This window comes from Scyliorhinus torazame, chromosome 18 (genome assembly GCF_047496885.1).
Source record: "Scyliorhinus torazame isolate Kashiwa2021f chromosome 18, sScyTor2.1, whole genome shotgun sequence".
Lineage (NCBI taxonomy): Eukaryota > Metazoa > Chordata > Chondrichthyes > Carcharhiniformes > Scyliorhinidae > Scyliorhinus > Scyliorhinus torazame.
The window spans coordinates 96,749,195-96,893,373 of record NC_092724.1 but is presented as its reverse complement, the minus strand read 5'-3'; the positions used below and the strand labels follow the sequence as shown (position 1 = coordinate 96,893,373).

At 49.7% G+C, this 144,179-nt stretch overlaps 1 protein-coding gene across 2 annotated transcripts; it reads right to left on the bottom strand.

Annotated features, from left to right (window-relative positions):
- Window positions 1–24,394: 24,394 nt before the first annotated feature.
- Window positions 24,395–105,656, bottom strand: dhrs7cb (dehydrogenase/reductase (SDR family) member 7Cb). Of its 2 annotated transcripts, none has more exons than XM_072483077.1 (7): window positions 105,408–105,656; window positions 93,212–93,399; window positions 48,904–49,016; window positions 47,554–47,764; window positions 34,265–34,357; window positions 29,167–29,322; window positions 24,395–27,606 (listed from the first exon to the last, which is right to left on the bottom strand). In XM_072483077.1, exons 2-7 carry the CDS (start codon window positions 93,363–93,365, stop codon window positions 27,398–27,400), a joined length of 936 nt encoding a protein of 311 aa, XP_072339178.1. In that variant the 5' UTR covers window positions 93,366–93,399; window positions 105,408–105,656; the 3' UTR covers window positions 24,395–27,397. The 2 variants fall into 2 exon arrangements, with proteins under 2 accessions (XP_072339178.1, XP_072339177.1); XM_072483076.1 differs by having other exon boundaries at window positions 93,212–93,369.
- Window positions 105,657–144,179: the final 38,523 nt, after the last annotated feature.

Below are 144,179 nucleotides of genomic sequence, written 5' to 3'. Positions count from 1 at the left end.
GGTGCCCCGCTATTTCCTCCTTAATGATAGATTCCAGCATTTTCCCTACAACCGAAGTTAAGCTTACCGGCCTATAATTACCCGCTTTCTGCTGACCTCTTTTTTTAAACAGTGGTGTCACGTTTGCTACTTTCCAATCCTCTGGGACCACCCCAGAGTCTAGTGAATTTTGATAAATTATCACTAGTGCGTTTACAATTTCCCTAGCCATCTCTTTTAACACTCTGGGGTGCATCCCATCAGGGCCAGGAGACTTGTCTACCGTTAGCCCCATTAGCTTGCCCAATACTGCCTCCTTAGTGATTACAATCATCTCAAGGTCCTCACCTATCATATCCTTATTTCCATCAGTCACTGGCATGTTATTTGTGTCCTCCACTGTGAAGACTGACCCAAAAAACCTGTTCATCTCCTCGGCCATTTCCCCATCTCCTATTATTAAATCTCCCTTCTCATCTTCCAAAGGACCAATATTTACCTTAGCCACTCTTTTTTGTCTTATATATTTGTAGAAGCTTTTACTATCTCTTTTTATGTTCTGAGCCAGTTTACCTTCATAGTCTATCTTACTCTTCTTTATGGCTTTTTTAGTAGCTTCCTGTTGTCCCCTAAAGACTTCCCAGTCCTCTAGCCTCCCACTAATTTTTGCCACTTTGTATGTTTTTTCCTTCAATTTGATACTCTCCCTCACCTCCTTAGATAACCACGGTCGATTTTTCCCCTTTCTACCGTCTTTTTTGTCGGTATGAACCTTTTCTGAACACTGTGAAAGATCGCTCTGAAGGTTCGCCACTCTTCCTCAACTGCTTCACCATGAAGTCTTTGCTCCCAGTCTACCTTAGCTAGTTCTTCTCTCATCCCATTGTAATCGCCTTTGTTTAAGCACAAAACACTAGTGTTTGATTTTTACCTTGTCATCCTCCAACTGTATTTTAAATTCCACCATATTGTGGTCGCTCCTTCCAAGAGGATCCCGAACTATGAGATCATTAATCAATCCTGCCTCATTACACAGGACCAGATCTAGGACCGCTTGTTCCCTTGTAGGTTCCATTACATACTGTTCCAGGAAATTATCCCGGGCACGTTCTATAAACTCCTCCTCAAGGCTGCCTTTACCAACCTGGTTAAACCAATCGATATGCAGATTAAAATCTCCCATGATAACCGCTGTACCATTTCTACATGCATCCGTTATTTCTTTGCTTATTGCCTGCCCTACCATCCTGTTACTATTTGGTGGCCTATAGACTACTCCTATCAGTGATCTTTTCGCCTTACTATTCCTGATTTCCACCCAAATTGATTCAACCTTGTCCTCCATAGCATCAATATCATCCCTTACTATTGCCCGGATGCCATCCTTAAACAACAAAGCTACACCACCGCCCTTACCGTCCATTCTATCCTTTCGTATAGTCTGATACCCTTGGATATTTAACTCCCAGTCGTGACCATCTTTTAACCATGTTTCAGTAATGGCCACTAAATCATAGTCATTCACGATGATTTGCGCCATCAACTCATTTACCTTATTTCGTATACTACGAGCATTCAGGTAAAGTACACTTATGCTGTTTTTTATGTCTTTGTTATGAATCCTAAAACCTTGATCAGTAACTTTTCGCAATTTATTTTTCCTCTTACCCTTTCTCCTAATTTTCCTTGTCTTTGAACCCATATCTCTACATAATAACCTGTCACATAACCTGCTGCCTTGATCTCCATTAACCTTATACTGTCCATAGCTTTACACTTCCCTTCCCTCCCAACTTGCTAGTTTAAAGTCCTTGTGACCAACCTATTTATCCTATTCGCTAGAACACTGGTCCCAGAATGGTTCAGGTGAAGACCGTCCCAACGGTACAGGTCCCTCCTGCCCCAGTACTGATGCCAATGCCCCATGAAATGGAATCCCTCTTTCCCGCACCACTCCTTTAGCCACGTGTTAACTTCTCTAATTTTCTCAACCCTATGCCAATTGGCACGTGGCTCGGGTAGTAATCCAGAGATTATAACCCTGGAGGACCTGCTCTTTAATTTAGTCCCTAGTGTTTGATAATCCCCAAACAGGTCCTCTTTCCTAGTCTTACCTATGTTGTTAGTCCCAACGTGGACCACAACAACTGGATCCTCCCCCTCCCTCTCCAAAATCCTTTCAAGCCGAACAGAGATGTCCCTCACCCTAGCACCGGGCAGGCAACATACCATGCGGGACTCTCGATCTGGCTTACAAAGGATGCCATCAATCCCCCTAATTATAGAATCCCCTACAACTACCACTTGTCTTTTTGCTCCCCCCTCTTGAATGGCTTCCTGTACCACGGTGCAGTGGTCAGTCAACGCATCCTCCCTACAGCCCTCTTCCTCATCCACACAGGGAGCAAGTACCTCATACCTGTTGGACAAGGTCAAGGGCTGAGGCTCCTCAACTCCTAAACTCAGGATCCCCCGACCTGCCTCCCTTGCAGTCACACCATTCTCCCTGACCACTGTCCGAATTAACAGAACTTATTCTACCGGGTGTGACTGCCTCCTGAAACAAAGCGTCAAGGTAATGTTCCCCCTCCCTGATGTGCCGCAGTGTGTGCAGCTCGGTCTCCAGCTCATCAATTCTGAGCCGAAATTCCTCGAGCAGCCAACACTTGCTGCAGATGTGGTCACTGACGGTCTCAATGGGATCCACCAGTTCCATCATCATACAGCAACAGCACATCACCTGTCCATCCATATTCAACTAGTTAATTAATTTAAATATATTTTTTTTATTTTTTATATAACCTCAAGGATAAACCCGAACACCAACAAAAACACAGCCCTCTCTCGCCAATCACCCGAACTCAGTCACTCACCTAAACTCAGATGCACTCTGTTCCAATCAGCACTCAGTCACTCACCTAAACTCAGATGCACTCTGTTCCAATCAGCACTCTGTGACTAAAGGCACTCCTGCCACACCTTTTGTGCACTCACCTCTCCCAGCACTGTCCCGGCTCTCTCCTCCCGCGCTTTTTAAATCTCCCGGCTCTCTCCTCCGGCGCTGTTTTCGCTGTCCCGGCTCTCTCCTCCCGCGCTTTTTAAATCTCCCGGCTCTCTCCTCCGGCGCTGTTTTCGCTTACCCGGCTCTCTCTGCTCCCGCGCTGTTTTCGCTGTCCCGGCTCTCTCCTCCCGCGCTTTTTAAATCTCCCGGCTCTCTCCTCCGGCGCTGTTTTCGCTGTCCCGGCTCTCTCCTCCGGCGCTGTTTTCGCTGTCCCAGCTCTCTCCTCCCGCGCTTTTTAAATCTCCCGGCTCTCTCCTCCGGCGCTGTTTTCGCTGTCCCGGCTCTCTCCTCCCACGCTTTTTAAATCTCCCGGCTCTCTCCTCCGGCGCTGTTTTCGCTGTCCCGGCTCTCTCCTCCGGCGCTGTTTTCGCTGTCCCGGCTCTCTCCTCCCGCGCTTTTAAAATCTCCCAGCTCTCTCCTCCGGCGCTGTTTTCGCTGTCCCGGCTCTCTCCTCCCACGCTTTTTAAATCTCCCGGCTCTCTCCTCCGGCGCTGTTTTCGCTGTCCCGGCTCTCTCCTCCCGCGCTTTTTAAATCTCGCGGCTCTCCCAAGGAAATCGACGATGAAGATGTATTACCTTTTCCCAGATAGCCCATTAAATAATTTGTTGGCAATGTTGCAACTACCCGGATATTGGGTCCGGGTGTTTCTCTTCAAAAATTGTATCTTCCTGCTTTCAGAAAATATAAGAGAGGTGGGTTCTTATATTGCATGGAGAAGACTACAAGTGACATTATACTTTAACAACTTATTTACAAGTTCATTACAAAACTATTTAACATGCAATACATTTTAAAGTTAATAAGTACATTGCAACATTAACGAATATAAAACATAAAAAACATAGTCTTAGTTCTAATATAGAATCCAATAAAACTTTTTAAAAAACAATGCCACAGCTAATATGAATTTAAGAATACCCATCAGTTTCAAAGTAATGTTTTATCAAATGCCTGAGTGAATCAGTTGTTGGGCAGTTGGATACAAAGGCTGTCTGCTTTATGATATCCAACCTCTCGACAGCCATAGAAATATTGATGGGGTTGATCTCAGTAGTCTCCTACAATATCCCTGATTTTCTGAAAAGTAACGGGAACAGTTATACCCTTCTAAACCAGACTGTATCATTCTTTAGCAGCAATGGGTGTTGCCTCTTTGATTAACTCCTCTTAGATGTGTCATTATTATGATTGAATTATTAAAATGGTTTTATTATACACACTGAAGCCTGATAGATGGTCACCATTTTCTTATAGAAGTGATTTTAAACTTTTAATAGAGGAATAGATTTTTTTAAATGCCTGTTTTTCTAAGTTGCTGAGGTAAGATCTAAGAGTCTGTCCTGAATAGATAAGGGGAGACAATAAAAACTTTTAAAATGACTGAAAATTACTTTAGAACATTTTCTTAACTTTCCTTAGTGTGAAGAGTGTCACTTTATGCATGGTACAGACATGCCTGTTTAACACCTGTTGAAACAAAAGCTATGAGCTCTTGCTGCTTATATATATGCTTGAAGGCTTCTGGGTAAAAATAAAAATAGTCTTTATTGTCACAAGTAGGCTTACATTAACACTGCAATGAAGTTACTGTGAAAAGCCCCTAGTCGCCACATTCCGGCGCCTGTTCAGGTACACAGAGGGAGAATTCTGAATTCTCAGCCGGTATTGAGAATTGAACCCGCGCTGCTGGCCTTGTTCTGCATCACAAACCAGCTGACTAGCCCACTGCACTAAACCAGCCCATTTATAAATTGCTATACATGAGTATTATAGAATTATAGAATTTACAGTGCAGAAGGAGGCTATTCAGCCCATCGAGCCTGCACTGGCTCTTACAAAGAACACCCCACTGAAGCCCACGTATCCACCCTATTCCCGTAACCCAGTAACCCCACTAAACATTTTTTTTTGGACACCAAGGTCAATTTAGCATGGCCAATCCACCTAACCCGCACATCTTTGGTAAGTGGGAGGATACCAGAGCACCCGGAGGAAACCCACGCAGACACGGGGAGAACGTGCAGACTTCGCACAGACAGTGACCCAGCTAGGAATTGAACCTGGGACCCTGGAGCTGTGAAGTAACTGTGCTAACCACTATGCTACCATGCTGCCCATAATTGTGTCCAAATTTCTCAGTTCTAAAGTATGTTATGAGCCAGGGTTTAGATACTCCAAAGTATATTATGGAGTTCACCTGACCTATAACTTTTTATGTTGAATTTGGCTAGGGTGAGCACTTGACGTGTGATTCAACAGTCTTCCCAGACACTTTAATCAAAATAAGCTTTATTCTAAGAACTGAGTTAACATTTATATAAACACACAAGAATTTTTATCAAATATAAAGACACTCCACAGCTACAGTAATCTATGTATACCACTTAATAACACTTAACTCTCCAATTCAAAAACAAAATCCCATAATCCCAAAACCCCTTTTCAAGGGCGTGGCCCAGCACTCTGCATTCTCTTTTTTTTAATTTTAAATTTAGAGTACCCAATTATTTATTTCCAATTAAGGGGCGATTTAGTGTGGCCAATCCACCTATCCTGCACAGCTTTGGGTTGTGGGGGCGAAACTCACGCAAACACGGGGATAATGTGCAAACTCCACACGGGCAGTGACCCAGAGCCGGGATCGAACCTGGGACCCTGGCGCCATGAGGCAGCAATGCTAACCACTGTGCTGCCCCCCCACTCTGCATTTCCACTTGAATAAGACTGGCTTTCCCTGAGATTCTGACCCCGCCTCACCAGCAGGTTTAAACCCTTCCGGAAAGCAAACTATATCTTTTAAGTTACCAAAACAGCAGTTAGCAATAATCAATGGGTATTTTCTTGGAACAACTCTTTAAAATGAAAATAGAGAGACAGGCCAAAACACTTCTGTTCTCTGTCTGAGTCCACAGCGACAAAATGTGAAAGCGAAACCCCACAGCCACAGCTCAGCTCCACCCACAAAATGACATCGCTGAAGCCATGTGAGAATCATAGTATCATAGAAATTACAGTGCAGGAGGCCATTCGGCCCATCGAGTCTGCACCAGCCCTTGGAAAGAGCACCCCACCTCAGCCCACACCTTCACCCTATCCCCGTAACCCAGTAACCCCACCCAAGATGAGACAAAAACCTTTCTTAAAGGGATATTTCCATGACAAATATAATATCCTAAATACTTGCAAACTCTACGTATTTATTCATGTGTTTCCTTCACAACTTGAAATGAAATGAGATGAAAATCGCTTATTGTCACAAGTAGGCTTCAAATGAAGTTACTGAAGCCCCTAGTCGCCACAGTCCAACGCCTGTTCGGGGAGGCTGGTACGGGAATTGAACCTTGCTGCTGGCCTGCCTTGGTCTGCTTTCAAAGCCAGCTCTTTAGCCCTGTGCTTAACCAGCCCCGGTATTGATATATAATTGAGGTATTTAAATTGATTTAATGGGTTGGATTTAGTTCCATTGAATATTCATTTGAGGTGTGTAGGATAAGGTGGTGTGCATTTAAAATCCTTCGGCAAAGAGCTAAGTTTTTGTTAGGGATGCAACATGCTTATGGAAGAGAATGCTGTTCGGAACATAGGAATTAGGAACAGAAGTAGGCAATTCAGCTCTTCAAACCTGCTCCGCCATTCAATTAGATCATGGCTGATCTCTTCCTCAAATCCATCCCCCTACCTGTTCGCCATAGCTCTTTAACCTGTTTTTTCATCAGAAATATATCCATCTCTTTGAAACCATTTAATGACTCCAATTCCACCGCACTATGGGCACAAATTCACCACCCTCTGCGAGAAGTAGTTCCTCTTCATTTCAGTTTTAAACCTACTGCCTCTTAACCTATACCTGTGACCTCTCATTCTAGATTGCCCTACAAGGGGGAACATTTGATCTACATTTACTTTATCAATCCCTTTTAGCATTTTATATAACTCGATTAGATCCCCTCTCATCCTTCTAAACTCCGGGAGAATAAACTCAAACTGTTTAGTCTCTCCTCGTACGTCAACCCATTCATCCCCAGAATCAATCTGGTGAACCTCCTCTGAACTGCCTTCAATGCCACCACACATTTCCTCAAATAAGGAGACCAAAACTGAACACAATACTCCAGCTGTGGTCTCACCAACACCCTATACAATTGCAGCAACACTTCTCTACTTTTGTACTCCAGTCCTTTTGAAATAAACGCTAACATTTAATTTGCCTTTTTAATTACATGATGTACCTGCATACCGACTTTCTGTGATTCATGGACAAAGACACCCTGATCCCTCTGCCCAGACGCATTTTGAATCTGCTTTACATTTAGATAATTTGTCTTTCTATTTTTTTGGCCAAAATGGATAACCTCACACTTATCTACATTAAACTCCATCTGCCAAATTTAAATATCCTAGCCTGTCTATATCCGTCTGTGAAATCTTTAACTCCTCCTCACTGCCTGCTTTCCCACCTATTTTAGTATCATCCCCAACTTTTGCTACTTTACACTTTGTTCCTGCTTGCAGATCATTTACATAGATTGTAACAGTTGAGGTCTGAGGACTGACTCCTGTGGCACCCTGCTAATCACAGTTCTTCAGCCAGAGAAGGGCCCATTTATCCCGATCCTTTGCTTTCTGTCAGTCAGCCAATCCTTAATCCAATCTAGTGCTCTACTCCAATCACCTGCGATTTCACCTTCTGGATCAGTCTTTTATACGGCAAACGCCTTCTGGAAGTCTAGACATACCACATCCACAGGTTCCCCATTGTCCACCTTGCTGGTTACATCCTCAAATAACTCAAGCAAGTTTGTCAGGCATGACTTACCCTTCATAAAACCATGCTGACAATGGTGGATTGAGCTTTGTCTTTCCAAATGTTCAGTTACCTCATCCTTTATGATTGATTCCAGCCACTTCCCCACCACAGAGGGCAAGCTAACCGGTCTATAGTTTCCTACTTTTTGCCCCTCTCCCTTTTTGAATAGGGCCGTTACATTAGAGTATTTCCAATCCACCGGGATCCTTCCAGAATCCAGGAAATTCTGAAATATAACCAATGCACCCACTATCTCTGCTGCCACCTCCCTTACTACTGCCAACACTTGGTAATCTGGTGACTATGATAACCAGGGATCAGTAGAACTGGGTAATGTGCTTGTAACATAATAATTTCTCCAGGACTTCACTCAGGCAAAAAACATTGGCGTTATTAAGGAGCCCCTGTGGTGTATCATACACCCCCCGATCAAACATAAAACTGGCAACGGCCATGATTTATCCACAAAATAATGTAATGCTAAAAACAATTTTAAAGATAAAGCTCTAACAATGGATCCTGCTCAATTCTGCATAGGTTATCAGAAGTAAATACAGAAGTGAAATTATTCTGAAAATTACTATACATTTCTTGGTACTGGCTCCCTCAGACCAGGATTGTCTCCTTCAATTGGCTCCCCGCCATGTTCACCCCACTCCCAGTATGTCAAGATCCAGACAAGCTGTCAAAACTAACCTCAGTACCGTCTCTGGCAAGTATACAGGACAATCCCAGACCTATCTAACACCTGGAGCAGCAGTTCAGCCTGATAGTGCTCAGTGGATGCATATACCTGGTTGCTTCGGTCCGCACGGCGCTAAAAGTCATCATCAGCCACAGCAGGAAGAAGTAACCTTCAACATTCCCTGTTCTTGAGCATTGTATAAGAACTGATGGTGGTGCTTCAGTTTCTGGACGTCCTGTCTCAGCTTCTCTTACTCCTCCTCCTCTCCATTGCAGCAGCAAGCAGATTACAACCAGCAAAAGAGCCATTTATTATTTATCAAAAAGGATGGAAAATGGGGGTATGCATTAATGGAATGGGAATGCCTTTAATGCTTGTTGGAGCAACTGAATCTTCAGGAGATTGCAGGTTTCTGTGTACCTGCAAATCTGGTCAAAATACGAAGAGACCCTCCAAAAAAGTCCGATTATTCATTCACGCATAATGTATCTTGGAAGCAATTATTATGAGTGAGGGACCGTTTGGGTGGAGGGGTTGATAAATGATCGTAAATGCTTGAGGAAATGCCAATGTATTTTAATTCTATAGGTGAATTATTTACCCATTTGTCGGTAATCTTTAAGGCCGTGTATTTGGAAACCCCAGGCTTGACTATTTTGTCCTTCAGGCTGCACTGATTTTCATCGCACTTTTTTTTCAGTATCATTTTGCCATTTATTTCTTTTTTTGGCTATTGTCACATAATTCTAACATGGAAGAAGTTTTCTAATAGATCAATTCCTAGAAGCTATTTTGGAGAGGCTTTTGCATGGGCTGATCTTCATCTGCAGAAAGGGAAGAATCTATCATTAGATCTATGACTAATAGTATTGCTTGAAGTTACAGTGCAATGAGCTGACACAGCACAGGAGATTGTAGAAGTAGTATTTCAAGGTGGCAGGCCCTATTAGGATATCTGTCATAACTGCAACAAACCCTTTTACAAATGTCAGATTGGGAATAAGGTGTTTTAGGAATTACTCAAAAAGCTTAAGGGCAGATGCCAATCTTCTGCACAACCTTTCCAAATTACTATTTTGACTTTTCTTCTGAAGGTTTTCTCATAGATACAGTGAGATTGTGCGTGGTTTTACAGCCACGCTGCACCCGAAAAGCAGCTCGGCGCAGGGATCTAACGCAATCTTGCAAGACGTTGCGATGTAAATCTCTCTCTCACTTTTTAGCAAAGCTGCATATTAAAGTGAGACTGCTGGTCTCACTTTAATGTGCAGATTTCCAAGGTACCCAAGGCATTGGGATCTATCTCCTTCTCTTCGGAGACCTCAGGCGAGTGCTGTTCAGCATTGGTCTCCACAAACGGGGACCAGATGGAACAGCATTCGTGGAGGTCTCTTAGGGGATTGGAGGCGCCAAGGTGCATGTCCTTTGGGCAGGATAATACCCTGGAACTGCTGGTGCCACCTGGTATCCTGGCAGTGCCAGCCTGGCACCTTGACAGTGCCACCTGGGTGCCAGCCTGGCACTGCCCAGGTGGCACTGCCTGCTGGAAGGGGCACTACCAGGGTTCTAGGTTGGCACTACCAGGATGGCAAGCTCATTTTTTGCGTGGTGACGATCCAGCCGGGGTGCCCTGCGCGGGTGTTGGTGGTCCGGGGGACCCTCCCATAGTGTGTTGGGGCATGGGAGGGGTCGGTGGTCACTTGGGCTCCAGAGATCAGGCCGCCATTTTTAAACTGAGGTGTTCCGGCGAGCGGAGCTCCTCAGTGCACAAAACAGGACTATGTGTGGCCCCGGCCACGCGTTCCCCGCTGAGGTCCCTTATCCAACACGTGTGCCATTTTATACCGTTGTGTTTCTCGCCATTGTGAGCGCCAGGATACACGTGGCTAAATGCACTCGCTATCAGACTTTGTTCCCATTTAGTTAATTCCCAGTTAGCCTGGTGGGCAGTTAATGACCAGGGGCCAGACCTACACGTGAACAACACACTTGAGGGTTTCACGGTGGCATTTAAGGTCAATGGCATGTCAGATTGGGAACAATACTAATCTGGAGCAGTGCAGGGAGATACAGTCTGCAATAAGAGCAATACCAACATACACAGGGTGGCGGGGGGTTAGGGGAGACAGTGGTGTAGTGGTAATGTCACTGGACTAGTAATCCAATGGCCCTGTGAATGTGAGTTCAACTCCCATCATTGCAGCTAGTGGAATTTAAATTCAATGAATAAATCATTTATGCAAAAACCCATCTGTTTTTTCTAAGGAAAGGAATCTGTCATCGTAACCCAGACCCACAGCAATTGGTTGACTCTTGACTGTCCTCTGAAATGGACTATTAAGCCACTCCATTCAGGGGCAATTAGGGATGGGCGACAAATGTGCCCAGATAGAATCCCTACAGTGCAGAAGGGAGTCATTCGGCCCATCGAATCTGCACCGACCCTCTGAAAGAGCACCCTAACTAGGCTCACTGCCCCGCACTATCCCCGTAACCCCATCTAACCTTTGGACACTAACGGGGAATTTTATCATGGCCAATCCACCTAACCTGCACATCTTTGGACTATGGGAGAAAACTGAAGCACCCGGAGGAAACCAACGCAGACATGGGGAGAACATGTAAACTCCACACAAATAGTCACTGAAGGAGGGAATTGAACCTGTGAGGTTGCAGGTCTAACTACACATTATCTGAGGAAGGATGTTGTTGCTCTGGGAGGAGTACATCAAAGGTTTACCAGTCCAACTCCTGGAATGGCGGTTGAGATTGAGTCGGTTAAGATTATATTCACTGGAGTTTAGAAGAATGAGGGTGGATCTCATAGAAACCTATAAAATTCTAACAGCACTAGACAGGATAAGATGCGGGAAGGATATACCCAATGGTTCGGGTGGGGGGGGGGGCGAGGGGGAGGGGTGTGTACAGAACCAGGGGTCACAGTCTGAGGATACAGGGTAGATCATTTAGCACTGAGATGAGGAGAAGTTTCTTCACCAAGAGAGTGATGAGTCTGGAATTCTCTGCCACAGGAAGCAGTTGAGGCCAAAACATTGTATGTTTTCAAGAAGGAGTTAGATATAGCTCTTGGGGCAAAAGGGATCAAAGGATATGGGGGCGGAAATGGGAGCAGGTTACTGGGTTGGATGATAAGCCGTGATCATAATGAATGGCGGAGCAGCTTCGAAGGGCCGAATGTCCTCCTGCTCCAATATTCTAGATTTCCATATTTTTTGTGTTGGGGTCTAGAGGGTCTATTCTCCTCAAGTATGCTGCGCAAGTCTATAGTTTCCAAAAACATTTTTCTTTCTTTACAACAAGTACTTACATATTTGGACCTCTACATGAAGTCGGAACTTCACCTGCTTTCAGATCTCTCTCACTTCTCAGTCGTGTTATCAGATGGCGTTATTACATCAGCATCATGTACCTTTCGGAAGTTAACCTTTTATAAATAATGCATCCCTTCCTTGCAGATCATTTGTCTGCTTTCCAGATTTTTTAAAACATATTCCCATTAGCTTCTTCATCTGTCCTGGCTTTCAAAGTGGTATTGGATAATTAACTGAAAAGGAGAGATTTACAGGACTATGGGGAAAAGGCAGGGCAGTGGGACTAGCTGTGTTGCTCTTGAAGGAGCTGAGTAGTCTCCTGCGCTGTTACCATTCTACGATTTTGAAGAGGTAGAATTCCGAACGGACTACAGAAGTTACAAAATGGATGCCGCCTGATATAAAATGGACTCTGTCAATGTTCTTGACCCTATGTTATCAGTGTCTGTTGCTGAAGTAGTAAAGCTTTGTGCAAAACAAGTGATCCACAATCAGATGCATCCGGAGAGACAATGAGCCGTTGGCAACCTTTGCCCAATGTCTGTATTCTTAACTACTTGTAACTGACAAAGGGGCCCCAAATTAAGGAACTAGCAAGGAATGGGGAAGGACATGTTCAACGTAGCTGGACTATTGACCCCATGACTTTATGTAACTTATCTATGTAACGAATTGATCAGGTAAGGCAAACTGCCAATTAGAGGCTATAGGAGCTAACTTGTAGCCATTTATGGCATTGAAGATGCATGTAATGAATTGTGACGCGAACAGAATTGATTGGGTATATGTAAATGCGAATGCAAACTAATTCAGCTTTCCTTCTGTATATTAACCCAGTGCGACCTCAGCTCAGGCGAGAAAAGGTGCTGCATAGACAGTGGGGGTCAAAGGCCTTTTCTCCCAGAGCTCTGAAAATTAATAAATTGCTTCTTTACTCACTCACAGGTCTATTCGTGAATATTTTCACCTACAATTCTCTGAACATTCTTGTTCTTTTGTTCCTACAGATTGTAGGAGTAGAGCAGATGGATATTTTCCAAAAGCCCATATGTCTTTAACACTGGTTTGGATGCAAAAAGTGGGTAATAGACCCATGCAAAAATTACAGCCTTTGTAAAATTCAGTATTTTCCTCCATCCCCAAAAAGTCTTGAACTATTCTAGAGGTTCAGTCCCAAAGGTGCCTGCAGATTTCTCCCTCTAGCTATTCTGCAGAGGAGGTCAACACTAAGCATACTAATGGCCGGGTCAACAGATTGCAGCTTCTGATAGCATCGTGAAAACAGTATTCTACTGATAAAAACAGAAAATAAAAGTGCTTTTCAAAATAAATATGCATGTAAAGTTAAGAAGTGTTCCTGCAGTACTAATTCTTTGCCACTGGAGAGCAAACGTATCTCTTATTTAGTTGTGATCTGGTGCCACTTACTGGGGAAGCTGTGTTCCTGCCACTAATAAGCACAATGTATCATTTAACATGTAAAGTTGCCATAATCCCAAATGACCATAGGCTGCTTTCCCCTTTTGAGGGAGAGAGCTGACTGGTGGTGATTTAACCTGAGGATCACCACACCTCAGGCGAGGGACAGGTTGAGAAGGCGGGACCTTCATGAATAACCTCAGCCGGCACAGGAATTGAACCCGCGCTGTTGGCCTCGCTCTGCATCACCAACCAGCCAACTGAAATAAACCGGCCAGCTAGATTGGTTTATTCAGTTTACTTTATCACTATTCCCACAACGGGCGTGTTTGAGAACTTAAGACAGAGGAGCACAGGCATTAGGTGCAGGAGTAGGCCATTCAGATCCTCAGGCCTCTCTGTTTTTCAATAAAACTATGGCTGATCTGATTGTGGCCTCAACTCCACTTTCCTGTTCGCCCCCACAACCCTCGCCTCCCTTGACAATCAAAAATCTATCTAACTCTGCCTTTTAAAAAAATATTTTTCTTCGAATTTTAACTTTTAAGTATACAACACAATACAGTAAAACTACAGAACACCCCACCCATCCTTCGACACCCAATAACTCAGAGCAACCAGCATCCCCACAACACCCCCCCCCCCTTAGTAACTGACGGTAACCAGCTCTTTAAAATGTAATATAAACAGACCCCATCTCCTGTGGAAACTCTCACTCACCCCCCTCAAAATGAACTTAACCTTCTCCAAGTACAGGAACTCAATCAAGTCCCCCAGCCTTACTGAGGCACAGGGCAGAGAGACTGACCTCCACTCCAACAGGACCCACCTGCGAGCAATCAGCGAGGTGAAGGCTAAAACATCTGCCCCACTCTTGTCTGCAGCTCCGTCAAATCTGACACCCGAAATATGGCCCCCAGCAGACTGAACTCCAAATCCACACGCAGGACCACTGAAACACGACCTCCAGAACTTCGGGCAAGGACCAGAACATATGTACGTGATTAGCTGGACCCCTCACACACCGTTCACAAATGTCCTCCACCCCCACAAACAGCTGGCTCATCATCGACTTCATCACGTGCGCTCTATATACTGCATCAACCCCAGCCTCACACACGAGGTTGAGGCACTCACTCTCCGCAGCTCCTCCCACCACAATCCCCTCTCCAGCTCCATCCCAAGCTCCTCCTCCAACTTGACCTTAATCTCCCTCCAACCATGCCAAATCCTCCCATTGATCGCTGAGATTACCACCGCCCGGCCCCCCCCAAGCCCCATCTCCGACAGCACCCCTTCCAACAGCGAGGAGGGCGGTGCCACCGGAAAATGCGGGAAAATCTCCCTTCGCGAAATCCCACACTTGCGTATACCTAAAGGCCTCTCCCCGCGAAATCACAAACCTCCTCATCAACTCCTCCAAACTCGCAAACCGCTTCTCCCATCCTTGAAACCTAGCATCCAGCCTCGCCGGCTCAAACCCTTGATTCCCTCGGATCGGCATCAGCTTCGACGTGGCCATCAACACCAGACTCCCCGAATATTTCCCTGGGCAAACAGGAGTGACGCCGTTGCCAGGCCCGCAACTTGACCTCCATCTTCACCCCAAAGCCTCCAGCTCCCTTGATGCACGATCAATTGCACAAAGACTAAAGTTGGGTACAACTGTGGCTTTATTACAGTCAGATGTGTGACCTCCTGCTGCAGCTGGCGAAATGGCAGGGCACCGGAGGTCATACATATTTATACAGTTCTCCATGGGCGGAGCCAGCCGGCAGGAGCTACCGGCGAACCTGTAGTGCAGGTCCTACTTACATCTCCTAATACAGTGGTTCACCACATTCACCCCCTGTTAAAAATGAGTCCGGCGGGGGAGACGTGAAACTATATACAATTAGTGCAATTATGTACAGTGGTAGGGAAAGAAAAGTCCATGTTGACGGTCCGGAGTCCGTCAAAGGTTCAGCCGGTCCGGTGCTTTGGTGCTTCGTTGGGAGCGGCGTAACGGTGGCGGCGAAGTCGGTGCTGGCAGTGGTGGAGGTGGCACCGATGGGGGTGGTGGCGGTGCTGATGCTGGCCAGTCATCCGGGAGCGTGCCGAAGTCCTCTTCGTACTCGTGTGCGGAAAAAGGGACAGGGTGGTGGTCTGGTGGGGTCAATATTGGCGGCGTTGTGGGAGGTAGGGGGGGGTGTTGGGGTGGAACCTGACGGTGCCAGGTCCCTGAGTGAGACAGTATCTTGGCGGCCGTCGGGGAACTCAACGTACGCATAGTGAAGGTTGGCGTGGAGCAGGTGAACCCTGTCCACCAAGGGGTCCGGCTTGTGGAGTCGGACGTGCCTACGGAGAAGGACCGGTCCTGGAGCAGCGAGCCACGTCAGGAGCGACACCCCAGATGTGGACTTCCTGGGGAAGGTGAAAACACGTTCATGGCGTGTGTTATTAGTGGCGGTGCACAATAGTGACCGGATGGAGTGCAGAGCATCAGGGAGGACCTCCTGCCAGCGAGAGGCTGGGAGGTTCCTGGACCGTAGGGCCAGCTGGGTGGCCCTCCAAACCATCCCATTCTCCCGTTCTACTTGCCCGTTTCCCCGGGGGTTGTAGCTGGTCGTCCTGCTGGAGTCTATACCCCTGCTGAACAGGAACTGATGCAGCTCATCGCTCATGAATGAGGATCCCCTGTCACTGTGGATTTAGGCGGGGAAGCCGAACAGAGCGAAGATGGTGCTGAGGGCCTTGATGGCGGTGGCAGACGTCATATCGGGGCATGGGATGGCGAAGGGGAATCTGGAGTACTCATCGACCACACTGAGAATGTACGTGTTACGGTCGGTGGAGGGGAGGGGCCCTTTGAAATCCACGCTGAGGCGTTCACCAGGCACGCATGGTCCGGCCGGTAGAAGTGCGGCTTGCACTCCGCACAGACCTGGCAGTCTCTGGTGACTGTCTTTACTTCCTCGACGGAGTAGGACAGATGGCGAACTTTGACCAGATGGTACAATTGAGTGACCCCCGGGTGACAAAGGCTGTCGTGTAGGGCCCGGAGTTGGTCCACTTGTGCGCTGGCACATGTACCTCGGGAGAGGGCGTCTGGGGGCTCGTTGAGTTTACCGGGGCGATACAAGATCTCGTAATTATAGGTGGAGAGCTCGATTCTCCACCGTAAGATTGTATCATTTTTGATCTTGTCCCGCTGTGTGTTACTGAACATGAAGGCTACCGACCGTTGGTCCGTAAGGAGAGTGAATCTCTTACCTGCCAGGTAATGCCTCCAGTGCCGCACAGCTTCAACGATAGCTTGGGCCTCCTTCTCGACAGATGAGTGTCGAATTTCAGAGGCATGAAGGGTGCGGGAAAAGAATGCCACGGGTCTGCCTGCCTGGTTTAGAGTGGCGGCAAGGGCGATGTCTAAAGCGTCGCTTTCTACTTGGAAAGGCAATGACTCGTCCACTGCGCGCATCCCGGCCTTGGCGATGTCTGCTCTGATGCGGGCGAAAGCATGTTGTGCCTCGGCCGCAAGGGGGAATTGGGTGGACTGAATGAGTGGGCGGGCCTTGTCCGCATAGTTTGGGACCCACTGAGCGTAGTAGGAAAAGAACCCCAGGCAGCGTTTGAGGGCCTTGGGGCAGTAGGGAAGGGGAAGTTCCATGAGGGGGCGCATGCGCTCGGGGTTGGGCCCGAGAAGTCCGTTTTGGACTACATTGCCGAGAATGGCTAACCGGGTCGTGCTGAACACACACTTCTCTTTGTTGTAGGTCAGGTTGAGAAGAGTGGCAGTGCGGAGGAATTTATCGAGGTTGGCATCGTGGTCCTGCTGGTCATGGCCGCAGATGGTGACATTATCTAAGTACGGAAAGGTGGCCTGCAAACCGTACTGGTCGACCATTCGGTCCATCTCTCTTTGGAAGACCGAGACCCCATTTGTGACACCGAAAGGGACCCTAAGAAAGTGGTAGAGGCGACCGTCCACCTCAAAGGCAGTGTATGGCCGGTCCAACTTCCGGATGGGGAGCTGGTGGTAGGCGGATTTCAGGTCAATTGTTGAGAAGACCCGGTACTGCGCAATCTGATTGACCATATCAGATATGCGTCGAGCTGCGTGTACCGATTGATGGTCTAGCTATAGTCCACGACCATCCTGTGTTTCTCCCCAGTTTTAACCACTACCACATGGGCTCTCCAGGGGCTGTTGCTGGCCTCGATAATACTCTCCTTAAGCAGCCGCTGGACTTTGGACCTGATGAAGGTCTTGTCCTGGGTGCTGTACCATCTGCTCCTAGTGGCAACGGGCTTGCAATCCACAGTTAGATTGGCAAAAAGCGAGGGGGGATCGACCTTGAGGGTCGCGAGGCTGTAAGCGGTAAGGGGCGTAAGGGCATGCCGAATTTGAGGGTGAGGCTCTGGAGGTTGCACTGGAAGTCCAGGCCCAACAGGAGTGCAGTGCAGAGATTAGGAAGAACATAGAGGCGGAAGTTACTAAATTCTATGCCCTGGACCGTGAGGGTGACTGTACAAAAGCCTCGGATCGGGACGAGTGGCATCCGGAGGCTAGGGAGATCCTTTGATTGGCAGGGTGGACCACGAGGGAGCAGCGCCTTACCGTATCTGGGTGAACTAAGCTTTTGGTGCTCCCGGAGTCCAGCAGGCACAAGGTCGCGTGGCCGTTGATTTTAACCGTCGTCGACGCGGTGGCCAGGTTTTGCGGGCGAGATTGGTCCAGCGTAATCGAAGCGAGCTGCGGGTAGCCATCAGATGCTTCGGGTGGCGAGCGTGTGCGATTCCGATGTCGGGATGTCCGGAGACCCTGTGGGGGACAAGATGGCGGCGCCCATGGGGCGCACGTGGCCGAAGGGGAACAAGATGGCGGCGCCCATTGGTCGCACATGGACCCGGGAGGAGAAGATGGCGGCTCCCATTGTGCGTCTGGCGTGGGGGAGAGGGCGATAGCAGGCACGATCGCAGCGACTGCGCGGGCCTGGCACATAGCCGCAAAGTGGCCCTTTTTACTGCAGGCTTTACAAATGGCAGTGCGGGCTGGGCAGTGTTGGCGGGGGTGCTTCTGCTGACCGCAGAAGTAGCAGCGGGGACCCCCGGGGAGCGCGGATCGGCGTAGGCGTATTGGGAAGGCAGGGCCCCGGCTGAGGAGGTCATCGGCGGGGTCCAGGAGGGGTAGGAAGGAGTACAAGGGTGGGCAGCGCGGCGGGAGAGGTACGATTGTACATTACGGGATGCAACCGTCATGGAGAGCGCCAAGGTTTTCGTCTCCACCGGTTCGAGCGTGGCCCCTTCCAGCAATCGTTCTCGGATGTGGTCCGACGCAATCCCCGTCACGAAGGCATCGCGCATGAGGAGATTTGCGTGTTCGGCGGCCGTAACGGCCTGGCAGTCACAATCCCAGACAAGTGGAATTAGGGCCCGCCAGAAGTCTTCGATGGACTCACGAGGTAGTTTCGAGCGGGTGGCAAGTACATGCCTGGCGAAGAGCGTGTTCGTCTTCTGCGCGTAGTGTTCCATGAGGAGTTCCATTGCTTTTGTGTAATTCGTGGCGTCTTGGATCAACGGGAACATGCTGGAGCTCAGTCTGGAGTACAGGACATTTATCTTCTGAGCCTCCGTTGGTGCGAGGTCCGCCGCGTTGATGTAAGCCTTGAAACATGCTAGCCAGTGAGTAAAGTTTTTCCTGGCATCGGGCGAGTGCGGATCCAGCTGCAGGCGATCTGGCTTAATTCGGATATCCATTCTGTGGAAAATCTGACTGTAATAAATTGATGCACGATCAATTGCACAAAGACTAAAGTTGGGTACAACTGAGGCTTTATTACACTCAGATGTGTGGCCTCCTGCTGCAGCTGGCGAAATGGCAGGGCACTGGAAGTCATACATATTTATACAGTTCTCCGTGGGCGGAGCCAGCCGGCAGGAGCTACCGGCGAACCTGTCGTGCAGGTCCTACCTTACATCTCCTATTACAGGGTTCACCACACCTACTCCAATCCCTCACTCACCTTCTCAGTATTTGCTGCCCAATAATAATACGTCAGGTTTGGAAGGACCAGGCCCACTGCCGCTTTCTGTAAAGCACCGTATTCTGAATGCTTGCTACCTTACCTGCCCAGACAAATGGCAAAATCAACCGCTCTACCCCCATAAAAAATGTTTTTGGCCAGAAGACCAGTAGGCACTGAAATAAAAATAAAAACCATGGCAAGACATTCATCTTTATCACCTGCACCCGGCCTGCCAATGATATGGGAAGGCTGTCCCATCTCAGCAAATCTGTCTTGAACCTACCCACCTGGCTCGTGAAATTCAATTTACGGAGCCGGCCCAGTCTCGAGCCACCTGCACCTCCAAATACCTAAAGTGGGTAGTCGCCACCCAAAATGGCAACCCCCCCCCCAAACCAGCTCTCCCCCCACCCACCCCGGAGAAGACACCAAAAAACACTCGCTCGTTTTCAGATTCAACTTAGAACCTGAAAAACCCCGAATCTCCATTATTTTAATAAATGGAGAATACCCAATTTTTTTTTCCAATTTAGTGTGGCCAATTCACCTACCCTGCACATCGTTTTGGGTTGTGTGGGTGAGACCTAAAGCCCAGAATCTCCTGAGCAGCCCCATTTTATCCCCCACCGTAGAACCCAGATTGGAGATGTACAACAACAAATCATCGGCATACAAAGCCACCCTATGCTCCACGACCCCCCACCCCCCCATCCTCACTATCCCTTTCTACTTATCTGAGCAACTCGGTGCAATGGCCAAGGGCTCTATCGCCAGTGCAAACAGGGGGGAGGACTAGGACACCCCTGCAGCGTTCCCCTATGTAACTGAAAAGACCCCAAACCTCATTCATGAGCACATTCGCCTTCGGTTCCCTAAATAACAGCTTAATCCATGCCACAAACCTCTCAAACACCGCAAATAACTCCACTCGACACAGTCAAATGCCTTCTCCACTCCCAGCACCACCTCCAGCACCCTCCCTTCTGCTGGAGAGAGCACCACATTTAATAAATGCCGCACATTTGAAGACAACTGCCTACTCTTTACAAACCCTGTCTGATCTTCCCCAATCACCTGAGGGAGGTATTCTGCCAACCAAAGCACCAACACCTTGACAAGAATCTTGGTATCCACATTAAGCAGAGATATTGGCCGAGTTGACCCACACTCCACAGGGTCCTTATCCTTTTTTAATAACAGCGAAATGGATGCCTGTCCCATCATCTCCGGGAATGCCCCCTTAGCCACAACATCTTCAAACATGTCTATCAATGGCAGCACCAACCTATCCAAAAACCTTTTGTAAAATTCCACTGGAAACCCATCCAGCCCCAGTGCTTTGCCCATTTGCATCTTCTCTTTCGCTGCCCGAACCTCCTCAATCTCCACTGGCTCTTTCAGACCTGCCCTCTCTTATTCTAGGATACTCCAACCCCCCAAAAAAAATCCCTACTATCCGATTTGTCCCCCGAGGGCTCTGATCTATACAACGTTTCATAAAATTCCTCAAATGCCTTGGTCACATGCTCCAGTGCTACCACCAGCTCCCCTGCCCCATCCCGGACCTAAATAATCTCTTGTGCAGCTGCCAGCCGGCGGTGCTGGCCCACCAGCAAGCGACTGGCCTTCTCCTTATATCCATCACCCGCCTCAACTGCTGAACCTCCTTCCCCGTGAACAGAAGGTCAAACCGTGCCTGCAATTCCTTTCTCCTCAGCAGATGTTCCGGAGTGGGATCCTCCGCATACTTCCCATCAGCCTCCAAGATTTCCTCTACCAGCCGCTGTCGCACCGCTCTTGCCTCCCTATCCGCGTGATCCTTAAACGAGATGATCTCGCCCCTTACCACCGCCTTCAGAGTCTCCTAGAACACTGACGGCGAGACCTCCCCATTCCTATTGAATCCCACATAGTCAAAATCACCTTTCCCTTCTTAACACAAACATTTAGGTCAGTAAGCAGCCCCACATCCACACCGGCCTCTGTGCCGGCTCCTTCTCCAGGACCACGTCCACCAAATGCGGAGCATGGTCGGAAATAACAGTCGTCAAGTGTTCTGCTTTCATCACCCCTGACAACAACTTCCCCATAATAAGGAAGTCGATCCTAGAGTGCACATTATGCACTGGCAAAAAGAAGGAATACTCCCTATCCCGCGGATGCAGAAACTGCCACGTTCCATTCTCCCTATCTCCTTCATAAACGCAGCCAACACCCTCGCTCTCCGGCACTCCCTCTGTCACAAAGAACAATACAGCACAGGAACAGGCCCTTCAGCCCTCCAAGCCTGCGCCGACCAACTGCCTTCCCTTCACAAAACCTGTCTGATCCTCCCTTATCACCCGGCATACAGTCTCCTATTCACGACGCCAGCACCTTCGCCAACAACTTTGCATTGACATTAAGCAGCAATATCGGGCGGCATAACCCACATTGCTCCAGATCCTTATCTTTCTTCAAAATCGGGCCGATGGAAGCCTGCGACAATGTGGGAGGAAGCTACCCTCTATCCCTTGCCTCAGTGTACGTCCTCACAAGCAGCGGCTCCACTCCGCACCAAATGTCTTATAAAGCTCCAATGGGAACCCGTCCGTCCCCAGGGCCTAACATGCCTGCACGCACCCACACCGTCCATCACCTCCTTTAGCCCAATCAGTGCCCCCTCTCCACCTTGGGAATCCGACCGGAACCGTCCGTGACCCCCGTTCCCCCCTGGCGGGAGCTCTGACACAAAACCCTCCTGTAGAAGGCCTCATATACCCTATTCACCACCATCACCACCTTATCCTCTCATCCCTCACTGCTGCCAATCTCCCTCACCGCTGCCTGCTTCCTCAGCTGATGGGTCAGCATCCTACTCGCCTATTTCCCATACTGATACATGTGATGATCTGCCTACGTATAATATTACATGCATTCAGCAGTGCGACCTCCTACCAGAAGGTGGTGTAAGACATCAGACATGTGACATCTGGCTATCGGCAGAAGGTTGTATCTGTACACCAGGATAGACGCGCATAAAGATAGTTCCAGGAGAGTCTAGGCAACTCAATCAACAACTTGGTCTGTATAGCATTCTGATTGTTACTTTACCACGTGTATATCAATAAAACATCATTCTAGTTAAGTTATCAGCAGTTCTGTAGATTCATTGCAGAGACAAGATCACGGAACACAATACACTGGTCCTCCGCAACTGTCCTACTGTCTTCCCCATGGACAATAGCCCAAACCTCTGCCTCTCCTTCAACAACCTCCCCTGGCACAACCGAGTACCTCCGATCCACTCTCAGAATCTCCTCTACCAGCTTTTCATTCCTCTCATTCCACCCTCTCCCTATGCGCCCGGATCAAAATAAATTCGCCCTTAACTACCGCCTTAAGTGCCTCCCACAACGTGGCGGTTGTGACCACCCCTGTGTCATTTAGCTCCACATAACCCCGAATGGCAGTCCTCACACACACACCCTCATCCGCCAACAGCCCCAAATCTAACCTCCACTACGGCCATGGTGCTACCCCATGAACCACCCGCAAATCCACCCAGTGCGGCGCATGGTCGGAAACCACAATCGGCGAGTACTCCAAGTTAGCCACCCCTGCCAACAGCGTCTTATCGATCACAAAGAAATCGATCCAGGAGTACACCCAGTGCACATGTGAGAAGTACAGGAACTCCTTCACCCTCAGCCTCCCAAACTTCCATAGCTCCCCATGCGATCCAAGAACCCCCTTAACTCCCGAGCCACCGGCCAACACCCTCGACGACTTAGGACTTGACCAGTCCAACCTCGGATCTAGGACTGCATTAAAATCGCCTCCCCCCTTAACCAGCCTATACGTAGCTAGGTCCGGGATCCTCCCTAACACCCACCTCATTAAGTGCACATCGTCCAAATTCACGGCATAAACTCTCATCAGGAGTACCGGCATTCCCTCCAATTCCTACTGACCATCACATACCTACCTCAGGATCGGCCGCAATGTTTCCCACCTCAAACGCAACTCTCTTATTAACCAATACCGCCATCCCCACATCTTCATGTCTAACCCCGAATGAAACACCTGCCACACCCATCCCTTTCTAATCCTCGTGTGATTCCACAACTTCAGGTGTGTCTCCTGCAAGAACACAATGTCCGCCTTCAAACTCCTCAGATGTACCAAACACGCAACTGATTAACTGGCCCATTCAACCCTCGCACATTCCATGTGACCAGCCTGGTCGTGGCGCTCTTTATCCAGGAATCCCTGCAGCTTTACCACCATCGCCCTTGGCGGCTCCCCCACCTGCGGCTTGCTTCTCAGCGCTCTGTGCGCTTGATCCACCTCGAGGGGCCGGTCAAAGGCCCCTCCGCCATCAACTCCTCCAACATGCTTGCCACAAACTTGGCGTCCTCCGCACCTTCAATGCCTACGGGCATCCCAACGATCCTCAAATTCTGCCTCCTGGAGCAGTTCTCAAGGTCCGCCAGCTTCTTTCTCAGCGTTTCTGGCTGCTGATCACCATCCCCATCTCCGCCTCCAGCGAAGTCAGCGATCCTCATACTCCACCACCGACTCCTCCACTTTTGAATCGCCAGGTCCTGAGCCTTCTGCCTCTGCTCCACATGCTCGATCGCCACCCTAAACGGCTCCACCACCTTGGCTAAATCCCCTAAGGCCTCTTTCCTCTGCTGCTGGAATTTGTCATTTAGGGACTCCACCAGCTGCTCCATCAACCACTGGGAGGGCAGCACTGCCCCCTTGCTCTCCGCCACCTTCACCTGTGTCGCTCCATGCAAACCTTCCTTCTCTCTCTTCGCTGTGGCACTCCTCGTCTGATGAGCCATTCACTAGCCCCACCAGAGGAGTCTTGCATTCCCTGGGCACTCATGCACCTTTTGCCCTCAAACACCAAAGGCCCTGAAAAATCTACCTTGAACGGGAGTCACCAAATGTGCGACCGCTCACTCCTTGGCCGTCACCGGAGGTCCTAATGCAAGTATTATCAAGCCAGTACTTGCAGTATAAGGAGCCCAAGGTCATTTCAGGAATTATTAAATTCTAAATATTCTTAATAAGGTGCTGTCTGACACATAAGTCATTAAGAACAAAACAGAGGAGAGAATTAAATATGTTGCTTTATTAGAGGTAAATCAATACGAGATTGCCTATTAAAGCTGTAACATTTAAGAATTCGCTAGCAAATTGTATAATTTTTCTTACATAACTATTGCATACAAACCTGTTCAGTCTACAGTAGAGGAAAGCTTAATATGTTTGTCCTCATTTAAATTGCAAGCGTTAACCTATTTATTTTCAATGGCTTAATCCTTCCTTAAATTAGCAGACGTGAATATTGTAGGATGCACGATGTGAGTTCTTTAATGTCACGGAGAGTAATTTCATCACCGCAGAATTAACTGAGTTCAGCACATGTTTTTCAAGTTACTACATTTAATAAAACAATAAGGACGAGTCCAAAGATGTGCAGATTAGGTGGATTGGCCAAGCTAAAATTGCCCCATAGTGTCCAAAGATGTGCAGGTTAGTTGGATTGGCCATCTAAAATTGCCCCATAGTGTCCAAAGATGTGCGGGTTAGGTGGGGTTATGGCGATAGGTTGAGGTTCTTTCAAAGGGTTGGTGCAGACTCAATGGGCCAAATGGCCTCCACCTGCACTGTAATTCTATGGATCTATAGATGACTTGATGGGTGAATGCATCGCAAGGTGTGGTATTAATCTACACTGCCAGAAGGGTTCAATTTTAATCCTCAATCGATATTGAGTTGACTAATTTCAGTGGCGATGACAGTGGAAGTATCGCAATTGTATCTCAGTTGCAGCTAATTCATGGCAGCAGAAAATCTAGTCAAATATAGAATTTACAGTGCAGAAGGAGGCCATCCAGCCCATCAAGTCTGCACCGACCCCTGCAAAGAGCACCTTAATTAAGCCCACACCTCCACCTCACCCCCTTAACCCAGTAACCCCACCTAACCTTTTGGACACTAAGGGGCAAGTCAGGGTCTCACATTTGGCTGCGTTATATTTATTGTAACGTGTATGTGTGTGGAACATCAGTGAAAATAGGATCAAATTTAGCTGTGGCACTTTTCAGTGTCGAATAATGTACTAACATTAACCATCTAGACTCACTACTGAAGTACCATGTGGAGCCATATGTTATGAGTCAGCATCATCAGGAGAGAATGTGAGATGATTTGGAGGGGGGTGTAAAAATTACTTTTATTTATGATTGTGTAAATACTAAATCATCATGTGGGTATGGTGTGACAGCGATAATTGCTTCAAGTGATTTTTATTTACAAACGCAATGAAAAGTCATTAAAATGCACATGCTATAAACAGATACTTCATGAAATAGCACCAGGATACTGTGAATATCTAAACTCATGAAGTACATTGTGTAGATGCTTGTGAGGATTGACATGTTTTTCTTCAGACTGATTTTCTGTTCAATGAATGTGAAATGACAGCCAGTCAGCTATTGTTGAGCCCTATAGGGATCTCAGACATGTATCAGATAGAAAGTGTGTTCAATTATACTCCAATCCCAGTTTCCTGTCTCTTGTTCACAATTAACATTATTTATAAAATTGAAATACCACACTGACTTTAATTAAAGTCCATTGTTTATGGAGCTGGTTTGCACCACGGTGGTACATGTTTTTTTAAAGTAACATTTATACCAACACATCGCTTGTGACAAACCATTTAATCTACTTAGCTTTATTTTTGTTGCTGGAAACTGAATCAACAGTAACATGTTAAGACGTTATTAAGGTTGTCCCAAAAAATATAATGATGCCAAATGCAAACTAAAGGAAAATAGGAATCTAGGAACAAGAGGAGAGACCATTCAACCCCTGAAGTTTTTTCCACAATTTAGTTAGATCATAACTGATCCGTATCTCAACTTAATCTATCTTTGTTCCGCGTTCCTTAATACCTATTGATCTCAGTTTTGAAATGTTCTATTAGCCTAGGCTTCAAACCTTTGCGGGGTGTGTGTTCCAGATTTCCGCTACCTGTTCTATGAAAAAGTGGTTCCTAATAGCATCACTAAATAGCGTAGTTTCAATTTAAAGGTGATGCCCACTTATTCTGGATTCCCCCCCTCCGCCACCAACAGAGGAAATTGTTTCTGCCTATCTGAACGTGGAAATGGCAGCAAAATTCCTCCAAAGCTCAGAAGCAACATACAAGATATAAAACTGATCAATATGGTTTTTGACTTGCTACTTTAGTCCCATTAGTGTTCAGACTTTCCTTGGCTAATTTTCCCTGTTATTCAGTTGTCCTTCTCTGATCTAGAGGGCCAGTTTACCCAGCCTGACTCCAAAAGTGCAACTGCTGCTTTCCCCCAGTATTTTGAAGTGCTGTAGTATCAGGCTGAATCATTGTACAGCCCATAAAGTTGATTGGATGCAGCTTGGCTCTAATTGATGTTAAAGAGTAAAAGTGTTTTTTTCAATGCAAAGTAGAACATATTAAGTTATTCAGCCTTGAGCCTACTCTGCTGATCTGTAACTCAAACCCATTTACCTCTCTCTGCTCCACGTATTCTGATATCCTTACTTACATCTGTATAACTCCACCTTGCAAGCAGCAGTTATCCTGGCATTCACAACCACTTTAGGGGAAAAGAATGGCAGATTCCTCCTACCCTTTGTGTTTCGATTTCGCACCTGAATGACCAGGCTTTATTTTTAAGGTCAGGTCCCTTTCCTCTTGATTCCCTCGCCAGAGGAAACAGTTCATATGGATCTACCCTGTCAAATCCCTTTGATGTTTTAAACACCTCTATCAGATTATCCTCAATCTCCTACAGTCATGAGAATGCAAGCCAAGTTTATCGACCTGTGCTCAATTTACACCACTAAGTCTCGAAAGGTGAGACAGAAGATGTAACTCATCAGAATGGAAAAAGAAAACAGAAGACAGGAAAGTGGAGTGATGTTTATGAAAGAAGCTTCTAAAAGCAGACAAATTGGGAGAGCTGACTGAATCAGAAAGAAACAATAAGCAGAAGAAATAGAGGATTCCAATGGAAAGATAAAGCAGTAAAGATGTAGAAACAGTAAAGTACAAGCAAAGAAGATTATTGTTCTTCCTCTGCTATGGGTTCGTTTGAGATTCCAGCAGCAACAATTGAAAAAAAGATCTCTGGGAAGAATGTTCTTAAATAAACAAATGCTTTGGGCACTGGGTTTCCGATCATCACTTCCTTGCTGCCTCTGTTCACTGTGTACAGCACTTCCTCCGCTACTTCCACTGGGTGAACACCATAGGCCCACTTCCTGAAAAAAACTAAATAGCAAAAAAACAATGAAAGATAGAACGCAATTAACATTTCTCCCAAGCACTGCTGCCTCATGGCGCCGAGGCCCCAGGCTCGATCCCGGCTCTGGGTCACTGTCTGTGTGGAGTTCGCACATTCTACCCGTGTTTGCGTGGGTTTCGCCCCCACAACCCAAAGATGTGCAGGGTAGGTGGATTGACCATGCTAAATTGCCCCTTAATTGGAAAAATGAATTGGGTACTCTAAATTTATTTTAAAAACATTTCTCCCAAAACTTATTTCCTTGAATTTGCCCACTGCTTTTATGATTATTTTTGGATTATTGTCTTTCAACTATGGTTTCATTTGTCTGTCCTGTTTAGATTTAAAATCACAGGTCACAATTCGAAGAAAGGCATTGGATGTTCCCAGTGTTTTGGCCGATACTCTTGGTCAACAATGTTAGCTCAAAGAAACAATTAGCTGTTTTATTTTTAAATGATATGAATTAGCAATTATTGTTCACTAAGGTCTGCTGTATTATCTTACATAACAATTATGTAAATAATTGAGCAGGTCAGAGGAGGGGAATTCTGTGGCAAATAACCCACCTCCTCATTAACCAGTGTATCCACATACAAGTTACAAGTCAGGGTAGATTGGATGAATGCAGCTCCAACAATACTCAAGAAACTTTTTAAAAATAAATTTAGAGTACCCAATTCACGTTTTCCAATTAAGAGGCAATTTAGCATGGCCAATCAACCTAACCTGCACATCTTTGGGTTGTGGGGGCGAAACCCATGCAAACATGGGGAGAATGTGAAAACTCCACACGGACAGTGACCCAGAGCGGGATCAAACCTGGGACCTCGGCGCCGTGAGGTCGCAGTGCTAACTGCGCTACCATGCTGCCCTAATACTCAAGAAACTTGACACCATCAAGGACAAAATAGCCCATTTAATTGGCACCCCTCCACCAGATTAAACATTCATTTCCCTCCAGCACCAATGTACAGTGGCAGCAGTATGTCTCATCTACAAGATGCACTGCAGCAACCCACCCAGACTCCTTGGACAGGACCTTCCAAACACGCGACCTCCACCATCTAGAACAGGGGTGGACAACCTAAGCTAGTGAGTGGGTCGCGTAAATGGCCCTCTTCATCGCAGTTTGCTGCAAGATTGAAAACGGGCATGTTCGCCAACTGTGATCCTTGAATATTTATCTAAGTTGGGTCTGAGTTGATGAATCTCATGTACGTCCTAGATCTTGGTTCCTTGGCAAGAACACTGAATTGTTTGAAAATCAGTGTGAAAACTAAGATATGCTCCTTTTGTGTTGCTGAATTTGGAGATGAATCCAAGGAATTGACCTCTGCTTCGTGAAATTCCAAAAGCAAATTTCAAACTCCATTTATATCAATCATTCAGCAAAGGTAACAACTCCCATCAAAAATAAACTGGTTCCAACTACCCAAAAACTCCGATACATTGCAAGATACATATCAATTAAAGAAATGCTCACACAGACAGATTTTTTTCCAATGGCCTTGTTTAAAGCAATGAATAAAAATGCTGATACTTACATTTCCAAATGGACGCCTCCCAATTCCCAGCCTCTGGCATTTGGTGATAAGAGCGAATGAAAGTTGGGGTCACGGTGCTCACAGTGATCCCAAATTCTGCAACTTCAGCCCTCAGGCAGTCGAAAAAGGCTTGTACTGCATGTTTAGAAGCAGCGTCTACACAGGGGAACATGCACAACATATTTTACGTGCAAGTGAAACATCCTGCCATGAATGTGAACAACTGGACTTTATCAGCGAGTTGCTCTTATCAAAGTAACAGATTGTTTATTTCCCCACTGAGTTGTTATGTCTTGGAATGCACGGCTGAAAAAGCAGTGGCATGAGTTTCAAAAATAAGTTTCAAAGGGGGATTGGATATATACTTGAAAAGGAAATATTTGCAGAGCTATGGAGTAAGAGAGAAGGGAGTGTGACTAAGAAGATAGCTGTTTCAACAGCACGACAGATTGAAGGCCCGCTCTGGGCTGTACAATTCTATGATATCATGAGTGGGAAATTAACACGATGCTATTTTGAGCATCCAGTTCAACATCAAGCACTCTTGGGTAATGTTATAGCCTGCCTGCTTACCATTGGCTGGGGACTAATGACAATCCCACAATCCTGTGGGAGTATGAGCTTCCCCAATGAGGGGGGCGGAGAAACCATTAGTAAACTCCTAGTATAAATAAAGCTGGCCAGTTTAGGAACGAGGAGGAAGGAGTGTGCAGCAAGGGAAGTTGCTGCTGCTGTTAGATATATATGTTATTGTAAATAAATGTTATTACTTTGTATCCTTAAAATCGTGCTGGATTCTTCATGGCCCTCACAAAACTGGCGACGAGGGTTAAAGTGAATAGCTGTCTACACTGCTGAAGCCACCTCCCTGGATTTTTGTTGGATACAGGTTGGAAGTTGTTTTCTATTATACCATGCCTCTGTACGGACGTTTGGATGTTTTTGATGCTGCGCTGGAAAGCTGGAACCAGTACGCACAACGGATGCGTTACTATTTCCGGGCAAACAATATCACCGAAAACGAGCGCCAGGTGGTCATATTGCTCACCGCCTGCGGCCCACATACGTTTGGGGTGATTAGGAGCCTTACGTGCCCAGCTGCGCCGGACATCAAAACGTTTGATGAACTTGTGAATATAGTGGGGCAACATTTTAACCCAACCCCGTCCACGATAGTCCAGCGTTACCGGTTTAATACCGCTGAGAGGACCCCTGGAGAATACCTTGCCGATTTTCTATCCAGGCTACGCAGGATTGCAGAGTACTGTGACTATGGTGAGACCTTGTCAGAAATGTTACGCGACCGTTTGGTTTGCGGTATTAACAATGCGGCCACCCAGAGAAAGTTGTTAGCTGAGCCAACATTGACTTTTCAACAGGCAATTCAAATAGTATTGTCCCGAGAGAGCGCAGAACGAGGCGTGCAGGAGCTACAGGGAATGGAAGTGCATGCCTTGGGGCGCAACCCCTTCCGTCCGAAAACGTCCCCCCGCACTCCTGCGGTACCTTGGGCGAGGCGACGTCCGGACCGACGCCAGTGGCCGTCGGACATTCCTCCCCGAAGGGAGCCTTCTCCAGAACCAATGGCTCCTCATGAGCCATGTCTGTGTCAAAGTTGTGGGCGCCGACCCCGTCGCGGACGCCGGTCCTGGGAGCGCCAGAGGCGCCGTCATTCCGACCGAAACTGGGACCATCCCAGGGGCCGTAACTGGGACCAGCCCAGGGGCCGTACCTTCCATGTGGATGAACCTGCGGCGACTACTCCTGAGGACGTAGAGACGGAGGACGACTGCCTGCAGCTGCATTGTGTTTCAGCTCCCCGTGTGGCCCCCATTAAGGTGACAGTACGGGTCAATGGTCACCCGCTTGAGATGGAGTTGGACACTGGCGCAGCGGTCTCCATGATCGCCCAGAGGACATTTGGCCACATCAAGCAGGTTATACAGACCCTTACATTAACCGACTCACAGGCCAGGTTGACCACCTACACGGGAGAACCACTGGACATTGCAGGAACTACAATGACTCCTGTTGTTTATGGACGCCAGGAGGGGCGTTTCCCACTTATCGTGGTGCGCGGCCATGGGCCCAGCCTGTTGGGTCGGGACTGGTTGCGCCATTTGCGGTTGCAATGGCAGCACATCCTCCAAACATTTTCTGAACGGTTGACTGAGGTGCTAGGACGATACCCAGGTGTATTCCAGCCTGGTTTGGGGAAAATAAAAGGGGCCGTAGCCCGTATCCAAGTCGAACCAGGAGCCACGCCGCGCTATTTCCGGGCGCGCCCGGTGCCTTACGCCTTGCTCGAGAAGGTAGAAGGGGAGCTCACTCGTTTGGGTATTATCAGGCCCGTCCGTTTTGCTGACTGGGCAGCACCAATTGTACCTGTAATGAAGCCAGATGCCACAGTTCGCTTGTGTGGCGACTATAAACTTACAGTGAATACGGCTTCCCGACTTGACCGATATCCAATGCCTCGCATAGAGGATCCCTACGCGAAGCTTGCAGGCGGACTCTCCTTCACAAAATTGGATATGAGTCACGCTTACCTACAGTTGGAGCTGGACCTTGCCTCCCGACCATATGTAACGATTAATACACACCGGGGCCTGTATGAATATACACGGTTGCCCTTTGGAGTATCCTCTGCCTGCGCAATTTTTCAACGTGTTATGGAGGGCATTTTGAGAGGTTTACCACGTGTTGCTGTCTACTTAGATGACGTTTTGATTACAGGGACGTCGGAGCAGGAACATTTGGAAAATCTGGAGGCTGTCCTTAGACGCTTTTCGGAGGCTGGAGTCCGTTTACGTCGCACAAAGTGAGTATTTCAGGCAAAGGAAGTAGTCTACCTAGGTTATCGGGTGGACCGCGAAGGTTTGCACCCCGTCGCAGAGAAGGTGCGTGCGATTCAACTGGCCCCCGCCCCAACTGACACTTCGCATCTTCGTTCTTTTCTCGGTCTCGTAAACCATTACAGGAAATTCCTCCCCAATCTGGCAACTACGCTGGCCCCGTTGCACCTTCTGCTAAAGAAAAATCAAACCTGGGTTTGGGGTCAGCCGCAAGAAACCGCTTTCCGGGAGGTAAAGCACCAATTGGCGTCGTCTGGGTTACTAACCCACTATGATCCTGGAAAGCCTTTGCTCGTCACATGTGATGCATCCCCGTATGGTATTGGGGCCATCCTGTCCCACAAGATGGAGAACGGGGCCGAGCGACTGATAGCTTTCGCCTCCCGCACATTGACTGCAGAGGAGAAAAAGTACGTGCAGATCGAGAAGGAGGGCCTGGCAGTGGTTTTTGCGGTGAAACGCTTCCACCAGTACGTGTATGACCGCCATTTCACTATCGTGACTGATCATAAGCCTCTGCTGGGACTTTTCAGAGAGGATAAGCCAATACCGCCCATTGCTTCCGCACGGATCCAGCGCTGGGCTTTGTTGCTTGCAGCATACGAGTATTCTCTGGAGCACACACCAGGGACGCAGATAGCAAATGCCGACGCACTGAGCCGATTGCCTTTATCGACCGGCCCCATGTCGACCCCCACGACAGGTGAGGTGGTTGCAACCCTAAATTTTATGGACACCTTGCCTGTCACGGCATCACAGATCCGTGAGTGGACCCAGACGGAGCCAGTCCTGTCAAAGGTTCGGCACATAGTCCTGTATGGTGGGCAGCATAGACAACTCCCAGGCGAGTTGCGGGCATTTTCCTCCAAGCTGTCAGAATTCAGCGTGGAAGACGGCATCCTCTTGTGGGGACGCGTGTGATTGTCCCGGAAAAAGGCCAGGAGCTGATACTAACAGACTTGCACAATGGGCATCCAGGTGTGACCAAAATGAAAATGTTGGCCCGGAGTTATGTCTGGTGGCCAGGCCTCAACACCGACATTGAGAAGGTGGCCCAAAACTGCTCCATTTGCCAGGAGCATCAGAAGCTTCCGCCGGCCGCTCCCCTACATCACTGGGAATGGCCAGGGTGGCCTTGGGAACGCTTGCATGCAGATTTCGCAGGCCCTTTTCAAGGATCCATGTTCCTTCTATTAATAGACGCCCAGTCTAAATGGCTAGAGGTGCATAAGATGCAGGGGACAATGTCCTGCGCAACAATTGAAAAGATGCGTTTGTCCTTTAGCACGCATGGCCTCCCCGAGGTGCTGGTCACGGATAACGGCACTCCATTCACGAGTGAGGAGTTTGCGAGGTTCATGAAGGTGAATGGCATACGCCATATCCGCCCTGCCCCTTACCACCCGGCTTCAAATGGGTTGGCAGAGCGCGCAGTGCAGACATTCAAAAGAGGACTCAAGAAGCAGTCTTCCGGATCAATGGACACGAGACTGGCTCGCTTTTTGTTTACGTATAGGACCACCCCCCATGCGGTGACTGGGGTAGCTCCCGCAGAACTCCTAATGGGCCGGAGACTTCGCACCCGCCTTAGTATGGTTTTCCCGGACAATGGGAAAGCATTAGTGTGATACCATGTAATGCTGAAACGGTTACTCTACTCAGATGAGGTTGTTTAATTAATTTACTAGTCTGATCTGTGCAAAGTAAACAAGGGGGTTTTGGTGCCTGGTCAGCAAATTTTTTTTATTCATTCAAGGGATGTGGGCGTCGCTGTGACCAGCATTTAATGCCCATCCCTGAGGGCATGGTAAGAGTCAACCACATTGCTGTGAATCTGGAGTCACATGTAGGCTAGACCAGGTAAGGACGACAGATTGCCTTCCCTAAAGGGCATTAGTGAACCAGATGGGTGTTTACAACAATCGACAATGGTCACCTGTAAACTTTTAATTCTAAATGTTTACTGAATTCAAATTTCACCATCTGCCATGGCAGGATTCAAACCCAGGTCCCCAGAACATGGTTCTGGGTCATTGGATTAGTAGTCCATCGACAATACCACTACTCCATTGCCTCCCCTACATTGGAAGGTGTTTCAGGTTGTAAATTAGAAGCATGGGTCAGAAACACGCACCATTCTAAGACTGTTTCACACGTGTAATGAAGTGCGACATCTGTAAGCACTGATATACCCTCTGTTAGTATATTTTTGTCATATCAATCACAGTATGTGTAAAACTTACATGCTGCGCGAAATGGGAGTCCTAATTTCCCCTGGATGCTGTTGACTAACACAATCTGGCCATTATGTCTGGAGATCATCGATGGAAGAAGTTCTGTGAAGGGGAAGAAAATTTTGATTTGCCAACTGCAAAAACCTGCATTGCAATTATTGCAAGCTCATGCATTTCCCTATGACATTGTGCACTGATAAATGTTTAAACATTGAACTAAATAATTTCAAATCACTGATTGACTTCCTGTGAGTGCAGCTCCTCTCCAGGATTGCAGGAGCATTAAATTACCCCACTTACCATCTCATGGAGTAAACTACCATCGTATTCTAACCTTGTAGGCTATAGTACACCCCTGCTGTTAATTTTGCCATTTTCACCTGAAAGATGTCAACTAGAGTAACTCATTCAGTGATTTTCCATTTCAATTGGATTAACTTCGAGAACCTGAAATTCAGATTTCAAGCATCTGCAATATTTTAATACATGAACATCAGAAATAGGAACAAGAGAAGGCCATACAGCAATTTGAGCCTGCTCAATCATTTATTAATGATGTGGAGATGCTGGCGTTGGACTGGGGTGAGCACAGTAAGAAGTCTTACAATACCAGGTTAAAGACCAACAAGTTTGTTTCGAATCATTCATCTGAGGAAGGAACAGTGCTCCGAAAGCTTGTGATTCGAAACAAATATGTTGGACTTTAACCTGGTGTTGTAAGACCCATTTATTAAGGTCCTGGCTGTTTTCTACCTCATTTTCATGTGAGAGTACCTTTAAGAAATGGGTGTTTAAGAAATGTACCTTTAAGAAATGGGTGTTTATCAGTGATGCCAGAGTGGGGGGTGGAGCTGGGCTGTCTGTCAACTTTTTGCTTTCGTTTTAGGCATCTTGCTGCAGGGTGTGTTTTAGTTTCGTTTTCAGAGCTGGATAGCTGCAGTCACAACCAGAAGGAGTGTGCGTCTGCCTCTCTGTAATCTAAAAACTGTAAATCGATCCTTTGGTGATTGAAAACTAATAACTGCCCTCAGTAGTGACTTTAACCTGATGTGCTTCTGTTTAAAGGTTTTTTTTCAAGTCTTATGGATGTTAAAAGGACAGCTTAAGGATTACTTAGTGTTGTATTCTTTGCGGCTCAATTGTCAGTGCAAACAACAAGGGGGATAAGGTGCACCCCTGCCTCGTCCCCGGTACAGCCAAAAGTACTCAGACATTCGCTGGTTCGTAGCCACACTCGCCACCGGGGCTCTATATAGCAGCCTGACCCAACCGATGAACCCCTCCCCAAACCCAAACCTCCGCAACACTTCCCAAAGATACTCACACTCCACCCAATCAAAAGCCTTCTCCGCGTCCATAACTGCCACTACCTCCACTTCCCCCTCCACCGAAGGCATCATAATCACATTGAGGAGCCTCCGCACATTTGTATTTAGCTGCCTACCCTTCACAAATCCCGTCTGGTCCTCATGAATCACCCCCAGGACACAGTCCTCAATTCTCGTAGCCAGCACCTTCGCCAGCAACTTAGCGTCAACATTTAGGAGCGAGATCGGTCTATACGACCCACATTGCAATGGATCCTTGGTCCCGCTTCAAGATCAAAGAAATCAGCGCCCTGGATATTGTCGGGGGCAAGGTCCCCCCTCCCTCGCGTTATTAAAAGTCTCACTCGCAAAGGGCCCAGCAGGTCCACGTATTTCCTGTAAAATTCAACCGGGAACCCATCCGGCCCCGGGGCCTTCCCCGCCTGCATGCACCCCAATCCTTTAACCAGCTCCTCCAGCCCAATCTGTGCCCCAAAACCAGCCACCTCATCCTCCTCCACCCTCGGGAACCTCAGCTGATCCAGGAATCGTTGCATCCTCTCCTCCCTTGCTGGGGGCTCAGACCTGTTCAGATCCCCATAGAAGTCCCTAAATACCTCGTTTATTCTCACCGCACGCCGCACCGTATTCCCCCCTCTATCCTCAACTCCACCAATCTCCCTCGCTGACTTCCTCTTACGAAGCTGATGTGCCAGCATCCGACTCGCCTTCTCCCCATACTCATACGCCACCCACTGCGCTTTCCTCCACTGTGCCTCTGCTTTCCCCGTGGTCAGCAGGTCGAATTCCGCCTGGAGGTTCCGTCGCTCCCTAAATAGCCCCTCCTCGGGGGCCTCTGCATACCTCCTGTCCACCCATAAAATCTCCCCCACCAACCTCTCCCTCTCCTTCCCCTTTCTCTTCTCCCTGTGGGCCCTAATGGAGACCCCTGACCACCGCCTTCAACGCCTCCCAGACTACCCCCACCTGCACCTCCCCGTTGTCATTGGCCTCCAAGTATCTTTCAATACACCCCGCACCCGCCCGCACACCCCCTCATCTGCCAACAGTCCCATATCGAGGCGCCACAGTGGGTGCTGGTCCCTCTCCTCCCCCAACTCCAGCTCCACCCAATGCGGGGAGTGGTCCGAGATGGCTACGGCCGAATATTCCGTTCCCTCCACTTTCGGGATTAGCGCCCTACTCAAAATGAAAAAGTCTATCCGGGAGTAGGCTCTATGGACGTGGGAATAGAAGGAAAATTCCCTGGCCAGCGGCCTGGCAAACCTCCATGGATCCACTCCCTCCATCTGGTCCATAAACCCCCTGAGCACCTTGGCCGCAGCCGGCCTCTTACCTGTCCTGGACCTAGAACGGTCCAGTGCTGGGTCCAGCACCGTGTTGAAGTTCCCCCCCCCCCCCCCATTATCAAGCTTCCTACCTCCAGATCCGGAATCCGACCCAGCATGCGTTTCATAAATCCAGCATCATCACAATTCGGGGCATATACGTTCACCAGTACCACCCGCACCCCCTGCAACCTACCACTCACCATCACATATCGACCTCCATTATCCACTACAATATTCAGTGCCTCGAACGACACCCGCTTCCCCACCAGTATTGCAACCTCTCTGCTCTCCGCATCCAGCCCTGAATGAAAGACCTGCCCAACCCATCCCTTTCTCAGCCTAATCTGATCTGCCACCTTCAGATGTGTCTCCTGGAGCATAACCACGTCTGCCTTCAGTCCCTTTAAGTGCGCGAACACCCGGGCCCTCTTGACCGGCCCGTTCAGGCCCCTCACATTCCAAGTTGTCAGCCGGATCGGAGGGCTACTGCCCCCCCCCCCCCCCCGCCGACTAGCCATCTCCTTTTCAAAGCCAGCCAAGTGCCCGCGCTTCCCACACCCTCCAGTCCCCCAGGCGGCGGACTCCCGCCCCGACTACCTCTCCTACTTCCAGCTCCCCTTTGGCCAATGCAGCAGCAACCCAGTTCCCCCCTCCCCCCCCACTAGATCCTCATCTAGCCAATTTGCTCCCCCCATGACACTCACGTAAGTCAGCTGACTCCTGCTGACCACGGCCTCTCCCGCCATTCCATCGACCCCCCAGTGTGAGAATCCCCCACGCCTTGGCAGTCAGTGTGCGCTCCTCTCCAGCACCGCCCCTCCCCCCGCTGGCCCCGTCCCCATCTTTCCCTAACGCGGGAAAAAAGCCCGTGCTTTCCTGAGCCGGTCCCGCCCCCTCTGGCGCAACTTCTTTTTGCGGCCTTACCCCAACTCCCCATCCCCGGGCCTCCACCCCCTCTTCCTCCGCGGGGCCCTGCCCCTCCAACACCGACGCCCATACTCTCCCACAGCCCCCACATCAAATCCATTCACCCATCCCCACCCAGCACCAAAACAAAAAGAACATTCCCCAAATGCAGTAAACACAGTAAACAACCCCCCACGACAAACCCTCAGTTTGAGTCCAATTTTTCAGTCTGGATAAAGTTCCATGCCTCATCAGGCATTTCAAAATAGTGGTGCCGATTTTGGAATGTGACCCACAATCGCGCTGGCTGCAGCATCCCGAACTTCACCCCCTTCCGATGGAGCACTGCCTTAGCCCGATTAAAACCAGCCCTCTTCTTAGCCACCTCCGCACTCCAGTCCTGGTAAATTCAGATCTCCGTGTTCTCCCACCTGCTGCTCCGCTCTTTTTTGGCCCATCTCAGGACACACTCTCTGTCCATAAAGCGGTGAAATCTCACCACCACAGCCCTTGGCGGCTCATTGGCTTTGGGTCTCCTTGCCAGGACCCGATGAGCCCCATCCAGCTCAGGGGGCCTCGGGAAAGCTCCCGCGCCCATCAGCGAATTGAGCATCGTGCTCATATATGCCCCAGCATCGGGCCCCTCCACTCCGTCAGAGAGACCCAGAATCCGAAGATTCTTCCTCTTCAACCTAGTCTCCAGGTCCTACGCAATCAATTAGGACCCTTGTAAAAGGTTCCTCAAATGCTGGAATGGGTTTTAAGGGCGCTGGTTTTATCACTGCTTGAGGTTTCCCTGTCACTTGACATGTGTGACATGATTGACACCTCTTGTGCAGCGCCTCATGTGCCTCCACCTTCATCTCCAGGCCCAAGATCTCGTCCTTGTTCTCCGAGGCTTTTTGCTGCACCTCCCGGATCGCCGCCCCTTGGGCCTTCTGGGTCTCCACAAGCTTCTCAATTGCCACCTTCATTGGCGCCAGCATTTCTGTCCTCAGCTCCTCAAAGCAGCGTTTAAGAAACTCCTGCTGCTCCTGCGACTCTGCGCCCACACTGCTTGGTCTCCACCCGCCACCATCTTGCTTTTCCTCCCTCGCACTTTCCGCTGCACCAGGATCACTTTTTTAACCGCACCACTCCTGGTCCAATCCATATAATGTCGGGGGGACCTTGCTGTCACCTTCCCACACTGGAAGCCATCGAACAATTGCCGTTGGGGCCCCTCTGAAGAGCCCAGAAGTCCGTTCCTGGCGGGAGCTGCCGAACGTGCGACCAACCTAGGCATAGCCGCAACCGGAAGTCATCCAAAAACCTTTTATTGACCTGGACTACATAAAGATGTAGTTAAATTTTGTCAATCATGTCACACATGTCAAGTGATAGGGAAACCTCAAGCAGTGATAAAACCAGCGCCCTTAAAACCCATTCCAGCATTTGAGGAACCTTTTACAAGGGTCCTAATTGATTGCGTAGGACCGCTTCCTAAAACAAAAAGTGGGAATCAGTATCTTTTGACTATAATGGATGTGTCTACTAGGTTTCCAGAGGCCATTCCAGTACGTAATATTACAGCTAAAAAAGATCGTGGAGGAGTTACTTAAATTCTTTACTAGATATGGACTACCCACAGAAATTCAATCGGATCAAGGATCAAATTTTATCTCAAGGTTATTCAAAGAAGTTATGGATAGCTTAGGAATAAAACAATTTAAATCAACTGCGTACCATCCAGAATCGCAGGGAGCATTAGAAAGGTGGCATTAGACATTAAAGACAATGTTGAGGGCTTATTGTCACAATTATCCAGAGGATTGCAATTAGGGATGCACCTAATGAGTCAACCAAATTTAGTCCTTTTGAACTAATTTTTGGTCATGAGGTAAGAGGACCACTTAAATTGATAAAGGAAAAATTGGTGAGTGAGAAATTGGAAATTACATTATTGGATTACATGTCAAATTTTAGGGAATGATTAAATAGAGCAGATGGATTGGCGAGACAACATTTAAAAGTTGCACAAAATGTGATGAAATGGGTAGCGGACAAGAAATCCAAAGTTCGTAGTTGGAGATGAAGTTGCCATTGGAGATGAAGTTTTAGTGTTGTTACCTTTAAAAGCAAGGTTTTGTGGACCTTATCAAATTGAAAGGAAATTAAGTGAGGTGAATTATAAACACCAGATAGAAGGAAGACTTACCGAGTGTGCCATGTGAATATGCTCAAAAGGTACTTTGAGAGGGAAGGAGAAAAAAAGGAGGAGGTTTTAATTATTCTAACTCAAAGTGACAAACAAAATCCAAATGACTGTTAATTTGACATACCTCAAATTAAATTGGAAAATGAGTGTGTTCTTAAAAATTGGAATAAATTGTTGAGTTATCTTCCAGAGGAAAAACGAACTAACCTGAAAGAGTTATTGATATCACATGGGCAAGTTTGTGGAGATAAATTGGGAAGTACTAAAATGGCTACACATGATGTAGATGTGGGAAATACTGTTCCGATCAAACAACATCCATATAGACTTAACACTTTAAAATTGGCACAGGTTAACAAAGAGATTGAGAGTATGCTTAAAAATGGCGTAATTGAAGTGGGTTGCAGCCAATGGAGCTCACCCATAGTGATGGTACTTAAACCAGACAGTACCCAACGGTTGTGTGTGGACTATAGAAAGGTTAATGCAGTTACAAGAACGGACTCTTATCCTATCCCATGTTTGGAGGATTGCATTGATGAAGTGGGACCATCAGCTTTTATTTCCAAACTGGATTTACTTAAAGGTTACTGGCAGGTACCTTTATCCGAAAGGGCGAAGGAGATTTCAGCTTTTATGACTCCAGGTGGTATATACCAATTCAAAGTTATGCCATTTGGCATGAAAGACACCCCAGCCACATTTCAACGGTTAACTAACAAAGTTGTTTCAGGATTACCCAGTTGTGCGGTATACATCGACGATCTGGTAATTTTCAGCCAGACATGGAAAGAACATCTAAAACATCTGATGGAGTTATTCGATCGACTTCAGGAGGCGGGTTTGGTGATAAACCTAGCTGAAAGTGAATTTGGAAAAGCCCAAGTCACTTTCCTTGGCTATACAATCGGACAGAGTCGAATGGTCACACGGGATGTGTAACCAACAGTTATTGAGGAGTTTCCAATACACTCAAGGCAAGGAAATAATGCGATTTCTTTGCATGAGTGGATTTGATCAAACATTTGTGCAAATGTTTTGTAGCATGGTTGCTCCACTGATGGACTTGCTGAAGAAACGTCGACAATTTCAGTGGACAGCAGAGTTTCATCATGCATTTGACTGCCTGAGAGCTGTGATAACCAATGCTCCTGTGTTGGAGAATTACAAGGGACTCTGTGTTCAGATTGTATTAAAGTATCTGACTTTAAAGAGAAATGCCGAGGCGTAGAGAAATGGACGGATCGTGCAGAGACCTTCTTGTTCAAAGAGTCTGTCAATCGAGAAGGATTCCAGTTGGAGGAAGAAGAACAAAAAAAAAATGGACTATATTATTATACCTGTTTGCATGTGTTGTTTTTTTTGAAACGATAAAGTATATTTACTGTGTGCATTTCTTAAAGGTTGGGGAAAAGGTGAAAAATGAAACCATCTTGAAGTTGATTGTTAATTTTTCTTCTTGGGGAGAGGTGTCATGTGAGAGTACCTTTAAGAAATGGATGTTTAAGAAATGTACCTTTAAGAAATGGGTGTTTATCAGTGATGTCAGAGTGTGGGTGGGCTGGGCTGTTTGTCAGCTTTTTACTTTCGTTTTAGGCTTTTTGCTGCAAGGTGTGTTTTAGTTTTGTTTCAAGAGCTGGATAGCTGCAGTCACAGCCAGAAGGTGTATGAGTCTCTCTCTGTAATCTAAAAACTGTAAATCGATCCTTTGGTGATGTAAGACTAATAACTGCTCTCAGTAGTGACTTTAACCTGATGTGCTTCTGTTTAAAGTTTTTTTTTAAGTCTTATGGATGTTAAAAGGACAGCTTAAGGATTACTTAGTGTTGTATTCTTTGGGGGTTATATTTGAATTGATGGTTGCTGAGATGTTCACTGTATGTTTTAAAAAGGTTAACTTGAGAATAAACATAGAATAAACATTGTTTTGCTTTAAAAAAATACTTTTCCATTTCTGCTGTACCACGGCTGTAGAGTGGGTCATGTGCTCCCCATATCACACTCTATTAAAAGTTGTGGGTCAGGTGAACTCCATGATACACTTTGGGGTTCTCTAACCCCATTACACTCTGGCCCATTACACTCATCTCTACTTTCCTGCTCTATCTGCATTCAAGGTGTGGTCTCAACAAGGTACTACATAATTGCAGTACGTCTTATTTATTCTCATACTCCACTAAAGGCTAACATACCATGTGCTGCCCTAATTCCTATACCAAATGTTAATTTCCTATTATTTATGTACAGCCCCCCTTATTCCTTTCAATACTTTTCTCAGTCTTCCACTTTTTAACAAATATTTGACTTCTTCATATTTCCTACCAAGTGCATAACATCACATAGGGGTGGCACAGTGGCAAGCACCGCTGACCCGCTGCACCAAGGACCCGGGTTCAATTCTGCCCTTGTGTGTGTGCGGAGTTTGCAACTTCTCCCCATGTCTGCATGGGTTTCCTCCAGGTGCTCCGGTTTCCTCCCACAGACAAAGATGTGCAAGTTAGGTGCATTGGCCATGCTAAATTGCCTCTTAGTGTCCAAAGATTTGCAGGTTGGGTGGGGTTATAGGGATAGGACGGGGGAGTGGGGCTTGGGTGGGGTGCTCTTTCGGAGGGTCGGTGCAGACTCAGTGGGCCAAATGGCCTCCTTCTGCACTGCAGGGATTCTATGATTTCCCATATTATATTCCATTTGCCACATTTTTGCCATCACTTACCTGTCTAAGTTCTTTTGCAGCCTTGTGTTTTCCTCCTAACTTACTTTCCTACCTTGCTTTATATCATCAGAAAACATGAATACTCAACCCCTTCACCTAAGCCATTGATATGGATTGTAAATCTTTGCAATATCCAACTAGTTATGCACAGCTCACCTAGTCTCTGTATTTGTCTGTCATCCGATCCTTAATCCATAGAATGGGGGACGATTTAGCTCAATTGGCTGGACAGCTGGTTCGTGGTTCAATTCTCATACCAGCTGAGGTTATTCATGAAGACCCACTTTCTCAACCTTGCCCTTTGCCTGAGGTGTGCTAATATTTAGGTTAAATCATCACCTGTCAGCTCTCCCCCTCAAAGGGGAAAGTAGACTATGGTCATCTGGGATTGTGGCAGTTTAATCTTTGCCATCTTCTAGGGTTAACCTATTTTTCGACATGCCCGCTAAACCATCATTTCTTTCTGCCTCAAAGGCTTGCTAATGCTTCTCACAATCATGTAACTATATCTATTGTCAACTTGCCTCCTTTACTAGTCGAGAGTCTCTGCGTGTTACCAGAAACTGGTTCCAGGATTTCTCTATGAACTACCATATCCACACTCAACTGTTGACCATTCACCAATGTGATCAGACTTGTTTGGTAACCTCTCTGTAATTCATCTTGCCATCAAGTGGAAATAATTCTCAAAAATCACCTCAATGTTCCATGCATTTCTCAAAGCTCCTGCCCTTTATTACTGCACCTTGTTTCGATTACAAGCCTCCTTATTCTTGAATATAGTGTTTTGTTGTGCTCTTGATGTAGCATAAGCTGCTTCCTTGATGTGCACTCTGACAAATGAAGGTTCAGACTTGGAGATAGCTTTAACACGTTTATTAAACTATTAACAATTCTCCTACTTGGATTCAACGCTACAGTTACTCCTTCTATAGCTACTCAGACTGACGAACCAGTCTGCTACAATCCACGTGGTGGGTGTGATGTTCAATCAACCCTATGTCTGTACTCACTGAGTGTCTCCACTGGAAAAAGACTGAGCATGTGTGATGTGTCCTTTTATATGGGTTGGTGTAATGCCCTCCTGTGGTAGTGTCACCTCTGTGTGTATCATGACTGCCCATTGGTTGTGTCCTATCTTACGTCATGTCTCTGGTGTTCCCTCTAGTGTCTAGCTAGGTGTAGTGTATGTACATTAACCCTTTATGTACTTACAGTGATGTATATCACCATATCCCCCCTTTTTTCCTGTTACATATTTTCTGTACAGTGTTAAAGAAAATTGAACAAACTAGGTAGATGAGTGATACTCTGTACAAGTTATGATAACAATGATCATTAAACAATAAGTCCATATCATATGCATGAGTCCAAAGTTAATTAATTATTATGGTTGAGTGGCTTTCTTGTTTGGTTGGTGAGTTGATGATGTTGATGGTAGCATTGCATTGTAAACGCCATCAGTGTCCCTGTGCTGAAGGAACCAAGAAGTGGTCAAGTCACTTCGTTGTCGGATTTGGACTTTTTTTTCCGATGCTTGTGGTGGTAATTCTTGATGGCATCTGTCCTGAAAGCCAGGTTGCCTGTTGGTAGTGCAGCAAACGTGAATTGGTAAGATGCATCATCCTGCCATGGTATGTCATTGTACTGAGCTGAGCAGTAACAGCGTCCCTCATTTGCAGAGTTGTACCATGTCGTACCAGTCGTAGTTCCATTGGTGTTGTTTTTGTCGTGCTTGTTGTCGACGTTGTTGCCTTTAGTACACTTCTTGCTATTGTCTTTGATGTTGTTGTTGTGGTGGTTGGTTTTGTTGCCGTGTTCGCTGCGCTCAAGGACCACACTCTGTGGATAATACGAGTCCTTCACACAGTTACTCGTGTTAGCGTGCTTTGTGGCATCTGCTGTCTCCTTGAGCGTGCCATCACTGAGTTTGCGGCGCTCCCCGTCTGGAGTCATGTCCGGCTTACTTGAATCAGCTTTGGCTTGTCGATGCTCCCCATCTGGAGACTGGTCTGTTTCACCTGAGTCAGTTTTGGTTTGTCAATGCTCCCCGTCTGGAGCCCTTTCTGGTTCACCTGAATCAGCTTTGGTTTCTTGATGCTCCCCGTCCGGAGACACTGCAGGTTCACTTGAGTCAGCTGAGATTTCTTGATGCTCCCCGTCCGGAGTCATTTCAGGTTCACTTGGGGCTGTTTGGAACAGGGCTAAATCGCTTGCTTTGAAAGCAGACCAAGGCAGGCCAGCAGCACGGTTCAATTCCCGTAACAGCCTCCCCGAACAGGCGCCGGAATGTGGCGACTAGGGGCTTTTCACAGTAACTTCATTGAAGCCTACTTGTGACAATAAGCAATTTTCATTTCATTTCATTTCACTTGCGTCTTCTGAGGTTTCTTGATACTCCACGTCCGGAGTCAAAACATTCAGGAATGCATTTGCTTGTGGAGAGGCTCGAGCGTATGAGGTTTGAAGTAACGTGGTGTCACCCGAGTCACCAGTAGTCTCACTGTGATTGTCGAGTGCCTCTGTACATACTAGCTGAGGTCTGTCACGTTGCACATCTGGTATGGGAAGTGGGATGCCGTCGTCACTTGTCTCACATACAGTGGGTAGAGCCTCGTCTTCTTGTCATTACTTGAGCTGGGTAGACCGTCAGAGTCTTCTTCTGGTGGCTCAAATAATCTGGGTGGACTGTCATAGTCTGCTTGCTGTACACTTGAGCGTGGCAGACTGTCGTAGTTTTTCTGTTGTTCACTTGAGCGTGGCAGACCTACATTGTCTGCTGCTGGTTGCTCAGAGGAGGTTGCTAGAACCTCATGGTCTTGTTCATGCAAGGACTGCACTTTGGAGTCTTGCATTGCTTCTATCATGGAGGCTGTCCACAAGCTCGCTGTGGAGACTTGTGTCACTCCCTCTGTGGAGTCTTGCAGCGTTCCTTGTGTGGAATCGTGCATTGGTCTCTCTGTGGAAACTATCACTTCTTGTTCATGCAAGGACTGCGCTCTGGAGTCTTGTGTTGCTTCTATCGTGGAGTCTGTCCACGAGCTCACTGTGGAGGCTTGGACCCTTCATGGTGCGTGGACCATTCTCTATGTGGAGTCGGGGACTCTTCGTGGTGCGTGGACCACTCTCTGTGTGACAGCAGGCCACTCTCTGTGGGCTTGTACCGCTTTCTGTCTCTTGGTGTCAGGCCGCAGCATCATCCTGCACTCACGAATCGGGATGTCGTATATGCTGGGCTGAAGATTCCCCAATCCGAAGAACTCGTCGTCAGGGTCATCAATGTACAACACGTCTAGTTGCGGTTCGGATTTGATACTGGGGTAGCCACCCAAGATTAAATGTTCGTCTGAGTCATTGTCTTCTTGGACCATATCATCACGTTTTGTGTCGGAGCTGGCATTGGGCTCGCGATGTCCAAAGAAGAATTCAAGATCTGAGTCATAGTCTTCAAGGACTGTATCATCTCTTTGGGCGGTGCTAACTGCTTGTTGCAGGGTTCTGCGGAGATTACTTTCAGCTACTGGTCGAATTTCAGGCATTGTGCTGTCGTTCCAGGTGAAAGAATCGGGTTTTACGGCTTGAAATTTTTTTTTTTTGTGTTTTGGGACATTTCCCCTTTAAGTGGGCGTGGTCCAGGGCCTCTGACGTCATGACGCTTGTGACGTAGAGCGTAGGAAGCGATTGCGCATGCGCAGATCGCTGTTCCTTTACTTGGGGCCTTTTCTGCAATTGCTTCTCGCGCATGCACAAATGGACCTTCCTGTTCTGTGCGCTCTTCACGCAACTGCGCATGTGCAGCACTTTTTCCAAGACGGCTGCAATTCAAAACTGACGTCCATTGCTGCAAGCCTACAAAAGAGTTTTGGCACCTCTTTTACCTTTTCTTCTTGTAGGTTCCTCGCAGAATTCTTGGAATTTGTCCAGGACTGTCTGGAAGTTGCCCTTGTTTTGCCCCTTTGAGTCTTTGAAGGTCTGGAAGATTTCAGCTGCTTCTAGACCCGTGATGGTAAGTAGAAGCTTTATTTTCTCTGCATCCGCCATGCCATCTAGGTCGGATGCTGCCAGGTAGATCTCGAATCTCTGCCTGAACCAACGCCAGTTTTCACTGAGATTGCCTTGGTACCTCAGCTGCTGTGGAACCAGAATCCTGAACATCATCTTGCCTGGCTGTTGTTGCTGGTTGTCACTGTTCGCTGAGTTGAAACTATATGGATTTAACAGTTCGCCCCTGGAACCAAGAACCATGTTTTGTTATGCTCTTGATGCAGCATAAGCTGCTTCCTTGATGTGCACTCTGACAAAGGAAGGTTCAGACTTGGAGATAGCTTTAACACGTTTATTAAGCTATTAACAATTCCCCTACTTGGATTCGACGCTACTGTTAATCCTGCTATAGCTACTCAGACTGACGAACAAGTCTGCTACAATCCACGTGGTGGATGTGATGTTCAATCAACCCTATGTATGTACTCGTGTCTCCACTGTAAAGAGACTGAGCATGTGTGATGTGTCTTTTTATATGGGTTGGTGTAATGCCCTCCTGTGGTAGTGTCATCTCTGTGTGTATCGTGACTGCCCATTGGTCGTGTCCTATCTTACTGACCTATTGGTTGACTGCCTGTGTGTCATGTCTCTGGTGTTCCCTTTAGTGTCTAGCTAGGTGTAGTGTATGTACATTAACCCTTTGTGTACTTACAGTGATGTATATCACCACATATAGTGCCAGTTTTTAAAAAGTTAATTTTGCTACCATGTCCACCACTTTTAAGCATCATGTTACAAAATTGTCATCTATTGACAGTAAGCGTGAGGCTACTGGTTACCTTTAGTCAGAGACATTGGTCCAAAGTAATTTGCATCCATTATCTTCTTGTCTATTTCTAAAGTGACATTGAGAGCACCTCCTTTAACTTTCAGGCTGCTGTTGTTAATTAGCACGTCCACACATCCATAGGATTCGAGGATTTCCTTAGCTACCTCAGGAACGTTCTCTGTTTCACTGAGGTCCAGAAGCACAAACTTCGGACTGAATGTCTACAAAAAAAAAGCTTTCAATAAATCCTCATGTATCCAGATCCAAATGGTGGCAGTTTTTCATCAATCAAAATGGTTTGAATGTAAAATTGTCATATAATACCAAACATGAATTGATTTGCATTCCATATTAGAGCTTTGTCAGAATGGATACATTATTGCAGTCAGCTGCCATCTGGTAAATCTCGTTCCATCTGGGAAATATATATTTTATTACCTTTTAAACATTTGTTTTTCTCCCTCCATTATCCAATTACTGGTCTTTCCTTATTCCCACAGTGGTAGAAACACCAATCTGGGAACCTCACAAACCCGCCACCTCCACCACCTAGAACGACAAGGACAGCTGGCGCTTGGGAAACTCTTAACACCTCTAAATTCCCTTCCAGGTCACACATGATTGACCTGGATGTTTACCATTCCTATATTGTCACTGTTTCAGATCCTGACACTCCCCATTCAACAGCATTTTGGGAATATCTTCACAAAACAGACTCCAGCAGTACAGGAAGAATGCTCTCCGCCACCTTAAGGGCTGTTGAAATGAGCAATAAATGCTGTTGCGAGTGACACACATATCCTGACATTTACTCTAATTTTAATTACAAACACACATATAGAAATCTAATAGAAATAAGACACCCAGGAATGTAGTATTTAATCTGAAGTTGGGAAATTCATAACAGTCCAATTTATGGATGTCTCCTAATACTCTTCAGATCACCTGTTTTGTTTTTTCTGTCACTGTTCTTGATATCCTAGAAGAGACTAACAAAGTGTGCCTTCAAGGAACAATCTAAATCATAAGAGCTGCAGGTCTGAACATTGTGCTCCTGGTTGGGAAATCTATTTTTACTGTACTGCATGACGAGGTAAATAGAATCATGTTTTCTTTCAGCCTAATACAGATTTGTGCTTTAATGTCACCACTTCTGTTCAAATTTGGATAGATTAACAAAGTAACCAGTTACACAATCACAATATCAAATGCCTATTTTCACTGCACTTAAATATCTTGAGGATGAAGAGAAAAGTGACAGGAGAAAGTGGTATTATTTTTCAACCCCATCTCCGTTAATGTGTTTAAAATAGATGCTGAAAATATCAGAGAGATATATATTGCTAAAAATAATACTCACACGACTAGGGTCAGCAACATCAATTAGGGCCTGTTGCAGGGCTTCTAACTTTTCCAAGTCGTTGCCACACAAGACTACTCGACCTCCTCCACTGTGAAACACTCTGGAACATTCTGGTAAGCATGAAATTCTGTTAAATTAAAAAATACTTGAACTCCAGTTCATTCTTTTTAATAAAATGCAAAAATGCATTTCTATTTACTGCAATGTAATATATTTAGGGCTTTGGGTCATATTTTGTTTCAAGGTTGTGTTACCCACGTCATTTAAGGGACATAGATTGGCCACTGTATGATGGAATCGACCATGGAAACATGAAGAATAGCCACTTGGGAGAAACACAAATGGAAGCCACCCAACCTCTGAATTGCATAGGAATTTGAACATGGAAACGGGTCATTTTTCTTTCTGTGTTGTTTTCCCTCCACATGATCAGTGGACCTAATCCTATGTAGTGTCAACGTGGTTCAGTTTGTAACACTCTTGAGTCAGAAAAATGTCATACTCCAGAGACTTACACAAAGGGTTAGATTTCACAAAACGCCATGAGGTCTAGCCGCCGGGCATGAGAGTAGGACTGAGCCAATGAAGCTGGAGGACGAGACCCCGGGGGGGGGGGGGGAGGGGGGGGTTTACCAACAGCAGCCAATTACAAAGGCCGCCACTGGGACCACTGTCCAATTGAGGGCAGTGACCAGCCAGCCTTCCAGCGCTACCAGTCCAATCAAAGGGTCAGCAGCTCAGCAGGCTGGAAAGTGCTGCTGATAAAGGTGGCCGCTGCTAACACTGCAGGAGGAAGAAGGGGGTGCCCCCATGTTAAGGTGCCTTTGAAGGCCAGTAAGAATATTTGTTTATGTGCTGGGACCAGACAGGAAGGGGTGAACCCTCCAGATGCATAGAATTCATAGGATTTACAGTGCAGGAGGAGGCCATTCGGCCCATCGAGTCTGCACCGGCCCTTGGAAAGAGCACCCTGTCAAAGCCCACACCTCCACCTTATTCCTACACCTCCACCCTGTCCCTGTAATCCCACCTAACCTTTTTTTGGACACTGAGGGCAATTCAGCATAGCCAATCCACCTAACCTTCACACCTTTGGACTGTGGGAGGAAACTGGAGCACCTGGGGGAATCCCACGCAGACACGGGAAGAACGTGCAGACTCCACACAGACAGTGACTCAATCCGGGAATCGAACCTGGGACCCTGGAGCTGTGAAGCAACTGTGCTAACCACGGTGCTACCATGCAGAGCCAGCCATCTGGTGAGGGGGGCTGTCCTCTGTTGGCTATCGAGCAACCTCCCCATGTGGTGGGAAGTAGTGCTGATGCTGGTAAAGTCCCAGCGTCGTTATAAAGTGGCAGTTAATTGGAATCATTGGTCACTCGCATCCTGTCAGCGGGTGACTATGGCACTGCATTGCTACTTCAGGGAATATCCCAAGATGGCAGAAAGGCATCAAGCTTCCCTCCCAATGTCTTCTGCCACCATTTTGCATGTCTGCCCATCTCCCAGCTCATCTCCATGTGACTGGTAAAATTCAGCACAGAATTACAGCACAGAAACAGGCTATACGGCCCAACTGGTCAGTGCGGGTATATGTTCTCCAGCCAAGTCTACTCGCAGCCCTACACCTATCCTTTTCACCCTTGCATGCTTGTTCAGCTTTCTCTTAAATGCATCTATGCTATTCGTCTCAACTAATAAATACATTTGGAATATGAAAGCTGGTCTCCGTAATGGTGGCCATGACATGTCTCCTGCATGTCTCCAACAAGGCCATCAAAGCCACACTGCGATTTGAAATCGTCAAGCCTGACAAGGCTTCCCTGCTTGGTGCCCATGCATGCAAGCTACTCAATCTCGTCCAGCGTGTACATGCCATGTCCTCTGCCAATATAAATCATCAGGCTGACATTGACAAAATCCTGTCACCATACCCGGATGTGTTCAGTGGGATGGGCACGCTGCCGTACCGCTACAAAATCTGACTCAGGCCTGATGCCACTCCTGTGATCCATTAACCACGCCGGGTGCCAGCTCCTCTGAAGGACTGTTCAAAGGTGCAGCTGCAGGAGCTCCAAGACCAAGGTATAATCTCTAAAGTGACGGAACCGACTGAATGGGTGGGCTCGATGGTCTGTGTGAAGAAGCCCTCTGGAGAACTGTGCGTATGCATAGATCCCAAGGATCTTAACCGAAACATAATGCGGGAACACTACCCGATCCCGAAGCGGGAGGAGCTAACCAGTGAGATGGCACATGCCAAATTCTTCACGAAGCTAGATGCATCGCATGGCTTGTGGCAGATACAACTGAACGAATCCAGCAGAAAGCTCTACACGTTTAATACACCTTTCGGAAGGTACTGTTACAATCGCATGCCGTTTGGTATTGTTTCAGCCTCTGAAATCTTTCACAGGATCATGGAACAGATGCTGGAGGGCATTGAGGGTGTGCGGGTTTATGTTGATGATGTCATTATATGGTCCACGACCCCAGAGGAACACATATCTCATCTCCAACAAATTTTTAGATGCATACATGCCAAAGGCCTCAAGTTGAACAAGGCCAAATGCTCCTTTGGCATGTCATCAATTAAGTTTTTGGGTGATCAAATATCCCAGCAGGGCGTGCAACCGGAATCGGACAAAGTCAAGGCCATCAACACCATGAAGACCCCGGAAGACAAAAAGGCGGAATTCCACTTCCTGGGTATGGTTAACTTCTTAGGAAAGTTCATTTCCAATCTTGCATCACACACCACGGCTCTCAGGCATCTGGTGAAGAAGTCCACTGCCTTTCAGTGGCTACCCACACATCAAGCAGAGTGGCTTGAGTTAAAAGCAAAGCTCACCACTGCTCTGGCACTAGCGTTTTTTGACCCAGAGCGGGAGACAAAAATCTCCACGGACGCCAGCCAGGATGGCATTGGTGCGGTGCTCCTCCAGAAGGATGACTCTTCATCCTGGGCCCCAGTGGCCCATGCGTTCAGGGCCATGACTCCCACTGAGCAGAGGTATGCTCAGATAGGGAAAGAGTGCCTGGGCCTCCTCACCGGCATTGTAAATTCCATGATTACGTCTACGGTCTACCAACCTTCACAGTAGAGACTGACCTCAGACCCCTAGTCCATATAATTCACAAGGACTTGAATGACATGACACCCAGGCTTCAGCGCATTCTCCTTCGACTCTGCAGGTATGATTTCGAATTGGTTTACACACCGGGCAAGGAGCTAATCATTGCGGATGCCCTGTCTCACGCCATCACCTCGCTTCATCCGCCAAATTGAGATACAGGTGCAACTGTGTGCCAGCAACCTCCCGGCCTCAGACGAACGAGTCGTCAACATTCAAGAAGAGACAGCGGGTCATACATCACCTTGAAAATGGTTGGCAGGAAGGGCAATGCCCCCAGTTCTTTAATGTCAAGGATGACCTAACAGTTGTCGAGGGGATCCTCCTCAAGCTGGATCGTATTGTTATTCCTCACAGCCTCCAAAGCTTAGTGCTCAAACAGATCCACGAGGGCCACCTCGGTATCGAGAAATGCAGGCGCAGGGTCCGGCAGGCTGTCTATTGGCATCAACGAGGACATATCCAACATGGTCCTCAATTGTGCGACTTGCCAGCATTTCCAGCCTGCTCAGCCCAAAGAAACACTCCAGCAACACGAGATCATGATCTCTCTGTGGTCTAAGGTGGGAATCGACCTTTTTCACGCCAATGGCCGTGACTACGTGCTTACAATTGACTACTTCTTGAGTTACCCCGAAGTGGTGAAACTGTCCGACCTCACATCAAGGACTGTCATCAAGGCCTGCAAGGAGACATTTGCCAGGCATGGTATTCCGCTCATGGTCATGAGCGGCAACGGTCCCTGCTTCTACAGCCAAGAGTGGTCCAACTTCACGAAGCTACACCAGTTCAAGCACATTACCTCGAGCCTGCATTACCCACAATCTAACGGGAAGGTCCACAAAGGGGTCCATATCATGAAGCAACTGCTCTGCAAGGCTGCGGACTCAGCTTCTGACTTTAACCTTGCGCTCCTGGCATACAGTGCAACCAACCCCTCTGTCCACCGGTATGTTTCCGGCACAACTCCTTATGAATCGTGACCTGCAGACGACTGTTCCGGCCATTCATTTACCTGACCTGGATCACCTCCCAGTGCTGCAAAAGGTGCAGCAACTCAGAAACCGGCAAAAGCTGACATACCATGCTCATGCTACTGATTTGCCTGTGCTCTCTCCGGAAGATGCTGTTCGCATCAAGTTGCCTGGTGGAGGCTGGTTAGCTCCAGCTGTTGTTCTTCGACAGGCTGCTCCCAGGCCATTCGTGGTTCACATGGCTGATGGATCCATTGTCAGGCGCAACAGAAGGGCACTACGCAAACTTGCCTGCCCACCACCGGATCTCACGTTCCCAGCTGTCGTTATGCCTTTTCCGGACACCTCGCTCCACGAGGCCACCAATCTGGTTGCAATCCCGCCTGTCAAGGCGCCGTCGTCTCCATCCCCACCTCTCAGGCGATCGACAAGGATCCGGCGCCAGCCCCAGAGATTGGGCTTATAAATATTTCCTTTGTACATATTGTTCTGTATCTGCACACTAGACACCTTACATGTACATATGCATTCACTCGCCATTTGCTGTAAATAGTTATATCTGTAAATATGTTGAATATGTCAGGGGCTGGTTTAGCTCAGAGCTAAATCACAGGCTTTGAAAGCAGACCAAGGCAGGCTAGCAGCACGGTTCAATTCCCGTACCAGCTTCCCCGAACAGGCGCCGGAATGTGGTGACTAGGGGCTTTTCACAGTAACTTCATTTGAAGCCTACTTGTGACAATAAGCGATTTTCATTCATTATCATTATATGTTCTAAGCAACCAACATTTTTTTTTTTAAAAGGGGGGGATGTCATAATATGCACCCATGCACATCATGAGGTAAAAACAGGCAGTGACAGACACCCAGGTTAGCCAATCAACATACAGGATAGAACACAACCAATCACCAGACAGAACACCAGAGGGGGGCTTCCAACTATAAAACACATGAGGCATCAGCACTCCGCCTCTTTCCACTGGTGACAACTGTAGTGACAGTCAGGGTGTATATATCAGTCAGCACCTTCTACACGTGGATCAGAGCTAGCCTGGTCTAGTAAGTTAGAGTTAGTACACTTAGAGTAGTAGAGTGTTAACCCACAGCCAGCTGTGTGTATTGTTACAGAAGTTCAATAAATCGTATTGAACCAACGCCTACGTTTGGTGTATGCTTTACCGTTCATCTGCATCCTGTTGCAGTCCATGTTACCCCAGGGTGAATAACACAACAGTTTTGGACAAAGAAAACACTGAAATCGGGAACACAGCAGTATAAAGATGATATCTTGAGGAATGGCTTTGTTCATTGTGCCAATGCAAATCAGGGTGCAAAGCCCATGGGCTGGATTCTCCACAGCTCCGTGCCGAAATCGCGGCTGGCGCGTGGGCGGAGAATCCACTTTCACGGCGTAATCGGGCCTGGCGCCGGTCCGGCGATTCTCCGGGTTCCGAAAACCGGCGTGACCACAAAGTTTACCACGCCGCTGGGGAGCCATTGCCAGTGGCTCGCCCAGCAATCCTCTGCTCACGGCCGGACGAGTTCCCGACGGCGTGGAACTAACCACCTATTGCGGGTCGGGATGCTGGCATGGCGGCTGCGGACTCAGTCCAGTCGGGGATTAAATCTGCGTGGTTTCCGGCTAGGGCACACGGCCGATCGGGGAGATCTCTTCTCTCGGTGTGGCTCCGCAGTCCATGGAGCTCGGCTAGGCCGCCGCTGTGCCATTGCGCGGATTCCGAACCAGAAGTGCGGGGGCCTGTATCCACAGCTACTCCGGGTCCCTGCTAGCCCCCTGCAGGGCTTAGAATTAGTTCATCTTTGTTGTAGGAATTTCGGGAGTAAAACTCCACCGTTTTCACGCTGGCGTGGGGACATAGTCTCATTTTGGGAGAATCCAGCCCGATGTGTTTTATATGAAGGAAAGTACTGGAAAATTAAAGTTTAAAACGCTCACGACTTCAAAGGCATTTGAAGACTGAGCATGGCGAGTTTGAGGACAAACCTCTCAGTTTTTTTCAAAGCATGCAGTGAGGACTTAAATCATCAGCTGAAGTCCTTAGCAGAAATGTAATATTGAATAACAAGGCAAGTGAGATCGTGAGGACCAAGCAGACTCACCTGTCACATTAAAAGTAAGCGAAAATGGTGGGGCGCAAAGGTCGGCCGGCGTGGGTCCTGAAGGTCGGCCGTTTGGTGAAAGTGGGTCCCGGGGAAAAAGTTTGAAAATCACTGCCTTAAGATGCAAGTTCAATCAGTACCAGTCTTTTCCTCACCCTTCATCATTCTCTATTCTAGACAGAAGAACGCCACTCTATCCAGCCTTTCTTGCTAAGTACATCCTCCCAGCTCTGTTATCATCCAGGTGAATTATTTTTCCACATTTCTCTGGTGCCTCTGGAGTCTTTTTATAAAAAGGAAACCAGAATAACTGCGGCTGGGGGGGGGGGGGCAGAGGGGGTGGGGGTGGGGGACCAGAGGGGGGGGGGGGGGGGAGGGGGTGGGGCGGGGGGGTGCGGGCGAGGGGGGGGCGGGGGGGCGCGGCGTGGAGGGGGGGGCGTGGTCTGCTGCACTGTGGAAAGTGCTGCCCTTCACATTAAATGTTATAGACCCACTGGAAAAGATCTCACAAAGCAATTCAAAAACAATTTAAATTGATTCAGCACTACATAATTTACATTTAATCTTGTATCAATTTCCGTCTGTTTTCGACCCCTCAATCGAAACCACCACTACATGAAAATAAAGAAAGATGCACAAGAGCAACAGTTTGCAGTCAGATTTACTGGTTCAACAGGATTCCTGTATCCTTCATTCACAGAATGTCACAGGTTAATTGCCAACAGCAGGAAAGGAGGACTTAATGCCTAAATATAGCCTTCACAACTGTCCTAAAGGCATTTTGATCAGCCCTATATATAACTTTAAACCATTTATGCTGATGAAAGTCTGTGTGGCAGACTCTCATATCAACTGTCAGTGGCATTGGTCATATTACTTCCAAGGGCATTTTCCCATTTTGTTTTTTAGTATGGTATGTGTATGGGAACAGACTTTCCATTAAACGGACCACTGGTGTATCTTGGACTTGATATAATTCTTTTTTTTTCTGGGTCGAATTGTTCAATTTCTGAATTAATGGAAAAATGAAAATGGTGGGGCTTTCCCACTTCCAATCGGGAGACAGCTCAACATCAGTTCAATTGACATGCGTGGAGTCGGGTAAGTGAAGCAATTGTGCCTGCTCAATCAATATTTATTCCTCAAGACCTCCGGTGATGGGGATGTGCTGAGTAGTCGCACATCAGGTGGCTCTCCTCCAGAAGACAGTAAAACAGGCATTGTTCACCGTATTTAGCCCGGAAATTCGGACTAATTCTACTCCTAAACAAAAAAGGAAGGAAGGAAGAGCAGTAGGCCAGTAAGCAATAGCTCAAGAGGCCGCAGGGAAGCCATATGTGGTAGAAAAGAGCAGGAGCAGCGAGCAAGCGAGTTGGCAGACCCACGCAACGAGGGGCCACCGGCCACCCCCGGGAGAGGGAGACTGACGACCGGGACAATGGGCTAGCAGGGAAAGCTAGCACCAGGAAATATGAAAGAGCGGGAGACCGCAGTGTATCATCCAACGGGGATGAGAGTGCCTGGCGGGGACACAGGGTTGGAGGGAAAGGCAGGAGGTAAATAAGCAGGGGAGTGAGGAAGGGCAGAAAGGGAGATAGAGGGGGAAACAGTTGGCGGCCATGTTCGGTACCCAGTGGACAAAGGGAAATCCCGGAGGGCAAGGACCCGGCCTCATGGTGAGAACGATGACCGCAGCCATTTTGGATGGCCTCCTAACAAAGGGAAACCCCAAAGTGCAAGAGCGCATCCACCAAGTAAATATGATTGATCCTGCAGGAAGTGGGGGACAGAAACCCCCACCAGGACAGTCACCTGGAATGTTGGAGGACTCAACGGCTCAATGGAAAGATCCAGGATCTTCGCCCACCTGAGAAGTTTGAAAGCCGACATAGTCTTCCTCCAAGAGATGAACCTTGGGGAGTAGGACCGACTGTGGGTAAAGAAGGGCTGGGTGGGAGAGAGCTACCATTTATTTAAAAAATTTAGAGTTGTCATGTGAGAGGACTTTAAGAAATGGGTATTTTTATAGAATAACTGAAGTGGGTGTACCTTTAAGAAATGGGTGTTTATTACTGCAGTGATGTCAGAGTGTGGGTGGAGCTGGGCTGTCTGCCAGCTTTTAGTTTCACTTTGAGAAAAGCTTGGGTGTGTGTGTGTTTTTTTGGTTTTGTTTTCAGTGTTGGAGCTGAAGCCAGACAAAGCAGGTGTACTGTTGTTCTCTCTGCCATGAAAAGACTATCTCTTGATCATTTGGTGAATTCAGAATTATAAATGTTCTCAGTAGTGAATGTAAACCTGATGTACTTCTGTGAAAAGGTTTTGTTTTAAGTCGTATGGATGTTAAAAAGACAGCTTTAGGATTACTTAGTGTTGTTTTCTTTGCGGGTTGTATTTGAATTGATGGTTGCTAAGATGTTCACTGTATGTTTTAAAAAGGTTAACTTGAGTTCATAGAATAAACATTGTTTTGCTTTCAAAGATACTTTTCCATTTCTGCTGTACCACACGTGTAGAGTGGGCCGTGTGCTCTCCATACCACAATCTATTAAAAGTTGTGGGTCAGGTGAACTCCATGATCCACTCTGGGGATCTCTAAACCCTGGCCCGTAACAGAGTACCCAATTTATTTTTTTCCAATTAAGGGGCAATTTAGCGTGATCAATCCACCTACCCTGCACATCTTTGGGTTGTGTGGGTGAAACCCACGCAAACACGGGGAGAATATGCAAACTCCACACAGACAGTGACCCAGGGCCGGGATCGAACCTGGGACCTCAGCACTGTGAGGCAGCAATGCTAACCACTCCGTCACCGTGCTGCCCACCCCGGAACAATTCATGATCAATTAATGGGCTAGCACCGGCGCCATGTGGAACTCGATCAATTCCAATGAAAATCGGTGTCCGATTCGCCGGGATGGGGATTGCCATTCGAGAGAGATGCACACTCAACATTCATCCCAGCCAACAAAGTGGCAACATGGAGTGCTGCACCCCGGTTTGCGTATGCCAAGATGGAGACGTTGCTGGACGCCGTGGAGGAGAGGGGGGCCACCCTGTTCCCCGGGGTGGGAAGGAGGCTGTCACTCACCGCCGTACACCGGGCCTGGACGCAGGTGGCAGAGACGTTGAGCGCCATGGGCCCCATCACAAGGACCAGACAGCAGTGCAGAAAGAAATAGCACAACCTCCTCAAGACAGTCAGGGTGAGCAGTCAGCACTCTGCCCCTGGTGCCAAACCTCGTCCCAAAAACCCGTATTCCCTCCCCCACCCGGAAAGCGACCGAAAGCCACATGCCAACAGTCCGCACGCTCCCCACCTTGCACCATATGCCAGCACCCCCTCATAGTCCCACACACTCCCTCACCACCCCCACACCACCCAACTCACGATCCAATAATGTACAATGTCTTGTGCGTTGCAGGATCACCTGGCGACAAGCTGGGCCCTTCTGGCTGTATATGTGTGTGTGTGTGTTGAGGTTTTTAAATGTGAAATGAACTAACCTGAGTTAATCATAAAGAGAGTTTTCTGCAGACTCTTTTTAAATAGACTATTATGATCCCAGACCAGAACCCATCAGTGGTTAGGATACTGGACCGAAACCCCAATATTTTAGTTGATTTGTAAGACTGTGCAGAAAGAATGATTCACCCCAGGAGTGATTGCATGAAAAAATTGGGATTTGCTATTTTTTAAAACAAAAAACTTTATTAAGAATATACTATTAAGCTTTTTAACTTCACAACCGAAAAGAACAGCTTACAATTACCCCGAATCACTACTACTTAATTTCCCATTAAACAACAAGAAAAGAAGCATAAAGCTCTCAATCTATCTTAAAATGGGCGGCACAGAAGCACAGTGGTTAGCACCGTTGCTTCACAGCGCCAGGGACCCGGCTTGAGTCATTGTCTGTGCGGAGTCTGCACGCTCTCCCTATGTCTGCGTGGGTTTCTTCCGGGTTCTCTGGTTTCCTCCCACAAGTCCCGAAAGACGTGTTGTTAGGTGATTTGGACATCCTGAATTCTCCCTCCATGTACCCGAGCAGGCGTCGCAGTGTGACGACTAGGGGATATTCACAGTGATTTTCACAGTAACTTCATTGCAGCGCTAATATAAGCCTACTTGTGACACTAATAAAGATTGTCAGATTATTATTATTAAATCAGCAACGCATAGAGTAATACTTGCTTTATAAAACAGATTTGGCTCATGTTAGAACCCATTCAGGCTGAATGTCTTCAAAATGTTGGTTTACCTGCTGTGTTTCAGCTCCTTCCTTGTCTCAGCCAAGACTGCTCTGCTTTAAATATTGTTACTCTTTTATAACTATTCTACTCCAAGAAAATTGTGGACTCAGTGTCAGACAGATCAGACTTCACCACTTTGCTCTTCAAAGCCTTCTCCAAAACTGACTCTCTGCATTCCTTGGCTCCACCCAGCAATGACATCATCTCCATAAGCTAAAAAACAAATTAACTCTGCAGACTGACAGTGCATTAACTCCCCAGCGACTTTCCCCAGTCAAACCACAGTGGATTAGTCCAGACTGAAAAACCATGGGCCGGATTCTCCTATCCCCGACACAGAAATCATGTTCGGCAACAGGGCAGAGAATCCCCGATGACACCGAAATCGGGGGCGGCGCTGCTTTCACGATGCTCCGCCCCCTGAAGGCCGCACGTCATATCCACGACCTCCGTACGGTGTGGCTGAGGCCCGCCCCACAATGCTCCATCCCCGACCAGCCGAGTTCCCGACAGCGTGGATCTCTCAAGGTCTCACCCCATCGGGAACTCAGTGTGGCGGCTGCGGACTCAGTCCAGCGCCACCACAGTCAGGGGAAGGCAGGGGTGGACATATTCGGGGCTGGGAGCACTGTGGTGGGGCGGTCCAGGACACGCGAGACAGCCGTAGGGGGGTGGGGACTATTTTGCAGGCCGGGTCCACGAGTGGCATCCGCCATGAAGCATGGCACGCCCACTGCAGGCCGCTGCCGTGCACATGTGCGGCCACGGAACAGGCAATTCTTCAGGCCCTGTCGGCAACTAGAGCAGGGTGCTCTATACTGCCTCCCTGCTAGCCTCCAGGAAAACGGGGAATCGGTGGCCGTTTTGACCTAGCTTTCCTGGCGTAAAACTCCACTGTTTCCATGCCGGCATGGGGACATAGGCCGGGATTCTCCGGTATCCGGCGGGGCGGGCCGTACCGGCGTCAAGGAGTGGCGTGAACCTCTCCGGCGCCAGGCAATCTAGAAGGTGCGGAATCCTCCGCACCTTCGGGGGCTATGCCGGCGCTGGAGTGGTTGGCGCCAACCGGCGCTGAAGGGCCTCCGCTGGCCGGCGCGAGTTGGCGCACGCGCAGGAACGCCAGCGTGTTCCCAGAACTGCTGCCGTGATTCCTGCACATGCGCAGGCGGTTTCTTCCCCGCGCCGGCCATGGCAGAGCTTTGCACAGGCTGGCGCAGAGGGAAAGAGTGCCCCCATGGCACAGGCCCGCCCGCAGATCAATGGGCCCCGATCGCGGGCCAGGCCACCATGGGACCCCACCCAGGGCCGGATCCCCCCGCGGCCCCCCGGGGACCCCACAGGCCGCCCTCAGAGCCAGGTCCCACTGTACGGACCTGGTCTAATCCACACTGGCGGGACTGGCCGAAAACGGGCTGCCGCTCGGCCAACAGCCTCCAACCGGCACGGCGCGATCCACCCCCCGCCAAAAAAACGGCGCCGGAGAATTCGGCAGCCAGCGTTGGAGCGGCGGGGCGGGATTCATGCTGCCCCCCCCCCCCACCCCCCCACCCCCACCCCCCACGGCGATTCTCCAACCCGCCAGGGGGTCGGCGAATCCCGGCCATAGTCTCCAAATCAGAGAATCCAGCCCAAATTCCTTTGGTCAATGTCACCTTCTGGCTCCAAGAAGCTCCCAGGCCTTTACAAAACAAAATCCTTTGTAAAAACATGATGACTGCAGTCAAATACACTAGAATCCCCGGCTTTTAACCCATAAATTGGTTCAATAATTAGAATACCATATTCCTAAAATCTTCCATTCGCCACAAGACTCTAACTAGGTTCTGTTTTATTGTTTCATGAAAAATGCACTATTTGGTATAGGTCCTCTGGCCGTAAATTGCATCCCTGGCTGAGACGGTATTGTTCATAGATATTCAGTGGGCACTCTGCTTTAAAGTTACCAAACTGAGGCTAGCTGATCAAAATTCTGTTATGAACTTCCTTTGTCTGACACCTCTCAGCTGTCCTCCCAGGACAAGGCCACTTCAACACAAGATAAGTTATACTGTCATCTTTAGGAGGAGCCTTTGTTCATTAATCTATCCAAGGTCAAGAGAAAGCCAGAACAAAGTTGGGAATGATTCTGTAAAAGCAGCATTATTGATAAGGAAGAACAATTAATTGACTGAGATAGATGTGGATTCTCATAGCTGGGATGAAAAAGAAACAGTTTAAAAGAGACCTCAGAATTACATGGGAATTACATGTAAATGGAGCCATTCTGGCACAGAAGGAGGCTATTCGGCCCATCAAATCCATGTCAGCGCCTCCAGTGAGCTCACCAAGTATTACCATAAACGTACACTTAACTGTTTAATTATTGTGAAGAATAGTTATCACTGTGCTTAATACTCTATTGACATCAAAAATAAATACTTTTGAACTCTCTTATTTTGAGGAACAATTTACAGATTTATATGCAAGAATACCCATCCTCTGACACTATTCAACAGGGCTTGATAATCTAGCCACTGTTGTTTTACAGACAAACACAGCAGCCAATTTAGACACAAGGACTCAACGAACAGCAAACTATCTGATGTCCAGTTAATTCATTCTTGGCATCACATATTGCTTGAGGATTTATTTCGTCTACCCAAACAGACAGATGGTTTAATAGCCCTTCCCCCAGTCTTGTGCTAAACAGGGAAACTGCAATGAGATGAAATTGTCGGCACAACAGTCTGAAGGTTAAGTTTAGACTGACAAAACCCTTCGAGCCATAGAACCCCTACAGTGCAGGAGTGTATTCGGTCCATCAAGTCTGCACCAACCCTTCAAATGAGCACTCTACCCATGCCCATTCTCCCCTACCCCGTAACCCCATAACCTAACCTGCATATCCCTGGATACTAAGGGACAATTTTGCACGGCCAATTCTCCTAACCTGCTCATCTTTGGACTGTGGGAAGAAAGCGGAGCACCCGGAGGAAACCCATGCAGACACGGGGAGAACCTACAAACTCCACACAGACATTGATCCAAGGCCGGAATTGAACCCAGGTCCATGGCACTGTGAGGCTGCAGTGCTAACCACTGTGCCACCGTGCCGCCCTCTTAAGTTTTGATAAATGTTGCGCCTGTGCGAGTGAAGCAGAGCTTGTGGCTTGAACATGCTCACCCTTTTGTATCACCACCACCAGAAGGTATCTAACATCGCCCATAGTTTACTGATAGTCGTGCTGCTGGCCAGGGGCTCCTGTGGGGCCGGGGGAGTGGCCAGGAGGTGGGCTGTGAGGTCGGGGTGGACGGGCACGGAACACCATTCTCACGGCCTGCAAGGCAGCCATGCAACTGCGCAAGCTGCTGACCGCCCACTGTTAACTTAGGGCCACGGGTCGTATGGGTGTCCTCCCAGGCCATAGCCCGAGGTGTCCTCTGGCCCCAGCCAACCCATCAACGGGATGGGTGCGCTACAGCGCAACTAGTGCCATCTTGGTGGCTGGGATGGTGTGTGTGGGGAGTGAAGTGTGGATATGTGGCTGCAGCTTGTCAGTCTCCTGAGTATCAATAGCGAATCCGGCACTGTTTCTCATGGGAATCGATTGTGTTCCACGTGACGCCAGTGCTAGCCCCTTAACACTGAATTGGTGCATGTGCGACGCCAGTTTTGCTGTCATTGAAGTCCACGAACCCTGCCCCAGCATCAACACTTAGGGCATGATTCTCCAGAAAGATTTCTAATGTGGTAGCGAGCAGGAACTGCCGTGGACTTCCCGGCACTCGGACCAGCGAGGCCTGCAATGCTATTGAACGTCAATTGGTCCACTTAACGAGGCCCCATGGGCTTCTCGCCGCACATGAAGGCTCACCACGCTCACCGAACCCAGCCAGTTCACAACAATGGCGCCCAGGAGACGAGCCCCGAGATTCGGGAATGCAGATCTGGAGAGGCTTCTAGGCGCAGTGGAGGCCAGGAGGGATGTCCTGTTCCCCCGAGGGTCCCAGGCGGTCAGTCACAGGGCAGTCAGTGCTACCTGGAATGAGGTGGCGGCAGCTGTGAGCGCCAGAAGTTGACCAGGGGGACTGGCCTCCAGCGCCGAAAAAAGGTCAACGACCTACACTGGGCAGCACAAGTGAGAACACCAATGCCCCCCCCCCACCATCCCCTGAGACCTTTCTTCCCCCATGCGGGCATCCACCCCACCAACACTCCATGCAACCCCAACCCTCCCTCCACCCCCTCTCCTTTCCCTCCCTCCACCCCACTCTCCCTTCAACCCCCCCCCCTCAAGACCATCCTTCACACACACCCTTCTCACCACCGTAAACCACGCGTGTGGCTAATGATGTCCTCTCTTTGTCTCCTCAGGAAAACCTGTCCCACAATCGCCGGGAGAGGGCCAAGACTGGCATTTGGTGCCAGACTTAAGAATCCTCACCTCCTTCGAGGAACGAGCCTGGTGGTGATTGGGGTGGCCAAGGACAGGGCGGTCACCAATGTGGAGGCTAGCAGACGCCGCAGAGGTGAGGAATCACCGGGCTCCGCCCGGAGGGTCTGTCAAACGTGAGTTGTTATTGCCTTACTGACTGACCCATCCCTCCCACTGACCACATGGCCATTCTCCCACAGATCCTCCAGCCGACGGTGCCAGGCGGCACCCTCTCCTGACTCCCAGGAGAACAGCTCAGAGGGGAGTTCCAAGGAAGGCACGATCAAAGCATCACAGCTGTCATTCCCATCCTCATACAGCACAGATACATGCACCTTGGTGGGAAATGTTAGTGGTCAGGCTTCTGGGGCACAATCTGGTGAGCACCACACAGCTGCTGATGCACATCAGGTGAAGGCTGGAACCCCCAGGCAAGACAGCAGACGGAGGTCTGCTGGGTCCCAGGACCCAGCTGGGTGCCAGCCTGATGCTGAGCCTATGGAAGAGATATTCCCAGAGCTGATGGAGACGATAGGGAGCAGTCAGTACATTCAGAAGGTGATGTCAGCGATACTCCAGCACATTCATGGCCGATTCTGGCCTATATTTCTGTGTTTCTAAAATGCAAAAAGTACCACACATCCTGGTGAATGGGAAAAATACAAAGAACAGCAAAGAGTGACAAAGCATATTGTAAGAGCAACAAAAATGGAGTATAAAAAGAAACTTGGAAACAATATCAAAATTCGACTTCCATTGGCAGCCATGGTGTGAGTAGCACACAGGGCAGCTCCTGCTTGAAGGCATAGAAAAGAGCTCTTTTTATCCAAAATTGGGTGTAACTTCGACAGAAAAGTATAGTTGAAGGCCGGAGGAGAAGTTCCCCCTGGGAGTGGTATGTCCACTGATTACCAAACCTGGCAGAAGAAGGTGAAAGACCTGGCCAAGGAGTTGGAAGGGGCCTGTGACGCAGCAGCCAGTGGAAAGATGGCTGAGCGGGAAGGGCATGTGCAAGTTGGAAAGCCCCAGATGGAACAGTTGATGGCCTTCATCAAGGAAGAGTTCCGCCAGCAGAGGAAGGAGATGCAGTAGGACTGCTCGAAGGCCATTGAAGGGGCTGTGGCACCCCTGAAGGGCTCGATGGAGAGGGTGGAGAAATGTTTGGAGGCGCATTGGGTCGCAGATGCGAGACATTTAGAGAATGATGTTGGATCACACAAATCGGGTGGTGGCATTGGAGGCGGAGGTGGGCCTCTAAGGAGACCTTTGCAAGACATTGAGAGCAATGGTGGAAGAGCAGGAAAATAGTTCGAGAAGGCAGAATCTGCGGATAGTGGGCCTGCCTGAAGCAGTGGAAGGTGCAAGTGCCATGAGGTTCGTTTCGAGGATGCTCTTGGGGCTGGTGGTGGAGTGGGTGCTGGATAAGGTGCCTGAAGTGGAGAGAGCACACAGGTCTCTGAGGCAGAAGCGTGGAGCAGGGGAGCCGCCGCAGGCGGTGATCGTGAGGCTCTGTAAGTTTGTGGAGAAAGAGAAAGTTTTGCAGTAGACCAGGAAGAAGCGCAACTGTGACTGGGAGGGGAGCAAGGTCCGAATATATCAGGACATTGGAGCTGAGCTGCTGAAACGGTGGGCTGCGTTCAACAAAGCCAAGACGGTGCTATATTGAGGGCGGGGGGGGGGGGGGGGGATAGGCAGGGTGACGCGATGAGGCGAGGTGGGAGAAGAAGCATGGTCAGGGCAGAGAAAGGGGCCATCTTGGATGGGCCAGGTACAGGGTGAAATTAACGGGGATAGAGCCAAAAGGGGAGGATGGCGGAAGGTAGAGAGGAATGGAGGCTTAAGTCCCCGGTAAGACTGATAATGTGGAATGTGCAAGGGCTCAATGGACCGGTTAAAAGATCTTCGGTCTTTACGCACCTCAAGAGCTTGAAAGCGGAGGTGATCTTTCTGCAGGAGACGCACCTCTGTGCGAAGGACCAGGTCAGGCTAAGGAAAGGGTGGGTGGGTCAGGTTTTCCACTCGGGGTTTGACTCAAAGTCGCGGGGAGTTACAATACCACCACTAGTGGTATATTATATGTATTACAGCCCTGCCCGTATATTAGAGGTACAATGGTAAATCCCTGCCTGCTGGCTCCACCCCAGCAGGCGGCTTATAAAAGTGTGTGCTCTCCTGTGCTGCAGCCATTCTGGTTCCAGCTACAGGAGGCACAACATCTTGTTCAATAAAGCCTCGATTGTTCCACCATTCTCGTCTTGTGGTAATTGACGGTGCATCAATTTATTGAACAAGATTTTTTAAACGATGGATCTCCGCATCAAACCTGATCGCCTGCAGTTGAGCCCTCAAGCAGCCAACGCCGCATCCACCTTCGACCACTGGCTATCCTGCTTCGAAGGCTACCTCAGAGCAGCCGCTGAAGAACCCTTGGATGCACAGAAGCTCCAAGTCCTCTATTCAAGGGTGAACCCTGACATTTTTCCTCTCATCCGGGATGCGCCCACCTACTCCGAAGCGATGGAGCTCCTGAAGGGACATTACGTTAAACCGGTGAATCAAGTGTACGTCAGGCACCTCCTGGCCACGAGACAGCAACTCCCCGGGGAGACTCTGGATGATTTCTTGCATGCTCTGCAGATCCTAGGTAGGAACTGTGACTGCCAGGCAGTTTCGGCAGTCCAGCACACCAAACTTTTAATTAGAGACGCTTACGTCACGGGCATGAGGTTTGCGTAAGTCCCGCAACGGCTACTGGAATGGGGTACGCTCGATCTTGCGGGGACTAGGCAGCTCGCTAATTCGTTAGAGGTGGCCCCCCCCCGTAAACGTTCAGCATCGTGGGCCCCACCCGCTGCCGACTCCAGCTCACCGCAAGCCTGCGCGCGCGGCTGACAGCCAACTCTGGGGGGCACAAGTGTTATTTTTGCGGACAAAACAAACACCCCAGGCAGCGCTGCCCGGCACGGAGCGCGACCCGCAACGCGTGTAGGAAGAAAGAGCACTTCGTTTCTGTTTGCCAGGCCCGGTCGGTCGCCGCTGTTTCCAGGCCCGGCATTTCAACACCCTCCACGTGCGACCCAGGGGCGCCGCCATTGTCCCCTCCACAAGCCACATGCGGCCCGTGGGCGCCACCATCTTCCTCACCGCAAGCCACGTGCAGCCCATGGGCGGCGCCATCTTCAGCGCCATTTTGGACTGCGCCTCAGGACCCCTGCTCGTCTGGCCGTTCATCGCCTACCGCTACCACCGCCACTGCTGACCAGCCCGGGACCTCCCAGCATCTTCCGCAGCTCGCCTCCATCACCTTGGATCAGTCCCGGCCCCGCAACCTCGCGACCGCAATGGTGAAATCAATGGGCACGAGACGACCTGCATCTTTGACTCCAGGAGCACAGAGAGCTTCATCCACCCCACTACGGTAAGGTGCTGCTCCCTCCCGGTACACCCTGTCACCCAGAAAATCTCCCTGGCCTCCGGATCCCATTCCGTTGAAATCCGGGGGTACTGTACCACGACCCTCACCGTCCAAGGCGTAGAGTTGAGCAACTTCCGGCTCTACGTCCTCCCCCACCTCTGCGCTGCCCTGTTACTCGGCCTGGACTTTCAATGCCACCTCCAAAGCCTTACTTTAAAATTCGGCAGACCCCTACCCCCCTCACCGTCTGCGGCCTCACGACCCTTAAGGTCGATCCACTCTCCCTGTTTGCGAACCTCACCCCGGACTGCAAACCCATCGCCACTAGGAGCATACGGTACAGTACCCAAGACAGGACCTTCATCAGGTCGGAGGTCCAACGGCTTCTGTAGGAGGGGGTCGTTGAGGCCAGCAACAGCCCCTGGAGAGCTCAAGTAGTGGTAGTGAAGAGTGGGGAGAAGCACAGGATGGTCATTGACTACAGTCAGACCATCAATCGGTACACGCAGCTCGATGCGTACACCGTCCCTCGCATATCTGACATGGTCAATCAGATTGCGCAGTATCGAGTCTTTTCCACAGTGAACTTGAAGTCCGCCTACCACCAGCTCCCCATCCACCCAGAGGACTGCCAATACACTGCGTTCGAAGCAGATGACCGCCTCTATCACTTCCTTAGGGTTCCTTTTGGCGTCACAAATGAGGTCTCGGTCTTCCAGCGAGAGATGGACCGAATGGTTGACCGGTACGGACTGCGGGCCACCTTCCCGTACCTAGATAACATCACCATCTGCGGCCACGATCAGCAGGACCATGACGCAAACCTCCAAAAATTCCTCCATACCGCCAAACTCCTTAATCTCACATACAATAAGGAGAAATGCGTGTTCCGCACCAACCGCCTGGCCATCCTTGGCTATGTAGTGGAAAATGGAGTCCTCGGGCCCGGGCCCGACTGCATGCACCCCCTCCTGGAACTCCCTCTCCCCCACTGTCCCAAGGCCCTGAAACGATGCCTGGGGTTTTTCTCCTATTACTCCCAGTGGGTCCCTAATTATGCGGACAAGGCCCGCCCACTCATCAAGTCCACAGTTTTTCCCCTGAAGGCTGAGGCCCGCCAGGCCTTCAACCGCATCAAGGCGGACATCGCCAAGGCCACGATGCACGCAGTCGACGAGTCCCTCCCCTTTCAGGTGGAGAGCGATGCATCGGACGTGGCTCTGGCCACCACCCTCAACCAGGCGGGCAGACCCGTGGCTTTCTTTTCCCGCACCCTCCACGCCTTCGAAATTCGGCACTCCTCTGTCAAAAAGGAGGCCCAAGCCATTGTGGAAGCTGTGCGACATTGGAGGCATTACCTGGCCGGCAGGAGATTCACTCTCCTCACTGACCAACGGTCGGTTGTCTTTATGTTTAATAATACACAACGGGGCAAGATCAAAAACGACAAGATCTTGAGGTGGAGGATCGAGCTCTCCACCTATAATTATGAGATCTTGTATCGCCCTGGGAAGCTCAACGAGCCCCTGATGCCCTATCCCGCGGTACATGTGCCAGCGCACAAGTGGACCGACCTCCGGGATCTCCACTATGACCTCTGCCACCCGGGGGTCACCCGGTTCTTCCATATTATCAAGGCCCACAACCTGCCCTACTCCATTGAGGAGGTCAGGACTGTCACCAGAGACTGCGCAGAATGCAAGCCGCACTTCTACCGGCCAGATCGAGCGCACCTGGTGAAGGCCTCCCGCCCCTTTGAACGCCTCAGCGTGGACTTCAAAGGGCCCCTCCCCTCCACCGACCGCAACGTGTACTTCCTCAACGTAATTGATGAGTACTCCCGTTTCCCTTTCGCCATCCACTGCCCCGACATGACTTCTGCCACGGTAATTAAAGCCCTGCACAGCATCTTCACTCTGTTCGGTTTCCCCACCTATATCCACAGTGATCGGGGATCCTTTCATGAGCGATGAGATGCGTCAGTTCCTGCTCAGCAGGACGACCAGCTACAACCCCCGGGGAAACGGGCAAGTGGAGAGAAAGAACGGGACGGTCTGGAAGGCCGTCCTGCAGGCCCTGCGGTCTAACAATCTCCCGGTCTCCCGCTGGCAGGAGGTCCTCCCTGACGCGCTCCACTCCATCCGTTTGCTCCTCTGCACCGCGACTAATGAGACCCCGCACGAACGTGTGTTTGCCTTCCCCAGGAAGTCCACCTCCGGGGTCTCGCTCCCAACATGGCTGACAGTTCCTGGACCCGTCCTCCTCCGGAAGCATGTGCGGACCCATAAGTCGGACCCCTTGGTTGAAAAAGTCCACCTCTTACATGCTAACCTGCAGTACGCCTACGTGGCACACCCCGACGGGCGCCAAGACACAGTCTCCCTCCGGGACCTGGCACCCGCTGGATCCCCACCCACGACCCCCGACCTGACACCGCCGCCCCCCCCCCAACGGTTGTCTCATTCACCCCTGCGCCACTCATCCTCCCTCCAGCGAACCTCACCGCAGCCCCACCCCAGCAGGATCCGTCCTCCCACTGGTTCCACTCAGGGGTGACGAAGACGAGGACAACACGCTCCCGGAGTCGCAGGTGACCAGGCCGGCGCCCACATCACCACCAGGACTGAGGTGATCGCAGAGGAGGGTCAAGGCCCCCGACAGACTTAACTTGTAATGTTTCCACCAACCCCGCCGGACTCTTTTTTAACAGTTGGTGAATGTGGTGGCTCTCCTGCGCTGCAGCCATTCTGGTTCCAGCTACAGGAGGCACAACATCTTGTTCAATAAAGCCTCGATTGTTCCACCATTCTCGTCTTGTGGTAATTGACGAGTATCAATGAGTAAGAAAACGGAGTTTGTAAGCGAGAAGGAAGTGAGGGACCCGGGTGGGAGATATGTGATCATGAGTGGGTATGAGAAGGGACGCCAGTGGTGTTGGTGAATGTGTATGCACTGAATTGGGATGATGTAGGTTTTATGAGGGGGTCGCTGGCAGCAATCCCGGACTTGGCCAAGCACCAGTTGATTATGGGAGGAGATTTTAATTGTGTCCTAGAGCCGAGGGTGGATAGGTCGAACCCCAGTCCGATGGGCAGGATACGAACGGCAAAGGAGCTGAGTGGGTTTATGGAAAAGATGGGTATGGTGGACCTGTGGCGCTTCAAGAACCCAGGGGGAAGGGAGTACTCCTTTTTTTCACATGTTTACAGGGTATACTTCAGAATTGACTTTTCTGTGGTGAGCCAGCAGGTTTTGGTTCGGGTGGAGGGGCAGAGAACACGGGGATTGTAATCTCAGACCACGTGCCCCATTGCCTTGAGATTCAGCTTAGATCAGGGCGGGAGCAGAAGCCGGGGTGGAGGTTTGATTCGGTGTTGTTGGCAGATAGAGGGTTTTGTGACAAAGTGTGGGCTGTGATGAAAGATTATGTAGAATTGATCCAAAATGGGGAGGTGTTGGCAGCCACTTTTTGGGAAGCGCTAAAAGTGGTGGTCCGAGGGGAGATCATCTCGTTCAAGGCCCATGCAGATAGGAAAAGGAGGGAGGAATATGAATGGCTAATGAACGAGATAGTGGAGGTAGTAGGGAGTATTCGAGGGTGCCCACCACAGAGGGATTGGCGAGGAGGAAAAAAATTACAGGGGCAATTAGATAGGCTGACAACGGGAATGGCGGTAGGACAGCTGCGTATGGCAAGAGGGGTGCAGTAAAAATACGGGGAGAAGATGAGTTGAATATTAGCGCATCAGCTACGGAGGCAGGCAATATTTAAGATACGGACTGGGGCAGGGGATGTGGTGTTGGAGCCGGTGAAGATAAATGAGGCATTTAGGGATTATTATCAGGAGCTATACGGAGCGGACGGGGGGTGTTAAAGAGGGGGACATGGGGCGGTTCTTAGGTGAACTGGAGTTTCCACAGCTGGAGGAAGAGAAGAGGCAGACGCTAGAGGAGCCCCTGGAGCTGAGGGAGGTGTTGGACAGTATAAGGGTTATGAAGGCTCCGGGGCCCGATGGCTATTCGGCATAACTTTATAAGGAATTGGTTGGGGTGGAGGGGCAAACCTGGCACCACATCTCTTGGGGCGTTTAATGAGGCGTTGGAGTAGCGGGAGCTGCCAGAGACGATGACGCAGGCAACAATCATATTAATATCAAAGAAGGGGAAAGACCCGTTGGAATGTGGGTCGTACAGGCCCATATCACTGTTAAATACAGATGTGAAAGTGCTGGCAAAGTTGGTGGTGGGAAGGATGGATGGTTGTGTTGTGGGGGTGGTTGCGGAGGACCAAACAGGCTTCTTAAAGAGCAGGCAGTTTTCTAGCAAAATAAGGAAGTGGTTAAATGTGATTATGACCCCATCAGGGGCTCAGGTACCGGAGGGAGTGGTGTCCATGGATGCGGAGAAGGCATTCGAACGGATGTAGTGGCGGTACCTGTTTGATGTCCTGGGAAAGTTTGGACCGACGTTTGTGGCATGGACGCGCCTGTTATATGTGGCACCGAGGGCGACTGTGCGGATCAATGACATGGGTTCATTGAATTTTGAATTACACAAGGGAACAAGGCAGGGGTGCCCGCTGTCGTCACAGCTGTTTGCGCTGGCGATAGAGCCTCTGGCAATGGCTCTTAGTGGGTCAGCAGAGTGGTAAGAAATTACGAGGCGACGGAGGGAGCATCAGGTATTGCTCTATGCTGACGACCTACTGTTGTATGTTTTGGACCCGCTGGAGAGCATGGAGAGGGTCATGGGCCTGTTGGGGAAATTTGGGGAGTTCTCGGGGAATAAGTTAAATGAAGGGAAAAGCGAAGTGTTCCCAGTGAATGAGTCGGGTCAGCGAGCCAATCTACCAGGGATGCCATTTAAGGTGGTTAGAGACAGGTTCAGATACCTGGGGATTCAGGTAGCGAGGGAATGGGCGACTCTTCACAAATGGAATTTAACAAAACTGGTGGAGGAGGCTAGGGAGGATCTCAAGAGGTGGGACATGCTGCACTTGACTTTGGCAGGTAGGGTACAAGTGGTGAAGATAAACATTCTGCCGAGGTTCCTGTTCATTTTCCAGACACTCCCAATCTTTTTCCGAAGGCCTTCTTTCGGAAACTGGACACAATTATTTTGGACTTTGTGTCATAATATACATCTATGTATATAATGGAGTGCAGACAGGCAGTGATTGACACACAGGATGACCAGTAAGCACACAGAACAGAGCAGCCAATCACCAGACAGGACACGACCACTATAAAGCCAGAGGGCACCAGTTTTCCCGCTTTCTCAGGACCCAGCCTCTGGGACAGTCAGAGTTAGTGAGCTGGCCAGTGCAAACACCATGTGGTAGCTAGTAAGTCTGATTAGGCTAGTATCAGGTCTCCAGTCAAGTCAGCATAGTGTCAACCCACAGTTGAACATGTATAATAGTTTAGATGTTAAATAAAATCGTGTTGCATCTTATCAAGTGTTGGAGGTCTGTCTCTCGCTACACTGCATCAAGTGCAGTCCGCATCGACCCAGCCTACCCAACACATCATGGTACCAGTGAGTGATGCTGAAAATTGATGGACCTACCTTGAGTGAATCAGCGTTGACCAGCAAACAGACGGACCTACCTTGAGTGAATCAGCGTTGACCAGCAAACAGCCATCCGGTGACATGGAAAACATCCGCCCTCCTCCGCAGCTCTGCATCGCCGGCAACCTCGGTGCAAATTGGAAGATCTTCAAACAAATGTTCCAACTCAATCTAGAAGCCACCGACCTCGAGGCCACATCGGACGCCAGGAAGATCGCACTGTTCGTCTCCTCAGCCGGGGACCACGCCATCCACATCTACAACTCACTTACATTCGCTGAAGGCAAAGACAAGACGAAATTTAAAACAGTCGTACTGAAGTTCGACAGCCACTGCGACATTGAGGTGAATGAGAGCTTTGAATGGTACGTTTTCCAGCAGAGGCTTCAGGGTAAGGATGAAACTTTTCTATCCTTTCTGACCCATCTCCGCATCCTCGCGCAGTCATGTAACTATGACTCGACCACTGATTCCATGATCCGGGATCAGATCGTTTTCGAAGTCCACTCCGATTCCCTTCGCCAGCAGCTCCTGAAAGTCAAGCAGCTCACCCTCACCATCGCCATCGGAACGTGCGTTCTCCACGAACATGCTAACAATCGGTACTCTCACATCAGGGCGGCAGAAACGGCAAAGTTAACCTCCCATGAGGCGGAACGGGTGCAGGCCATCGCACAAATGCAGGGCCTAAGTATCGACGAGAGTGGCCATTCCGCGCGCTTTTCCCGGGCCCATGTGCATGCGCGCCACGACCGAGGGAACGGCGAGACCGACGACCAGACTGTGCAGGTGCGTACGTCGTTCGACCGCACTGCTCATGCACGATGGCGCACCGAACGTGCTGACGTTGGCATCATGACGTGTCCGAATTGTGGCTCCGCCTATTTAAAGCGGCAATGTCCAGCAAAATTACGACGGTGTCTACAGTGTGGCAAGCTTGGCCACTACGCAGTCCTTTGCAGATCTGCTCCACTACCCAGCATCCAGCGATCCCAGCCGCGGCGCAGAAGCGTCCGTTCAATACAGCAGGCCATGCCAGACTCCGACCCTGACAGCCCAACAGATCCTGATGTTGTATGCCTCAAATCTCCATACCGGGTGGGCATCATTATGAAGCATGCGCTGCCTTTCTCCAAGAGAGAGAAGCACCTTCTGATCCTCAGCGTGGATCCCGACAACGAGTGGTGTGCTGTCCTCACAATCAACAAGGCTCACATCCGGTTCAAACTGGACACCGGCGCATTGGCAAACCTCATCTCCAAATCCGATCTCGACACCATCCGCATCAGACCAAGCATTCTTCCACCAGCCTGCCAGCTCCTTGACTACAATGGCAATGCCATAGCTGCCAGTGGCTCATGCCAACTCGGAGTTTACAATAAGTCATTTAAAGCGACACTGTGATTTGAGATCGTGGGACCTGACAGAGCATCCCTGCTCAGTGCTCGGGCCTGCAAACTCCTGAACTTGGTTCAGCGAGTCCACACCATGTCATCCTCATAGGCGACGGCCTCACCTGATGAGAACTTCCAGGCTGAAATTGATGACATCATCACGCAGTACCACAGCGTGTTCGACAGAATGGGCACACTCCCATACCGATACAAAATCCTGCTCAAACCAAACGCCACCCCTGTGATCCACGCACCACGTCGGGTGCCGGCACCCCTCAAGGACCGCCTCAAGCAGCAGTTACAGGACCTCCAGGACCAGGGCATCATATGAAGGGTCAAAGAACGCCGGCCTGGGTCAGCTCCATGGTCTGCGTCAAGAAGCCGTCAGGGGAGCTTCGAATCTGCATCGACCCCAAGGATTTAAACCGCGACATCATGAGGGAACATTACCCGATACCAAAACGAGAAGAGTTGACCAGCGAGATGGCTTATGCCAAACTCTTTACGAAGCTGGACGCCTCCAAGGGGTTCTGGCAAATACAGCTCGATGCAACCAGTCGCAAGCTGTGCACATTCAATACCCCGTTCGGTCGCGACTGCTACAACCGGATGCCTTTTGGTATCATCTCTGCCTCAGAAGTATTCCACCGCATCATGGAACAGGTGATGGAGGGTATCGAGGGGGTGCGCATATATGTTGACGATGTCATAATCTGGTCCACAACTCCTCAAGAACACATCGATCGCCTCAAGCAGGTATTCCACAGAATCCATGAGCATGGCCTCCGACTCAACAGAGCCAAGTGCTCGTTCGGTCAATCAGAAATCAAATTCCTTGGTGACCACATCTCGCAGCAAGGCGTGCGGCCAGATGCTGACAAGGTCTCGGCGATCAACGCCATGAAGAGCCCAGAGGACAAGAAGGCGGTCCTCCGCTTTCTAGGGATGGTCAATTTCCTCGGGAAGTTCATTCCCAACATGGCGGCACACACCACAGCCCTCCGCCATCTCATCAAAAAGTCGACGGAATTCCAGTGGCTGCCCGCTCATGAGAACGAATGGCGTGAGCTGAGGGCAAAACTCACCACAGCCCCGGTTCTGGTGTTCTTCGACCCTACCAAAGAGACCAAAATATCCATTGACGCGAGCCAGGACGGTATTGGGGCGGTGCTCCTCCAATGGGATGACTCCTCCTCATGGGCCCCAGTTGCGTATGCCTCCAGAGCCATGACGCCCACTGAGCAACGATACGCTCAGATTGAGAAGGAATGCCTGGGCCTCCTAATGGGAATTAACAAATTTCACGACTATGTGTATAGCCTCCCAAAATTCACGGTTGAGACGGACCAAAGGCCATTAGTCCACATAATCCAGAAGGATTTGAATGACATGACGCCTCGGTTACAACGAATCCTTCTCAAGCTACGCCGCTATGACTTTGAACTTGTCTACATGCCAGGCAAAGAACTCATTGTTGCAGATGCCCTTTCCAGGTCTATCACCACACCGCGTGAACAAACTGACTTTGTCTGCCAAATCGATGAGCAGGTGCAATTGTGTGCCTCCAACCTTCCGGCCACTGATGAGAGGGTCATTCAAATTCGTGAGGAAACGGCCAAGCATCCTCTGCTACAGCGTGTGATGCAGCACCTCACGAATGGCTGGCAGAAGGGACAGTGTCCCCAGTTTTACAACGTCAAGGACGACCTGACGGTGGTGGACGGTATCCTCATGAAGCTCGATATGATTGTGATTCCGCAGAGCATGCGAGCTATGGTTCTCGGCCAACTCCATGAGGGTCACCTGGGGGTCGAGAAATGTTGACGCAGAGCTCGAGAGGCAGTCTATTGGCCGGGCATCAGCCAGGACGTTGCCAACAGGGTCCTCAACTGCCCCACATGTCAGAACTTTCAGCCAGCTCAACCCAAAGAAACTCTGCAGCAACAGGAGATAGTGACCTCCCCATGGTCCAAAGTCGGTGTCGACCTTTTCCACGCCAAGGGGCGTGACCATGTCCTCCTGGTCGACTACTTCTCCAATTACCCAGGAGTGGTGAAACTGTCCGACCTCACTGTGGTAGTATGCATTAGGGGTCATGTGGGACTGTGAAGCCTTGATGTCATTGGCTGACAGATCCCGGGTCCTGGTTGGCTGTTGACCTCTAGCTCCGCCCTGAAGGCGGAGTATAAGAACCAGGAGTTCTCCTCCGCAGGCCAGTCTGTTACTGAACTGCGGGGAACAAGTCACGCTTAATAAAGCCTCATCGACTTCACCTCTATTCGTCTCTCGTGAGTCTTTGTGCGCTACAATTTATTAAGCGTGCTTAAAGGACTATGGAGCTCAGGATCATCCCGGAATGCCTGAGGATCAGCCCCCACGCAGTGAACTCAGCAGCAGTTTTTAAACACTGGCAGACTTGTTTCGAAGCCTACCTCCGAACGGCCCCCGGCCGGGTCACAGAAGACCAGAAACTACAGGTCCTGCACTCGAGGGTAAGCCCGGAAATTTTCCCTCTCATCGAAGACGCAGAGGATTTCCAGACGGCGTTCGCAGCACTAAAGAGCATCTATGTTCGCCCAGTGAACCAGATCTACGCACGCTACCAACTCGCAACGAGACGGCAAAGTCCCGGAGAATCGATAGATGAATTCTACGCCGCGCTGCTAATTTTGGGACGGGCCTGCAGCTGCCCGCCGGTAAATGCGATTGAACACACGGACATGTTTTGTTTTTTTTTATATTTTATTGAAAATTTTTGGTCAACCATCACAGTACATTGTGTATCCTTTACACAATAATATAACAGTATAAATAACAATGACCTGTTTTATAAACAAAGAATAAATAATATATAACAAAAACGAAAACTAAAACTAAATGGCAACTGCCTTGTCTCAGATAAACACTCTCCAAAAATATGGTTTAACAATCCAATATACAATTATTTATAGCAACGACCTATACATATTATACATATATATTAATAACCCTGAGACTCCTTCTGGTTCCTCTCCCCCCCCCCCCCCCCCCCCCCGCGCCGCCCCCCCCCCCCCCCCCCCCTCTGGGCTGCTGCTGCTGCCTTCTTCTTTTCCATTCCCTCTATCTTTCTGTGAGGTATTCGACGAACGGTTGCCACCGCCTGGTGAACCCTTGAGCCGATCCCCTTAGGACGAACTTAATCCGTTCCAGCTTTATAAACCCTGCCATGTCATTTATCCAGGTCTCCACCCCCGGGGGCTTGGCTTCCTTCCACATCAACAGTATCCTGCGCCGGGCTACTAAGGACGTAAAGGCCAAAACATCGGCCTCTCTCGCCTCCTGCACTCCCGGCTCTTGTGCAACCCCAAATATAGCCAACCCCCAGCTTGGTTCGACCTGGACCCCCACTACCTTCGAAAGCACCTTTGTCACCCCCACCCAGAACCCCTGTAGTGCCGGACATGACCAGCACATGTGGGTGTGATTCGCTGGGCTTCTCGAGCATCTCGCACACCTATCCTCTACCCCAAAAAATTTACTGAGCCGTGCTCCAGTCATATGCGCCCTGTGTAACACCTTAAATTGAATCAGGCTTAGCCTGGCACACGAGGACGATGAGTTTACCCTACTTAGGGCATCCGCCCACAGCCCCTCCTCAATCTCCTCCCCCAGCTCTTCTTCCCATTTCCCTTTCAGCTCATCTACCATAATCTCCCCCTCGTCCCTCATTTCCCTATATATATCTGACACCTTACCGTCCCCCACCCATGTCTTTGAGATTACTCTGTCCTGCACCTCATGCGTCGGGAGCTGCGGGAATTCCCTCACCTGCTGCCTCGCAAAAGCCCTCAGTTGCATATACCGGAATGCATTCCGTTGGGGCAACCCATATTTCTCGGTCAGCGCTCCCAGACTTGCGAACTTCCCATCCACAAACAGATCTTTCAGTTGCGTTACTCCTGCTCTTTGCCATATTCCAAATCCCCCATCCATTCTCCCGGGGCAAACCTATGGTTGTTTCTTATCGGGGACCCCACCAAGGCTCCCATCTTTCCCCTATGCCGTCTCCACTGTCCCCAAATTTTCAAAGTCGCCACCACCACCGGGCTTGTGGTGTATTTCTTCGGTGAGAACGGCAATGGGGCCGTCACCATAGCTTGTAGGCTAGTCCCCCTACAGGACGCCCTCTCCAATCTCTTCCACGCCGCTCCCTCCTCTTCTCCCATCCACTTACTCACCATTGAGATATTGGCGGCCCAGTAGTACTCACTTAGGCTCGGTAGTGCCAGCCCCCCCCTATCCCTACTACGCTGTAAGAATCCCTTCCTCACTCTCGGGGTCTTCCCGGCCCACACAAAACTCATGATACTCTTTTCGATCCTTTTGAAAAAAGCCTTTGTGATCACCACCGGGAGGCACTGAAACACAAAAAGGAATCTCGGGAGGACTACCATTTTAACCGCCTGCACCCTCCCTGCCAGTGACAGGGATACCATGTCCCATCTCTTGAAGTCCTCCTCCATTTGTTCCACCAATCGTGTTAAATTTAACCTATGCAATGTACCCCAATTCTTGGCTATCTGGATCCCCAAGTAACGAAAATCCCTTGTTACCTTCCTCAGGGGAAAGTCCTCTATTTCTCTGCTCTGCTCCCCTGGATGCACCACAAACAACTCACTTTTCCCCATGTTCAGTTTATATCCTGAGAATTCTCCAAACTCCCAAAGTGTCCGCATTATCTCTGGCATCCCCTCCGCCGGGTCCGCTACATATAACAACAAATCATCCGCATTCAGAGATACCCGGTGTTCTTCTCCTCCTCTAAGTACTCCCCTCCACTTCTTGGAACCCCTCAATGCTATTGCCAGGGGCTCAATCGCCAGTGCAAACAGTAATGGGGACAGAGGGCATCCCTGCCTTGTCCCTCTATGGAGCCGAATGTATGCAGATCCATTCGTGACCACACTCGCCACTGGGGCCCTATACAACAGCTGCACCCATCCAACATACTCATCTCCAAAACCAAATCTCCTCAGCACCTCCCACAAATAATCCCACTCCACTCTATCAAATGCTTTCTCGGCATCCATCGCCACCACTATCTCCGCTTCCCCCTCTGGTGGGGGCATCATCATTACCCCTAGCAGCCTCCGTATATTCGTATTCAGCTGTCCCCCCTTCACAAACCCAGTTTGGTCCTCATGGACCACCCTCGGGACACAATCCTCTATCCTCATTGCCATTACCTTGGCCAGAATCTTAGCGTCTACATTTAGGAGGGAAATAGGTCTATAGGACCCGCATTGCAGCGGGTCCTTTTCCTTCTTTAGGAGAAGCGATATCGTTGCCTCAGACATAGTCGGGGGCAGCTGTCCCCTTTCCTTTGCCTCATTAAAGGTCCTCATCAGTAGCGGGGCGAGCAAGTCCACATATTTCCTGTAAAATTCAACTGGGAATCCATCCGGTCCCGGAGCCTTCCCCGCCTGCATGCTCCTAATTCCTTTCACTACTTCCTCTATTTCAATCTGTGCTCCCAGTCCCACCCTTTCCTGCTCCTCCACCTTGGGAAATTCCAGCCGGTCCAGAAAGCCCATCATTCTCTCCCTCCCATCCGGGGGTTGAGCTTCGTATAATTTTTTATAAAATGCCTTGAACACTCCATTCACTCTCTCCGCTCCCCGCTCCATCTCTCCTTCCTCATCCCTCACTCCCCCTATTTCCCTCGCTGCTCCCCTTTTCCTCAATTGGTGGGCCAGCAACCTGCTCGCCTTCTCCCCATATTCGTACTGTACACCCTGTGCCTTCCTCCACTGTGCCTCTGCAGTACCCGTTGTCAGCAAGTCAAATTCTACGTGTAGCCTTTGCCTTTCCCTGTACAGTCCCTCCTCCGGTGCCTCCGCATATTGCCTGTCCACCCTCAGAAGTTCTTGCAGCAACCGCTCCCGTTCCCTACGCTCCTGCTTTCCTTTATGTGCCCTTATTGATATCAGCTCCCCTCTAACCACTGCCTTCAGCGCCTCCCAGACCACTCCCACCTGGACCTCCCCATTATCATTGAGTTCCAAGTACTTTTCAATGCACCCCCTCACCCTTAGACACACCCCCTCATCTGCCATTAGTCCCATGTCCATTCTCCAGGGTGGGCGCCGTTCTGTTTCCTCCCCTATCTCCAAGTCCACCCAATGTGGAGCGTGATCCGAAATGGCTATAGCCGTATACTCCGTTCCCCTCACCTTCGGGATCAACGCCCTTCCCAAAACAAAAAAGTTGATTCGCGAATAGACTTTGTGGACACAGGAGAAAAACGAAAACTCCTTACTCCTAGGTCTGCTAAATCTCCACGGGTCTACTCCTCCCATCTGCTCCATAAAATCTTTAAGCACCTTGGCTGCTGCCGGCCTCCTTCCAGTCCTGGACCTCGACCTGTCCAGCCCTGGTTCCAACACCGTATTGAAATCTCCCCCCATTACCAACTTTCCCACCTCTAGGTCCGGGATGCGTCCTAGCATACGCCACATAAAATTGGCATCATCCCAGTTCGGGGCATGTACATTTACCAAAACCACCGTCTCCCCCTGTAGTTTGCCACTCACCATCACGTATCTGCCCCCGCTATCCGCCACTATAGTCTTTGCCTCAAACATTACCCGCTTCCCCACTAATATAGCCACCCCCCTGTTTTTCGCATCTAGCCCCGAATGGAACACCTGCCCCACCCAACCTTTGCGTAGTCTCACCTGGTCTATCAGTTTCAAGTGTGTTTCCTGTAACATAACCACGTCTGCCTTAAGTTTCTTAAGGTGTGCGAGTACCCGTGCCCTCTTTATCGGCCCGTTCAGCCCTCTCACGTTCCACGTGATCAGCCGGGTTGGAGGGCTTTTTACCCCCCCCCCTTGTCGATTAGCCATCCCCTTTTTCCAGCTCCTCACCTGGTTCCCACGCAGCTGTGTCCCCCCCAGGCGGTGCCCCCCCGCCCATCCCACCCCATACCAGCTCCCCCCTCTCCCCAGCAGCAGCAGCCCAATAATTCCCCCCTCCCACCCCCCCCGCTAGATCCCCCACTAGCGTAGTTACACCCCCCATGTTGCTCCCAGAAGTCAGCAAACTCTGGCCGACCTTGGCTTCCCCCCGTGACCTCGGCTCGCATCGTGCGACGCCCCCTCCTTCCTGCTTCCCTATTCCCGCCATGATTATCATAGCGCGGGAACCGAGCCCGCGCTTCCCCCTTGGCCCCGCCCCCAATGGTCAACGCCCCATCTCTTCCACCTCCTTTCCTCCCCCCACCACCTCCTGTGGAAGAGAGAAAAGTTACCACATCGCAGGATTAATAACATGAAACTCCTCTTTCCCCCCTTTTTACCCCCCTCTTCGCCCCCCATACTCGCCCCACCACTTTGTTTCAAACGTTCTTTTTTTAATAACCCGCTCATTCCAATTTTTCTTCCACGATAAAAGTCCACGCCGCATCCGCCGTCTCAAAGTAGTGGTGCCTCCCTTGATATGTGACCCACAGTCTTGCCGGTTGCAGCATTCCGAATTTTATCTTCTTTTTGTGAAGCACCGCCTTGGCCCGATTAAAACTCGCCCTCCTTCTCACCACCTCCGCACTCCAGTCTTGGTATACGCGGATCACCGCGCTCTCCCACTTACTGCTCCGAGTTTTCTTTGCCCATCTAAGGACCATCTCTCTGTCCTTAAAACGGAGGAATCTCACCACTATGGCTCTAGGAATTTCTCCTGCTCTCGGTCCTCGCGCCATCACTCGGTATGCTCCCTCCACCTCCAGCGGACCCGCCGGGGCCTCCGCTCCCATTAACGAGTGCAGCATCGTGCTCACATATGCCCCGACGTCCGCTCCCTCCGCACCTTCAGGAAGACCAAGAATCCTTAGGTTGTTCCTCCTCGCGTTGTTCTCCAGCGCCTCCAGCCTTTCCACACATCGTTTATGGTGTGCCTCGTGCATCTCCGTCTTCACCACCAGGCCCTGTATGTCGTCCTCATTCTCGGCAGCCTTTGCCTTCACGACCCGAAGCTCCCGCTCCTGGGTCTTTTGCTCCTCCTTTAGCCCTTCGATCGCCTGTAATATCGGGGCCAACAGCTCCTTCTTCATTTCCTTTTTGAGTTCTTCCACGCAGCGTTTCAAAAACTCGTGTTGTTCAGGGCCCCATATTAAACTGCCACCTTCCGACGCCATCTTGGTTTTTGCTTGCCTTCCTTGCCGCTGCTCTAAAGGATCCACCGCAATCCGGCCACCTTCCTCTCCTTTTTTCATCTGTATTCAGGGGGGAGTCCCTTCTGGTTCACCGCACAGTACTTTTAGCCGTTAAAATTGCCGTTGGGGCTCTTATTAAGAGCCCAAAAGTCCGTTCCACCGGGAGCTGCCGAAACGTGCGACTCAGCTGGTCATCGCCGCACCCGGAAGTCGCACACGGACATGTTAATGCGCGATGCTTTTGTGGCTGGTATGAACTCTTCCCAAATCCGCCAAAGACTTTTAGAAAAAGAGTCGCTAGGACTCTCAGAGGCACGGGCCCTTGCAGCCTCCCTGGATGTGGCCGCGCGAAACGCCCGCGCCTACGGCCCCGACCCCGCGGCAGCCCCTTGGGCGCCGTGTACCCCCGTCGCGACAAACCCCCCCCCCCCCCCACCCCACAGGCTTGCGCGGTTCAGACGCCAAGTCGTCCCGGGGGAGCCCGCTGCTATTTCTGCGGCCAGGCGAAACACCCCCGGCAGCGCTGCCCGGCCCGCGCAGCGATTTGTAAGAGCTGCGGGAAAAAGGGCCATTTCGCGGCTGTGTGCCGGTCCCGGGAGGTCGCCGCTGTCCCCGGAGAACAAGGAGTCCTGCGCGTTTCTAACGCTCCCCAACCCCCCCAGCGCCCCATGTGCGACCCGCAGGCGCCGCCATTTTGGGTCCCGGCCACCACGAGGGGAGGAGGAGCGCCGCCATCTTGGGACCCCCCAGACCTGTGCGACGCATGGGGGCGGCCATTTTGTCCACCCCCGCCGCCATCTTGGACGGCAACAACGGACCCCAGTGTCGACGGCTCCATGGGGTTCGAGGAAGACGCTCAAGCACTACGATCACGTCTGGCCTCAATGACGCTGGACCAAGCACGGCCCCGGACGCTCCAGACGACGACAACAACGGTGCTGATAAACGGGCACGAGACACCATGCCTGGTCGACTCCGGGAGCACAGAAAGCTTCATCCACCCCGACAAGGTAAGACGCTGTTTTTTGACCATCCGTCCCAGTGCGCAAAAGATTTCCCTAGCTGCAGGATCCCACTCCGTACAGATTAAAGGCTTCTGCATAGTGACCCTAACGGTGCAAGGGAGGGAGTTTAAAAACTACAGGCTCTACGTCCTTCCCCAACTCTGCGCGCCCACATTACTGGGATTAGACTTCCAGTGCAATCTGCAGAGCCTAACCTTCCAATTCGGCGGCCCAATACCCCCACTCACTATCTGCGGCCTCACAACCCTCAAGGTTGAGCCCCCATCCTTGTTTGCAAACCTCACCCCGGATTGCAAACCCGTCGCCACTAGGAGCAGACGGTACAGCACCCAGGACCGGACATTCATTCGGTCCGAAGTCCAGCGGCTACTGAAGGAAGGCATAATCCAGGCCAGCAATAGTCCCTGGAGAGCACAGGTGGTAGTAGTAAAGACAGGGGAGAAGCAAAGGATGGTCATAGACTATAGCCAGACCATCAACAGGTACACACAACTAGATGCGTACCATCTCCCCCGCATATCCGACATGGTCAATCGGATTGCCCAATATAAGGTCTTCTCCACCGTGGACCTCAAGTCCGCCTACCATCAGCTCCCCATCCGCCCAAGTGACCGCAAGTACACAGCCTTCGAGGCAGACGGGCGATTATACCACTTCCTAAGGGTCCCATTTGGCGTCACAAACGGGGTCTCGGTCTTCCAACGAGAGATGGACCGAATGGTTGATCAACACGGGTTGCAGGCCACGTTCCCGTATCTCGACAACGTAACCATCTGCGGCCACGATCAGCAGGACCACGACGCCAACCTCCAAAAATTCCTCCAGACCGCTGAAGCCTTGAACCTCACATACAACGAGGACAAGTGCGTTTTTAGCACAAACCGGCTAGCCATCTTGGGATATGTAGTGCGCAATGGGATAATAGGCCCCGACCCCGAACGCATGCGCCCCCTCATGGAATTTCCCCTCCCTCACTGCTCAAAAGCCCTAAAACGCTGCCTGGGGTTCTTTTCATATTACGCCCAGTGGGTCCCCCAGTACGCAGACAAGGCCCGCCCCCTAATACAGACCACGACCTTCCCTCTGTCGACAGAGGCTTGCCAGGCCTTCAGCCGCATCAAAGCGGATATCGCAAAGGCCACGATGCGCGCCATCAACGAGTCCCTCCCCTTCCAGGTCGAGAGCGACGCCTCTGATGTAGCTCTAGCGGCCACCCTTAACCAAGCGGGCAGACCCGTGGCTTTTTTCTCCCGAACCCTCCACGCTTCAGAAATCCGCCACTCCTCAGTGGAAAAGGAAGCCCAAGCCATAGTGGAAGCTGTGCGACATTGGAGGCATTACCTGGCCGGCAGGAGATTCACTCTCCTCACGGACCAACGGTCGGTAGCCTTCATGTTCGATAATGCACAGCGGGGCAAAATTAAAAACGACAAGATCTTAAGGTGGAGGATCGAGCTCTCCACCTTCAACTATGAGATCCTGTACCGTCCCGGAAAGCTGAACGAGCCGTCCGATGCCCTATCCCGCGGCACATGTGCCAACGCACAAATTAACCGCCTCCAAACCCTCCACGAGGACCTCTGCCACCCGGGGGTCACTCGGTTCTACCACTTTATAAAGTCCCGCAACCTCCCCTACTCTGTGGAGGAGGTCCGTACAGTCACAAGGAACTGCCACATCTGCGCAGAGTGCAAACCGCACTTTTTCAGGCCGGATGGTGCACACCTGATCAAGGCTTCCCATCCCTTTGAACGCCTTAGTCTGGATTTCAAAGGGCCCCTCCCCTCCACCGACCACAACACATACTTCCTGAATGTGGTGGACGAGTACTCCCGTTTCCCCTTCGCCATCCCCTGCCCTGACATGACAGCGGCCACAGTCATTAAAGCCCTTAACCCCATATTCACACTGTTCGGTTGCCCCGCATACGTCCACAGCGACAGGGGGTCCTCCTTCATGAGTGACGAGCTGCGCCAGTTCCTGCTCAGCAACGGTATAGCCTCGAGCAGGACGACCAGCTACAACCCCCGGGGGAACGGGCAAGTAGAGAGGGAGAACGGCACGGTCTGGAAGACCGTCCTACTGGCCCTACGGTCCAGGGACCTACCAGTTTCACGGTGGCAGGAGGTCCTCCCGGACGCTCTCCACTCCATCCGGTCGCTACTGTGTACTAGCACTAACCAAACGCCTCATGAGCGCCTCCTTGTCTTCCCCAGGAAGTTCTCCTCTGGAACGTCGCTGCCGACCTGGCTGGCGGTCCAAGGACCCATCTTGCTCCGAAAACATGTGCGGGCGCACAAGTCGGACCCGTTGGTCGAGAGGGTTCACCTCCTCCACGCGAACCCGCAGTACGCTTACGTGGAGTACCCCGACGGCCGACAGGACACGGTCTCCCTGCGAGATCTGGCGCCCGCCGGCAACACGCACACCCCCCCGACACCAATCACCCCCTCCCTGCCACCGGCGCACCCCGCCACCGCCCCCTTCCCGGGAGGATCGGTCCTCCTCCCAGGTCCGACCAGAAGTGAAGCTGAAGCAGAAACCGTAAGGCTCCCGGAGACGACAACACTGGAACAAGCACCACCACCGGGGCCGAGGCGATCGACAAGGACGACCAGACCGCCCGACCGACTCGTGGCATCGATGTAACACTACAATGTTGTGGACTTTAACGAGAACTTTTTTTCTTTTCCCCCTTACGACTACTGTAAATAGTGCAAAACAAAAAAACCCTGTACATACTGTGATGACATGCAAAGGTTTTCCTCCCAGGACCAGCCTTGTAAACCCCTACCACCATGCGAAGCACAACCCCGCCGGGTTCACAATTACCCAGGAGTGGTGAAACTGTCCGACCTCACGTCGAAGGCGGTGATTAAAGCATGCAAAGAAACGTTTGCCAGGCATGGGATACCAGTGATGAGTGACAACGGTCCCTCTTTTTACAGCCAGGAATGGTCTGATTTTGCCTGCCTATACAACTTTCGTCATGTAACCTCCAGCCCCCACTACCCACAGTCAAAAGGGAAGGCTGAAAAAGGGGTCCATATCGTCAAGAAATTACTATGCAAGGCTGCAGACTCAGGCTCCGACGTCAACCTGGCGCTGCTGGCATACAGAGCATCCCCGCTGTCCACTGGGTTGTCTCCCACGCAGATGCTCATGAACCGCACTCTGCGAACCACGGTTCCAGCCATCCATGTTCCAGACCTTGACCACCTCACGGTCATACAAAAGATGCAGCAGTCTCGGGCCCAACAGAAATCAGCATACGGCGCTCATGCCACGGATCTCCTCGAGCTGGTCCCAACTGATCGTGTTCGTATGCAGCTGCCTGACGGTGGCTGGTCCGCCACAGCTGTGGTGGTCAAGCAAGTGGCTCTGAGATCGTTCCTCATCCGCATGGCTGATGGCTCCTTCCTACGACGCAACAGATGGGCTCTGCGCAGAGTTCCACACCCGCCACCCAACCATGATGTCCCGCCTCACACAATGCTCCCTCCAACGTGCCCTACCACGAGGCCACCGATCCACCAGCAATCCTGCCGACCTCTGCGACCACCGCATTGGCGGCAGTCCCGCCTATCTAAGTGCAGGTGGCCCCTGATCCATACTTGAGGTGGTCAACCAGAATTTGTCGCCCGCCGCAGAGACTAAACTTATAGACTGAACTTTTGCACAACTGTGTTATCTTATCGTTTTGACCTCTGTAAATATCGTTTTTTACCATTTCATCTGCCCTATATCTGCACCAGCGACACCTTCCTGTGTACATAAGGTCATTTTAGCACATTCTGTATATAGTCACACACATATACACATCCACACGCACATGCACTTTAATATTTATTATCTCCACACACACAATACAAAACAGAAACAAAAAGAAATGGGGGGAGATGTCATAATATACATCTATGTATATAATGGAGTGCAGACAGGCAGTGATTGACACACAGGATGACCAGTAAGCACACAGAACAGAGCAGCCAATCACCAGACAGGACACAACCACTATAAAGCCAGAGGGCATCAGTTTTCCCGCTCTCTCGGGAACCAGCCTCTGGGACAGTCAGAGTTAGTGAGCTGGCCAGTGCAAACACCATGTGGTAGCTAGTAAGTCTGCTTAGGCTAGTATCAAGTCTCCAGTCAAGTCAGCATAGTGTCAACCCACAGTTGAATATGTATAATAGTTTAGATGTTAAATAAAATTGTGTTGCATCTTATCAAGTGTTGGAGATCTGTCTCTCGCTAGACTGCATCAAGTGCAGTCCACATCAACCCAGCCTGCCCAACACTTTGTATGGGCAGAGAAGGTGCCAAGGGTTAAGAGGACCGTGTTACAAAGGCAGAAGCAGCAGGGAGATTGGCGTTGCCGGACCTGCTACATTACTGTTGGGCGCCGAATGTGGAGAAGGTGAGGCAATGGTGTGGAAGGAGAGAGGGTGGAATGGGCTAGGATGGAGGAGGAATCCTGTAGGGGATCCAGCTTAAGGGCAATGGTGACAGCAGCATTGCCAAAGGCGCCGACCAGACATGTGTATGGTGCACACCAGATAGTGCCCCAGGAGCCTCTTCACTGAGGTGCCCAACAGAGGTTAGTGTCTCTGGGATGGTGTAGTGTGTTGGAGACAGCTGTGACAGAAAGTCAGTGTCATCCCATGACTGGTGCTCCGGGGTGTCTCCGGCTGCGGGTCGAGGGCTCCTGTTCATGTCCGTGTCCTCCCCCTCCTCCTCACTGCTCTCCTCATGGGGTTGGGGCTGGGGTCAGGGTCGGGGGACACCAGAAGGGCCCGCGTCATCGCCAGGTGATCCTGCAAGACACATGATTGGACCATGGATTGGGGTGGTGGTGGAGGCGCAGTGTGTGGGGAAGGGGGCAGAGTGGGGGTGTGTGGGGGTGCTGGAGCGGAGGTGGGGGGACAGGTGTGTGGGGAGGGGTAATGGTGACACACATGCCATGGAGAACCTCAACTCAGCGGAGTCTCAATTGCTCGCCTGATGCTGACCTCCACCTCAGCGACTGCCCTCTCCCCGGGCCCACCAGTCAGGTCCAGGGCCCACTGCTCTGCTGCGGTTGAGCACCGCCTTCTCCTGGGGGGGGCGGGGGGGGGGGGGGGGGCGGGGGGAGACAGAAAACACACAGTGTTAGATAGTCGGACGTCTGCAGCACAAGGCATGGGTGGCTGATGGCCTTCGTGGCTAGGGCAGCTGGCCATGGAGGTTGGTATGGGTGCTGGCCGGTGGTGGATGTTGGGGGTTCAGGTAGGGAGAAGTGGGTAACGGGTGTGTGGGAGAGGGGTTAGTTCCGGGGGCACAGTGCTGCCTACTCACCCTGGCCTCCCTAAGGAGGACATGCAGTTTCTTGTGGCACTGCTGGCCGGTTCTAGCGGTGTTGCCCACAGAGCTTATGACCTCCCCCACCTGCACCCAGGCCCGGTGCATGGAGGCAGGTGGCAACCACCTCCCCATCCCAGGGTACAGGGTAGCCCGCCTCTCCTCCACTGCGTCTAGTAGGGTCTCCAGCTCGGTGTCGGTGAACCGCAGTGCTGCTCTCCTTGCTGCCATCTTGTTGGCTGGGATGGTGTGTGTGGGGAGTGGAGTGCACCTTATCAGCCTATCGAGTGCCAATCCTGAATCCAGCGAATCTGACACCGTTTTTCATTGGAATCAGTCGTGTTCCACGTAGCATTGGTGCTAGCCCCTTAACGGTCAGTGGATTGATCTGGGAACGGCGCCAATTCTGCTGTCATAGAACACCACCAATTCAGTCCCGGCATCAGCACTTAGTTTCTGGCAGGGAAAATTCCGCAGATTGGCTTCATTGTGTTGAGTAGCATTGTTTAAGGGGTAATTGTAAATTATGTTCTAGTGTAATGCTAAAAATGTTAATACTCTATCAGTAATATCATTTGTTTTAATATGTCATATCCCTATTTCTTAGTGTAATCACTTTTGGAGCGAGTTGTCCATTCCTCAGTCACACAAAACTAAAAATAGCAAAATTAAAAATAAACTATTGGGGTTTTGTCCAGTGCCGCACCAGTGTTGGGGTCTGATCTGGGATGGTAATATAAGGCACAGAGGCGAACCAAAATTAACATAAGCAAAATAACAGTCATGAACAAGAAAATAGTAATAAAGAATGACCAATCTACAGGACCAGCTAGTTTCTATCCCAGGATTTTAAAGGAAGTAGGATAGGACATTGTAGATGTCCTAATTATAATCTTCCAAGGTACTCTCAATTCAGGAACCTTTCCTCTGGATTTGTAAAAGGTGCCTCCACTTCACAATATAAGAAATCCAAGGAAGGAAAACCAGTGAATAATAGACCAGTTAGCCTGACATCTATTGTCAGGAAATCACTGAAATCTATAAGTAAGTATAGGATGACTAAGCACCTTTACGATTTTCAGCTGATCAGAGAGAGCCAACATGCCTGAAAAACCTGATTGAATTTTTTGAAGATGTGATGAAGAATGTGGACAGAGGAATGCCTACAGCCAATATTTATATGGATTACCAGAAGGCATTTGATAAAGTTCCTCATGAGAGGCTGTTAGCTAAAGTTGAAGCTTATGATATTGAAGGCAGATTATTGACCCAGTTAGAAAATTGGCTGAGCGGCAGGAAACAGAGTAGGGATAATGAGCAGGTGGTCTAATTGGCAGAATGTGATTAGCAGTTGTCCCACAAAAGTATGTATTGGGACCTCAACTATTTACCATATTTATTAACGATTTAGATGATGGAATGGTTGGTCACAAATCCAAATTTGCTGTAGACACAGCGAGGCAGCATTGCTGGTGGAAGTTTAACATTGCGAAGAGAATGATACCTGGATTCCAAGTGTTAAATTAAAAGGAGAAATTACACAAACAAGGGTTGTATTCCCTAGAATTTAGAAAGCTAAGGTGCGATTTGATCGAAGTTTCCAGGATATTGAGGGCAACAGAAAAGTGAATCGAACTATTTCCATTGGTTAGAGAGTCTAGGACTAAGGGGCATAGTCAAAAATTTTAAACCAGATCTTTCAGGAGTGAAGTTAGGGAAAAAGTCTCTGCACAAAAGATAGGAGAAGTTTGGAACTTTCTTCCACAAATAGCCATTGGTGCGAGATCAATTGTAAATTTTAAATCTGAAGTTGATTGAAATTTTAAATCTGAAGTTGATAGATTTTTGTTAATTAAAGTATTGTAGGGATATGGGGAAAAGTCGGGCATGCAGAGTTAGGTGTCAGACTAGCTATTATCTAAGTGAATGGTGGAACAATGGGCTACATGGCCTATTCATCTTCCTTTGTCCCCATCCTCCTATGTACAGTTCTGCAGGCTCAGCCACCACCCATTATTTCATCCTAATGTCATTGCTTCATGCGCAACACTAAAGAGTAAGTGTTGGCAAACCATTTCATATTGAGATATTAGAACTGAGTCTTTTCCTTCCCCTAAAACCTGCACATGTTCATTTATTGTAGGGTGACTGTGAAATGAGATTATAAGTAAGTCACGTGTCATATTTCTTTTAAAAGGCTAGGTGTTGGTGGTTGCTGGGTAAATAAAAGGAAGCCAGTGTTGACCGGCGAGCATTGGCTATGGGGTGAAGACTGTGGAGAGGGACAGAGAAGTGTCAGAGATGTACTTGGGAATAAAGGGTTGATGTTAGGTCGCATTCCTGTGTCAATTATAACAGAATGCCAATGGACGGGATTCTCCGGCCTCCCAGCGTGTTTCCCGGCAGCGGGAGGCAGCATGCCATTCGCTAGTAGCAGAATTCTCTGCTCCCACCACTGTCAATGCAATTTCCCATTGAAACCACACCAGGCGACCAGGAAACCTGCAGGCAGGTGGGGGGTGCTGCCAGTGGGACCAGAGAATTCCACCGTCAGCGAACGGCATGAGAACTCCAGCCAATATCTCAACCATCATAGCTTGAACTTTACCAACTGAGCTAAACTGACACAGGCAGACCATGGGCGCGATTCTCCGACCCCCCCACCGGGTTGGAGAATCGCCGGGGGCTGGCGTGAATCCCGCCCCCGCCGTGTCGCGAATTCTCCACCACCGGAGATTCGGCAGGGGCGGGAATCGCGCCGCGCAGGTTGGCGGGAATCCCCCGGCGATTCTCCGGTCCACGATGGGCCGAAGTCCCGCCGCTGTCAACCCACGCCAGCCGGCGTGGATTGAACCACCTTTGGGACGGCGGGACACGGCGGTGTGGGCGGACTCCGGGATCCTGGTGGGGGCGCGGGGCGATCTGGCCCCGGGGGGTGCCCCCACGGTGGCCTGGCCCGCGATCGGGGCCCACCGATCCGCAGGCAGGCCGTGCCGTGGGGGCACTCTTTTCCTTCCGCCTTCGCCATGATCTCCACCATGGCGGAAGCGGAAGAGACCCCCTCCACTGCGCATGCACGGGGATGCCGTGAGCGGCCGCTGACGCTCCCGCGCATGCGCCGCCTGACAAAGTCAGTTTCGCGCCAGTTGGCGGGGCGGAAATCAGTCCGGCTCGGGCCTAGCCCCTCAAGGTGAGGGCTCGGCCGCTCAAGATGCGGAGACCTCCGCACCTTTGGGGCGGCGCGATGCCGGACTGATTCGCGCCGTTTTTGGCGCCGGTCGGCGGAAATCGCGCCGATATCGGAGAATCCCGCCCCATAAATGTAGGCCCAGAAATAAATAGAAAGTTGTCTCGGTTGCCTTGTAAGTAAGGCACTCATTAATGTAGTTATCTGGATTCCCAATATATATTGTTAGATGTTCTGAATAAGTTAGGAATTATTTCAGTACTCCTGATTTGAGGAGATTTGTTTGGGAACTGCAGCTAGAAATAGAAGGGCGGCACGGTAGCACTGTTGCTTCATAGCGCCACGGCCCTGGGTTCGATTCCCGGCTTGGGTCACTGTCTGTGCGGAGTCTGCACATTCTCCCCATGTCCGCGTGGGTTTCCTCCGGGCGCTCTGGTTTCTTGACACAAGTCCCAAAAGACATGCTTTTCGGTGAGTTGGACATTCTGAATTTTCCCTCGGTGTACCCGAACAGGTGTCGGAGTGTGGCGACTAGGGGTTTTTCACAGTAACTTCATTGCAGTGGAAAAGTAAGCCTACCTGTGACAATAATAAAGATTATTATTATTATTATGGATATTGAATGATGACAGAACTGGGTGATCATAGCGAATAGCCTGCTAGCTCTCCCTGTTCAAGGTTCCAAAGCAGTAGTAGTCACTTGGGCGAAGCAACAGGGGAAACCTAACAAATATCAAGATTTTAAAAGAGGGTCAACTAGGGGAAAAGCATAAAACCGAGGTACATAGAAGTGAACTAGCAGATGAAGATGCCCCAGACTGTGTTAGGAGTATCACACCCCATCCTTCCATGTCTTCGCTTCTCCCGACCTTTCTAACCTGATGCTCTACATCATGTCTGCGCTCCTCTAATTCTGGCCTCTTGCACCTCTCTAATTTGAATTATTCCATAATTGGAGACGGTGCCCTCAGCTGCCTTGGTCCCTAGCTCTGAAATTATTTTCCAAACCTTTCTGTACTTCCATCTATCTAACCTTTCTCCTTATCTAAGATCTATCTTGAAGCCTACCTCTTTGACCAATCTTTCGATCACCTGTTAATCTCTACTGATGTGATTCGATGTCAAATGTTTTCCAATACACAGCTGTGCAACACCTTGAGATGATTTAGTACGCTAAAGCCACCACCATATGTAATTTCAAGTTGTTATCTACGGTAGACTTATAGAAGAATTCAAATAAAACAGGCACTGTTCACAAAAGAAACAAAGAACAATTGATTGCTCACCTTTGCCAAGTCCTGATATGGCGTCAGTTATCACGATCACTTTATTCCGCACAGCTGATTTGGACATCAGTTGCATTATTCTCTTGTAAATGTAAGCAATGCCAGCAATCCCAGCCACCAGTAATGGAAGGCTCAATAAAGCCAGAGCACCCATCTCTCTGCAATTAGCAAAAGAGCAGCAATCAGTGCTGCAAATATTAATCATTGATACTCAAAAAAAAAATCAGTATCATATGAACACAGTAATCAGAACCAAAGAAAATACATTAATCGGTGTAATAAAAAGTAATAATCAGAACTACAATTAATAGTGATTAGTGCACTTTTGAATTCACCATGGGGGATTTTAATCTACATGTCGATTGGTTTAACCAGGTTGGTAAAGGCAGCCTTGAGGAGGAGTTTATAGAATGTGTCCGGGATAATTTCCTGGAACAGTATGTAATGGAACCTACAAGGGAACAAGCGGTCCTAGGTCTGGTCCTGTGTAATGAGGCAGGATTGATTAATGATCTCATAGTTCGGGATCCTCTTGGAAGGAGCGACCACAATATGGTGGAATTTAAAATACAGTTGGAGGATGACAAGGTAAAATCAAACACTAGTGTTTTGTGCTTAAACAAAGGTGATTACAATGGGATGAGATAAGAACTAGCTAAGGTAGACTGGGAGCAAAGACTTCATGGTGAAGCAGTTGAGGAACAGTGGAGAACCTTCCGAGCGATCTTTCAGTGTTCAGAAAAGGTTCATACCGACAAAAAAGAAAGACGGTAGAAAGGGGAAAAATCGACCGTGGATATCTAAGGAGGTGAGGGAGAGTATCAAATTGAAGGAAAAAACATACAAAGTGGCAGAAATTAGTGGGAGACTAGAGGACTGGGAAGTCTTTAGGGGACCATAAGACCATAAGACATAGGAGCGGAAGTAAGGCCATTCGGCCCATCGAGTCCACTCCACCATTCAATCATGGCTGATTTCAACTCCATTTACCCGCTCTCTCTCCATAGCCCTTAATTCCTCGAGAAATCAAGAATTTATCAACTTCTGTCTTAAAGACACTCAACGTCCCGGCCTCCACCGCCCTCCATGGCAATGAATTCCACAGACCCACCACTCTCTGACTGAAGAAATTTCTCCTCATCTCTGTTCGAAAGTGACTCCCTTTTATTCTAAGGCTGTGCCCCCGGGTCCTAGTCTCCCCTGCTAATGGAAACAACTTCCCTACATCCACCCTATCTAAGCCATTCATTATCTTGTAAGTTTCTATTAGATCTCCCCTCAACCTCCTAAACTCCAATGAATATAATCCCAGGATCCTCAGACGTTCATCTATCTCAAGAGGCTTGGAATATAAAAGCAGGGATGTACTTCTGAAGCCATTCCTGGGATCATCCGTGTGAATCTCTGCTGGACCCGCTCCAGTGCCAGTATGTCCTTCCTGAGGTGTGGGGCCCAAAATTGCTCACAGTATTCTAAATGGGGCCTAACTAATGCTTTATAAAGCTTCAGAAGTACATCCCTGCTTTTATATTCCAAGCCTCTTGAGATAGATGACATTGCATTTGCTTTCTTAATTACGGACTCAACCTGCAAGTTTACCTTTGGAGAATCCTGGACTAGGACTCCCAAGTCCCTTTGCACTTCAGCATTATGAATTTTGTCACCGTTTAGAAAATAGTCCACGCCTCTATTCTTTTTTCCAAAGTGCAAGACCTCGCACTTGCCCACGTTGAATTTCATCAGCCATTTCTTGGACCACTCTCCTAAACTGTCTAAATCTTTCTGCAGCCTCCCCACCTCCTCCATACTACCTGCCCCTCCACCTATCTTTGTATCATCGGCAAACTTAACCAGAATGCCCTCAGTCCCGTCATCTAGATCGTTAATATATAAAGAGAACAGCTGTGGCCCCAACACTGAACCCTGCGGGACACCACTCGTTGCCATTCCGAAAAAGAACCTTTTATCCCAACTCTCTGCCTTCTGTCTGACAGCCAATCGTCAATCCATGTTAGTACCTTGCCTCGAATACCATGGGCCCTTATTTTACTCAGCAGTCTCCCGTGAGGCACCTTATCAAAGGCCTTTTGGAAGTCAAGATATATAACATCCATTGGCTCTCCTTGGTCTAACCTATTTGTTATCTCTTCAAAGAACTCTAACAGGTTTGTCAGGCACGACCTCCCCTTACTAAATCCATGCTGACTTGTCCTAATCCGACCCTGCACTTCCAAGAATTTAGAAATCTCATCCTTAACAATGGATTCTAGAATCTTGCCAACAACCGAGGTTAGGCTAATTGGCCTATAATTTTCCATCTTTTTCCTTGTTCCCTTCTTGAACAGGGGGGTTACAACAGCGATTTTCCAATCCTCTGGGACTTTCCCTGACTCCAGTGACTTTTGAAAGATCATAACTAACGCCTCCACTATTTCTTCAGCTATCTCCTTTAGAACTCTAGGATGTAGCCCATCTGGGCCCGGAGATTTATCAATTTTTAGACCTCTTAGTTTCTCTAGCACTTTCTCCTTTGTGATGGCTACCATATTCAACTCTGCCCCCTGACTCTCCGGAATTGTTGGGATATTACTCATGTCTTCTACTGTGAAGACTGACGCAAAGTACTTATTCAGTTCCTCAGCTATTTCCTTGTCTCCCATCACAAAATTACCAGCGTCATTTTGGAGCGGCCCAATGTCAACTTTTGCCTCCTGTTTGTTTTTAATGTATTTAAAGAAACTTTTACTATCATTCCTAATGTTACTGGCTAGCCTACCTTCAAATTTAATCCTCTCTTTCCTTATCTCTCTCTTTGTTATCCTCTGTTTGTTTTTGTAGCCTTCCCAATCTTCTGACTTCCCACTACTCTTTGCCACATTATAGGCTTTCCCTTTTGCTTTGATGCATTCCCTAAGTTCCTTTGTCAGCCATGGCTGCCTAATCCCCCCTCTGATAACCTTTCTTTTCTTTGGGATGAACCTCTGTACTGTGTCCTCAATTACTCCCAGAAACTCCTGCCATTGCTGTTCTACTGTCTTTCCCACTAGGCTCTGCTCCCAGTCGATTTTCGTCAGTTCCTCCCTCATGCCCCTGTAGTTACCTTTATTTAACTGTAACACTTTTACATCTAATTCTACCTTCTTTGTTTCAAATTGGAGATTGAATTCTACCATATGATGATCACTGCCTCCTAAGTGCCCCCTTACTTTAAGATCTTTAATCAAGTCTGGCTCATTACATAACACTAAGTCCAGAATGGCCTGTTCCCTCGTGGGCTCCATCACAAGCTGTTCCAAAAAGCCCTCCTGTAAACATTCAATGAATCCCCTTTCCTTGGGTCCACTGGCAGCATTATTTACCCAGTCCACCTGCATATTGAAGTCCCCCATGATCACTGTGACCTTGCCTTTCTGACATGCACTTTCTATTTTGTGGTGCATTTTGTGCCCCTGGTCCTGACCACTGTTAGGAGGCCTGTACATAACTCCCATTATGGTTTTTTTGCCTTTGTGGTTCCTCAACTCTACCCACACAGACTCCACATCATCTGACCCTATGTCGTTTAGTGCTATTGATTTAATTTCATTCCTAATTAACAAGCAACTCCGCCCCCCATGCCCACCTCTCTGTCTTTTCGATAGGTTGTGAATCCCTGGATGTTTAAATGCCAGTCCTGAACCCCCTGCAACCATGTCTCTGTGATGCCTACCACATCATACCTGCCAGTCACAATCTGGGCCACAAGCTCATCTACCTTGTTCCGTACACTGCGCGCATTTAAATATAGCGCCTTTAATTCTCTATTGACCATCCCTTTTTGTTTTCTTAGTGTGGTGGACCTTGGTTTACTGAGCCTTTCCATACACTGTGTCATATTTTGTGGGATGGGGACAATCGTAACCACTCTTGAGTTTTGTCTGTTCGTGTTTTTTTTGTATTCCTAAGCAGCTACGCTCCCCGCTGATTACTTCACCTCTTGGTTCCCTGACTTTCCCTTCCCCCCCAATCTTTAGTTTAAAGTCCTAGTGACCACCCTATTTACTCTTTTCGCCAGAACACTGGTCCCAGCTCGGTTCAGGTGGAGAACATCCCAACGGTATAGGTCCCCCCTGTCCCAAAAACTGATGCCAGTGTCCCATGAAAAGGAACCCCTCATTCCCACACTACTCTTTCAGCCACGTGTTAACTTCCCTTATTCTTGCCTCCCTATGCCAATTTGCACGTGGCTCAGGCAGTAATCCGGAGATTATGACCCTTGAGGACCTGTTTTTTTAATTTGAATCCTAGCTCTTTATAATCTCTAAACAGGTCCTCATTCCTAGACTTGCCTATGTTGTTGGTACTGACATGGACCACAACAACTGGATCCTCCCCCTCCCTCTCCAGTATCCTTTCAAGCCAGTCAGAGATGTCATGAACCCTAGCACCGGGCAGGCAACATACCATGCGGGACTCTTTATCCTGCTCACAAAGGATACTATCTATCCCCCTGATAATAGAATCCCCTACAACTACAACTTGCCTATTTACTCCCTCCCCTTGAATGGCCTGCTGAACCATGGTGCCTTGGTCAGCTGACTCATCCTTCCTGCAACCCTGTTCGCCATCCACACAGGGAGCAAGTGCCTCATACCTGTTGGACAGAGTCAAGGGCTGAGGCTCCTGAGTTCCTGACTGCTGGTTCCCTTTACCTGCCTGACTTGCAGTCACACCCTGCTGTCCCTGGCCACTGGCAGGATTTAAACTACTTACTCTGACAGGTGTGACTGCCTCCTGAAACACAGTGTCCAGGTAAGTCTCCCCCTCCCGGATGTGCCTCAGTGTTTGAAGCTCAGACTCCAGCTCATCAACTCTGAGCCGGAGCTCTTCGAGCAGCCAACACTTACTGTAGATGTGGTCGCTGCAGCTCGCAATGGGATCTGCCAGCTCCCATATCAAGCAGCTCAAGCAACAGAAAGCTACTAAAAAAGCTATAAAGAAGAGTAAGGTAGACTATGAAAGTAAACTGGCTCAGAACATAAAAGCAGATAGTAAAAGCTTCTACAAATATATAAGACAAAAAAGAGTGGCTAAGGTAAATATTGGTCCTTTGGAAGATGAGAAGGGAGATTTAATAATAGGAGACGGGGAAATGGCTGACGAGCTGAACAGGTTTTTTGGGTCAGTTTTCACAGTGGAAGACACAAATAACATGCCAGTGACGGATGGAAATAAAGATATGATAGGTGAGGACCTTGAGATGATTGTAATCACTAAGGAGGCAGTATTGGGCAAGCTAATGGGGCTAAAGACAGACAAGTCTCCTGGCCCTGATGGGATGCATCCCAGAGTGTTAAAAGAGATGGCTAGGGAAATTGTAAACGCACTAGTGATAATTTATCAAAATTCACTACACTCTGGGGTGGTCCCAGAGGATTGGAAAGTAGCAAACGTGACACCACTGTTTAGAAAAGGAGGTCGGCAGAAAGCGGGTAATTATAGGCTGGTAAGCTTAACTTCGGTTGTAGGGAAAATGCTGGAATCTATCATTAAGGAGGAAATAGCGGGGCACCTGGAGGGAAATTGTCCCATTGGGCAGACGCAGCATGGGTTCACAAAGGGTAGGTCGTGTCTGACTAATTTGGTAGAATTTTTTGAGGACGTTACCAGTGCAGTAGATAACGGGGAGCCAATGGATGTGGTATATCTGGATTTCCAGAAAGCTTTTGAAAAGGTGCCACACAAAAGGTTGCTGCATAAACTAAAGATGCATGGCATTGAGGGTAAAGTGGTAGCATGGGTAGAGGGTTGGTTAACTAACAGAAAGCAGAGAGTGGGGATAAATGGGTGTTTCTCTGGTTGGCAACCTGTAACTAGTGGGGTCCCTCAAGGATCAGTGTTGGTCCCGCAGTTGTTCACAATTTACACAGATGATTTGGAGTTGGGGACCAAGTGCAATGTGTCAAAGTTTGCAGACGACACTAAGATGAGTGGTAAAGCAAAACGTGCAGAGGATACCGGAAGTCTGCAGAAGGATTTGGATAGGTTAGGTGAATGGGCTAGGGTCTGGCAGATGGAATTCAATGTTGCCAAGTGTGAGGCTATCCATTTTGGGAGGAATAACAGCAGAATGGATTATTATTTAAACGGTAAGATGTTAAAACATGCTGCTGTGCAGAGGGACCTGGGTGTGCTGGTGCACGAGTCGCAAAAAGTTGGTGTGCAGGTGCAACAGGTGATTAAGAAGGCTAATCAAGTTTTGTCTTTCATTGCCAGAGGGATGGAGTTCAAGACTAGTGAGGTTATGCTGCAATTGTATAGGGTGTTGGTGAGGCCACATCTGGAGTATTGTGTTCAGTTTTGGTCTCCTTACCTGAGAAAGGACATATTGGCACTGGAGGGAGTGCAGAGGAGATTCACTAGGTTGATCCCAGATTTGAGGGGACTAGATTATGACGAGAGGTTGAGTAGACTGGGACTGTACTCATTGGAGTTTAGAAGGATGCGGGGGGATCTTATTGAAACATATAAAATAATGAAGGGAATAGATAGGATAGATGCGGGCAGGTTGTTTCCACTGGTCAGGGAAAGCAGAACTAGGGGGCATAGCCTCAAAATAAGGGGAGGTAGATTAAGGACGGAGTGTAGGAGGAACTTCTTCACCCAAAGGGTTGTGAATCTCTGGAATTCCTTGCCCAGTGAAGCAATTGAGGCTCCTTCTTTAAACGTTTTTAAGAAAAAGATCGATACCTTTCTAAAGAATAAAGGGATTCGGGGATATGGTGTACGGGCCGGAGAGTGGAGCTGAGTCCACAAAGATCAGCCATGATCTCATTAAATGGCGGAGCAGGCTTGAGGGGCCAGATGGCCTACTCCTGTTCCTAGTTCTTAAGTTCTTATGTTCTTGAGATGTAGAAATCACTGGCAAAGCTGGCATTTTTGGTGGTGTGAGGGTGGTGGTAAGCTGTCTTCTTGAACCTCTGTAGGCAATGTAATATAGGTACTCCCACAGTACAGTTAAGCATGGGGCGTTCCAGTTATTTGACCCAGCAATAGGGAATGAAAACTGATATGCCTACAAGTCGTGGTTTAATGGAGGGGAACTTGCAGTGGTAGTTTTCCTTTGGGTTTTCTGCCCTCATTCTTCTAAACACTAGAGTTCATTGGTTTGGAAGGTGCTTTCAAAGGAGCCTTTGTGAGTTTTTTTAAAAATTTATGGAATGTGGGCATCGCTTGCCCATCCCTAATTGCCCTTGAACTTGCTTGCTAGACCATTTCGAAGTCAACCGCATTGCTGTGGGTCTGGAGTCACATGTAGTCCAGACCAATAATTGAGAACAGCTAACAATAGATTGGGAATCCAAATAACTACAGATGGACCAGTTGGACTTTTACAACAATCGACAGGTCATTATAGACTTTTTTAATTCCAGATTTTTTTTATTGAGTTCAAATGCCACCATCTGCTGTGGTGGGATTGGAAGCCGGATCCTCAGAGCATTATCCTGGGTCTCTGGATTACTAGTCCAGTGACGATACCACTACACCACCACTTCCCCCAATTGTTGCTGCAGTGCAAAATAGCGGCACCGTAACACAGTGGGTAGCGCTGTTGCTTCGCAGCTCCAGGGTCCCAGGTTCAATTCCCGGCTGGGTCACTGTCTGGGCGGGGTCTGCATGTTCTCCCCGTGTCTCCGTGGGTTTCCTCTGGGTGCTCCGGTTTCCTCCCACAGTCCAAAGATGTGCAGGTTAGGTGGATGGGCCATGCTAAATTGCCCTTCGTGTCCAAAATGTTGGGTGCGGTTACTGGGTTAAGGGGACAGGGTGGAGGTGTGGTTTTAAGTAGGGTGCTCTTTCAAAGGGCTGGTGCAGACTTGGTGGGCCGAATGGCTTCCTCTGCACTGTAAATTCTATGAAATCTATGCATGTTGCAGATAGTGTACACTGCTGCCACTGTGTGTCGGGAGTGAATGTTCAAGGCAGTGGCTGCTTTGACCTGGATGGTGCTGAGCTTCTTGAGTGTTCTTGGAACTTGTGGTAGTATGTATTGGGGGTCATGTGGGACTGGAAGCCCTAATGTCATTGGCTGACAGATCCCGGGTCCTGGTTGGCCGTTGACCTCGAGGGCGGAGTATAAGAAGCCGGAGTCCTCCCCCGCAGGCCATTCTCCTATCGAGCTGCGGGGGAACAGACACGCTTAATAAAGCCTCATCGACTTCACTCTATTCGTCTCACGAAGTCTTTGTGCGCTACAGAACTGCACTCATCAAGACGAGCGAAGACTATTCACACCCCTGACTTGTGCCTTGTAGCTAGTGAACTGGCTTTGTGGAGTCAAGAGCTGAGTTATTCACATCAAAATTCCCAGCCTCTCATCTGCTCCGCCAACAGGACGTTGATGGTGAGGAAGTTATGGAGAGGCGGAGGTATATTGGTAATGTCACTGGACTAGTAGTTCAGGGGCCCAGGTTAATTCTGTAGGGGCAGTGGGTTCAAATCTCCCCATAGTGGATTTTTTTTGTAAATTCAATTAATTAAATTAATAAATATGGATAAAGCTAGTCATGGTAAAGGAGACCACAAAACCCTCATCAACTGCCGTAAACATAGAAACATAGAAAATAAGAGCAGGAGTAGGCTATTCGGCCCATTGAGCCTGCTCTGCTATTCAATGTGATCATGGCTTATCATCTATTTCAATGCCGTCTCCCACTCTCTCCCCATACACTTTGACACCTTTCGTGTCTACAAATCTATCTATATTTTTCTTAAATGCATTCAGTGACTTGGCCTCCACACCATGATGTGGTCGATAATTCAACCGGTTCACCACCCTCTGAGTGAAGATATTTCTCCTCACCTCAGTCCTAAATGGGCTACCCCGTATCCTGAGACCGTGACCCCTTATTGTGGGAACCCCCGCCCCCCACCACAAGCTAGGGAAAACAACATCCCTACACCCAGTCTGTCCAGCCCTGTAGAATTTTATACATTTTAATGAGCTCCCATCTCATTCTTCTAAACTCCAGTTAATACAGGCCTAGTTGACCCAATCTCTTCCCATACGACAATCCTGCCAACCCAGGAATCAGTCTGGTGATCCTTCGCTGCACTCCCTCTATGGCAAATATATATTTTCTTAGATAAGGAGAAACTGCACACAGTACTCCAGATGTGGTTTCACCAAGGCCTGTACAACTGCAGTAAGACATCCTTGCTCCTGTACTCAAATACTTTTGCAATGAAGGTCAACATTCCATTTGCCTTCCTAACTGTTTGCTGTACCTGCATGCTTAGTTTCAATGACTGGGTGTATTAAGACACCCAGGTCCCTTTGTACATCAACATTTCCCAATCAGTCACCATTTAAGTAACATTTTGCCTTTCTGTTTTTCCTCCTAAAGTGGACAACTTCATACTTATCGTCATATACCATCGGCCATGTATTTTCTACTTAATCAACGTGTCTAAATTGTCCTGAAGCCTCTTTATTTCCTCTTCACCACTCACAATTCCACCTAATTTTGTGTCATCAGTAAACTTGGAAATATTACATTTGATTCCCGCATCCAAATCATTGATATATATTGTGAATAACTGGGGCCCAAGCACTGATCCGTGCGGGACCCCACTAGTCATTGCCATCCACTCTGAAAAAGTCCCATTTATTCCTACTCTCTGTTTCCTGCCTGCTAACCAATTCTCAATCCAAACAATACATTACCTCCAAGTGCTTTAATTTTGCACACTAACCTCTTGGGCGAGATTCTCCGACCCCCCCGCCGGGTCGGAGAATCGCCGATGGCAGGCATGAATCCCGCCCCCGCCGGTTGCCGAAGTCTCCGGCTTCGGCGGGGTCGGGAATAGCGCTGCGCCGGTTGGCGGGCCCCCCTGCACGATTCTCCGGCCCGGATGGGCCGAAGTCCCGCCGCTAAAATGCCTGTCCCGCCGGCGTAAATTAAACCACCTACCTTACCGGCGGGACAAGGCGGCGCGGGCGGGCTCCGGGGTCCTGGGGGGGGCGCGGGGCGATCTAGCCCCGGGGGGTGCCCCCACGGTGGCCTGGCCCGCGATCGGGGCCCACCGATCCGTGGGCGGCCCTGTGCCGTGGGGGCACTCTTTCCCTTCCGCCTCCGCCACGGTCTCCACCATGGCAGAGGCAGAAGAGACTCCCTCCACTGCGCATGCGTGGGAAGCTGCAAGCAGGCGCTGACGCTCCCGCGCATGCGCCGCCCGGAGATGTCATTTCCGCGCCAGCTGCCGGGGCGCCAAAGGCCTTTTCCGCCATCTGGCGGGGCCGAAATTCGTCCGGCGCCGACCTAGCCCCTCAAGGTTGGGGCTCGGCCCCCAAAGATGCGGAGCATTCCGCACCTTTGGGGCGGCGCGATGCCCGTCTGATTTGCACCGTTTTGGGCGCCAGTCGGCGGACATTGCGCTGTTTCCGGAGAATTTCGCCCCTTATGTGGGACTTAATCAAAATCTTTCTGAAAATCCAAATGCACCACATACACTGGTTCTCCCTTATCTATTCTACTACTTACACCCTCAAAAAACGTCCGTAGGTTTATTAAATATTATTTGTTTAAACTTGAACATGATTTAAATATGGCAGGCAGCTTGCCCATTTCAGTACCCTCCACTAGCCTGTGTTATTATGATGAGCTCTGGGGTGGGTGGGAAGGTGATGTGGTGGACACCCACCCTATTTTACCTACCCCTTACGGAAATATACCCAATAGGGGCATGTAAAATGCAACCATACGTTTTACTTTAAATGGGGATTCAAATTCACAGCCTACCTCTGTTAGTGGACCACTTTCTCAATACTGCATTGATGCATCAGCCTAAATAGTTGATCAAGTGCTGAACTAGAATATGGGCCCACAGCCTCTGACTCACAAACAAGGGGCAGTGTAAATACCAGTCCAAAAAGATCGCACCTGTGGCAGCAGTAGCCTGCTTAAGTCAAAACAATACCGCTTCACTGAACGTTAAATGGGAATTAAATAGATGCACAGATTGTAGAGTTATGCTCTGTGGTATTAGGGAGCTTTTTTGTATTACCACCTGTTCTCAATTAAAAAAGAATAAGGATTTGTAGTTAAATAGTACTTCATTCAGAATCACCTAAATGAGATGAGATACTTAGTAGTGCCATGACTGTTGCATGTCGGCAGATAAGGCAGCGATTTTGCATACATCAAGAATCACAAGCAAAATGACCATTTAATCTATTTATTTTGTGTTGGGTGAGGGAGGAAGATATTGCGCAGAACACCATTGTGCTCTTTCTTGAACAATGCTGCAAGATCTTTAACATCTATTGAAATGGGGCCAATATTTAACCTTCAGAGGACTGTACATCCAACTGTGTAAAACTTCTTTGATCCTGCATAGGAGTCTCAATTTAGAGAACTGAACTTCTGGTGAGCCTGATACCCAAAACTTTCAAAGAATGATTATAATTAAACTGCGGTTCTGGAATGAGTGAATACCAATTCCAGATTTTTTTAAAATTGATGTCAAATTTCAACATCGGCCACAGTAGGATTTGAACTCAGGTCCTCAAAAGATTACCCAGGTTTTTGGATTACTATCGTCTAGTGATAATACGACTACACCACCACCACCCTTCTAATTGTGATCTCTGGGAACTTGCTGTTCACAAGTTAGCAGGCTATTTTCCTTACACTGCAACAGTGACACTGCACTTCAAAAGCACTTAATTAACAGAAAAGTACTTTGGAACATCCTGAGGTTGAGAAAAGTTCTATATAAATGCTAGTTCATTCTTTCTTTATCAGATTTATAAATTTGGAGTACCCAATTCTTTTCTTTCCAATAAAGGGGTAATTTAGCATGGCCACTGTGTTGCCCTCTTTATCAAATTTATCCTGTGTGATATGTGCAACACAAATGTATTCTTTAGCAATGGTTTTAGAATTTGGTAACATGCTCCCTATTCTGCTTCACTGGCTAAAAAAGTGTCCAGTTGCAATTTTAAATTATGATATGTATAATTACATCCCTCTGACCTCTATCAAAAAGTTGATCATTTTTCCTGAACTGTAAAGGGATTTTTTTTAGAAAACAGCCAAGCAATTCCTTATGCGATTTTAAAAATTGAAACTATTTTAGATCTAATCAAATCATTCATACAGACCTATAAATATGCAGTCATGTTTAAAAACTACTTTGAATTGAGAGATTCACTTACAGTTAAAGCTGATCCAAGTGTAAAAAGATGATCATAGGGCCCTGTATTCCAGAATAATCTAATATTCCCAAGTGGGTCAGCTAGAAACCTTTGTCCACATTCAAAGCTTCATTCTTCACACTTTCTGGTGAGCTGCGCACCAAAGGAGTTCTCAGAAAGTGTTTTAATAACTAAAGGCTGAGCCAGTCATTTCAACACAGTTGAGTTGAACCCGTTCCCAAATACCAGCCTTGGCTTCTGCCTCGCCGAGTATCATGTGATCCAACTAATGTCGGTTCTAATAATATACAAGCCAGAAACAGCTACATGTCACGTATGAACATGCGAGCCTTTGTACAGTATATCAGCGGCTCAAGTGCTATGACCTGACAACTATTTACTTCTCAAGGTGCCCCCCACTTCTCCAGGCAGTTTCAGAGTTCGAGCATCGTACAGTGCCACAAAATATCTAAAATTATCTGTTTCTTCCAATTGGCCAGCACAGGCAATCAAGGTTGAGATAGTCCCAAAAGAAGGAGGACAAGAAATTATAGAATTATTGAATGATATAACACAGAAAAATAGTTATTCGGCCCATCATGCCTGCATCGGTTATCTGGTAGAACTGTCCAGCTAATTCCACACCCTACCCAGGCATCCTTTTCCCTCCATGTTTTTATCCAGTTCTCCATTGAATGGTACCATTTGTGGTGATATGCCTATGGGCTCTATCATAGATGGATGGTGTGCGACCTCCAACCAGCAGGTGGCAGTGCCGACACACCATACGGTCTCGAGACCAAGGTCATGTGTCCAGTGACTCCCATATAAGGGGAGACACATCTAGCCATCTTCAAAAGAAGATTGAGAGGGTAGTAAGACATACATGTGAATGGTCAGTACTAGGTGCAGATTCCAGAGGTAGGCAGACTCCAGGATAACGTGTTCTGTATCAGATTGTTATCTTACCACAAGAGACTCAATAAAAGATTCTGGTTTGGACAATTCAAAGTGTTTGGTAGATTCCTCCGTAAGGCATAAGGGGCCAAACTCAACACCATTGACTCTGCTCCAACAGGCAGTCCATTCCAGAGCATACTAATTCACTGTGTGGAGAAAAATGTTTCAGCATGTGGCCTGTAGTTCTTTTTTGATAATCAAAGAATCCTGAAGTGCAGAATGAGGCCATTAGGCCCATCAAATGTGCACCGACTCTCCGAAAGAGCATCCCACCTTATCACCTTAACTCTGTGTCCTCTGGCTGGCAACCTTTCTACCGGGGAAACTGTTTCTCATTTACTCTTTCAAATTATTTATGACATTGGACAACTTTATCAAATCTCCTCCTAAAACTTAAAAACAAATTACTGCATATGCTGGAATCTGAAACAAAAACAGAAAATATTGGACAATCTCAGCAGGTCTGGCAGCATCTGTGGAGAGAGAAGGGAACTAACGGACGTGATTCTCCAAGCCAGTGAATAGTGGGAGAAGCCAAAAGCAAGAACCGTGCCAGGCACCAAATAATCTGAGATCCAACCGGCCTGCTCCCATAAGTGAAATTGGGATCTCACCTTATCGTGGCCAGAAGCCAATAATCACTACTTAAGCCCTATTTCCATACAATTAACAGGAGCCACCCCATATCCAACGGCCTCCAGTGATCCCGCGGCCTCCCCAGCAAGTGGTCACGCTGGCAGCAATTAGTACACCTTTTAAAAATGTGAACCTGGTGGAAGGGCTTCTGTGGAGAGGCAAGGAGGTGAGTAGAATTTACAGTGCAGAAGGAGGCCATTTGGCCCATCGAGTCTGCAGCGGCCCTTGGAAAGAGACCTCATGCCTCCACCCTAGCCCCTTTATCCCCATAATCCAATTCCCCCAACTAACTGTTTTGGACACTAAGGGAAATTTATCATGGCCAAGCCACCTAACCTGCACATCTTTGGGCTGTGGGAGGAAACCGGAACACCCGGAAGAAACCTACGCAGACACGGGGAGAACATGCAGACTCCGAACAGACAGTGACCCAAGCTGGGCATCGAACCTGGGACCCTGGAGCTGTGAAGCAACTGTGCTAACCACTGTGCTACCGTGCTGCCCTGTAGCCATCTTCGCTCGCAGGCAAAGAACCCAGGGACACTGGGCTTGCCACCCCAGTGCTCGGATGGGAGCAGAGGGGGCACCCTGGGCTGGGGTGGTCTGCCATGGGGGGGGTGGCAGGCGGGGGGCGATTGGTGTGGGGAGCTGCTGAGCAAGCAACCGCACTGGCTCCGTCATGTCAACCCTTGGATCATGTGTACCCATTCCAGGGGCAACCCTTGTCCCTGCCCGTCTGCCCCACCAACCACCCACAAACCCCACCAACTGCTGAGGCCTCTGGCTGTGCGTTTGAAGGCTATTGCTAATAGGAAATTGGCAGTCATGTTTGTGAGCACCTCACACATCCCAAGTGGATTCCCGTGGGTGGGCGGGCCATGTAGCATGTGGGAGTCATTGCCTAGCATCCCAATCAGACCGTGATGCCTGGACACTGTGCCTGAACACACACAGCAGCCGAGATCCGAACACCCAGGGGATTGGTCCCAGTCCCGGGGACATGTGGATCTTCTGGGGTGTCGCTGACACCGCGTTTGTATGTCCCGGCCTCACCGTACCGTCTCCATCACCTCCGGAACAGCATGTTCTGTAGGCTCTAAGTAGGTGGAGGTCCATAAAATGTCAGTGACCACCTCCAGGGCGACCATCGAAAAACTGCGTTTGTCCTTCATTCCACATGGTATGCCAGAGAAATTAGTCAATGACAATTTTACGAGTGAAGAGTTCTCGGGATTCTTTTTTTTTAAATATTTTTATTCACCTCCTTTTTCACATTTTCCTCCAAATTTCCACCCACCAACAATAAACAATAAGCAGTAACGAATATAATGTCAATCCCCATATCAACAACAATCCCATCCTTCCACCAACCCCCAAACAACTGCCCGCATGTTAACATAAACAATTAACAAAATGGAATCAGGAATCACCCATAGTCACCATTAACACATGCAGTCCCCGTCTCCCAACTAATGTTCGATGTTATCCAGTTCTTGAAAGTGCATAATAAATAATGCCCATGAATTGTAGAACCCCTCCATCCTGCCCCTCAGTTCAAACTTAACCTCAAGAGTCAGGAATTCCAACAGGTCCCCCCCGCCATGCCATGCCACTGGGTGGAGAGGTTGCTCTCCATCCCAACAGGATCCGTCTTTGAGCGATCAACGAGGCGAAGGCGACAACATCTGCCTCCGCACCCGTTTCCAACCCCGGCTGGTCCGACACCCCAAATATGGCCTCCCGAGGGCCCGGGTCCAGTTTCAAGTGCACCACTTTAGAGATTACCCTAAACACCTCCTTCCAGTAAGGACAGGATCAAAACATATGAACGTGATTTGCGGGGCCCCTCCGCAACGTTCACACACATCTTCTACCCCCTCAAAGAGCCGGCTCATCCTCGCCCTTGTAAGGTGGGCTCTATACACCACCTTCAGCTGTATCAGCCCCAACCTCGCGCATGAGGTGGAGGCATTCACTCTCCGGAGCACCTCACACCATAACCCCTCCTCCATACCCTCTCCCAACTCTTCCTCCCACTTTGCTTTGATCCCTTCTTGTGGTGCCTTCTCCTCTTCCAAAATAGCCCCGTAAACCGCCAACACTATCCTCTTCTCCAATCCCCCTGTCGTCAGCACCTCCTCCAGCAATGTGGAGGCCGGCTCCACCGGGAAGCTCTGTATCTCCTTTCTGGCAAAATCTCGAATCTGCATGTATCTAAACATTTCCCCCTGCTCCAGCCCATACTTTGCTTCCAGCACCTTCAATCCTGTAAACCGGCCCCCAAGAAACAAATCTTTTATTGTCTTAATGAGTTCTCGGGATTCTTGAAAGCTAATGGGGTGCAGCACATCTGTGTGGCCCTGTCTCAGCTGGCTTTGAACACGGTCTGGTGGAAAGAGTAGTAGAGATGTTCAAACGTGGACTAAAAGGGACACGAGGCTGGCCAGGTTTCTGTTCTGCTACAGAACTACTCCGCACACCACGAACGGGATGGCTCCGGCTCAATTGCTCATGGGCTTGAGGCTTTGGACCCGTCTCAGTCACTGATATAGGTGGGAAAGTGTACCACAGCCAGGAGCCATAAGGGTGTTGCCCAGTTCGTCGACGACCACCTAGACTCTTTGTACCAGGTGACGCAGTCAATGTTAGAAGCTTTGCAGACGGTGCCCAGTGGATCTTGGGACCATCGTCCACCAGACAGGACCAGTATTTAATCGAGTGCAGGCACAAAGTTGAATCATGCGTAAGCACCTTGGTCACATTCGGTCCAGACAGCCAATTCTTCGTAAAGTTCCTCAATGGAGGAAAGTTCTTCTCATCCAAATCTGATGTCTGAGGAGGCCAGAGCATTGCCCCAAGGGGATCCTGGTGCTGTCATGAGAGAGGTCGGGGACATAGATTCGGATATGCAAACACAGGCATCAGGGGTCTCCGACGGGGAGCAAATAGTGCAGCAGCCTCAGACAGTGCATCCACCACAGTGTTCACGTCGGAAGCGGAGTTCACCGTTGAGGTATAAACTGCCCGATCCAGCACCTTGAGCCACAGAAACACAGCAAGATGCTAAGTGGGTCCGGCACCTTCCTACACCGGTTATTGGAAGAATCTTTTTTTAAAATATTTTTTTATTCTCCTTTTTCACATTTTCTCCCAAATTTACACCCAACAATAAACAATAATCAGTAACAAATATAATGTCAATGCCCATATCAATAACAACGATCCCATCCTCCCACCTAACCCCAGACATGGACCCACATGTTAACTTAAACAAATGACAAAAAGGAATCAGGAATCACTCATAGTCACCATTAACACATACAGTCCTCCTCCCCCCAATCCTCCCAGCCCCCAATCCCTCGAATATTCAATGTGATCCAATTCTCGAAAGTGCATAATGAATAACGCCCTTGAATTATAGAACCCCTCCATCCGTCCCCTCAGTTCAAATTTGATCTATTCAAGCGTTATGAATTCCAGCAGCTCCCCCCGCCACACCAGGGCAGAGGGTGGGGAGGTTGATCTCCACCCTAACAGGATCCGCCTTCATGCGATCAACGAGGCGAAGGCTACAACATCTGCTTCCGTGCCCGTTTCCAACACTGGCTGGTCTGACACCCCGAATATGGCCTCCCGAGGGCCCGGGTCCAGTTTCAAGTGCACCACTTTAGAGATTACCCTAAACACCTCCTTCCAGTAATCCTCCAGCTTTGGACAGGACCAAAACATATGAACGTGGTTTGCAGGGCCTCCCCCGCAACGTTCACACACATCTTCTACGCTCTCAAGGAGCCGGATCATCCTCGCCCTTGTAAAGTGGGCTCTATACACCACCTTCAGCTGTGTCAGACCCAACATCGCACACGAGGTGGAGGTGTTCACCCTCTGGAGCACCTCACACCAGAACCCCTCCTCCAAACCCTCTCCCAACTCTTCCTCCCACTTTGCCTTGATCCCTTCTAGTGGCGCCTTCTCCTCCTCCAAAATAGCCCGTAAACCGCCGATACTATCCCCTTCCCCAGTCCCCCTGTCGTCAGCACCTCCTCCAGCAATGTGGAAGCCGGCTTTACTGGGAAGCTCTGTATCTCCTTTCTGGCAAAGTCTCGAACCTGCATGTATCTAAATATTCCCCCCTGCTCCAGCCCATACTTCGCTCCCAGCTCCTTCAATCCCGCAAATCGACCCCCAAGAAATAAATCTTTTAGTGTTCTAATTCCTTTCTCCTCCCATCTCTGAAAATTTCCATCCCACTTCCCTGGCTCAAATCTATGGTTCCCCTGAATCGGCATTTCCCTTGGCCCTGCCCCCAACCCGAAGTGCTGGCGAAACTGCCTCCAAATTCTCAACAAAGGTATTACTACTGGACTCCCTGAGTATCTCCCCGGGGCCGTCGAGAGCGGCGCTGTTGCTAGCGCCTCCAATCCCGACCCCCTACACAAACTCTCCTCCATTCTGACCCATTGGGAGTCAACCCCTCTGACCCAGCTCCGTATCTTCTCCACATTCGCCGCCCAGTAATGATACATCAGGTTTAATTTTGGCCACCTTCCCTTCCCATATGAACGAGGTAATCATCCCTTCAATCTCTCTAAAAAATGCCTTCGACAGGCATTGAAAAATAAACAGGAATCACGGCAGCACATACATTTTAACCGCCCAGACCCGACGCGCCAATGACAGAGGGAGACCATCCCACCTTGCCAGATCAGCCTTCACTCTCCCCACCAAACTAGAAATGTTGTACCTACAGAGCCGCCCGCAATCTCAGGCAACCTGCACCCCCAGGTATCTAAAGTGAGTCCTTGCCTTACGGAATGGCAGCCTCCCAACCACTGCCCCCACCCCTGGCCAAAACACCACAAAATATTCACTCTTGTCTAGATTTAATTTGTACCCTGAGAAAGACCCAAACACCCGAAGCAGCTCCAGTATTCCCCCTAGTGACACACTTGGTTCCAACACGTATAATAACAAGTCATCGGCATATAAGGACACCCTATGCTCTATTACCCCTCCCACCCCGCACTATCCCTTTCCATACCCCTGAACTTCTTAATGCGATGGCCAATGGCTCAATCGCGAGTGCAAACAGCAGGGGGGACATAGGACATCCCTGCCTCGTCCCACGGTGGAGAGGAAAGTATTCTGAGCTGATGTTATTTGTTCGGACACTGGCCCTCAGCTCCTTATATAATAACTTTACCCAGTCCTCAAATCTGAGTCCAATTCCAAACCGCTCTAGAACTGTCATCAAGTACCCCATTCTACCCGGTCAAACGCTTTCTCGCCGTCCAATGCCACAACCACCTCTGTTTCCTTCCCCTCCGCCGGGACCATAACCACGTTCAATACCCTCCTACTGTTCGAAAAGAGCTGCCTCCCTCTCACAAACCCCGTCTTATCTTCACCTACCACCTTCGGGAGGCACTCCTCTAGCCTACCTGCCAGTACCTTCGCCAATATCTTTGCGTCCATGTTTAAAAGTGATATGGGCCTATACGACCCACACTCCGTCGGATCCTTATCTTTCTTAAGTAACAGGGAAATCGATGCCTGCCCCAAGGTTTGTGGTAACACCCCCTTCCCTATTACCTCCTCAAACAGCCCCACCATCAGCGGTACCAGCTTATTTTTGAATTCTTCATAATATTCCACCGGAAACACATCCGGCCCTGCCACCTTCTCCGACTGCATCCTCCCAATCGCATCTTTTATCTCCTGCTCCATTATCGCCCCCTCTAATGTAGCCCTGTCCCCCTCCACTAACCTCGGGTACTCCAGCCCATTTAGAAATTCCTGCATCTCCCGGCCTCCCCCAGGTGGCTCTGACCTGTACAATCTCTCATAGAATTCCTTAAAGACCTTGTTAATCTGACCTGGAGCTACCACCAACTTCCCTGCCCTGGCCTGCACCTGGACAATTTCCCTTGCCGCAGCCTTTCTACGGAGCTGACCCGCCAACAGACGGCCCGCCTGTGGTAAACCACTGTTGTACCTGTATTAGAGGATGTACGGTAGAACCTGCACTACAGGTTCACCGGTAGTCCCTGCCTGCTGGCTCCGCCCAGGAGGCAGGGTATAAATATGTGTGGCCTCCAGCGAGCAGCCATTTCGCCAGCTGCTGTGGGAGGCCACACATCTGATAGCAAGAAAGCCTCAGTTGGATTCAACTATCATCTTTGTCCAATTGATCGTGCCTCAATTTATTGCTATCAGTTTCTTATGATGGACGTCCGTATCAAACCGGATCGCCTGCAGCTGGATCCGCACTCAAGCGACACCAGAAAGGACTTCCAGCAGTGGCCAGCTTGCTTCGGAGCGTATATCAACACGGCACCAACTGGAGGCTCAGAAGATCCAGATTTTATATTCCAGGTTGAGCTCCAAAGTCTTTCCGTTAATCCAGGATGCGCCGAACTACGCCGAAGCCATGACTCGACTCAAGGACAACTACGCACAGAAAATGAACCCGCTCTTCGCCAGGCACGCACTCGCCACTCGCTCTCAACTCCCTGGTGAGTCCATAGAAGACTTCAGGAGGGCCCTAATCCCACTAGTCCTGGACTGTGACTGTCAGGCCGTTACGGCCAAGGAACACTCAGACCTCCTTATGCAGGACGCTTTTGTGACTGGAATTGGGTCAGATCTCCTAGAAGGGGCCACTCGCGACCTCGCAGAGACTAAAACGCTGGCGCTCTCCATGACGGTCGCCCTGCGCAACGTCCAGTCCTACACCCCCAACCGCGCCGCCCACCCCTCCTTCTCTTCGTGGACCCCACAGACAGCTGCCCCAGCGGGCGCGCTGCCCACCTAATATGCCAGCGCTGCACGCCACCCAGCGAACCCCGGGGGGCCCCGATGCTATTTTTGCGGCCAACAGAAGCACCCCCACCAATGCTGCCCGGCCCGCGCTGCCCCTTGTAAAACCTGCGGGAAGAAGGGCCACTTCGCCATGGTGTGCCAGGCCTGCTCAGTAGCTGCTATCGCCCCCCCCCCCCCGGGTCACGGACAATGGGCGCCGCCATCCCCCCCCTCAGTCCACGTGCGGCCAGTGGGCGCCGCCATCTCCCCTCCGCGCAACACGTGCGTTTCATGGACGCCACCATCTTGTTCCACGCCCGCAATGTGCGTTCCATGGGTGCCGCTATTTTGTAACCCTCAAGATCTTCGGGCGCCGCCATCTTGTCTACCCCTCAGCACATGGGCACCACCAGCGTTCCAGGACCCGGGCTCACCGGCCGCCCCATTACCCGACGACCAACCAAGACTCGCCTCCATGTCAATCGACCAGTCTCGTCTGCATAACCTGACCAACGCATCCACCAGTGTGAAAGTCGACAGACATGTAACCTCCTGCCTGCTGGACTCTGGGAGCACTGAAAGCTTCATACACCCGGATACGGGAAGACGCTGCTAACTCACGAATTTCAGGGTTAGGCTCTGGAGGTTACACTGGGAGATTTTTTGATTGGCGGGGTTCCCTGGCCTCCGGATCCCATTGCCTAGCGATCGGGAGTACTGTACGGTCACGCTCACGGTACAGGGCGTAGGATTTAGCGGCTTCCGCTTCTACGTCCTCCAAAACCTCTGCGCTGCACTAATCCTCGGCCTGGACTTCCAGTGTAACCTCCAGAGCCTAACCCTGAAATTCGACGGGCCCTTACCACCCCTTACTGTGTGCGGCCACGCGACCCTAAAGGTTGACCCACCTTCCCTCTTTGCCAACCTAACTCCAGATTGCAAACCTGTCGCCACCAGGAGCAGACGGTGCAGCACCCAGGACAAGACCTTTATCAGGTCCGAAGTCCAGCGGCTGCTTCGCGAAGGCATCATCGAGGCCAGCAACAGCCCCTGGAGAGCTCAAGTGGTAGTAGTTAAAACTGGGGAGAAACACCGCATGGTCGTGAACTACAGCCAGACCATCAACCAGTACACGCAGCTCGACGCGTACCCCCTCCCACACATACCTGACACAGTTAACCAGATAGCACAGTACCGAGTCTTCTCAACGGTGGACCTGAAATCCGACTACCACCAGCTCCCGATCCGTAAATCGGACTGTCCATACACCACCTTTGAGGCAGACGGCCGCCTATACCACTTCTTTAGGGTCCCCTTCGGCATCACAAACGGATTCTCGGTCTTCCAAAGAGAGATGGACCGAATAGTCGACCGGTACGGGTTGCGGGCCACCTTTCCGTACCTAGACAACGTCACCATCTGCGGCCATGATCAGCAGGACCACAACGCCAACCTTGCTAAATTTCTCCACACCGCTACTCTCCTAAACCTCACTTACAACAATGAGAAGTGCGTGTTCAGCACGAACCACTTAGCCATCCTCGGCTATGTGGTCCAGAAGGGAGATCTGGGGCCCGATCCCGACCGCATGCGCCCCCTCATGGAGCTCCCCCTCCCCCACTGCCCCAAGGCCCTCAAACGCTGCCTGGGATTCTTTTCATACTACGCTCAGTGGGTCCCAAACTATGCGGACAAGGCCCGCCCACTCATACAGTACACCCAGTTTCTCCTGACGGCCGAGGCCCAACAGGCCTTCGCCCGGATCAGAGCTGATATTGCCAAGGCCACAATGCACGCTGTAGATGAGACACTGCCCTTCCAAGCAGAAAGCGATGCACCAGACGTCGCCCTTGCCGCCACCCTCAATCAGGCAGGCAGGCCCGTGGCATTCTTTTCCCGCACCCTTCATTCCTCCGAAATTCGGCACCCATCCGTCGAAAAGGAGGCCCAAGCTATCGTTGAAGCTGGAGGGCATTGGAGGCATTACCTGGCCGGCAGGAGATTCACTCTCCTCACTGACCAACGGTCGGTAGCCTTCATGTTCAACAACACACAGCGGGGCAAGATCAAAAATGATAAAATCTTGCGGTGGAGAATCGAGCTCTCCACCTATAATTACGAGATTATGTATCGCCCTGGCAAACTCAACGAACCTCCAGATGCCCTATCCCGAGGTACATGTGCCAGCGCACAGGTAGTTCGACTCCGGACCCTGCACAACAGCCTTTGTCACCCAGGAGTCACACCACTTCATTAAGGCACAAAATTTGCCCTACTCCGTCGAGGAAGTAAGGACAATCACCAGAGACTGCCAGGTCTGTGCGGAGTGCAAACCGCACTTCTACCGGCCGGACCGCGCGCGCCTGGTGAAAGCCTCCCGCCCCTTTGAACGCCTCAGAGTGGACTTCAAAGGCCCCCTCACCTCCACCGATCGTCACACATATTTCCTCAATGTGATCGATGAATACTCCAGATTCCCCTTTGCCATCCCATGCCCCGACATGACGTCTGCCACAGTCATTAAAACCCTCAACACAATCTTCACTCTGTTCGGTTTCCCCGCCTACATCCACAGTGACAGGAGATCCTCATTCATGAGTGATGAGCTGCGTCAGTTCCTGTTCAGCAGGGGTATCGCCTCCAGAAGAACGACAAGCTACAACCCCCGGGGAAATGGACAGGTAGAAAGGGAGAATGGGACGGTATGGAGGGCCGTCCAGCTGGCCCTACGGTCCAGAAACCTCCCAGCCTCCCGCTGGCAGGAGATCCTCCCTGATGCACTCCATTTCATTCGCTCATTACTCTGCACTGCCACTAACAATACACCGCATGAACGTCTTTTTGCCTTCCCCAGGAAGTCCATATCCGGGGTGTCGCTCCCGACCTGGCTCACAGCTCCGGGAACCGTGCTTCTCCGTAAACATGTCCGACTCCACAAGGCGGACCCGTTGGTGGAGAGGGTGCACTTTCTCCATGCAAACCCCCAGTACGCCTACGTGGCGTTCCCCGACGGCCGCCAGTATACTGTCTCCCTCAGGGACCTGGCACCAGCAGGTTCTACCCCCGCACCTCCCCCTTCACCCTGGCGCCACCCTCCCCTCCCCCGTCGCTCACAACAGCACCCCCCGCCAGTACCGTCCGTCCTCCCCCCGCCCATGCCCGATGATGAAGAGGATTTCGGCACGCTCCCGGAGTCACCTTCGACCAGATCAGCACCAACATCGCCGACACCACTGCGTCGCTCCCAGAGGAACATCAAGGCCCCGGACCGGCTAAACCTCTGACCGGTCCACCGGACATCAATGGACATTTGTTTGCTCAAATCTTGTAAATATTAACTCATTATTGTATATAGTTATCCACCACCCCCGCCGGACTCAATTTTTAACAGGAGATGAATGTGGTAAACCACTTTTGTACCTGTAATAGAGGGTGTACGGTAGAACCTGCACTACAGGTTCACCGGTAGTCACTGCGTGCTGGCTCCGCCGAGGAGGCGGGGTATAAATATGTGTGGCCTCCAGCTAGCAGCCATTTCGCCAGCTGCTGTGGGAGGCCACACATCTGATAGCAATAAAGCCTCAGTTGGATTCAACTATCGTCTTTGTCGAATTGATCGTGCCTCACTGCCTTCTCTCCATGCTCGTAAACTGCCCCCCTTGCTCGCCTCAATTGGTGTACCGCTTTCCTGGTAGATAGTCGGTCAAAGCTCGCCTGGAGTTTCTTCCTCTTTTCCAACTGCGCTGGGTCCCTATCTTCTGAATACCTCCTGTCTACCTCCAGCATCTCATCTATTACCCTCTGACGTTCCAACCTCTCCTCTTTGTTTGCCTAGCCTTGAACGAGATCACCTCACCCCTCACCACCGCCTTTAAAGCCTCCCAGCCACCTTTGGCACCTCACCCATGCAGTTAAAACGTACATATTCCTCGATTGCTTTTTCAATTTTGTCACAGAACCCTCGGTCCCCAACAGTCCCGCATCTAACTTCCACCCTGGTCTCTGTACCGTCCCCTTCTCCATTACCATATCCACCCAATGGAGCATGATCTGATATTGCAATTGCCAAGTACTCCAACCCTTTTATCCCAGCCAGCAAAGCCTTCCCCACCATGAAAAAGTCAATCCACGAGTACACCTTATGGACCGTTGAGAAAAATGAGTACTCCAGCTCCCTCAGGTGCAGAAACCTCCAAGGGTCCACCCCTCCCAATTCCACCATTAGCCCAGCCAGCGCCTTCGCACCCCCTGATGGGGCCAGCAAGCGCAGCCATGACCTGTCCAATTTTGGCTCCTGCACCAAGTTCCAGTTCCCCCCCACTATCAGTTTGTGTGTGTCCAAGTCAGGGATGGCCCCACACACCTTCTTCGCATAACCCACATCATCCCAATTGGGACCATATACACTTACCAGTGCCACTAGCCTCCCCTCCAGCGCCCCTGTCACAATCACGTATCTACCCCCCTGATCTGCAACCACCTTCTCCACCTGGAACCATAACCTTTTGCTGACCATTAGCGCTACCCCCTGAGCTCTTCCGTCAAATCCAGAATGAAACAGCTGACCAACCCAGCCCTTTTTAAGTCTCACTTGGTCCTTCACCCTCAGGTGAGTCTCCTGCAGCATTGCTACATCTGCCTTCCAATTTTTAAGATGTGCAAGCACCCTTGACCTCTTGACTGGGCCTCCCAGCCCCCTCACGTTCCACGTGACTATCCTAACTGGGGGTCTCTCACCACCTCCCCCCCCTTCTTATCCACCATCATCATACCACCGGGCCCTGCCCCATGAGCCTGACCCGTCCCTTTCCATTATTAACATCAAATCCCCTCCCCCCTCCCCGAATTACCCCCTTGACAAAATCTTCCCCAGTATCGATCCTTCCCCCCCCCCACCTGCTCGCCTCGTAGGCCCATCAAAACCTGATAACCAGGCTCTAATGTCCGCAGCCCTCCTCTCTCCTCACCTCCGTTCACTAGCCGACTTTAGTTAGCTGGTGCGGGTAGTCCTCCTCTCCCTCAAAAAAGCATACTGACCCCTCCCACCCAGTCCCAGAAGAAAAAGAAAAACAATCTAACCCATGCAATTCAATGAAATAACCTATAGCCGTTGCAACACAAAATAAGGGAGCAAAAATGCCAATCAAACCAAACAAAAACTTAAACTCTATAACAACGTGAAGCCAAGTAAGTTACAATACAGGTCAGTGAAAAGAAAGTTATAACATTTATACATTTTTCAGCTCTCCAATCACAGTCCATGATCTCTCTTCCAGCTCCACTCCTCACTTCTGTCCCAAGTCTCTGTCTTCATGAACACCTCAGCCGCCTCCACCGTTTCAAAATAAAAATCTTTGGCGTTGTACGTCACCCTCAGCTTTGCCGGGTATACCATACCAAATCACAGTCCCTTGTTGTACAGTGCCGCCTTCACTCGGCTGAATGCCACTCGTCTCTTTGCCAACTCCACCCTCAAGTCCTGGTAAATCCGAACTCTAGCACCATCCACTGCACCTGCCGCTTCTGCTTCGCCCAGTTTAACACCTTCCCCTTCATGTGGTATTTATGGAAGCAGATAATTACTGCTCTCGGCTGCTCGTTTACTTTGGGTTTTGGCCTTAACGACCGGTGAGCTCGATCCAGTTCATACCGGGAGGGATCGTCACCCTCTCCCATCATCTCTGCCAGTCTCTTAGCAAAGTATTCAGTTGGCCTTGAGCCCTCTGCCCCTTCAGGTAAGCCCACAATTCTCAGATTTTGCCGCCTCGAGCGGTTCTCCAACTCCTCGAGCTTTGCTCGGAGTCCTCTATTGACCTCCACCATTCTCTGTAGTTCGTCTCCCATCGAGGTGAGCTGGTCGGCGTGCTGCAACACTTGCTTCATCTTTTCACGCTGTTCTCTCACTTAGCCGATGCCTTTGCCACATCCACCCTCACCGGGGCGATTGCCTCCTCCACCAATGACCTCAGTGCAACCGACATCTCCTTCCTCAACGCCTCCATGTGCCTCGCAAACTGCTTCTCCAGCTCCAGAGCCATCACCTCATTCATCCTTTCCACTGTAAGTAGTGCAGCCCCACCATGCGGCCCGGCATCTGCCATCTTGTCAGCGCTTTTACTGGCCTCTCCTTTGACAGTGAGCCCACGTTTCCTCCCTTCTTCATAGCTGTTTTTGGCATCCCTTAACCACTTAATATTTTTCTTCTTCTTTCTTCAATCTAGAGATAAATAATAAAATATTTTTCTTCTTCTTTCTTCAATCTCGAGATAGATAATAAAATAATAAAATAAAATAAAAATTTACATTTAAAAATTGAAAAATTATATTAAAAAATAACTTTTTTTAATAAAATAAAAATAAAACATTCTAAATTTCAAAAATCAAAGTTCAAAACATCTCCTCTCCTGGGACCGGACTTCAAACTTCCCAAACATACATTTTCAGCGGGGGGCCACCCGGTGTGCGCTGCTCCCCCTCTACATTCGCGCTGGATTTAGGCCTTGCCTCAGGCCACGCTCCTCCCCCGCTGCTTGCTTCGGGCTCGATGCCCCTGCTCCTCCAATCAGGGGGATGCCACCGGCTCCAAACCGGCCCCACCCAGCGCCAGTCCCTCAGGCCCCAACGGCCGAAGAAATCCCAACCGGCGAAACCACGGGGAAACCCCCGGAAAACACCGAAATGTCACCGACCGGCGGGAGCCCCTCTCCAGCGCGACCGTCATCGGAAGAATCTTCAGACTTTTGGGAGGGATAGATGTTATAACCCGCACAAGACCTATGGGGTTGGAGCAATAAGCCTCCCCGTGAGTCTCGCCGAATACGAGCTCCTCGTTAAGGGGGCCAGGAACCCTAAATCATTCATGGTTAAGTTCTGTATAAAGTTGGCCAGGTATGATACCGACAGTTCAGACCCGGCTGGGATTGGTGTATATTGTACATACTAGTGTGTGTTAATAAACCACGTTTTCTTAAATCTACTCGTTTGGCTACTTTAAAATGGATGACCATATGTAAGACTTTGTATGGTTAGATTTTTACCTTTGTTCATAAAATTAATGAAGTTCATGGATCCAAGGAGTTGTATGATTTACCCCATATTCCAGCCATTTCTATTACTAACTGTTCTATTAATTGACTGGATTTCCCTCACGTCCAATGGAACTGCTCAGTCTCACAATATATGCATTTGCAGCCTCCAGGCAAATTTTGCAAAGAGATTAAGTGTAGGCACCTACATTGGCCAACTCCCGATTTAAAATGGCGAACGGCAAAGGCTGAAGGGAAATTCAGCCAACACAGGCAGAAACCAGCAGGTGCAGGTTTGCTGTGTATTTAACTTTGCAAAAGCTCAGGCAGCATCGATACCAGCGACCATCAGCATAATAATGTAGCAGCCATCTACATACTAATGAGCAATCCCCGGGAACAATAGCAACATTTGGGATACACAAAATTAAGCCAGACTCCCTGGCGCCAGCAGGAGTCAACACAAAAGAGGTTAACGAACACCTCAAGACCGCTCCAGTATTGGAGAAATCGAACCAAGCGATTGGAACAAAGTCCAATTACCTAGAACCAGGTACAGGGTCCGCCCCGAAAGGCGGGAAGCCCCTGGGGTCTATAAAGTTAGGCCCCCAAGTTCAACTCGCTCTCTTCTTCCTGCCCGGGTCACTCAGCAACGCGAACCAACCTTGACCTTGATCGATGCAGTGACCGCCTAAAGCCCGTAAGTCTTAATTCAACGCTCGCTACGAGTTAGGTGCTCCTAGCTACCAATCCGTACCAACTTCGAATCCCGCAGACTCAGAACCGGAACAAAAGGCCATTTGTTCCCCTGACCTGGTGGGCCAGTCCGAAGTTAAGTATAGGCCTGTTAGTTGTAGAAGTAGCTTAGACGTAGAATTTGTGCATGAGTAGCGATTATTGTGTATAATAAATGTGCTTTGATATTAATCTTACTAATCGGTGTATTGAGTTATTGATCATTACTTGGACTTGAACCTCGTGGCGGTATCATAAAGATACCTGGTGACTCGAGAGCAAAGTAATAAAACAGAGCAATTGAACCAACCGAAAAGTTAGCAAAATTATTTGGCGACTCCGCCGGGACCCGATCTAGAAGTGGCATAACCACTCCAGCAGAACCCAGAATTTGAATTAGAGATCCAATTGGAAACAGAAAACCACAAGCGTTCAAGCAGTTCTGATCAATCCTCATAATTCGGAAGTGTGTGTACGCATGCGTAACTAACAGGGCGATAAGGTAAAACTGATAGATTTTTTGTTGCGACAAAACTGTCGGGAGTTTGTATTTCGGAAAGTAGCGAAAGCCGTACCCGTATTTACAGCACCGCCTTAATACCCCTGTCCCAAATTTGTAGAGCAGCATTCGGATAGGAGAGATGGCAATGCAGGCAATGCAACGCCTCATGAACCCAGAGGAATTTGCGGTCGCAGCGACCAGCAGCAGTAGAGTGGGACAATGTCCCATTTGGGAAGAGGAGATCAGGAAATATCTCAAAGGGAAGGGCTGGCCCCTTTGGAGTTAATTCGGTGACAATGAGGAATCAGGCCCCGGGAGTATAGGACATACTTGGTGGGAGACCCTGAGCGAGATCCACAAGAAGAGCTTAGGAAAAGCTTGCAAGCCGATGGCAATCGTGTCCTGCTTGGCACAGTTGCGAGGCACAGAGGAGGTCGTTAGGACGCTCCGGAAAGAGGTAGAAGGCATACATCGAATGAGTAAGGTCGATGTAAGCGAGAATAAAGAACAAACAACAAAGAAATGTACAGCACAGGAACAGACCCTTCGGCCTTCCAAGCCTGGCCGACCATGCTGCCAGACTAAACTACAATCTTCTACACTTCCTGGGTCCGTATCCCTCTATTCCCATCCTATTCATGTATTTGTCAAGATGCCCCTTAAATGTCACTATCGTCCCTGCTTCCACCACCTCCTCCGGTAGCGAGTTCAAGGCACCCACTACCCTCGGTGTAAAAAACTTGCCTCGTACATCTACTCTAAACCTTGCCCCGCTCACCTTAAACCTATGCCCCCTGGTAATTGACCCCTCTACCCCGGGGAAAAGCCTCTGACTATCCACTCTGTCTATGCCCCTCATAATTTTGTAGACCTCTATCAGGTCGCCCCTCAACCTCCTTCGTTCCAGTGAGAACAAACCGAGTTTATTCAACCGCTCCTCATAGCTAATGCCCTCCATAACCAGGCAACATTCTGGTGAATCTCTTCTGCACCCTCTCTAAAGCCTCCACATCCTTCTGGTAGTGTGGCGACCAGAATTGAACACGATACTCCAGGTGTGGCCTAACTAAGGTTCTATACAGCTACAACATGACTTGCCAATTCTTATACTCAATGCCCCAGCCAATGAAGGCAAGCATGCCGTATGCCTTCTTGACTACCTTCTCCACCTGTGTTGCCCCTTTCAGTGACCTGTGAACCTGTACTCCTAGATCTCTTTGACTTTCAATACTCTTGAGGGTTCTACCATTCACTGTATATTCCCTACCTGCATTAGACCTTCCAAAATGCATTACATCACATTTGTCCGGATTAAACTCCATCTGCCATCTCTCCGCCCAAGTCTCCAAACAATCTAAATCCTGCTGTATCCTCTGACAGTCCTCATCGCTATCCGCAATTCCACCAACCTTTGTGTCGTCTGCAAACTTACTAATCAGACCAGTTACATTTTCCTCCAAATCATTTATATATACTACGAACAGCAAAGGTCCCAGCACTGATCCCTATGGAACACCACTGGTCACAGCCCTCCAATTAGAAAAGCATCCTTCCATTGCTACTCTCTGCTTCAATGACCTAGCCAGTTCTGTATCCACCTTGCCAGCTCACCCCTGATCCCGTGTGACTTTACCTTTTGTACTAGTCTACCATGAGGGACCTTGTCAAAGGCCTTACTGAAGTCCATATAGACAACATCCACTGCCCTACCTGCATCAATCATCTTTGTGACCTCCTCGATAAACTCTATCAAGTTAGTGAGACACGACCTCCCCTTCACAAAACCATGCTGCCTCTCACTAATGCGTCCATTTGCTTCCAAATGGGAGTAGATCCTGTCTCGAAGAATTCTCTCCAGTAATTTCCCTACCACTGACGTAAGGCTCACCGGCCTGTAGTTCCCTGGATTATCCTTGCTACCCTTCTTAAACAGAGGAACAACATTGGCTATTCTCCAGTCCTCCGGGACATCACCTGAAGACAGTGAGGATCCAAAGATTTCTGTCAAGGCCTCAGTAATTTCCTCTCCAGTATTCTGGGGTAGATCCCATCAGGCCCTGGGGACTTATCTACCTTAATATTTTTTAAGACACCCAACACCTCGCCTTTTTGGATCTCAATGTGACCCAGGCTATCTACACACCCTTCACCAGACTCAACGTCTACCAATTTCTTCTCTTTGGTGAATACTGATGCAAAGTATTCATTTAATACCTCGCCCATTTCCTCTGGCTCCACACATAGATTCCCTTGCCTATCGTTCAGTGGGCCAACCCTTTCCCTGGCTACCCTCTTGCTTTTTATGTACGTGTAAAAAGCCTTGGGATTGACTTCCGGTTGCGGCGATGCACTGCTAAGCCGCACATTTCGGCACCTCCCATTCCAACGGACTTTTGGGCTCTTATCGGGAGCCCCAACGGAATTTTTTTTTCGACCCATCCCAGTGTGAGGTGACGAAGGAAGGAGTCCCCCCGGGTGTGGATGGAAAGGAGCGGCGTTGGTGGCCAGATTGCGGAGGATCCTTTGGAGCAGCGGCAGAGAAGAGAAGGGAGAAGCAAGATGGCGGCCGATGGAGCCCAGGTGGTATGGGACCCGGAGCAGCAGGAGTTTCTCCGACGATGAGTGGAGGAGCTCAAGAAAGAGGTGCTGGCGCCGATGTTACTGGCAATCGAGGGACTAAAGGAAACACAAAAGGTCCAGGCGATGGAGCTCCGTGGAGTGAAGGCAAAGGCAGCCGAGAATGAAGATGAGATACAGGGCCTGGTGGTAAAAACGGAGACACACGAGGCACTACACAAGAGGTGCATAGAAAGGCTGGAAGCCCTGGAGAACAGCTCGAGGAGGAAAAACCTACGGATTTTAGGTCTCCCCGAAGGAACGGAGGGAGCTGATGCTGGGGCGTATGTGAGCACGATGCTCCATACACTAATGGGAGCTGAGGCCCCAATGGGCCCCCTGGAAGTGGAGGGAGCGCACCGGGTCCTCGTGAGAAGACCAAAGGCAGGGGAAACACCAAGAGCAATAGTGGTGAAGTTCCATCGCTACAGGGACAGAGAGATGGTCCTGAGTTGGGCCAAGAAGGCACGGAGTAGCAAATGGGAGAATGCGGTGATACGTGTGTATCAAGACTGGAGTGCGGAGGTGGCGAGAAGGAGGGCGAGTTTCAACCGGGTCAAGGCAGTGCTCCATAGGAAGAAAGTTAAATTTGGGATGCTGCAGCCGGCGCGACTATGGGTCACGCATCAGGGCAAACACCACTACTTCGAGACGGCGGAGGAGGCATGGACATTCATCCAAGAAGAGAAACTGGACTAGATTTGAGAATTTGATGTTCGGAGAGAAGCAGCGAGGTGGTGGTACAGAAATGTAAAGTGGGGAAAGGGGAGGGCTACTGTATAACAATGTTGGACGGGGAATTTTTCTCCCCCCAATGGGGGGGACACGAAGAAATGTGGGCGCCGGTGGAAAAAGGGACAGGGAAGGGGAATGAGGGAACTGCGCCATAGGGGGGCGGGTCCGAGAGGAAAGCGCGGGCATTTTCCCACGCTATGGAAATTATAGCGGGAAAAGGGGCGCAGGAAGGAAGAGAGCCTCACACGCAGGGAGGTCAAAGAGTGAACGGGGGAAGCCGAGGTCAGCCAGAGTTAGCTGACTTCTGGGAGCAATATGGGGGGAGTAATCAAGCTAGAGGGGGATCTAGGGGGGGGGGGGATTAACTGGGTTGCTGCTGCTGAGTGCAAGGGGGAGCTGGTACGAGACGAGGTGGTCGGGGCGGGAGGGCGCTGCCTGGGGGACAGACGGGTGCGCGGGACCTGGATGGGGAGATGGCCTAAAAAAGGGGATGGCTAGTCGACGGGGGGGGTGAATGGCCCCCCAATCCGGCTGATCACGTGGAATGTGAGAGGTTTAAATGGGACGATTAAGAGGGCACGGGTGTTTGCGCACTTAAAGAGACTGAAGGCGGACACAGTCATGCTCCAAGAGACGCACCTGAAGTTGGCGGATCAGGTTAGACTAAGGAAAGGATGGGTGGGACAGGTATTCCACTCAGGGTTGGACGTGAAAAACAGAGGGGTGGCAATATTGGTGGGGAAACGTGTATCATTCGAGGCTAAGAATATAGTGGTGGATAGTGGGGGCAGATATGTGATGGCGAGTGGCAGACTGCAGGGCGAGGCGGCTGTGCTGGTGAATGTCTTTGCCCCGAATTGGGATGACGCGGGATTCATGAAGCGAATGCTGGGACGTATCCCGGACCTGGAGGTGGGAAATTTGATAATGGGGGGGGACTTTAACACAGTGCTGGATCCAGGGCTAGACCGGGCCAGATCCAGGACCGGGAGAAGGCCGGCAGCGGCCAAGGTGCTTAAGGGATTTATGGAACAAATGGGGGGAGTGGATCCGTGGAGATTCGCCAGACCGATGGGTAAAGAGTTCTCCTTTTTCTCCCATGTCCACAAGGTATACTCCCGGATAGACTTTTTCGTTTTGGGAAGGGCGCTGATCCCGAAGGTGGCAGGAACGGAGTACTCGGCCATAGCCGTTTCAGACCACGCCCCGCATTGGGTGGATTTGGAACTAGGAGAGGAAAGGGAGCAGCGCCCACTCTGGCGACTAGATATGGGACTACTGGCGGACGAGGGGGTATGCGGAAGGGTGAGGGGATGTATTGAGCGATACCTGGAGGTCAATGACTATGGAGAGGTTCAGGTGGGGGTAGTATGGGAAGCGCTGAATGCGGTGGTTAGAGGAGAGCTGATCTCCATCAGAGCCCACAAGGGGAAACAAGAGGGCAAAGAAAGAGAGAGATTAGTGGGGGAAATTTTGAGGGTGGATAAAAAATATGCGGAGGCCCCAGACGAAGGGCTATACAGGGAAAGACGAAGACTACAGACGGTGTTTGACCTGCTGACTACGGGAAAGGCAGAGGCACAGTGGAGGAAGGCACAGGGGATACAATATGAGTATGGGGAAAAGGCGAGCCGGCTGCTGGCCCAACAACTTCGGAAGAGGGGGGGGCGGCGAGAGAGATCGGGGGAGTTAGGGACGAAACGGGAAATATGGAGCAGAGAGCAGGGAAAGTGAACGAGGTGTTCAAGACCTTCTATGAGAGGCTGTACAAGTCCCAACCCCCGGGGGGAAAAGAAGGAATGCTACACTTTCTGGACCAGCTAAGGTTCCCGAGGGTGGAGGGGCAGGAGGTGGCAGGTCTGGGGGCGCGAATCGAGGTGGATGAGGTGATTAAAGGACTAGGGAACATGCAGACAGGGAAGGCCGCAGGACCAGATGGGTTCCCGGTGGAATTTTACAGGAAGTATATGGACCTGTTGGCCCCGCTTTTGGCGAGAACCTTTAATGAGGCTAAGGAAAGGGGGATGCTACCCCTGACAATGTCGGAGGCGACGATATCGCTAATCCTGAAACGAGATAAAGACCCGCTGCAGTGCGGTCATACAGGCCCATCTCACTCCTAAATGTAGACGCCAAACTGCTGGCCAAAGTGATGGCGACAAGGATAGAGGATTGTGTCCCAGGGGTGGTGCATGACGATCAGACAGGGTTTGTAAAGGGGAGACAATTGAATGCTAATGTACGAAGGTTGCTGGGGGTGATGATGACGCCCCCACCGGAAGGGGAGGCAGAGATAGTGGTGGCGATGGATGCAGAGAAGGCATTCGATAAGGTGGAGTGGGACTATCTGTGGGAGGTGCTGAAGAGGTTTGGGTTCGGTGAGGGGTTTATTAGATGGGTCAGACTCTTATATGGGGCCCCGATGGCAAGCGTCGTTACAAACAGGCAAAGATCGGGATACTTTCGACTACATAGGGGTCCAAGACAAGGGTGCCCCCTGTCCCCGTTACTGTTCGCGTTGGCAATTGAACCATTGGCCATAGCGCTGAGGGATTCTAAGAAGTGGAGGGGGGTGCTTAGAGGGGGAGAGGAACACCGAGTGTCACTTTACGCAGATGATCTACTGCTATATGTAGCGGACCCGGTAGAGGGGATGCCAGAGGTAATGCAGATACTTAGGGAGTTTGGAGAGTTCTCGGGATACAAACTAAATATGGGGAAGAGTAAACTTTTTGTGATGCACCCCGGGGAACAGGGCAGGGGGATAGATGCTCTGCCGCTGAGGAGAGTGGTAAGGAATTTTCGATACCTGGGGATTCAGGTGGCCAGGAACTGGGGAACCCTGCATAGACTTAACCTGACGCGACTGGTGGAGCAGATGGAGGAGGACTTTAAGAGGTGGGACATGGTGCCGCTGTCATTGGCGGGCAGAGTGCAGGCAGTTAAAATGGTGGTCCTCCCGAGGTTTCTTTTCGTGTTTCAGTGCCTCCCCATCCTGGTCACAAAGGCCTTTTTCAAAAAAATAGACAGGAGTATTATGAGCTTTGTGTGGGCGGGAAAGACCCCGAGAGTAAAGAGGGGGTTCCTGCAGCGCAGTAGGGACAGAGGGGGACTGGCACTGCCGAGTCTGAGCGACTACTACTGGGCCGCCAATGTGTTGATGGTCTGTAAGTGGATGGGGGAGGAAGAGGGTGCGGCGTGGAAAAAGCTAGAGATGGCGTCCTGTAAGGGAACGAGCCTAAAATCGCTGGTGACGGCGCCGCTGCCGTTCTCCCCGAAAAGGTACACCACAAACCCAGTGGTGGTGGCGACCTTGAAGATCTGGGGGCAGTGGAGGCGACACAGGGGAGTGACGGGTGCCTCGGTGTGGTCCCCGATAAGGAATAACCACAGGTTCGTCCCGGGGAGGATAGATGGGGGGTTCCAGGGTTGGCAGCAAGCAGGAATTAGAAAGCTGAGGGACCTGTTTATAGACGGGACGTTTGCAAGTCTGGGAGCGCGAGAAGAAAAATATAGGTTGCCACCAGGGAATGCCTTCCGATACATGGAAGTGAGGGCATTTACGAGGCAACAGGTGAGGGAATCTCCGCAGCTCCCGACGCAAGGGAGATAGAGTGATTTCGGGGGCATGGGTTGGAGAAGGCAAAGTGTCCGAAATATACCGGGAGATGAGGGACGAGGGGGAGGCGATGATAGAGGAGCTGAAGGGAAAACGGGAAGAAGAGCTGGGGGAAGAGATCGAGGAGGGGCAATGGGCGGATGCCCTACGTAGGGTAAACTCCTCGTCCTCATGTGCCAGGCTTAGCCTGATTCAATTTAAGGTTCTACATAGAGCACATATGACTGGAGCAAGACTGAACAGGTTTTTCGGGGTGGAGGGCAGGTGTGGGAGGTGCTCGGGAAGATCGGCGAACCACACACACATGTTCTGGTCATGTCCGGCACTGCACGAGTTCTGGGAGGGTGTGGCAAGAGTGATTTCAAAGGTGGTGGGGGTCCAGGTCAAACCAGGCTGGGGGTTAGCTATATTCAGGGTTGCAGAAAAACCGGAGTGCAGGAGGCGAAAGAGGCCGACATTCTTGCCTGTGCGTCCCTAGTAGCCCGGCGAAGGATTCTACTTATGTGGAAGGAAGCAAAGCCCCCGGGCGTGGAGGCCTGGATAAACGACATGGCAGGGTTCATAAGATTGGAACAAATAAAATTTGCATTGAGAGGATCGGCTCAGGGGTTCACATGGCGGTGGCAACCGTTCCTTGACTATCTCGCGGAACGATAATGAAAAGACAGAAAGGACAGCAGCAGCAACCCGGGGGGGGAGGGGGGGAGCACTATTTTGTGTTTTTGTTTTTGCTATTTCTGCTATTTGTTTTTTGTTTTTTTCTTTTCTAGTTTGCTGTTAGCTCACTATATTATTTAAATAGTGTTTAATGTATATTCCTTTGTTGAGTTGTACAAACGGAAAAGTTTTTGTTTGAAAAATTTCAATAAAATATATTCTTTAAAAAAAGCCTTGGGATTTTCCTTAACCCAATTTGCCAATGACTTTTCGCGACCCCTTCTAGCCCTCCTGACTCCTTGCTTAAGTTCCTTCCTACTTTCCTTATATTCCACACAGGCTTCGTCTGTTCCCAGCCTTTTAGCCCTGACAAATGCCTCCTTTTTCTTTTTGACGAGGCCTACAATATCTCTCGTTATCCAAGGTTACTTGGATAACCACTCTTATCCTTGTCCACCAGCACCTTAAAACTTACTGAATTGTGGTCACTGTTCCCGAAATGCTCCCCTACTGAAACTTCTACCACCTGGCCGGGCTCATTCCCCAATACCAGGTCCAGTACCGCCCCTTCCCTAGTTGGACTGTCTACAAATTGGTTTAAGAAGCCCTCCTGGATGCTCCTTACAAACTCCGCCCCGCCTAAGCCCCTGGCACTAAGTGAGTCCCAGTCAATATTGGGGAAGTTGAAGTCTCCCATCACCACAACCCTGTTGTTTTTACTCTTTTCCAAAATCTGTCTACCTATCTGCTCCTCTATCTCCCGCTGGCTGTTGGGAGGCCTGTAGTAAACCCCCAACATTGTGACTGCACCCTTCTTATTCCTGATCTCGACCCATATAGCCTCACTGCCCTCTGAGGTGTCCTCCCGCAATACAGCTGTGATATTCTCCCTAACCAGTAGCGCAACTCCGCCACCCCTTTTACATCCCCCTCTATCCCGCCTGAAACATCTAAATCCTGGAACATTTAGCTGCCAATCCTGCCCTTCCCTCAACCAGGTCTCTGTAATGGCAACAACATCATAGTTCCAAGTACTAATCCAAGCTCTAAGTTCATCTGCCTTACCTGTAATACTTATTGCATTAAAACATATGCACTTCAGGCCACCAGACCCGCTGTGTTCAGCAACTTCTCCCTGTCTGCTCTGCCTCAGATGCCCACTGTCCCTATTCCCGAGTTCTCCCTCAATGCTCTCACCTTCTGACCTATTGCTCCCGTGCCCACCCCCCTGCCATACTAGTTTAAACCCTCCCATGTGACACTAGCAAACCTCGCGGCCAGGATATTTATGCCTCTCCAGTTTAGATGCAACCCGTCCTTCTTATATAGGTCACATCTGCCCCGGAAGAGCTCCCAGTGGTCCAGATAACGGAAACCCTCCCTCCTACACCAGCTGTTTAGCTACGTGTTTAGCTGCTCTATCTTCCTATTTCTAGCCTCACTGGCACGTGGCACAGGGCGTAATCCCGAGATTACAACCTTAGATGTCCTGTCTTTTAACTTTCTGCCTAGCTCCCTGAACTCCTGCTGCAGGACCTCATGCCCCTTCCTGCCTATGTCGTTAGTACCAATATGTACAACGACCTCTGCCTGTTTGCCCTCCCCCTTCAGGATGCCTTCTACCCATTCGGAGACATCCTGGACCCTGGCACCAGGGAGGCAACATACCATCCTGGAGTCTCTTTCACGTCCACATAAGCGCCTATCTGTGCCCCTGACTATAGAGTCCCTTATTACTATTGCTCTTCTGTGCTTTGACCCTCCCTTCTGAACATCAGAGCCAGCCGTGGTGCCACTGCTCTGGCTGCTGCTGTTTACCCCTGATAGGCTATCCCCCCCGACAGTATCCAAAGGGGTATACCTGTTCGAGAGGGGGACAACCACAGGGGATTCCTGCACTGACTGCCTGCCCTTTCTGGTGGTCACCCATTTCTCTGCCTGCACCTCGGGTGTGACCACATTTATATAACTGCGATCTATGACGCTTTCCGCCACCTGCATGCTCCTAAGTGCATCCAATTGCTGCTCCAACCGAACCATGCGGTCTGTGAGGAGCTCCAGTTGTGTGCACTTTCTGCAGATGAAGACATCCGGGACGCTGGAAGCCTCCCGGACCTGCCACTTCTCACAGTCAGAGCACTGCACCCCTCTAACTGACATTGCGTCAATTAATTAAAATTAAAAGTTTTTTTTTAAATGTTTTTATTTTTTTTAAAGTTACTGTTAACTATCTGTTTCCTAGCACTAGATTTCTAATATAAATGTGAAAGCTAAATATAGTACTCTCCGATCTCTGGCTTAGATACCCCTCTAAATTATAATTAAGTAATTATGTTTAATTAGTTACCAATGCTTAATTTTTTAAATTTAGTGTAGATTCCCAACCAGCCACTCAGGTCACAGCGTTTCTGTGATGTCACTTCAGTTCCCCGCCCCCCCCCCCCCCCCCCCCCCCCCCCCCCGGACACACACAATTTGAAAAAGGTATAAAAGTAAAAATGCCCCGATGGCGAGTGTAGTGACGAACCGGCGGAGGTCGGAGTACTTTCGACTGTACCGAGGGACGAGGCAGGGGTGCCCCCTGTCCCCCCTGTTGTTCGCATTGGCGATCGAACCATTGGCCATGTCATTGAGGGAGTCTAATAAATGGAGGGGGTGGTCCGAGGGGGAGAAGAGCATCGGGTGTCGCTATATGCGGATGACCTGTTGCTGTACGTGGCGAATCCAATGGAGGGGATGGTGGAGGTCATGCAGACTCTAAGGGAATTTGGGGAGTTTTCGGGCTATAAGCTCAATGTAGGGAAGAGTGAGCTCTTTGTATTACAGGCGGGGGACCAAGAAAGAGGGATAGGGGACCTACCGCTGAGGAGGGCGGAGGGGAGCTTTCGGTCTCTGGGGATCCAGATAGCCAGGAGTTGGGGGACCCTACATAAACTGAATCTGATGAGGTTGGTGGAGCAAATGGAGGAGGATTTCAAAAGATGGGACATGTTACCGCTCTCGCTGGCGGGTAGAGTGCAATCGGTTAAAATGCTGGTCCTTCCGAGGTTTCTGTTTGTGTTTCAGTACCTTCCCATCGTGATCACTAAGGCCTTTTTTAAGAGAGTAGGCAGGAGTGTTATGGGGTTTGTGTGGACGAATAAGACCCCGAGAGTAAGGAGAGGGTTCCTGGAACTCAGTAGGGACCGAGGAGGGTTGGCGCTGCCAAACCTGGGGAGCTACTACTGGGCAGCAAATGTGGTGATGATCCGCAAGTGGGTTATGGAGGGAGAGGGGGCGGCATGGAAGAGGATGGAGATGGCGTCCTGTAAAGGAACGAGCCTGGGGGCGTTGGTGACGGCACCGCTGCCACTCTCGCCGACAAAGTATACCACGAGTCCGGTGGTGGCGGCAACGCTAAGGATCTGGGGCCAGTGGAGACGGCACCGGGGTGCAATGGGAGCATCGGTGTGGTCCCCGATCAGGGGTAACCACCGGTTTGTCCCGGGGAAGATGGACGGGGGGTTCCAGAGCTGGCATCGGGCGGGGATTGGAAGAATGGGGGACCTGTTCATCGACGGGACGTTTGCGAGCCTAGGGGCACTGGAGGAGAAGTTCAAAGTTACCCCTGGGTAATGCCTTTAGATATATGCAGGTGAGGGCTTTTGTGAGGCGACAGGTGAAGGAATTCCCGTTGCTCCCGGCACAAGAAGTTCAAGATAGGGTGATCTCGGGCGTATGGGTCGGGGAGGGCAAGGTGTCGGAAATACACCAGGAGTTGAAAGAAGAGGGGGACGCGCTGGTAGAAGAGTTGAAGGGTAAATGGGAGGAGGAGCTGGGGGAGGAAATCGAGGAAGGTCTGTGGGCTGATGCCCTAGGTAGGGTTAATTCCTCCTCCTCGTGTGCCAGGCTCAGCCTGATACAATTTAAGGTGGTCCACAGAGCGCACATGACGGGGACGAGGTTGAGTAGGTTCTTTGGGGTAGAGGACAGATGTGGAAGGTGCTCAGGGAGCCCGGCGAACCATGTCCACATGTTTTGGTCATGCCCGGCACTGGAGGGGTTCTGGAGAGGAGTGGCGGGAGCAATATCTCAGGTGGTGAAAGTCCGGGTCAAGCCAAGCTGGGGGCTAGCAATATTTGGAGTAGTGGACGAACCGGGAGTGCAGGAGGCGAAAGAGGCCGGCATTCTGGCCTTTGCGTCCCTAGTAGCCCGGCGAAGGATCTTGCTAATGTGGAAGGAGGCCTGGATAAATGATATGGCTGGGTTCATAAAGTTGGAGAGGATTAAGTTCGCCTTGAGAGGGTCTGCGCAGGGGTTCTACGGGCGGTGGCAACCGTTCCTAGACTATCTCGCGGAGCGTTAGAGGAAGGTCAGTCAGCAGCAGCAGCAACCTTGGGGGGGGGGGGGTGGAGGGGACGTCCTGGGAGGGGGGGGAAAGGGGGGACTGCCTGGGAGGGTGGATGAGCAAGAGATAACATGAAGGGTTGGGGAAACTGGCACGTACGGGGGAGGGCCGGTGTACAAAGCTTTGTAAATATATCATTTTGCCATGTATATATCTTGCTCTGCTCGATTTCTCTTTTTTTTTGTTACGCGGGGGGGGGGGGGGGGGGTTATTGTTTGTAAGGGAGAAAAATTGTGTAAAAAACTTTATTAAATATATATATTTTTTAAAATAAAAGTAAAAATGAGTAAAAATCACTTACCTACCTTCTTACCTTCTGAGTGTCTTAGATGTTCTCAGGTTCTCTCCCTGACAGAGACTGCTCCTCCTCCTCCTCCAAACCTTAGAACATAGAACATACAGTGCAGAGGAAGGCCATTCGGCCCATCGAGTCTGCACCGACCCACTTAAGCTCTCACTTCCACCCTATCCCCGTAACCCAATAACCCCTCCTAACCTTTTTGGTCATTAAGGCCAATTTAGCATAAGGGGCTGTTTAGCACAGGGCTAAATTGCTGGCTTTGAAAGCAGACCAAGGCAGGCCAGCAGCACGGTTCGATTCCCATAACAGCCTCCCCGAACAGGAATGTGGCGACTAGGGGCTTTTCACAGTAACTTCATTTGAAGCCTACTTGTGACAATAAGCGATTTTCATTTTTTCATTTTTTTCAGCTTGGCCAATCCATCTGATTGTGGGAGGAAAACGGAGCACCCGGAGGAAACCCAAGCACAAAGTGGGAGAACGTGCAGACTCCGCACAAGCAGTGACCCAGCGGGGAATCGAACCTGGGACCCTGGCGCTGTGAAGCCATAGTTCTATCCACTTGTGTTACCTTGCTGCCCCGAGGTAGAAAGAGAGAACTTAGAGTTAAGGAGGAAGTTGGCAGCAAAAGACAGAGAGGTGGATGACACCAAAAGGGTACACCAATCTTGTCTGGCGCACTTAAGCAGCTTCCAGTCGCAGTATGAAAAGGCCTATCAGGACACGCAACGTGCAGTCCTGGTACGAGAAGAAACCGAGAAGCAGGTAGAAGCATTGCAGAGGCAGTGTAGTGACCTGAAGGCAGCGTTAAGAGCACTCCATGCTGCCACCACAGAGCAAAGACAAAGCTCACTAGACCACGCAAAGTGCCGGAAGCAGATTGCAGAGCTGCAATCGCTGCTTTCAGTCCAAAAAGGATTCCAGGAAACCTTTGGAGCAAAATTAGATAAGGAAGACGGCCCTGATTGGGAAGAATTAAATGAAACAGCGCAGAGATATGTTCAGGGAACATGTGTGCAGGGAAAGCCACAGAAGAGGAAAGCGCCCCAACCCCCCACAGAGCAGATAGTTCAGGCTCCAATGAACCCAGTAACCACCCACCGCACAGCCATGTCGGACGACGCGGAATTTCTATACACCACCCCCTCAACAGTGACCCAATTACGGGACACATGCGATAAGGTTACACCGTTCCTCCCCACTTCAGACCCCCATCATTTCTTTGCCAGAGTAAAGCAGCAGGCAACCATGTACGGCCTGGATGAGCGAGAGCATGTAAAGCTCACAGTTTTAAGTTTAGACCCTTCAGTCGTAGCAGCCCTTCCCGACCCACAGAATGTAGGAGGAGGCACCCTTGCAGAAATGCATACCGCGATCCTGGATGCGATCGGGTATAACTGGGGTGACCCCGTAGATGGCCTCAACAAATGCAGGCAAAAGAAAACCGAGCACTCCACAGCATTTGCTGGATGCCTGTGGATCCACTCTGCAGCCGTTTTTGGAGACTTAGACCGCGTCCATTTGTCCCCAGACAACATAGACAAATGGACACGCGCCGTTATCTCCCATGCCACAAAAAGCTTGCGCGAATTATGAACCCTCAGAGGAGGCTCATCATGAAAAATGGGTAGTAAAAAGATTGTCCCGCGCCTGGGAGCAGTCTGTACAAAGCAAACCCGCAGGTAAAAATCCTGAAGAAAAGCAGGCCGACGCAGATATACAGGCAGTTAAAACACACCAGAACCCCGCATGGGTAAATGAAGGAAAGAACAGCCCCCCACCCAAGTCACAGGAGTGTTACAACTGTGGACAGTTGGGACACTTTGCAAGAGAGCGCAATGCCCCACGAAAGCCACAGAGAGCCCAGCAGACGGGCACTCTGAGTAAAAAGAAGACAGAGCCCATTCATAATGTTAGCGCCCGTTCAGCTCAGACGGACCTGACCGGAACGGACTGACGCTGTACGGGCTCCCCCAGTTGGGTCTGCGACACCCTTTGGGATAGGTCCGGACGACCGGTAGTTGCAGCGAAAATTCGGGGACAGCCCATCGAATTTCTATGGGACACAGGAGGGTCCCGCACCACAATAAATTCCTCCACCCTGTTTCAAAAAGACACGTGGCCCACTATACAGCCACCATCACCCTCAGCAGCTTTCCAGGCCACTCACAGCAGGGACACATCACAGCCCCTGTATCCATTCAAATCGGCACCATCACCAACAAGCACCCCTTAGTTTTAGTTGACCTGCCCCACACAGCAGAACATATTCTGGGAATCGATTTTATGAATTCCCACAACCTATCATTTGATCCAGTCAACCAGTGTGTCTGGAAAATGGCAAAGTCTGCAAGAGCCCCCGCAACGCTCAACATAGGAGAATACGCCAACAAAATTAGCGCAGTAGATGAATTTTGGTTCAACCCGACCACGCTTAGCACGGACAAGCAGGTTAGGGCAGTTCTGCAAAAGAACAGGACAGCATTCGCGACCCACAAACACGACTGTGTACGGATGACAGGTTCCGTACAAATCACAGGATCCCAAAAACAATATGGATTTCCCCAAGAGTGGAGGAAGAAATCGCAAAAGTAATCGAAAGCTTATTAGAGCAGGTCGTACTTAGATCAGTAGCCTCCACTAATGATGCCCCAATTTGGCCAGTGAGAAAGCCTGATGGATCATGGCGACTGACCATCGATTACCGGGAACGCAACAAAATCACCCCCGCAGCAGCCCCCACAGTAGCAACAGGTCCCGAGACCATGCTCACGCAGGGACTCAATTCCCGATTCTTTACGGTTTTGGATGTCAGTAATGGATTCTGGTCCATTCCATTGGCAAAGGCGTGCCAGTACAAATTTGCCTTCACTTTTAAAAATCCGCAGTACACATGGACATGCCTGCCACAAGGATTCCACAACTCCCCCTCCATTTTCCACCGACAGCTGGCAAATGGTTTAGCCAAATTTTCTCGCCCCGAATGTCTGGTACAGTATGTAGATGACCTACTACTGCAGACAGACACCAAGGAAGAGCACATTGAGCTTCTGTCCGAACTCCTGGAACTCTTACATTCAATTGGTTGTAAAGTTAACCCCAAAAAGGCCCAGATTTTGGAAGATAAGGTGATATATTTGGGAACAATTATCACACATGGTAAACGCGAGATCGAGCATAAAAGGATTGACTCGATTGCTAAATTGCCCCTTCCCCAGAATGTTTCAGCCCTCCGGTCGTTTTTAGGACTGGTTGGCTACTGCCGAAACCACATTGACGGTTTCGCCAGCAAGGCAGCGCCCCTCTCAGTCCTCCTAAAGAAAGGAGCCCCCTGGGAATGGCTTCCGCAGCATACGGATGCTGTGGACTCTTTGAAACAAGCACTCATTGCAGCCCCCGCACTATAAGTTCCAGACCCGCTTTCCCCTTACGCTATAGAGGTAGCAACCACAGACCGCACCCTTTCGGCCGTGCTCCTCCAGGAACGGCACGAACAGTTAAGGCCCACAGCTTACGCCTCCAGAATTTTAGATCCTGTGGAGCAGGGCTTTTCAGCCTGTGAGAGGCACCTGCTCGCAGTATTTTGGCAATTCAGTATTTTTCGTACATTACCGGACTGAACCCCATCACAATCCTCACAGAACACACCCCCACCCAACTTTTACTGGACGGACGACTCAAGGACGGTACAGTTAGACAGATAAAAGAAGCCAGATGGACCCTTCTTTTGCAGGGACGGGACATCACTGTGAAACGGTCAAAGACCCACACTTTTTTAGCCAACAACCTACAGTACCCCGGAACCCCCCATGAATGTGAAATTATCTCTCCACACCACAACACAGGCCCCTTTATTGCGAAAACACCCCCCAAAAAGATAGGCAGTTCAACCCAGAGCCCCAAGCACACAGACACGTGCAAACCCATAAAGATATATATGGATGGATCTTCCACGATATTGGAAGGGAAGCGCATAACAGGTTGCAGTATTTATGTCGAGGACGCGCAGGGACGCGCCCTAGAAGAAATAGCAATAAAACTGCCAGGACACTTAGGCGTGCAGACAGCAGAACTTGCGGCCATCGCATATATAGTGGAACACCCAGATTCCTTCCCCAGCCCAGCAGACATATACTCGGACAGCCTCTATGTCTGCAACAACCTTACAGAATTCCTACCCCTGTGGAAAGCAAGAGGATTTGTTTCCACAGACGGAAAACCCCTCCCCTCAGCCCCATTACTCTGTCACATTTTAGAGAGAGCACAGAACAGGACCTTTGGGATAGTCAAAGTTCGAAGTCACCATCGTTCCTCCCCCCCTGGAAATGTGAAAGCCGACGCACTGGCTAAAGCAGGTTCCAGGCATGGATATTTTTGGACACCCCCGAGAGGGCACCAGTAAATGCAGTTCAGGTCTCGCAGACTAATATCGAGGATTTAGTGCAGGCCCAGAAGCAGGACAGCAATCTCAGGGAGATTTTAAAAGGAAACTATCCAGCACCCTAAGAGAGGTTTAAAAATGCTCTGACCACACATGACGGTGTGGTGTTAAAAGACACCCTTTATGTGGTTCCTGAACAGGGCAGGAATCAACTGATTTGTTTGTTCCATGACGGTCATGGACATCAGGGAATCGATCCCACTACAGCCCACCTCAGGCAGCTCTGCTGGTGGCCGAGTTTGAAAGAAGATGTAACTCACTAAGTTGAGAATTGTCTTATCTGTGCCCAGAATAATCCGGACAGATATGCCAAAAAGGCTCAGCTCAGTCACACCCGACCCGTTAATGGCCCCTGGACTAGCCTCCAGATTGATTTTATAGGACCATTGCCCCCTTGCAGGAATGGTTATAAATAGGTACTCGTGGTGATAGATACATTTACGAAATGGATGGAAGCATTCCCATCCAGAACTAACACGGCAAAGACCACAGCCAAGATTTTGACCCACCACATCTTTACAAGCTGGGGACTCTCCCGCAGCATTGAATCTGACCAAGGTTTCCATTTTACGGGACGCGTCATGAAGAACGTCCTCACGATATTTGGCATTACCCAAAAATTCCACATTGCATACCACCCCCAGTCAAGTGGTATCGTGGAGCGCATGAATCGGACCCTAAAATCCACCCTCAGAAAAATGGTCCAGCAAAACAACACCACTTGGGACTCAGTCCTCCCTTTTGCGCTGATGTTTTTGCGTAATACAGTTTCAACTTCCACAGGTTACACCCCACACACCCTCATGACCGGACGCCCCATGAAAGGCACAGAATTTTTAATAGGTTTAGACTTGACCAGCCCCGAAGTGACGGCCCTCACACACGAGAACGAAGTCAAACAATTAGTGGATAATGTTAAAACGGCTCAGCTAGCAGCCGCAGTGAAATTGGGCACAAGAAAGAAACAGAGCAAGGCCTGTTTCGACAAGACAGTGCATGCGACTGAGTTCAGTGTAGGACAGCAAGTCATGCTCTCCGTATACAACCCCAGCACATTCCTGTCACCAAAGTACTCGGGTCCGAACTCCATTGCGGACAAAGTAAGCCCTTCCGTCTACAAAATAAAGTACCCCAATGGAAAGACTGCGTGGTTCCATATCAGCCAGCTGAAGGCATATGGAACACAGTCTAACCACGCACACCACATCATGCTCGCGCAGCAGACCACGCCCCGTCCACAGCCAACGTAACCCTACCCTCCCCCAACACGTCCAGCCCAGCCACGGACTCAACCCAGACTCCACCCCCGAAATATACACTCCGCCCCGGAACGCCCACAGACTGCCGCAGCAGAGACAGCGACTGTGACTCGGACGATAGCCACAGCACGCCTCCCTACTATCCCCATGCAACAGGACCCACACCCAGCGAATCTGACCACGATTCGAGTCATCCCTTCACGATCACTTTCCTACACAAACCCCACCACCGACCACCGACCTACCATGACGACCCCGATTCCGTCCCCACACAACTAGACACCACCTATTGGCACAGAGATAATTCGTGCAGACTCGTCCGGAATGACGAGAGCAATCCGAAATCATACCAAGCAGCCCTATCAGCCCTGATACATTCAAGAGTTTGGCATCCGGGAGAAGATGACGACCTTAAGTCTGACTCCCAAAACGCGAACCCCTTTGCGACCCTATTCGCAACCGATAACTGAGGTGTCCAGATGATGTTTTAAAAGGAACCGCTTGGGAGAAAACGATGTCCTTTCTGATGGAACCTGCAGCATGTTTTATGTTGTTTGTAGTGTTTGTTAAATGTTGTATGTCAGACCGGAAAAAAAAATTTCCACGGCCCCACGCCACCACCCCTCTGACGCCCACTGGCAATCAGAGAAACTGGTTTGGCCAGACGCTAGTTCAGAGGAACAAGTTTGTCCGCAGAGCCTTGTAAATGTCCCAGATGCCAGTTCAGAGGAACTCATCTGTCGACAGGCGCCCGTTCGTTACTGCCCTTCTGGTTCGAGGGAAGAACCAATACGGCAACCCCCCACGATGACTACATTTCTTGCCCGTTCTTGTCGGTTGCTCAGGCAGTGGAGAAACGGCTTGGGACCCGCCCTGCCTGGGAACCCCCCTCTGGTCAGCTACGCTCGGGTAGGGGACACACGGCATTGGTCGCCGTCCTACCCGGGGACTCCATCCAACTCTTACCCGTCGCAGCCCATACGCACCTCATTTTGGAACGTTTTCGGTCAAAAAGTTTTGTTTTGTTTCAGGTAACCTTAGGTTGCCAACCATATGCTATTTACATCCTCAAACATTTGGATGGCAAATCGCACAGTCTGCGAGACGGCTCGCACTGGTTCATTATTTGTACGCGTGTCTTGTCCTGAAATTCGGTTTTTGAAAAAAAATGAGGGAGTCACACATAGTGACCAATTAGAAAGGGAGTAATTGGCACTAAAGGACAGACAGGCTATCATACGAGATGTTAAAACAAGATAATAACAGACACTATGCTTGTTTCCACAGAACTCCAGACGCACCGGAGAAGAGAAGTGAAAGAAGAAGAACCATGAGGACATCCTCCGCGTGGTTCATCGTTATAATGGACATTTGGTTGCGCGCGAATGCGAACTCCCTGACCTCAACCCCCCCCCACAGCCATTAATGATTCACTTCCCCATAGTACACAGAGCCCAGTCACAAGCGACACCACACCATCTTGGTGTGACAGGTTTATAACCTGGTACTCCCTGTACTACTTGATAGAATCCCTATTGGTATTGGCGATACTCTGCTGCATCGTGCAGACTATGCGTCTGAGAAAATGGAGAAGGAGAGCCTACCGCGCTCGCACCCCGGTATATAGGATAAGATCCCCTATTTTCGGATACGACCAGACCCCCTACACCCGCGATCTATAATAAAGAGCATTCGTTTGCGTTTTTGTTGTAAATAAAGAAATTTCATGAGCAATTGTACGATCCTGAGCTTGACTGCCAAGCCAGGAAAAATGTGTATAAACTGCTATGATTTTGTTTGTATGGTTGAGGAAGTTAGAGTGATGAAATGTTTAAGTGAGTGTAGTGTATTAAGGATAGTTAGAGGTTCCCATTTTCTTGTTTTGTAATGCATGTCCCTGTTTGACATAGCGCCCCTTAGAATTGTCAGTTAAAAACATTTTGTCAGTGTAGAGGCCATGAAAGAAGTGCTCGTCGGGTCAGGGAATGAAGACAACGCAGTTATGTGATCCTTCACGCTTCGCGTTAGGATCACAAGGAGGGTGTGTAGCCACCTAAATTGGCCAACTCCCGATTTAAAATGGCGAACGGCAAAGGCTGAAGGGAAATTCAGCCAACACAGGCAGAAACCAGCAGATGCACATTTGCTGTGTATTTAACTCTGCAAAAGCCCAGACAGCATCGATACCAGCGACCATCAGCATAATAATGTAGCAGCCATCTACATACTAATGAGCAATCCCCGGGAACAGTAGCAACATTTGGGATACACAAAACTGAGCCAGACCCCCCGGCACCAGCAGGAGCCAACACAAAAGAGGTTAACGAAAACCTCAAGACCGCCCATCGATCAGGGAACCGCTCCAGTATTGGAGAAATCGAACCAAGCGATTGGAACGAAGTCCAATCACCTAGAACCAGGTACAGAGTCCGCCCCGAAAGGCGGGAAGCCCCTGGGGACTATCAAGTTAAGCCCCCAAGTTCAACTCGCTCTCTTCTTCCTGCCCGGGTCACCCAGCAACACGAACCAACCTTGACCGTGACTGGTGCAGTGACCGCCGAAAGCCCGTAAGTCTTAATTCAACGCTCGCTACGAGATAGGCGCTCCTAGCTACCAATCTTACCAACTTCGAATCCCGCAGACTCAGAACCTGAACGAAAGGCCATTTGTTCCCCTGACCTGGTGGGCCAGTCCGAAGTTAAGTATAGGCCTGTTAGTTGTAGAAGTAGCTTAGACGTAGAATTTGTGCATGAGTAGCGATTACTGTGTATAATAAATGTGCTTTGATTTGAATCTTACTAATCGGTGTATTGCGTTATTGATCATTACTTGAACCTCATGGCGTATCATAAAGATACCTGGCGACTAGAGAGCAAAGGTAATAAAACAGAGCAATTGAACCAACCGTAACGTTAGCAACACTAAGTACATCGGATGTGACAATAAATTTAGAATGCAACATGAAAGGTTAGCTGTTGAGAACGTCTATATATCACTGCATCACTGCGACATGTTTGCTAGTAGATGATACATATGTGATCTCCAGCTAATTGTAAGGATTTCCTCACACACCATTCTGTGTTCAAATTCACTTTTTAGATGAGCAGTCTAACATACTCTCACTCCTTGATGTACTAGTTGAGAAATCCGTGAATGGATTCTTCATTACTGTCTGCTGAAAGCGTACCTTTTGTGGTAAACCACTGTATTGTATTGTATTGTATTGTTACATGCCTGGGCTTGTCACTGCTGGCTCCGCTTGTGGCTCCTCCTCTCGGGCTCATGTATAAAGGTGGCTGGTCTCCGCCTCTGATCCAGTTCGGGATCAGAGGCCGGGAGGCTTTCTGTTTAGTGTATGAAAGCCTCAGTTACGTTCACCACTCGTCGTGTGTTCATTGATGGTATATCAATTTAATACACTAAACATCTAATATGCAGCACGGTAGCCTTGTGGATAGCACAATTGCTTCACAGCTCCAGGGTCCCAGGTTCGATTCCGGCTTGGGTCACTGTCTGTGCGGAGTCTGCACATCCTCCCCGTGTGTGCGTGGGTTTCCTCCGGGTGCTCCGGTTTCCTCCCACAGTCCAAAGATGTGCAGGTTAGATGGATTGGCCATGATAAATTGCCTTTAGTGTCCAAAATTGCCCTTAGTGTTGGGTGGGGTTATGGGGATAGGGTGGCGGTGTTGACCTTGGGTAGGGTGCTCTTTCCAAGAGCCGGTGCAGACTCGATGGGCCGAATGGCCTCCTGCTGCACTGTAAATTCTATGATATGATATGAATTCATCACTCAAGCCTGATCGCCTGGAGCTGGACCCACAGGCAGCCGATGCCACTGCAACTTTGGAGCACTGGCTAAGCTGCTTCGAAGCGTACCTCGGATCCTTCACTGAAGACTTCACCGACTTCCAAAAGAAGCAGATCCTCCACGCACGAGTGAGCCCGCAAGTCTTTCTTCTCATCAGGGACGCCCCCTCATATACGGACGCGATAATGCTGCTGAAGGGACACTATGTTAAGTCTGTGAACGTGGTGTACGCTAGGCACCTTCTTGCCACGAGACGACAACGCCCTGGGGAGTCACTAGCAGAATTCCTGCGTGCCTTGCGGGTACTCTGC

Bases quoted from the DNA above. Each gene is read 5' to 3' on its own strand.
- dhrs7cb (XM_072483077.1), bottom strand. From the start codon at position 93,365: ATGGGTGCTCTGGCTTTATTGAGCCTTCCATTACTGGTGGCTGGGATT. The intron at 34,358-47,553 runs GTAACCAGTAGC...TCCCCTTCACAG, and splicing joins ACCAATGTCTCTGACTAAAG to AACTTCTTCCATCGATGATC. The intron at 29,323-34,264 runs GTAAGTTTTACA...TCCCCTGTGTAG, and splicing joins ACTCCCATTTCGCGCAGCAT to ACGCTGCTTCTAAACATGCA.